Raw genomic sequence first — 111,347 nt, 5'->3', positions numbered from 1 at the left:
AATGTCTTGCTAACAATAACAATGAACGCTCCCTTTAACAATGAGTTTAATCTCAGACTTTTAAAGGTTGTGCTGCTAGTTGCCAACTAGGGTGAAAGATATGGATGGAAATTCTCAGCAAGGATAGCCATGACTCAAGAAACTGCAGCTCAGATTGATGCTTCCTCGTTTCCTCCAGAAACCCAACAAATTCAGGGAAAGAAAACGAGGATGCACAAATAACAAACGAGAAGCACCTTAGAAGTCCAAAGGTTGAGACTGGTAAAGTAGGGATGGGCAGTTGTAGTGAAGTCTGGTCCAGAGTTTAGCTCTATCCCCAATCAAACACACCTGGAAAATCTAACCAAGTGCTGTGTTCAAGATCGCCCCCTACACCGTCATTCACTATTCTCTACATTACTCCACCAGTATAGCCCATGTGAAGGAGTGAGTGAATTCGGACACTGAGGCCCCGTCCACACTACTGCGTTTTAGTTTAGAAACGGAGAATTAAAACAAATACGATCTCCGTCCACACCAGCGTTTTAGCTGCGTATTAGAATTGATCTCAGTCCACATTAAAACGACTGAAAACGCGGATCACGTGACCATTCACCAACACTGGGCATGGGCGTGCCGGTGTAAACACAACTGCATTGATAAAAATTATCCCACCATGCGCTGGTTCTTCCCGGGTTAACCCAAAACCGACGCTCCATGTACGGTCGGTACCGCCGCTGCACACGGGAATTGTCACAGATCGCTCGAATAATAGCTTGCCTCCGGCGCATGTAGGCAGTTATAGCATTGTAAAATGCAGAATTTACTTGCACAACACCTGATAGCAAAGATATGACTGATGACACCCAATCATAGAGCCGAGCGTGAGCCTCTACTACGTCATCGTTTCTAAAGTCCTCCGTTTTGACCCGTCCAGACTAAAACGCCCTCCGGAGATTCAAAACGAAAAAAGGGTCAGCAGCGTTTCTAAACTTCTCCGTTTTGGGTCTCCGTTTTTGCCGTTTTAGTGTGGACGGGAGGTGCAAACGTAGCAAAAGGTCTCCGTTTTTAAACGAAAACGCAGTAGTGTGGATGGGGCCTGAGTGCAGGAAAGGCTGCAACTCTATGCTTGCTGTTTAATAATAATCATTTGAAACTCTGCCATGGAAACTAGCATGTATAGACCTTAATTAAACAATTTAATAATCAATTAAAAAGGAATTTATACCTGTATGAAATTATGCTGGACCAGCATGGTTTGGAAAACAGATGGATGAACGATGCGGGAATTCATTTAGTGCGCGACTCTCACAGTACATTATTGGTATTCTCTAGCTGTTGAGCGTACATCGGTTGTACACTTATTATTGTGGTGCATTGTGGGATTGAATGAGAGCACTTGATGTTCACTATGGTTTCGGACACCACTACAAATGGCTTTCCCCACAAGTAGTGCCCTATTCAAGGCTATAGGGGGTGATTTCGGACACAGCCAAGGTCTCAGGATAACTTGGAAATTCTAGGCAGGTGTTTTTGATTAGTGATGGAGCCAAACTCTGCAGTACAGTGGCCCTCCAAACCATGAATTGATTTTCCCTTTTCTAAACCATCCCAGTGTCTGTTTACCTGAAGAGTTTCCATTCGACATGATTTTTCAGTTATTTGCTGGGTTTCCACTAGATGTGTACCATTAGCGCTGGCTTGAAACGGCTGACAGATCTTGCTCCCTGCCTCCAGTCATCTGGTGTCCAATAACTGATTGCAAACCTCAGTGCCTCATTACTTCTGAAACAGTGTGGCCCGTCTGTCTTCTGTGCCAAGTCATTTCCTTCCTGAAGTCACTGAACTGTTGCGCTCAGATTATTGCATTGGATGCTTCATAAAACTTAACAGTAACTGTGGCCCGGGACGGTTGAGAGTACAAAACAAATGAAGCAATGTGAAACAGATTTAAAAGTGAGTGACTTGACAGCAACTTGGAAATTATGTCATAACATTAAATCTTTCATTTGGGAATTGGTCAGATGATACAGTGATAAAACTCATTCCACTCTATCCGAGCGAGTGCTTCCGGGAATCCGGGCATCCATCCGTCTCTCAGCGCTGGAGAGAGAACCTGTGGTTGGCTTCCCACAGAGAGACGGAGAGCCACTGCTTGAGTCCTTTTCCCCCCATAAAAAAAGACATTTGCACAAAAACAAAGAGGCTAAGCTCTATTGATATAATTGAATTGCTTTTTAGGAGTCAGGGACACTACAGTCCTCAAAAGACCCATGATTCTTGACGGTTATTTTACACTTGTCCATGGCTTCTTCAAACTTGTAAAACGGCAACAAGCCAATAGAAACAAGTTCCCCAGAAACAATACAAGTATGGGTCTGCTAATGCTTCAATTCAAGCCAAATTATGTCATAGCCAACTTATCAGTAATACCAAGTGGGAAGTGTAGAGGCCAACCATAACCGTGTTCACGGCCCACATTTGTTCTACTTCTCTGTTTAATAAGTTCCTTGCCTAATGAACCAAAGTCTTCACTTCTTTCCCTCAGTTGACCATTCAGAGTCATGAGTTCACATTCAAAGAATCACTAGCATGAAGGACCCAAACAGTCTTAGAGGAATTATTCCTTCAGCGGTGATGAAAGGGAGCTTTCAGCAACATATTTCTACACCACAGTTGTCTGGAAAATTGTAGATGTTTCTTGCTCTATAACATCCGTTCACTCATCTCACTCTCATTGCTTTTCTATTACTCTATTCTCACTTCCCAGAATAGGGAGGCCCTTTCTCCAGTGGAACCACTTTTTTTAATAAGAGCAGAGTCCCACGGGTCTCTTCAGCTACACCTCAATGCTTCGCCAGAGAATGGCTGGAAAATCTTCTGAATCCATGACAGCGAATCTGGCTTCCAGCTGTGTTCAAAGAGAGAGTTCAGACAGGTTAGCCCAGACCCTGACCAGTACAAGAAGCCTCTGTTGTGGAGGTCCATTCAATCAACACAGTGTCCGAGAGGCTATCAGTGTCCAAAATGTCTTTTGCTCTTTCCAGGGTTTCTTTAATAAAATAAACACATACATAGAGGCCCAATGAAACATATCCCGAAAGCAACTGGAAGACTGGTGGAAGCACTTCTATGGTCGATGTTCAGTCAGACCCTAAATGAAATAAAAAATGTTGTTTGTTTTTTTATTCATTTAATAGGTCCTTGTATTCTTCAATACTTCCTAATCCTGCCAAGATTGGGTCTGGCGGTCAACCAGCAAAATCAAACTCCCTAGTTCCCCATGACATGAATCAGCATATTGTGAACAAATTTGGGAACTTGTAAGGGCCTTGATCCTCTGATGATGATGACTCAATTATCTGCAACATGATAACTAGTCTCGCAGGTCGTTGAATACACTGTGACTTTTGCTGTAGATGTTCGAAAGCACAGTGGCACGAAGACTGAAAAATATCACATTTCAGAAGTTGATGCTCGTCAGTTTTTATGGTGCAGTTTCAGGGAGCAAATGTTTCCGTATTGTTTCTATTTTCTAAAATGATATAGGCTATAAATGGGCCTTGTACTTCCTACTGAACGAGGGAGCAGATTGAGGCACGCCCAAAGACTGTGCACATTAATAGAAGCTTATCAACTATGTTCATCTCTTATATAAACTTAATTCCTTCGCTGTAGTTCCTGGAATGTGGGCACTATAGATATGCAATCATGGAAACAAACAGTTTACTGTCAAACAACAGTCCTTAACAAGATGGTCCAAAATGATGAGCTCAGCTGTGGTGGAAATGAAAGAGCTGTTAGTGCTCTCAGAGTATTTAAGGTGAAGCATCAAAAAGAGTTGCAAAAAAATAAAATAAAAAAGACTTAAGTAGATTAAGTTTCAAACATCTTCCATTGGTCAGGAAACCGAGTCCCAAACCAAGAGTTTTTATGACTGGCCAAGTCGGGCCTTTCAAACAAACAGACCGCAGTTCAAATGGACCTATCGGTAAGCCCCTCCCCTCGAACGCAGATGAGCCAATGGCAGTTGAGTATCAGTTGCATAAGGACCTGAACTCGGACATCTTTAGGTTTCAGCGCCATAGAGAAACATTGGAAGATCCGAAGCTCTCATCGGTTTGATGGTGTTTATGCGGTAAAACGATGTGCCTGGGGTGCTTGTAACACTGATTGGCGATGGAATTTATTTTATTCCATTTCCTAAACCCAAACGAGACAGAGCAAAATGTCTGCTTTGGATTAAGCTGTGTATTAATCCAATGATGTGGGTGCAGTAACCTAGTTCCCTAAGGATTCGACCCCAATCCCAATGTTCATTTTCTGGTTGTCATACTCTCATTAAGTTACAATTAAAGGTAATGAGTCCATGCTAAGTTACAAACCAAAATAGCTAACTGTTCTCACGTCATGTACAGACTGGTCTACAATTCAGTGCCCCTCCATATTAAACTGGTTATAAATGTAAATTAATGTAATCTTACCCTGCGGTATATGAACAGTGTTGATCATCTGTGATCGTTACAACCGTAACACGAGTCTTCTCCCGCCTGCATTGTGATCTGTAAACCCTCGCTTCCAAATTAATCTTGTTACCTACTATATTTATTTTAAAATCTTTTATATATCCCTCCATGGCATATTTAAGTCCCACTTGAATGTCCTTCTGTGTCCAAAATTGATCAAAAACATCTTGGGACAAGGTTTTCACACTGATGGCTGTCATTGTAAGACAGTTAGCAACTCTGTTTGTTTGTCCGAGATAGCAACAGTAACTAAGGGGGGCGGGGCTTACCGGCGGGGCTTACCGATAGGTCAGTTGATGCTGCTAGAAATCCTGATGGTCAAATCTTGGTCGCCTAATGTGACTTTTACTATTCCCACTGGGACGACCATTGGTCCGATCTTTGTGTCCCATTAGAGGACGGTTTCCGCAATTCCTGCCAAGACCCACAAACTCTCGAGGAACCATAAGAGTGATCCCTGTCCCCAGTTCAAACGCCAGCCAGCAGGAACAACAAACCGAGGGCTCTTGACCACCTCCAGTGCCTGGACACCCATCATAAACACTTCTCCTGCTCTTGCCATCCGTTCTGTCATCAATAGTTACAGACTGTGACTCCACGGCAGAAAGCGATGGAGGTATTTGTTCACCAACAATCTTACTTGGGTTGGACGTGCCATTCCCGAAGCGTTCGCATACAAGACGAGTCTCTGTTGCCCCAGTACATGCTCATCACCTTCTATGGTCATATTTACTAAAAACAGGCAATGAAGGACTTTCAAAGATATCAACACATAATAAAGAGTAACGATATAGTGAACTGTTTCTTCTGCTTTGCCGTGATGTCGGACTATCCGGCCAGTGGATTTGGATTCGCTCGGACTGCAATACTTCTGAATTCAGCTGACGAGAGCATGGTCGATTAAGAGAGGTTGATGATGTCTGGGATCTGTGTTGCAAAGTCCAAACAAAAGAACAGTGGAACATTTTCTTTTTATAATTTCTACAGTTACGACAGAATTCACAATCTTTTATCTACTAAACAGCAGGATTCAGCATTCTCTGAAACAAGGGAACTGGAAGGCCGGGATCCTCCAGACTCCCTAAAATGAGATGCTAGGACAATTACAAGGAAATATAAATGATATAAGACTATCTTTCCGGAACTGTGCCAATTTTCCTGAAGTCAAAGGCCAAAGAATCACCACCCACACTGCAAAGACATACGGGAAATTAAAGACAAAAAAACTTTCCTTTTAGGGGATATACTGGAGTATGGGAGAAGTGTGACTAAACGCTTCCTCCTGTCAGTTTAGTTTAGGTTGGTGGAACACCTCTGACCGCATACCATTAAACACAGTCACTTGGTAGTTTCTGTAGAAAGCACCTTAGGATATACAGTACATGAAGACTGTTGCTTGATTATTTTTCAAGGAAAATTTCACTATCGCTGTGTCCGAGTATGCCTACTTCCATACTATATAGTAGGTCAAAAACAGTATAGGAGACGAGTAGAATGACCAAATTCACAGTAAAAAAAGTACCTGGATGACCTACTACTACCCGTGAGATGAAGTGCACATTCAATGGACACTTTACTATCCCATGAGGCCACTGGAGAGGATTTGTGAATGGAGGTGGTGAGACACACCTGACACGGTAGGTCACATGACAATGACAAGATGGGGGATGTAGTGTGTACTCATTCCACACATCCATACAATATAGACCATACCTGTTTTTACCCGCGGCAAAGCAAGTTTCAAACCAAATAAAGCACCTACTATACAGTATGCAAATCCGGACGCAGCGTATGATTGATGCCATTTCTTATACTGTAATGTGTTTCAGTATAATACGTGTTGATATGTTCCTTACTCCAGACTGTTGGTGGTTCTTCAATTAAGAACCACCTTAAAATATATTAGCTGTATTGACAATGCAGTGGATGGTCAAAGTCTGAGGTAAACTCATAAAAAGTTGCAAAACATTGGGACCCTCATAATTTTATGTACATTAAAGCTTATTATAGACCACTGATATATTGGGTCTTTGGGTGTATATACTGTATATTCAATGTGTAAAACTCATTGATTTATGTTTAAAAAGCCAAGAATGAAGTGTTTTAAAGTTCATCCAGGAGTCATTTTAAACATACAAACATACACATGTAAAATCTCACCAATGCTTTTTACATTTTAACCCCCTTTTTTGTCTTCGTTTCATTTTAGATCCTGTAATTTGCAGGCATGAATTTAAGTTATGCTTTTTAAAACAGAGCAGCAAGTATTCAGCTGACAAACATCAAGCAAATGTCAAACATAAAAGGCATATACCGTATAGCACAGTACAGACTCGCAGCAATAAACACACAGAATCTCATGTTCAACATATATATTTTATTGTAATGACTGAATTCTGTCATGTAAAACATCCCCTCAAGAAGCCATGATAGGTCAAGTGGAGGAAACAACATAAAAAAAGGAAAAGAAGTGGGCATTTCGAGTGGGGTCCTGGACATGCTGAAGTCAAAACACCACCTGCAAGAAAGAGCGGAGATCAGGACATTACCAGACCGGAGTGACAAATCAACTCAACTGAATACATTTAGTCATTGTATAGTGCACACACACCCATACCAAAAATATAAACTAATGTAAGCAAATGGTACAGAATGTAAATTTAATTTATATGTACACCATTTCTAAGAGCAATTAAAGACAGAAATATGTCAAAATAGAATCTCTTTATAATCATTTCTCTATTCTAATTTCAATCATTAGTTTGAGAATCAATCAGCATAGACTGAATATATTAAAAAACATTGCGCCGAAGCCTTTTGGAGACGTGGAGTAGGTGTTTTTGAAGATCTGCACAGTGTGAAGCTTCTCGCTGCTTACATTCCTCAGGAAGTGAAGGCTTTGCAGAGAATAAAAGCCTGTAAATTTACAAACGGCACACCATCTAAGGCCAGAAACATCTGGGAATAATGGCCATGAGGGACAGTGGTATGCAAGTGTGCGGGAAGGACTGCGCTGATGACATGTGTAACACAGTTAGGTCAGAGGGAGCACACCTGTAGGGCGAGGCGGCTCTCACTCGTCGATGTACTCGAAGGGCTCCGGGGCCTCGGGCTCCTGCTCCTCCTCCTCGATCTTGGGGCCGTGAGCAGAAACGGGCTCCACCAGCTCCTCATCTTCCTCACTGGTGTCTTTCAAGATGATGATGCCACCTGTGTGTAACTGGGGGAGACAGTGGACGGAGAGGATTACTATACTGTGATGGTAGTCGTCTGGAAATGCAGAATGACTTCCTGTTAAAGCACATATTTGCATTTTTTAAGTCTCCTAAAATCCAAAAAGAAACAGTTGGCGGCTCTTAAAGATGTTTACGTGGAGGCGATTGTGTTCCCTCTGAAGAGTCGCTCTCATTTAGCAGCAAGAGTGGTTTTCTAACGTTCACAACAGGCATAAATTAAGAGTAAAGGTCCTTGCACACCGAGTCTGAAATTCTCGTCCGAAATTTTCGCACGTTAAAAAATAATTGTCGTCCGTCATATTTTTTTTATTTTAATTTTCTGTGTTTTCCGCATCCGTAGCAAGAATTTTGAGGTGTTATGACAATTCAGAGCCACCGTACAAGCAATCGCAAATCCAGAACTGTTTCAGGATCGATTGGTTCACGAAATTTGGTCGTCTTTTTAATATGTGGCTCTAGTATCGCTAGCAAAGCATCAAACTGAGCCTCTGACATCCTGAAGTAAACTCTCGGGATAATCCCGCAGTGAACTCTCCTTCCTGATGGACCCAATATTTCCTCTTTCGGTTTCTCTTTTTAAGAAGAGAGAGAACAACAAAACCATCCTCGCTGCTTGAAGACTCCATTTTGTATTGTTTTGCAAATTTTTTCGCAACTGATTAATACGCATCGGACTCGGACATCGGGTTCCTGTGCGTGTTTTTAGGATGACTGATACGAAAAAACGCATACGAAATTTTCGGACTCCGTGTAAAAGGACCTTTAGACCCATAATCACACACTGTTGGTCCGTTGGCCAGAGGAGAACTGAGCCTGGGTCTGAACATCACTGAACTTAAGCTGGACTATGACGCTATTTTCTTCTAGAAACAATCTTTGTTGCATTATTGTCCTGTTATCTGTGTGAAGCTGCTGTGAGACGGTCTGTCCTGTGAAAGCGCAGTGTCAGTGAAGGCGACCGGACTCACGGGTTTGAAGGGCTGGTATCTGCAGTCCGGCATGGTGAGGACCTTGAGCTGGGCCGGCATCGCACGTGCTGGGTTCTCCAGCATCTGGAAGCTCGGCTCTGGCTCTTTCTTCTTCTCTTTTTCCTTTTCTTTTTCTTTTTCTTTCTCCTTCTCTTTCTCCTTCTCCTTCTCCTCGTCTTTCTTCTCCTTTTCAGCCTCTGCCTGCGTTTCCTGCATCAGATAAAGTGTTTGGTGGTACATGTCATGCTAAAGGTTTTGGGAAGTGCTTTGCAAAAGCTCTAGATCTGTTGTTGGACATTCATACCACTTCCATCTTTTCCTCCTCCTTCTCTTTCTTCTCCTTTTCCTTCTCCTTCTTCTTGGCTTTAGCCGTGATGGACAGAACGGCGGTGGAAACCTGACAGAAGACACAAAATAAGCCATTAAATCTGGATCTTGTTGAGATTTGTCAAGTCAGGTGTGCGGGTTGACGGGTAAAACAGACCTTCTCCTTTTCCTTCTCCTTCGGGACTTCCAGGGGTGGAGGATAGGCGAAGGTGGAGGGCTTGCAGTTGGAGCGATACTGCACCTTCGGCATCTGTTAATAGGACAGAACTTATTCATTAGGACCTGAAAAGTATTGATTAAATTTTACTACTGACTACTATTACACTGTCAGCATAGAAACATGTTTGCGTCAAACTCTAAAATACATTGTGATGTAAGTGCTTTAGTTTGAGAAGTGCTGTTTGTATGACCCCAGAGGTTGGTGCCCCTGTACATCCTTCCACAAGGGTCACATGTGAGGTTCAATGACAGTTAGGACTCTGTCCATGTAGGCAAAAGCAAGAAAGTTCACTGGGGTTTGAACAAAGCTTTATTTGAGATAGTGATGGGTCATTCGTGAACACTGCGTCTGTCACGTGACAAATGAACGAAATACTCGGAAGGTTAAGTAATTATGTTCCCTGTAAATAATTTCTGACTGCATTTTAATGATTTCTTAAATCAGAATATGATCAAGATGGATGTAGGTGGATGTGTTTGGGGAATACGGCTGTTAAAAGAATATCATTTAAAGCCACTCAAATAAAGATTTGTTTATTTTGATGAACGAGATCGAACAAGAAAGCCAGTAAAATGATCCTTCCCATCACTAATTTGAGAGTTGGTGGCATTCTGCCAATGTGCAAACCCAGGGGTGTCTATCCTGCTTCTGGAGGGCCTGAACACACCCGCCTGGAAGTTTCTAGTACTCCTGAAGACCTTGATTAGCTGGTTTTAGTGTGTTTAACTGGTGTTGGAGCTGAACTCTGGAGGATTGGACACCGCAGAGCTAACCACAACACCAATGCTCCGACTTCTGCTAACTCTTCTAGCATGGATTAATGGTTTGGCTCCTCACTGGATAGATGGGGATTTGAACTTTTGTTATCTAAGGCCACGTGTCCACCAAAGTGTTTTGAGCCAGCTGAAAACACCTAGCTGTGGGCGCTTGAGAGCGTTTTGGCAGCGCAGCATCTTAGATTCATAGAACCTTACGTTTTTAGAAACTTAGATTTTAGAATTTTACATTTTTAGAACACTTCGTTTTTTTCAGTTGAGACGCCTTGCTTGTTATGATACGGAATATCTGCGAAAGTGTTACTAGTGTCTCATTTCACAGATAGTTTGTTTCTTTGTTGTTTCTATATTAAAACGTCAATACAAATGTAAAGTATTTGCTCTGGCTCTTGTTTTAAATGATTTTGTTCCGTTATTATGCTTGTTGTTGTCATCGGTTGACGTTGTACAAGCAGAATGTGGCGGATGGTCGGTGTGGTATTAGCCCCGCCCCTCCTCCACTGTGATTGGACGGCTGGGTAAAAAGTGCCAGTGATGAGCGCTGTGTTTTACCCAAAGTTGAGCATTCTTCAACTCTCAGCGTCCGGTAAAAAACGGCGAGTGCTCAGCGTGAAATAAGACGCTCGGATCCTCGTTACGCTCCTGGCGTTTTAAAAATGCGGCGCTCCCATTGAAAACAATTGGAAAAATACTCCAGACGCGTGAAAAATGCGCTTTGGTGGACACAGGGCCTAATGCGGAAGATACAAATATCCTACGACAAGCGTTTCTGTGGTCTCACGGTGACGTCACATTTTGCAGTATAGGTCAGGTTGGACATTTCTGCTTACCTTCAGGTCCTTGTTGAGGCCGATGATGGCTGTGGGTACGAAGGCCAGGGAGAGGAAGTGAGAGAGCGGGAACCAGAACCAGAACTGGGTGAAGACCAGCAGACCCACCACAGACGGCATGTGTGTGTGGCCTGTGCGAGACTGCAGAGAGATCGTCACGTTACGCCCACCTGAGAACAACCAGAAAGAGAAGAAGTGTTATGCTCCTCAACCAGCCTCTTCTCCTCTAAAGATTCGGTCACATCAATGAATTTTCGGCAAAAACGGTCCATTGTCAGTAGTGTAGCAATGCATGAAGCACCACTCGCTTTCAAACCAAGCAGCGGTCGATGCGGTGACTGACCAACCTGAGCACGAGTGACATCTAATCTTTTGCCCTCACACGAAACTCCCCATCATGCAGTTACCTACTGAAATGACTGGATTTCGCCCATGAAGCAATGTTAAATGTGACCACTCCTTAAGCCAACGGTTCTTATCCAGAATAAGTGATAGCGGCTACGTTTATTTGCACCCAAATAATCCGTGAGTAATCGGACTGACGGCTCAATCGGACTCAAAAGCCTTCAGGTAAACACTTTAATCGATTCGATTGAGCTCGATCCCAATGAAATTTCGATCGGATTGAAAGGGTTGGTTTATTCCTTTTCTAATCCAATCCAGAGAACATGTAAACACTTGATCGGATTGAAAACCGAATCTGAAAGGACTGCGCATGTGCAATGACGTTGAAATAGCCTAATGACGTACAGAACGAGCTGTTCTTCATGTTGAATAAAGTGTCATATAATGTCACGTCATCCTAAAATTTTCCTTTCACTGCGTCTGTGAAGTGGAGCAGGACAACATCCCACCAGTCCTGGTTTCAGACTCTCATCCACAGACGACTTTATTACTGCGTGATCAATATAAGCAGCACGACACAGTTCATATGCTCATCGTCTCCAAATTATGACCAGAAACGAATAAATAGTAAGCTGTTTAAAACAAATGAAGAACCAATGTATGAGAATGGTTATTATGTGCAAACAGCGGGAAACTCTGTATATTCGTGCAGTGGCACATGTCAAAAAATATATTCCAAATTAAAGCTTGAGACATAAACGCGCTCATCAACCCGATCACATGTTTAGCGTTCATATAAACGCTACGTTCAGATTCATCAATCGGAATGAATTCAGTGAAACAAAAGTTGTGCATGAAAACACAGCCACTGTGGACCAGACTTTATACAGGACAGGTCTGGCTAAACAGGGCTATACTCTTCTGGATTGGTATCATTACACTATATTTAAAGGGGTCATATAATGGTACATGCACTTTTACAAGTTGATTGTACTGAAATGTGTGTTGGCAGTGCCTGTACACAACCATCATAAAATGACCCGTCCTCGCGCCCTCGTGCCCTCGTGAGCGAGCTGTCAATCATAGCACGCGCCGACCGGCGCGTTCATTGTTGATAGCTGGAGTGCTGAGTAGAATGGCGTCTAGCGATTGTGGTGTTCTGTTCTTGGGTGTAATAACGAACACAGCAGTCATATTGATGATGTTTCTAAATCCGTACAGCTGAAGACGCAGTGGCTGAGTTTGTTTTCGAAGGGAATATTCCCCACGATCAACGTCAATGCTGTCATGTTTGCGCGAATCATTTCACCAGACTCGAGACTGCTTTACAAACGAGGGTCAGTATAAAGCTGTTTTGCTAAGAAGCTGCTCCAGAAAAAAGGATCAGTACCAACTATTCGTGTTCCTGCTGAACCTCTAGAAGAACAAGTGAGTGTAACGTTTTATTGACCTTTATATTAATCTTTATATTAATCTTTGCAAATAGCTTGCACGCTTCACGATGAATGTGGCTATTTTTACACTCAGGTACATTATGGCATGTTTTCTATGTACGACATTATCAATATAATTCATAATCCCACGTTTATAATGAACAACGCGTTATGGTTTTTGTATTATTATTTTAAACGGTGTACGCACAGAACAGAGGGGCGGGGTGAGCAAAGCTCATTATCATTTAAAGACACATGCACTGAAACGGCGTGCTGGAAACAGAGCTGTTTTTGACCAGGTAAAATTAGTGTTTTCTTACAATACTAATGAGAATTTTTAATTAAAGTATATTACAAACTTTTAATTTAGACCCTAAAGAATCATATTAGCTTGTACAAAAATGACATTATATGACCCCTTTAAACGTTGCAAATGCAAAAGGAAGTACAGATTTGGGCTGTTAATATGAGAATAAAGGTCAAGGCCAAAGACGACTCCACCCTTAAACTGCCTGAGCGGACAATAACGGGAGTGAGGGATGAGTGCCAGGACGGGAAGAGGTGTGCACACGTCCATAATGCATTTATAAAGAAGATAAATGGGGAGAGGGAATGGTATCATCAGTTTAAAGCATCGATTTGGCTCAGAATGAAAGGCATCGCAGACAATAGCTTACTTCTGTCACAGCCCGTTAAATTATTAGACTGCAAGTTTCCTGTTGGCATCTACTGTAATTGCCTAGAGAAATTATGGCCTGTATTGTTTATTTTGACTGCAGTGACTTAAATAATTTGTGACAACCAAAAACCCAAGTGTTCAAACTCTCGGCCAAAACAGGCCATGAATCAAGCCAGACTGAGAAAGACTTCAAAATGTCATCGGGGGGGGTCATAATTTCAACAGGCATTGCATTTTTCGGTCACACTTTAGTTTAGGCTCCAATTCTCACTATTAACTAAGACTTTTCCCTCAATAAACTCCTAATTACTGTTTATTAATAGTTAGTAAGGTAGTTATTAAGTTTAGGTATTGGGTGGATGTAGAATATGATCATGCAGAATAAGGCATTAATATGTGCTTTATGAGTCCTAATAGACAGACAATATCCTAGTAATATGCATGATAATAAGCTACTAGTTAATAGTGAGAATTGGACCCTAAAATAACATGGCTAAATTCAATAATGCAATATTTGTTTATGCAATCTATTTGATTGCTTATTGGAGTACTGTGGCATTAGCTTAGCAACACATTAACATCAAACTCTAATATTTGTACTTGCTATTTTTATGCTTTTTGGTGTATTACAAATGTTAGCTCAATGCCAAACACCAACATTTGTGCAATGTGTATTTTTAAGCCTATTAAATGAATGTGCTGTTAGCTTAGCACTTCAGAACTTCAATATTTGTGTGTTGTCCATTTTTATGCTCAATGAAATATTGTCGCATTAGCTTTGGAACAAACTAACATCAAAGTCTATTGAAGTCAAAATGAAATACTCTCCTGAATCTGCGCTACCCTGTATTGGGTTGTATACAAGCTGATATTTGGGAAGCATCTTGAAGGTCAAAGCATTCTTTCAATATTAATAGGCAAAGCCCCCTTGGGAATGAGTGAATAATTGCTTGTAAAGTCATGAAGACGTGGCGCTATCTGGTTTCTAATGCCACATTCTTGTCACGATCCTATCAGTGCTTTATCTCACACAGCCTTAAACGGACTTACCTGCCTCGACATGCATACAGAGGCTTGTTTTCACCCTCGCATTTTGCACTGAACACCCAACCATCGAGTTATTTGAGACAAGACTCTACAAAGCACATTAACCCAGAAAGTAAAAATGAAAAATAGACAATACTTCCAAATACATCTATATATTTACCAGTTGACTTAACAGATTTAAAGCTTTAAAAGGAGAATCTCAGAAGTCACATTTGACCGCAAAATCAAAAGAAATTAAAAGTAAAGCTCGTTTTTATCCACATTTTGGCACTGACCTGCATCCAGGATTCCTTGAGCCAGAATGGCCCCAAATTTGGCCATCACGTCATCATGCTTGTCGTTGATCACCTTTGAGTAGAGCTGCCGGAACTGGTTCACCTGTGGAAACAGAGGCGATGAACAGCTGATCTCTGATACGACTTCTGTAGACGGACACAGGAGCTTTTAAATTAAAAATAATTAGCGAGAACAGGAAACAATACACCAGCAAATCTCAAAGTGAAATCAAAGCTGACCACATTTACTTTCTAAATAAATGGCTCTGGTCTTATGCTGCATTAATGACTTGTTATGATTACTGTAATTAAAAGATGATATCTCAGGGATTTGACTTCATGACTTTGACTTTCACATCCTCTGACTCAGATATGATTAGCTCCTATGGCAACGCTCATGGATTCAAGTGCGAAATTACTTCATTCGCTTTGCAAATTGAAGACATATCTGAATTCAGAGGCATACACACGGTTAACTGAAGTCTGTTGAAATTCATAATCTGCTTTCTTTCCCTAAAGGCCAGGCACATAAAACGTGGCTAGCGTGAATCAAAGTGTGCCCGTAAAGGGATATTTAACAAACGATTGCCATTACTACAACTCCAGCTCTTTATTACTCCATAAAACAGGGATTTTCAAATCAATTTCACTTTCATGTGGCCATTAAATTTGCAGCCCAGTAATAATCATGTGGTAAAATTGAAGGAAAATCATCCCAAGAAACAAGCAAATGTACCGTGACAACACAACCACACTGTAGAAATGATTGGATGAAGTCTGAAATTACAAAAGGCCAATATTTATGACTTTAGGTGTGCACTAGTATCTATAATAAACAGTAAAATGACAGACTATAGTTCATTTTCAGTCTGTGTAGTCTCTAAAGCCCACACAATTCCACCAACTTCCTTTAGATAATATACATCCATCCATTATTTATTGGAACCTCATTGGACCAACATGCAGTTCACGTATTTATATATTAGCATTAGCTGTGATTTTGTAGCTTTGTCACATTTCACTGTTAGGCAAGGACTAAAACATTTGGTACGATATAGATTATAGTTTTATATAGATTAGGTTTACTAATCCCATGAGCCAAATAATTAACCCCAACAACCCAAAAATCACACACTCCCCTTACCTTTGGACAGGTGACCTCTGACTGTTGGATCATGATCAGAGCAGACGCGATCAGAGCACCCTGTCTGACGTAATTCACCGGGTCATTGGTCATGGGCTCCAGGAGATTGATTGCTTCCTGTTTAAGGAAATCACCATTAAATGATAAACAATGAATATAAGAATAAGCAAATCTTGACACAGCATGCTGAATGGTTAAACCTAAACCACAAAGTCATCAGATTCCCAAGTATCTAATCATCTTTGAGAATTTGTGGTATCATAATATGGTAATCTGAATATATAGAGGAGAAGTAGGGATATTCAGATCCTAATTGACCTAATGACACACAAACTAGCTTTCCATCCCTTCCTCTCAGAATGGTTAATTTGGGTTTGTTTAAGAGGGGTATTTAGTGTCACATTTGATCTTCAGGCCGAAAGCCAAACCATGTCACGTCAAGCACTTTTTCACTTACGACTGCACTGAAGAAAGCCCAAAATAGCAAATTTGGCTCAAAGACAACTAAAAGCTCAAGTATCATTACACAACATACAGTATCCCATCGATATACATATTTGTGCAATTGCGTCAGAAGTTGTTTGGAACGATTCAGCCAAAATAAAGCAGTCATTACCTGTAGCCCAAGACAGATGGAGCCAAAAAAGGATTGAAACAACTGCGCTAGGCATTTTGTGTCCGAACATGCAGAAGTTATATAGCAGTAAAAATAACCAGGTGTATAAATTACAGACCCAAAGCAGAATATGTGACCCATTTAAAAGGCCTGAGTGTGGGAGATTTTGGCTCGTACGCCAGTCTGATTTCCCAGCATCCCCACAAAACCGCCCATGACTGTATTTGGGCACCTGAGAGGGATTTGGATTAAAGTTATTATTATAAGTCAAGTGGTCAAGACCAATCTTCATAACCCCTTTTCCAGCTCACCCAACGAGTTAGTTGAGTGGCAAGAACATTGTCCGTTTGAATCTCATCTCCACTCAAGTAGTAAATGTGCCATCTGTGACTCCTCCACTGGTAATGCAATTAGTCGCAGAACCAACCTGAGCGTGTACAAGACTCAATAACATCACTCAGGGTTGTTGTAAGATAGCTCAAACATCTCTCCTGGGTCTCGGCAGACCTTGCTCAGCTGTCTCGCAGACTTATGAACTTTTTTTAGCCGTCTAACCTTTAACATTCACAATCAGAGCTCCAGACTGTGAATAAATTGGTCACAAATGCAACAATAACAAAAATAGTGAAAGTGGGTTAAAAAAAACTGCTAAGTTTGTATGCACTATGTGAGTGTGTTAAATACATAGGCCTATTACCAGGGCTTGACATCGACACCTGTGTATTTCAGCAATGGCGTGCAACAGTCACTTCCTACTAGCCACTTTGGTAGGTTGAATCTTAAATAATATACATTTTTCAATTGTAGTCTTATAAAAAGGCATCTGAAATAATAAACTAAGAGCAAATCTAGTGTTGTCAAAAATATTTATTTTTCGATACATATCAATACTGAACTATCTGAAACTCTTCCGCAGGATATACAAAACCAGCTGCGCGTTCACGCGCTCACACACAAACCCGCATCCCTTTACTCACTCGTTTTATTTGTTTGGGATGAATGTTGTTGTTACAGGGCTTGAATTTCGGCAAGGGATTACGCGCATTGAGCATAATTTTACTCATTCCCACTAGGGCTGTCACTTTTGAGAAAAATCTAATTTGAACGGGTATCAAATATCAAGCAATGTATTCGAATATATTTACTCTTATTCTCAAATTTATTAACAGTCTGACAGTCATAAACAGGACTCAAGCCATAGCCTGTCTGAAAAATAATTTTTGACTTTGTTTGAAACAGCAGGTTATCAACTTAATCTATATGAAGTGCCACTAGCACTATGCATAGCCAATCACAAAATTAGGCTAATGTTACATTGAAAAAAAGGCGCCGACCGGGTGTGCAGGAAAGCTGTGTCTCCGCTGCCTCATTTGGATGGTAACTTGACAGGTGAGCGCGAAGATTGGATGTCGAGGATGCGCAAGTTGCTAATTCGGCAAACTACCTTATCTTTAACGGTTACTTTACCATCTACGGTGTAGAACCCAAAATATTTCCAGACACTACTTTTTAGATGAGTTGGGGTCGTAATTGTCCGCTCAGGCTGGCCGTTCTGTGCGTTATCAGATCTTCCATTTTCAAAACAGGGTGGCTATTATTCGCTTGATTTGGTCATGGGTCTACGCTACAATACGTTTAGAGCGCCCGCTACTGGATGAGATGGCAAACAATAAAATAAAAAACAAATGGTCTAATCATAGACTGTAAAAAATGCGCTACTATGGCACTTTAAAAACCGAATAGTTTATTTATAGTTCGATTATGGATATTTCACGTCATGTTCGAATGCATATTCGAATATCGAATAAAAAGTGAGAGCCCTAATTCCCACAGATTTTGTGTATATTAGCTATATAAAACAGTATAGAGGGTCCGTGCGTCAGGTCTTAAAGTGACAGTAGCCTAATATACCGGTTGCCAAATTATGAGATAATATTAAAAATATCTATATGGCAGTTTTTCCCCATGGTATCGATGTCAAAATTGTGGCCAGTGAAAATGCTGAGTGGCTAGTGACTTTGGAAAACCACTAGACACTAGTGCTGTAGCGGTGCGTCGATGACGTCGACGTCAAAATTACGTCGACGTCATATTTTTTGCGTCGACGCTTCTTTTTTTTCTTTTTTTTGTACCATTCCCGGAGGTACAGCTCGCCACACACACACCGCCCGCCGTGTTATTCTGTCATGTTTTCTCCCTTTCTTTCCAAACCGCGACAAACGCCAGTCTGCTTTCTCTGCAGAATGTGATAAATCCGCTCAACCAATCACAGCGCACCATTCCACGCATTGTAAACAGTAACGGTGGCGCTTTGAATACACCCGGCATCCTAGTTTTCCTTATCAATTTTGCACTTTTTGATCAACAAACAAACAAACAAAAAAATGAATACATTTGACGGCATTGATGAACCTGTGGTGGATTCTGCCGTAGGGAAGAAACGTAAGCCATCGAAATCTAATCATTTACGTGAGGAGATTAACAAGATGAGGCACGCGGGAGGAAGAGAAATGCCGACTGTTGCTTGTTCTCACACGACAGCGTCAAACTTATGTCGAATGCTGACACGTGAACCCCAGGGGATCTTTTAAAAAACTTTCAATTCTTGTACTCAGTCAACGAAAACCGAGCAGGACCATTTTACAGCTGATCGCCGTCAAAAAATTTCAGAAGGTATTTCTTAGCGATGGCTGATTGAATGTAGCCTATGTTTAGTCCAGTACGTGCTAAATATAAGATCAGCATTGACCGAGTTCAGAGGCTGTCATGTGGATCAACTTACTTTGTTGTGTATTTTCAACAGTTTCAATATGAAAAATAACTTTTATATTGATTCAGTGGATTAATTGCATTTTTGGGAAAAAATAATCTGTTTTTATAATAAATCTTTGAAAATCAAAATCTGGATTTGAATTATTTATGTTATTATAACCTAAAGATGCTATGTGAAAGTTTGAAACAGAAAATAGTGGTTTTCATCTTGCCACTTTCTTGGTAAAGAAAACACATTTTTTACTCAAATTAATCAAAATGGATTTATCACGTTTATACTATATTATTCAGAAGTAAACATTGTAGCTGACAGTGTGTTTACGTCAGAATGTTTATTTTTTAAACCACAACCTTCTAAGTGCTTCTTTTACTGATATATTTAACAATATCTTTTGCATTTCTCATCCAAACAACGTCAAACTTGGCACTGCACTTACTCGTGCCCAGACAGCTGTCGAGTTTGAAATCCATCAGAGTAATGGTTCGAGAGATATGCGAATAACAGACAGGATAATTCATTCAAATTAGTCCTTAGATTAGTCGACTAATTGATAAAATAATCGCCCGACTAATCGTTTAATAAATAATCGTTTACCCCAGCCCTACTAGACACAGTGGCTGGTGAGCAAAAAAGTTAATGTCAAGCCCTGCCTATTCCATTATTCATATTGCACAGCCTCATTAACAGGCTAATTCAAGGAAGCCGACTGTAAGAGCACGATATCAGTACCTTGTTACCGGTGCCAGCACAACAGATGCCCAGAGCCATTGCAGCGCCGCAGCGGACGTGGGGGTTGTAGCTCTCGGACAGCAGGGAAACCACACTGGGACATTGTTCTGGAGTCCTGTAGACACACATATAAAAAAAAAAAACTTGAAGGAAAGACCATAAATTTTTCACAACGGTTTATTTTCCCTGACAGTAATACTTTGGATCGGGTGTAGGAATGCGGGGCTTCAGTTCTTTGTTCAAAGTTTATGCAAAGGAACTCTTAAACTGGCGCACAGGCTCTCAGTCAAATTGTCGTTCGTAACACAAACGATGCTGACTTGATAAAACAGTGCAGGACAGCTATTTCGGTTTCCAGTTCTCAAGTATATTTGAAGTATAGATGTGTGGTTACTATGAAAAAGGCCATAAAATTATGGCAATGGGATTGTTAGGCCAATTGTGACAAACGTTTTTAGCAAAAGCAGCAGTACATCCAGACAATTTCCCATTTTTGTGAAAACCTTAGTTACAAGCCAGGTAACACAGAGATTCAATTGGTTAAACTACAGTCAAGCTGGCCTTGTGAAAAACTAATTAGCTATACTAAAAGGGCAAACGGCAAATTGTGATTTCACCAACTATACTCGTCACCTGTCAAAGTTTGTTTACATTATTTATGATGTGAATGCATATTTAAATTCTGCCGTCAGATTACGTCACACACTGAACTTCAAAATCACACTGGTTTGCTTACACGTGTCATGTTGAGAAAATGCATCCCATATTTCCAAAGCCTCTGTTTAACACTGCAGTGATGTTATTCTGAAGGACTAAATGCCCATCTAGGAATAAAACGGTCAAATAAGCGCCTCATTAAATCCTCATTAAATCCTCAGAGACTCTGTTATGCCAACACTCGCATAACACAAAGTCAAGGAAAGATAAAACATTATATTAAAGAGAATTACTTGTGCTCATTTACTTCACACTGAAACTATTTGCAATTTACATTTTTTTTTTTTAAAACCCACAATAAATAAAATTATAATTTCAAGATGTCATATGAGGGAGGCACAGATTTAGAAATTCTGCTAATTAAAGCATATAAATGTGTCTTTGTTGTGGCCAATAACTGAAATGAAAGCCAGTATTGTGAATCTATACTGCCATATACTTCTGTATAACTTTATCGCTTAAGCTCCTATCTTGATTTTACGTGTTTTAAGCTAAATCAGTAGGGGTGTAACAACACCCTCATGTCACGATTCGATCCATATCACGATACTGCACTCACAATATGATATTGCGATGATACTCCAAGACATATGGTAAAAGGTTAACAAAAACTTTTGATTAAAATGCTGTGTGTAAATGAACAGGCTTGGACTTGGTGCTGAAACCCAAAGCACAGGACAATAGAGACACCAGAATAACAATATTCATGATTCTGAAGCTGAAAACACAGGATTATTTTAGACGAATCTAGTCACTGACTAGATATATTTAAAATAATGTAAGCCACTTTTTACTGGTAACAAGACATTTGGCATTATCAGGACCCACAGATATTCCCCCATTGCATTATTATGCATTACATTCAACATTTTATAAATAGTAGTTTAATGCAGTTCTGACACTAAAACTCTGCATTTAAATTTGGGGGAATTATGCACAACACATCTTGTCACCATCCACAATACATATTGAAGCATTTCTGTATTGCGATATTTAGTGATATATTGTTACACCCCTATAAATCAGTCATCATATAAAACTGCACAAAGAAAAGATGAGTAACTTTATTTTCTATGGGTATCATACTAATCTGATCAACGTAGATCATTTGATTGGCTGGCACCAATATACTAACAAAAGGATTGCGCAACACCGGGTTAACTTAAAGTGCGCTGACTGACAAGTATAGTTCAGTTTAGGTCCAGACCAGAGTAGCCAATAAACTGGTCTGTAATAACGCACAGCATGTCCAGGTGAGACAAGAGCTCGAACTCTTCCCACCGCAATACCCTTTCCGTGGGAAGCTAATCCACAGTTTAGCACTCGCATACGAATGCCACTAGCAATAAAAAAGGATTTGACCTTGATCTTTCATCATGCTGGGATTAACGTGTTGCGCTGGATATCAAGGTTTCTGCCAAACTCGGCAGGCTCTGGGAAACACAGTCTCAATGCTGAAGAAGTTGGGAACCTTCAGTACAAATACAAATCTTAGCGAGGATCTTACGCCTATTCACGAACATTTAGTTCATCTAATCCTGACTAGTCATTTGGGCATAGTCTCAAATTCAGACTGAAGCTTCATTTGTCTACCCAAAATTTCCACTCAGAAATCTAGATTTGCCTTCAATACGTTATGGTATTTATTCATAACCACTTGCCAATCTGTAAAAAAAATTGAGCCATTTACACACAAAAAAACATTTGCTCAAACTCCACACTTTATACGCAAATTTAGCAGAAACCCCTTTGAGTACTAATCTACTTTCTACAATATATTAGGGATGTCCCGAGCTCAAGGATCAGTATCAGAGCCGACTCTGCAGACCGTGGCGTTTTTTAACGGACCGATATCGACTGTCTTAAGCCTGATCCTTTATTTACGTCAGCTGTCATGCAGGTGTCATACAGTAGGTGGCGCTATGCACCTTCAAGTGGGTTTGCCAATCGCCATTAAGAGGAAAAGTAGTTCTTCCGTAACGTGCGAGAACCAATGTGGTTTGATTTAGCGCATCACACAAGCACGGTCGGGCTTATTTAGCATGTTTGATGCGCAGGTTTGTAACGAATCACTCGAAAGTCGTTTATTCACGATTTACTTTTATTTGCCGTCAGACTGTCTGAGACATTGTTGCCGTAACACATTGCTATAGGTTGCGTTTTGCTTCAGACTTGAGTTTTCATGCTTTCTAACTTTTTTTCTTTTTATTGCAATTATTCTGCTTAAATTTAACAGTATCCCCATAACTTTATTAGTTAGGCTAGTAGTTTTTGCTGTGGTATCAGTGTTGGGTGTAATGCAGTACTAAGTACTCAATTACTATAATTCAATTACTTCTCCCTTCATTTCTTAATTATTCTGTAATTACAGTTTCTACTGATGTAATTGCATTTAAAACACACACACATACATATATATATATACATACACACACACACACATCAGCCTTAACAGACTCTTAAATCTTCAGCTAAAAGCTCCCTCCTAAATTTGTTTTGTCTGATTTAAGTTTTTTCTTGTTAACTTTTATAAACAAAAGCCGGAGCGTGACACACTCCAGGAGTCGGCGGCGTACATGGTTCAAGAGTTTCTCTCAGCCAGACGCTATCCAACGCACCAGCAAACTGAACAAACAGAAGAGAGATCTGCACAACAGCCCTTGCTCCACTGAAAAGTATTTCTTTACTAGTTTATCATCAAAGTATAGGATTCAGGTTTATGAGCTGTTATTCTTTTCCCTTTAAACAAGCATTTAAAGACATTTTTGCATTAAGTTTCCATACACACACACACTACAAAGATTTTCAACTGAAATATCTCTCATGATCTTAAAACTTTTTGATCGAATGGCTTAGACAATACAGATGTCTTCAAAGCCAATAACGAGCATGAATGCGGATGTATGAAGTATATTATTTTTGAAGAGGGCAAACATGCGCTGATAATGAATGCAAAGCAGCCAACAAGTGTCAAATACACACTCTATAAAAATGATATCAATAAGTAATGGCAACATGTTTTCATATTAACTCACATTTAACCCAATTTCAGCTTAAATATTTTGTTACACTTTTTTTTTTAAGTCGGTTTAGTAAAATATAAAGAACTGAATTTTTTGAAAGTCTTTAAGTTGAAGTAGTTGCAATTTCTCTACAGTGTAGAAACTCCTTTAATAGTCCAAGATGCACCTCATGAAGCAGCGCCAGAATGAGCCTCGGGAAACTAGAGAAAGGAATTTTCTCATAATTCTCATATTTACATTTATGCCATTTCAAAATTATGACTTTACTTTTAATCAGAAGTAGTAGGTGTGTTTAAACCTTTGATTGGAAATGTGTTTAAACACAACACACACACAGAGTTAGGAGGTTTTGTTGTTGTTGTTTTCAATAACCAGCTTCAGCTTCACCGTGGTAAGGTGGGAAACAGATGTGCCATGACACGTGCAGCCTGAAAACACTGGGAATGGGAGCGGGAAGCTGAACAAAGACCCAACCAGAAGAAAAAAAGTAGTAATTTAATGCAAAGTACTCACTCGATCTTAAAATATGACAGATCAGCCCCTTAGTATTCATAGTGTGTTCAGTGACAATCCCTCCAATCTGGATGTATGGATGCCTGAAGAATATGAGCTTGGTGCTTTCAAGGTTCAAGTCTGGAGAGATACTCAATGAGCTTTAGATTTTTATCTTCTAAAAATCTTTTCAGAGATTGATGAAAAACTACATGTTTTTGGGGAGGGGTTTGACACAAATGAAGAAAAGTAGACGGCTGGGATGTGCACTTATTAAAATAGTCTAGTTGACTAAATGGAGGGAATATGGTAGTATAGTCGCGCTGCAGTTTAAGACAATGACTGACAAATATGAATAGGCTCTCGGCTGCATTGAGGAAACGACCCCCCAGGATCACTGGATCCACCCCGGTGTCGACTCATCCATCAGCTTCTCCAGGTCTAACACACGAGCGAGCGAGCGGGAGAGGGAGGGAGGGAGAGGCAGAGCGAGCCGTAAACACAGACAGAACGAGAGAGGAAGGGTTAGAGGACGTGTGGAAGTTTTAGACCGGTGATCATGATAGGTGATGCGGAGAAGATCTGGGGATTCGTCCAGCTCCTCAAGCACAGGGAAGTTCCTCAGCACGAAGCCGAGAGAGTGAGATGATATCTGGATCTTTGCCCACCAGGAATTTGGACAACCTAATGTTTTGGGGTGTAGATTATAAAAGGCAATAAGTCTCAATCTGAGGGACGTTTAGTGCACTTGCTTAAAAGACTATGAATAATACGGAATTAAGCTAATGAAGAGGAAACACACAGTTTGGAGCTCAAGGTAAGTAGTAGAAATCATTTGGAAAAAAATAAATATATTTAAAAATATTTTAAATTTAAAAAATGTATAGTTAAATATTGTAAATATATTTTAGCTTAGAAGAAGAAACCGTGAACAGAGTTTGTAGGGGAATCTACTTTCACAGAGCTTCTAAAAAAATAATAATTTTGGTTACACTTTACAATAATTAACACTTTCTAATTTGTTAACATTAGTTGCTGTATTAACTAACAATGAGCTATACATTTGTGATGCATCATCTTTGTTAACATTCGTTAATAAAAATACAGCTGTTCATTGTGTTTTCATGTTAGTTCACGGTGCATTAACTAATGTTAACAAGCACAACCTTTGATTTTAATACTGTATTAGTAAATGTTGAAATTAGCATTAACTACGAGTAATAAATGCTGTAGAAGTATTGTTCATTCTTATTTCATGTTAACTAAGGTAGTTAACTAATGTTTAAAAAAAAAAAAAAAAAACGGAAAGTGTTACCCAAATTATAAGGTAAATTAATTTAAATTTTCTATAACAAAATATATATTTTCAATATATAAGAGAAAATATAGATTTAAATATACAAGATAAATAAGATTACACAACATTTGTTTGTCTGCATTTCATAATAGTCATTACATAATGTTATGCCAGAAGGAACCATTTCCAAATTATAATGCAATTATGAAATCCTAATTATTCTGAAAACATAAACGTTGTTTATGAAGTCATCTCGACTGATTGGGCTAGATAGGGACGCAAATGACTCCATGTGGTCAGCATTCACAGATCATTAGTGATAGCCACTTCCTTGCTTAATTACAAACACGGTCTGGCACACGTACTTCTAATCGCATGACAAGAAAATCATATTCATCATATGCCGGTTTAAGATAATGTGTTTTGAATGACGAGATCACCGTTCAAATGTTTATATTTCCAGGAGTGTAAAAGCGCACAGACAGAACAAAGATGGGCAATACCTCGTCCACCATGTGACTGCTCTACTCTAAACTCTGGCTGCATCTGGAGATAATACTTTGGAAGGGAAACTCACTTTCTCAATAAATTGGCTTTTGCACGCAAACAGAAGTGCATCGCATGAATTGAACACACTCGGCCACGATCTGATCGGAGGGACAATGCTGGACGAGCCCACGGAAGAAACAAAAGCTCAGTTTTACCAAGCAGAATGGCTAGCTATAGTGTCCGCAACCAAACAGGGAGCGAGGACCGGGATTTTCTCGAGCCTGGAGAACAACTCCGCTGGGCCGCACTGATCATCCTCCTGGTCATCTTCCCCACCATTGGTGGAAACATCCTGGTCATTCTGGCGGTGTCACTGGAGAGAAAACTCCAGAACGCCACTAACTTCTTCCTGATGTCTCTGGCCGTGGCCGATCTACTGGTGGGATTGCTAGTGATGCCCATCGCTCTGGTGACTGTGCTTTTCCGTAAGTCATCTGAACTTTGATTGTACAAATAAAAAATAAAACAAGTTCGGTAACACTTCACTTAAAGTCTGTATGTATAATGCATTATAAACGTATTTTTAATGCTGTAATATAATGCATTGTATGGTCTCATGAATAATTGTAACCACAGTTATAATACTTATCTATTCATTTAACACGCATTTAGAAAGTATAATGCACTAAAACGCATCAACCAATCTCAGAATCTGCAAATATTATAATGCATTATAACTGGTTACAATTATTTATGAAAAGATATAACGTATTATAATGTACCATACCATAAGGGCTTTAAGTAAAGTGTCACCAACATTAGTTTGGTGGTTCCATAAGGTTTGTACGATAGTGAAAGTTAAAGCCCAGATGAAATCTGTAGACTTTTTTTGTGTGTGATTATTTCAGTGTACCACTAAAGCCATATTAAACAGAATAATAAAGACCATGTTTCGTTTCCCTGCACTGGCAGAGCGAATACACACAGCAGGCATTAAAACATGTCTCTCACAAAACTTCCAAACATCTGCCAAGCTACTACTACTGTCGTTCTTATGCCAGCGTGTCTTTCAGCTCCGATGCCAGAACACTCCAGTCGGTCCATTATTCCTCATTGATTGGATTTGATGACATTTATTACTTCATTTGCTGCACCTGGTCTTCACACGTTAAAGCTTAAAGTGAACCAGAACTTTGCTGGCTTCATCACAATATCGGGATAGTTCACCCAAAGATTCAGTCATCAATTACTCAACAAAACTTCCAGTCTTCTGTGGGACACAAAAGAAAATGGTTTCACTTTATTATAACACATTCTGTTGACTATAAAGTAACGTTGCACCTACATGTCTACTAACTCTCAAAGTGTTAGTAGGGTATTAGTAGACTGGTGGGTTTAGGTTTAGAATAAGTTGACATGTAGTTGCAAAGTCACTTATAGTCAGTAGAATGTTCAAAAGGGACCATCAAAATAAAGTGTTACCAAGAAAAAAATTTCTTCAAAATGTTAACTTTTTTTTATGTCCATAGAATGGAAGTCAATTTGGTCCATGTTTTGGAACGACACAAACGCCAAAGAATTATGACAGAATTGTCATTTTTAGCATGAAATATCCCTTTAACTCCAGTCATCTGTCCTGGAAAATACTTTCAACAGATGCTATCTATCCAAAGCAACTTGTCAAACACTTTGAGAAATTGGGGGGAAACAGAGCCAAAGTGTAAAGATGGAGAGGCTTGGCTTTAATTGATGGGAATTTTTTTTTTTCCTGAAAATGAAACTTGGTCCTTTGAGGTTTCAGTCATTGAGTTAAACCAAGCCTTGATGACGTGAAAGCACTGAGTCGTCCCCCAAGGACCATAAGGATAGGAAAAAGGAGCAAAAGTCCAGGTTTTCTAAAGGTGTCCCACACAAAGAGAACCATGTGTGAACATGAGATTTCACCAAACAGCTGAAGCTCACCAGAAGTCATGAGCACTGACAGGTAATTAAGTTGAGTTACCTTAGGAGGAAGGGGTACAATAACACATTTGGTTTGAGTGCAACAACTTATTGACCAAGAAAGAAGTAACTCTAGATACAACTTAGCAGTAACTCTAGACCTTAATCCTCAAGATAATAACTTGCGATTAAATGTAATCATCAAAATAAAAGTGACCTTTCCCAATTGGAGTAACTCAAAGGTTTCGGTGAAGTAAGATGTGCTTGCTCAAACAGTAAAACCAATGTTATACCAAAGGCCACGTCCACATCTGTGGACCAGGTGAAGACAGAAACTGAAGTTAAAGCAACGACTGAACACTGAAAATCTACACAGTGCTTGATAAAGACTCTCAACAGGGCTAAAAACAAGAGCCTACCCTCGAGAGCACACCACACATGTATTTCTCTGGGAAAGAGGGAAATATTTACATGAGGAAGTTGAGACTTGGCAGTGCAAACCTAAAGTGTGGTAGAGTGTCTTTATTTAGCTTTCAGGAAGAGAGGGCACACTTTTCTGACAGTCTATATGGAAACTAGGGAGGGACGATGTAGTGAATATTAATGATATGTTCGCTTAGATTCTGTAGGCATCATAAAATGTTGGAATATCGCAAATATTGCAATATTTTTTCCTATTCAACTGACCGAATTTCACCTGTGAAAAATCACCAAACAATGGTGAACATGGACACACGTTTACACTCTACAAAATAATTCTTAGATCTGAATCTATTGAGCAACAATAGCATTTTGGTTAAAAGAGGATTTCTGTGATTGGGGGGAAAGTGTAACTCTAAATGAAATTAAATTAACCTATTACTGCTCAACTGCTTCACAAAATTATATTCAAATTTCACCAGACATGGAATGGAAGAAACACTGCTCAATTTATGCACAAAAACTAATTTAATGCATGTTATGCATTTGACTCATGCTGATTAAATCAATTCAGATCAAAAATGATTCAGAAAGCTTCAAAAAGCCCAGCTGGCAATAATGTACCCTCTGAGGAGCTCCTATGAAGGTCTGTTTAGTAAAGAGGGGTGATCTGACTAATGCCAGTTTTCAACATCTGGACAAGGCCTCTCCAAACCATGGAGATCTGCTCATAAACCACAAGTTTGGAGATACACTGTAGTTTAGGTCCATGCAAGCTAAAAGAAATCATGTTTGAAAACACATACACCCCATAGAGCTTTTACAAAATGCAGCTTTGTTCAACTTATCCAATAACTTCAGGTTTATTAACAGTTTTGTAATCAACTTTTTGAAGAATGTTACAAAAAAATGTTTTCACTTGTCATCAGGGCAATAATATGGCATGTACCACCGAGTTTATCTAAAGACAAACTGAAAAACTGTCAACATGAAAACAATATCTTAAAGGCTTTAGACAATATTATCTGTAAGTGTACTGGGATGAAATCAACTCAATTCACCATTTCATGTCTGTCACTAAAATAAACCGCATCACTGATGAAGAGGTTGATGAATGAGCCAAAAGCTCTAGAGTGTCTGATCTTATGAACTGTTTTTTGTTAAACTCAAGCTTGTATCAATTTATTTATTTATTATTCATAATGTTTCAGATCCAATAGATGCAAGATGAGATGCAAAGGCTGTGATACATTTAAAAGTAATGCATTTCCTAACGTCCATGTCCAAACAAAACAAACAAATGAAAACCAGTTTGTTGACATCTACAGTGAGTCCTGCGTTGTGAGTAATGCAACGGCAACGAAAAGTTGCAAAGTCATTTGAAAGAATTGGCAAAAACATGTTGATCATGTATGATCATCTTTAAAAAAAACTACTTAAATGACTAGAAGCACTACGTGGAATCTGTGATGTAAAATGTTCATAATAATATTAGGCCTATTCTGCATGGGTGACTGAAGAGGAGTTAAACTAGTTTGAGGGAGCAGGTTAGGGCTGGAAGTCTCCAGAAACACAACATAGCCTCTGTCAGGGTTAGTAACCCATTCGAAGTTAAGTGTCTCGCATCACAAAATGGCAAAAAGTTTGTCGTATCTCCAATTCAGCCAACCCATTGATTGGTGCTTAATCATCTCTTTGTATTCCAGACTCCAGATGGCCCCTTCCAGACTTCCTGTGCCCTATCTGGCTGTTTCTGGACGTCTTGTTCTCAACGGCGTCCATCATGCACCTGTGCGCCATCTCCCTCGACCGCTACATAGCGATCAAGAAGCCAATCCAGCACAGCCAGTTCAAGTCCAGAGCGAAAGCGTTGGCGAAAATCGCACTTGTCTGGCTAATCTCTATAGGTATGTCAAAACGCAAGCCGAAAAGACACTATTACATGAAATCAAGTTTTTTTTACAATATGAATGAATGCATGAACAATTACAAATACTCATTTAAATATTTATATCTACTATGAAATGAAAAGGAAATATTGCCTTTACAATTGTAGGGAATGGCATTAACCCAATTGAAATCAATTTTAAAAACACAACTGCCACAATTTTCTCTCGAAAGATGGAGGCAATACGGTTTAAAAAATGGGATCAAGCTCAAATCTAGTTTCGTTACCTACATTTAATAAGATGTGTATAGCTATATACAAACTGTGGCAAAACCCAGTCCTTAATCTCCACACCGATCAATGATCTCAACACTCGTTGTCTCTGGAAAAGTCGCATACGCATAAATTTCCTTTATCTTGTGTCACTGACTGGCCAGCAAACTTCCATTTACACAAGCAATATTGGCTTGCGGGGGTGAAATGAAAGTAAACACCTTGAAATTTCTGCTCGTTAACAACAGTTGTGTTGTTTGAACGACCTCAAGGCATGGTTCTGGAAACTCTTCACCACCATAAAAAGGCAGGCCACGTGCTTTGTCACTTCAGCCCTGACCATAAACACCACATCTCTGTGTACTCCTGAGAACGGATTCACATATTCTCACATTTGACAAAGCAGTCTTACTGAGAAAAGACAGGAGCTCATGGTTATGGACAGGAGTGCACATAACTGTTTTGGTTTGGTCCTCAAGGGAGCACCTGGAGACGCTGCTTGGTACTCACACTTTACACGGCACACTTATCCTACAAGCTGTCGTCATCACGTCATCTTTTTTTCTCTCGAAAACGGTAGATGACGTTATTTTTAACATTAATGGCACAGACAACAGCAGGAATATTAGGCTGCCATCACTTTAAGACCGAATGCACAGAACAAACATACTAACTCGCATCCGGTTTCTTTCTCAACTGTTGTGACATAACTGAGAGAAGACTTGCCGAGACGGGCATTTTGACGTAATTGTGTGTGTATGTGTCCGTTCAAGCGCAAGTAAAGGCAAAAGAGGAATAAATTCGGTATTCAAGAGCTGTCTGAAACGTGCCTCTCTCGCGATTTTCATCTCTTCTTCCACGTTTAAAATCATTTGAATGTGTAAATTGGCAAGAAAAGACATGTCCGAATGATGCAATTTCTCTCTATGATGGTTAAACTTCGCAGTTAATCCGCGAATCACATGATTGCTGAACCGTGGAGGCTGGTCCGTGCAGATCACGGATCAACAGCGATCCGTTGCACCAATAAAAATTAATGAACACGCTTCTCATCATGATTGCTATCTAACCATCGTTTATTTTGATCACGCATGCACACCAGTTATGTGCACCCCTGGTTATGGATACGTCAAGTAAAAGTCCAAGATGTGTTATCGTTATGTGTTATGTTGTCATAAATGCTATTATTAGTAATAATTGGCAATTTTACACATTTTTACACAAGAGCTCCACAATATCAAGAGGGGAATTCTCATGCTGTTTTTGATTGTACGTTTCTACAAGTTTTGCATTTTAAAAAAGGCCTCGAGACCAGCGTTCTGTTCAATAACATAGGCACGCCTAGAGGAACACCACACAAGCTGAACTGTTCAAGGTTCTGAAGAGCCAATCAATCAACTAGTAGCATTTTATTCATAAAAATAAAATAAAATAAAATAAAATAAAAAGGTATCTGCCAAAGCACAAAACTATTTGTTGGGCAGGAGCTTAGATAGGGAATGAATAACTATGCAACAACCTAGTCCAGGGGTGTCCAATCCTGTTTGTGGGTCTCCATCTTGCTGGACAGTTTAACTCTAACCAGTGTTGTAGTCGGAACTAGCATAAACATTTTAATGTTTTATTTAAACCTTATTCTCTGCTCAATTTAACGATTAGTCTTTCTTTATCAGGTATTGCAATACCAATTCCAATCAAAGGGCTACAAGTCTCCAATCATCCAAACATCACCTTCAACAACAACCACACCTGTTTGTTGTCACCAGAGGGCTTTGGGGACTTCAAGGTGTATGGGTCTTTGACGGCTTTCTTTATACCCCTTACAATTATGATGATCATCTACTTGCTGACAATCCAAGTCCTACGCAAGAAGGCTGATCTTCTGAGATCGAGAGCTAGGAGGCCCACAGTTTCCACTGTCTTCCAGCAGGAATTGCCGGCTCTCTCTTCACCAGAGAAAGTGGGCAATGCAAACGGAATAAAAAGGGACCGAACACTGAGCTCCGTCACAGGGGATGAGGTTCCTCTCCGCAGGATGTCCACCATAGGGAAGAGGTCCATGCAAAACTTGACTAATGAACAAAGGGCATCAAAGGTTCTGGGAATTGTATTCATGTTGTTTGTTGTGATGTGGTGTCCTTTCTTCATTACTAATGTGACTTCTGTACTCTGTCAAGGGTGCAACGGTAATCTAGTGGAACACTTGTTGGATATCTTTCAATGGGTGGGATATGTTTCATCGGGCATCAACCCTCTGGTTTACACGCTGTTTAACAGGACGTTCAGGCAGGCCTTTAGGCGCTACATCACCTGTAACTACAGACGTGTGAGGACTCCAAAAATGCAACGGAGAAGCAGAATTGCTTTCCGGTCACCAGTGACTGAAAACTCAAAACGGTTTATGAAACACGGTATGAAAAACGGCATTAGCCCTGTAAGCTATCAGAGTCCTCTCCGGCGTCGGCCCACGAATCTGCAGACCTCCACCAATATCACGCTGGACACGTTGCTTCTGGCGGAGAACGAAGACTGCAAACCTGATGAACACGTAAGTCACGTGTAGTATATCTGACACGCTTCAGAAAAGACAAGATAGAGACTTGCCATAGTGTTTCAGTGGCATAAAAACGACAAGTCCTCATGGGAACCAATGAGATATGGTCAAAAAGAAGTCCAAGGCCAAGTCCAAGGTTTGTTCAGCATCGCAGCCAATACAACACTCCATCTTTAAACCTTGGATTGGGGGATATAAGATGAATGTCTGAAAACCACCAAAAGAGACAACACAGCTTTTGCGTGTGAAAATAATGGCCAGCTTAATAATTGGCGGTACTGTGAAAATAAACAGTACTTAGGGGCAAGAGAGGACTGTCTACGCACATCCCAAATTTGGTTGACAGGGTCTACAATGTGAAGCCAAAAAAAAAAAGAGACATCTTAATAAAGATAAGCACAAATAGCTCATTTAAATCACACCTCCACTTACCTTCTGTATACAAGGAAAAATAAATGCCTTACTGAATTATAGCAGGGCTTCTTTATTTCTGTAGACTGATCTTGAATCAAAAAACAAGTGCTTTTGTAAATGTAAGAAAGAATCATCTGTAGATACTGACATTTCTGAAGATTCTTGGAACTATTGCCAAATAAACTTTTTCTCTAGATAATCATTATGGTTTCATTGTGAATTAAGAAAACAATGTGTCTTGCAAACTGCAAGTGCTCCTTAATGTTTACAGTTTATAATTGCAACAAAAAAAAAACAATCATCTATCAACATGTTTAACTGTTACATTCTCATAGTGAGAATAATACATTTGCATTTGTAGCAAGAGATCCATCAACACCTACAAAACTGTTTTGCGTGATTTGCATGACAGACGACAGAAACCTGTTGAACTGTTGCAGATCTATGCACTCTCTAAACAAAGGAGGGGTTTACATCGAAATTATTTTGTTTAAATGACAATATCGCATGGCCTTTTTAGGGCTTAAAATAGTTCTCCGGTTCTACTTGGCCCAGAACCCTGAGAGGCATCTGAGGGGGAACTTACTGACACCAATAACAAAAGACTGTGCAAAAGAATTAAAAAAATATATATATATATGGGACAACACAACGTGTCCTACCAACTGCATGCAAGATGTCTTCAGGTGTAACATGGAACCTAGCTAATTAAACACTACTACTTTAAGGTATTATTGTCTTGAAAGCAACGGTCACCTAATATTGTTGTAGAGATCAATCAAAGATCAGTGCTGTCTAGCTGAGACCATTTCAAGAATTACTTGAGGTTCAGATGCTTTGAATGCAGGAGCGCATGTGAGTGTGTAGTGGACATGACCCTAAACTCATTAAACGGAGCTTTTACAATTGACAACCTGACTTTGAAAACATGCATTTCTAAACCTGTAAAAATGTGGGGTCTGGCAAAAAGCATAAAAACTTTTTTTTTTTGGTTGAACTACAGCTTAAAGGGATACTTCACCTCTGGAAAGATGAATGTGTATTTAAAATGGGTCATTTATGTAGTAGAAATGTGAAATTATTTTTCTAGACTGAGAAAAGCCAGAAAATGTATTTTTGGCTCATATGGATGAAAGACAACAACTCCCAGAATGCACTTGCTTCGCTGCCTTGCGAGGCCACTCCCAAGCCACGCCTACCGGTAAGAGCGCGCAGTTAAACAACTAGGCTAGGCTACTAGTTGACTCGAAACTTAAAAGACGTCGTTTTATCGTGAGTCTCCGTGACGAGTCTGCCCGGGATTTCGAGATCGCCCAAAATGTCCGGGATTCGGCTTTTGCGTCCTACACTCGCCATTCATCATGTTTACTGTGGTGAGCAGGACGAGGCTGAGGGGCGCGGGAGAACGGCGCGAGGCCGGTGGCGTGATTACTGATGAGCGATACTTGTGAGACACACCGGTCTCGTATCTCTCACGGAGGAGCGGGAATTTTCTTAGCAATGCTAAAACGCACATCAACCGATCACTTGTTTAGCGTTCATGTAAACACTACATTCAGATTCACCAATCGGAATGAATTCAGCTAGACTGACACGAAAGGTGTGCATGTAAACAATGAATGGCGACTGTAGAAAGCAAAAGCTGAATCCTGAAAAAGAGGATGGTAACCACTACTACTCAGCTTTCTCCACAGAACAAGAGCCTGTTAGCTTAGCTTCCAAATAAAATATGGCTGACACTATTTGTACATTTTGTGAGTGAGATCCCTCTATGGGCGGGTTGAAGACATGCGGAACGAGCTCTACTACTGGCTGTAGTCTCTCACCTCTGGCCAAAAAACCCTCCGATGACGCAAAATGGCGATTTTTGCGTCATTGGAGGATTTTTCCCAGACAAAAATACATAAATCTCTAGTCTCAGGGGGACATGAGGGAGGGAAGCACGGTAATTCGAAAATACTACAGGTTTTATACTGATACAAAGCTTAATGTTAAATGCTGAAGTATCCCTTTAAGAATATGGCAGAAATTCCGTTGAACTGATGACATACACTCAATGCAGAAACACTAAGTCAGAGCAAAAGAGGATGGAAAATGTGTGCACACACTCACTGACAATAAAGCAAGTGGCACAGGGCACGATAAGAGGAAGTGATCGATCTCTTAATGGGTTCACAATCAAATACCGGCAACAAGCACATCAGGAGACACTCCAAACACATTTGGAAAGCGCAACAGAGGAATGGGAGGAATCTCGTCTGTGTATACATTAAAGCCTGATTAATCCGTTCCTGGCAAGCATTCAGAAAGCGGCTCGTCTGTTTATGATGAAGCGCAGGACGAGACGACAGGGCGCGTTGATGAGAGAAGAGACCGGTGAGGACAGGCAACATACCTGAACATGATGAAGCCGATGGACTCGACGGCAGCCCTCCGAACATCGTCGTTCACGTCGCTCACCTGACAGGAAGAGGGGCGAGAAATCAGACAATATTAAACTCACTAATCGTAAATCTAGAATAACATAATTAACTAAACATTACTTTGGTTTGAGCGGATATTGTGTCATGTTGCCAGCACTGATGTAAAAACCTGATAAATTATTAAAAATTCATGGCATTTCATTTTCAAAATATTATTACAATTAACAGGTTTTCACATGTCCACAATTTCAAATTTCCAACCTATTAAAGTCTTTTAGTCCTCATGCAAGCGAACTCTTAATCACTCACAGAGCAATGGCTAAATTTAGCTCCGTATGGCACGCATGTTATTTTCTTGCCGTTGTATAAATAATCAAGTAATAATTAAAGTTGAAGTGCCTGAGCTTAACCAGAGCCTAAATCTAAAAGAAATGCATAAATTACAACACTAGCATATTCATGTTTTAAAGTTACACAGAAACACCAAAAGCTCGTTTGATGCAAGTACAACAGAGAATGGAAATGCCGCCACCTGAAGGAGATGCAAGATAGACTCAAAAAGAAAAGAAAAAAAACCCTACGCTATAATGATAACAAAAAGATGTGCTGCAATTATCATCTAAAATCGAAAATTAAGTCTTTATTCGTGATTAATTAGGACATGCGTCTTACTACATGAAATCTTTAAACCATGTTAAATGTCCTAAAATAAATATCAGATTATGGCCTTTTTATTATGAAATTCTCACTACGAACTTGTTTGGTAATATCTAATCTCATTTCAGAATAAGATGACTGATTTTCAAACGATTTTCTCTCATGTAATTGTGGAATGACCCTTATATATTTTTTTTGGTGTCTAATAATCCATGTCGTTTGTAATATTCGCTGGTGTAGACTCACAGCCACGTGTAGCAGTCGTCGGATGGCTTTGTTGTTCCCAGATCCGCAGTATGCCATGGCCACTGTGTACATTCCCGAGCGGCGCAGGATGGGGTCCTGTCAGGACAGAGAGATAAAACAGAAGCTCAGTGTGCAGACCAGAACCTCAGAACGCCGCACAGTTAATATATTCACAGAATAAACACAGCTCTCTGGAAACGGCCAAGACTACAAAGAACGCATTCTGCATGGAAAATTGTGTTATGAACCATTACATTTGTGTGAAAAATTAGGTACTGCCCTTAAGGTTTTGACTTTAACATTTTCAAAAAAGCTCCCAGCAAACATTCCAATATCTAAAAAGTCATACGAAATGTTAATTAAAAACAGTGCTCACCTTATCTCTGCATAGACTCTCGATTAGAGCGTCGGCCTCTTCCATCCTTCCGTACATTACCATGGCGATGCCGACAGCCAATCCGCGCAGGATCTTCTCGTGCTGGGTCTCCTGAGCGTAACCCACCATGTCCTCGATCGCCTGGGCCGACTTTGAGCCCAACATCACCAGACCCAGAGCAAGACCAGCCGCCTCTCCTGTGACAACACCCATTAACAACATGACAGTGAGCTTAACCTTGAAATATAGACTGGGTTGGTGAGCATTTAAAACTGAACGGCATTATGGTAAAGTATTCTGGGTGGTCGCTAGGGTTGCACACTTAATCGAGTTTCTAACTGTGATTACGAGTATGGATGCCACGATTACTAAAAAAAAGACCACCTACATTATTCTGCGTGCTTAAGAGGTGCGTTTAGATCATGTTACGTTGTGAGAGGCGAATCACGACTACTTCAGAGAACCAGCACAATAGGAACTACCAGTGTACGCCGAAATAAAGTCTCTCACCTCAGAAAAACAGACTTTTCTGTCCTGTTTATTTTCACTTTGTGTTATTTTGTATGTTTTTAAATGACTGTGGTGGCTCACTCCAACATTGTATTAACAAAAACTAGTTTGGGACTGCTATTTAATAACTTAACCTCATAGGCCTACTGTTTATTTATCAGTATTAGCCATATTCTTACAATTTATGAGTATGTTAAGTAAAGGGGGACCGTACTTGTGCGTGTGTGTCAACAAATTTTGTGTATAAAATGTATTATAATAGGCCTATATATATATATATATATATATATATATATATATATATATATATATATATATATATATATATATATATATATATATATATATATACATACACACATGTATATATTCCCTAAAAAAGTGGGTCACGGCTTGATGACCATGGGGAAATGTGGGTTCCATTGCCAAACGAGTTGAGAACCACTGGACTAAAGCTATTCAAAACCTCATTCAATGTAAATTGTGATAATCGTAATTAATAAATCGCAATTACAACTCGTAAAGCAAGTGGTTGCCTTATATTTTAATCATTAGTAATAGTGATGCTTGCCTTAGTGAAATCTACTGACAAAACTGAACCTTTTAATAATCGTGATATTGATTTTTTATATAAGATGTTTTACGTGCCTGTTACTGCATCATCTTGATAGAGGTTTGATTTGAGCAGATCGTAGACGTCTTGGCGGGCGGTGCCCAGGGCAGCTAAACCGAGACCCAGAGCGCCACCATGACGGACAATCTGCAAAGAATGAACATGGAGAATTATTCCTGCTTTTTTGGAGTCGCAGTGCAGCAAAAGTTTATTTGAATGCGATTATGCACTTACATCATTACTGGCACTCTTGAGCTGGCTGAGAAGGTAGTCGATGATTTCCCCGCCGTGATTAGCATGGATCAGGCCAAGCGCGTACAGCCCTCCCCCTTCCTGATAGGCTGATCCTGGTGAGGTGTCTTTGGGCAGGTAAGTCGCCATTAGCTGTAGTGCTTCCTTTTCATGGCCCTGGACACAAAAGCAAATGCATTTATCAATGAAATAAAAACGTAATAAAGATATTTTCCTTTACTAAGAAGAAATATATATATTTCAGGCATTTTCCACAAATAGTACTAAATACCACCTTACTGCTATGCAGGAATGACCCCATGTTTTATAGCATAGTAATTAAAATAGTTTTTACAACAATGAATTAAATCAATTCATCATGTCAAAATAGACATAATAAAATCATGATTTTACTAAAACACACAAATATTTTGGTGTTTAAATTTAGTTATAATTAAGAATGTTTAAATATATGTAATGGTTCTCACTACTAACAAATATCTAAATACACATCTAAATAAACGAACAAACAAAAGAAACATCCAAACAAACAAACCATCTAAAACAATAACAAAACATCTGAAACAAACAGAAATCGAAAACAAACAAAAACAGATCTAAAACAGACAAAACAGAGATTAAAAACAAACAGAAACCTAAAACAAACAGAAAACAGATCTAAAACAGACGAAACAGAGATTAAAAACAAACAGAAACCTAAAACAAACAGAAAACGAAAATAAACAAAAACAGATCTAAAACAGACGAAACAGATTAAAAACAAACAAACCTAAAACAAACAGAAATCGAAAACAAACAAAAACAGATAAAAAACAGATCTAAAACAGACGAAACAGATTAAAAACAAACAGAAACCAAAAACAAACAGAAATTGAAAACAAACAAAAACAGATCTAAAACAGACGAAACAGATTAAAAACGAACAGAAACCTAAAGCAAACAGAAATCGAAAACAAACAAAAACAGATCAAAAACAGATCTAAAACAGACGAAACAGATTAAAAACAAACAGAAACCTAAAGCAAACAGATATCGAAAACAAACAAAAACAGATCTAACAGACAAATGAGATTAAAAACAAACAGAAACCAAAAGCAAACAGAAAACGAAAAAACAAAAACAGATCTAACAGACAAAACAGAGATTAAAAACAAACAGAAATCTAAAACAAATAAACAAACCTGAAGTCTAACAAGAAAACAAACAAACAGAATCTAAGACAACAGACTTCTGAATCAGAAAGAAATCTAGACCAAAAACAGAAATTTAAACAAATAGAAATTCGAATCAGACAGAAATCTAAAGCAAAAAAACAAACAAATCTGAAACTGACAGAAATCTGAAACAGACAAAAAGTAATTTGAAAGAGACCAATCTAAAGCAAACAAACAAAAATAAATCTGAAACAAACAGAAATCTAAAGCAAACAAACAAAAATAAATCTGAAACAAACAGAAATCTAAAGCAAACAAACAAAAATAAATCTGAAACAAACAGAAATCTAAAGCAAACAAACAAAAATAAATCTGAAACAGACAGAAATCTAAAGCAAATAAACAGAAATCTGAAAGACAGAAATATAAAACAAACAGAATTCGGAAACAGACAGAAATCTCAAACAAACAAACAGAAATCTAAAGCAAACAAACAGGAATGTAAAACAGAGAGACAGACTGATAGATAACTAAACTGTTCCCTATTTGTGGAAAGTGCCTTGAGCGTATGATAATGTTAACCTTGTGAATGACGCCAAGACTCGCTGTTGCTGTGAATTTGGCCCAATTAGTTGCTCTCGCCAGCCACTCCAGATTCTCTCTGTAACATAAAAAGGAGACAGTTCTCATCTGGGTGTCCTCATCTACATCAGGAGGCCAAGTTTCGATGAGTGAGCATGTGAATGTAGAATCTGTACCGTAGAAACTGGTCACTGGTTGTTCCCGTGTGCATGAATGAGTTTGCTATGACCGTCGCTGTGTGACACACCGAATTTCGCACCGCATCCTGAAATGAATCAGGAGTAAAACCATACTTAGCTTATGAAGTATTCCAACATCTGTGGATTTGATTCATGATAAAAAAATGACACCAGCTGATGTCAAAGATCATCAGAGCTGGCTTCTCACCTTTGTGTTTTTGAGAATCATCAGGTCTGTGTTGTTGTTTCGAATGAGGAACTGAAGGTGCAGCTCAATGGCCATTTCGCCACTTAATATTTTGATCATTTTTGAGTTCTGGTCTTTCGGCTCATCCTTCTATTTTAAATACATTAAAAAATAATAATAATATAATAATAATAATATACACGCACTTTATACAAGCCTAATATCTGATGAGTTAAAAGACTGAAAGTGAAGACTCACCACTTCCACAGTCTTTCCAGCAGGAGAGCTTCCAGCCTTGTCTTCCGTCTCCATTGCGTCACTGAAATATGGACATAGAACATATAAGGAATATGTCATCTCATAAATATTTTTTTTTACTGTGGAAAATACAGCACATTTCACTCTCTCAAGGCTATGAGTTACAATGATTCCCCCATGATTAAGAGGCTGAATCGCACGAAAACACGAAATCAAAAAAAGAAATGATAAACATTGGCGATGAAACTAAGCTTATTTTTAGAGAGTGTAGGGCTGAGCAAATATGGGCAGAACTCTTTACTGCCCTTAGTGCCCTAGTACTTCAGAAAGCCTTTTAAAGGTATACATGTGAATTAAACGTGGCACAATGTGTTCTAATATGCAACTATGCCATGTTTGGTCTCATCTGACAGCTTATAAACTGAAATGAATGGTGGTGAACTTTATAGAGATATTAAAGTATCCTAATGTACAATCTAGGTACTAACATACATTGAGGAGAATATGTTAATGTTCTTCTCCCCCTCTGAATCTCCACCCATTTGCCTCATCTTTTGGTTTCCTGTCAGTTGGGTTTGGTGTTGGTATTCCACTCAGGTTTAAAGCAACACTAAGGAACTTTTCCTCTTCGGTCGCCCTACAGGTTGGAAGCGGAATTGTCCATTACCGCTGTCGTAAATAGGGGTGTGACGGTTAGTATATAACCGTGAGACCGACGGTTATAGTTGAACACCGTCATTAGATCTCTATAACTGCCAAAACCGTGTTATTAAAATATTTTTTACAAACATTTTTTATCATAGAGAATGTTTAAATACTAATGAAAAACAATAGTTAACAGTCTGTGTCATTAATGGTCTACGTTGTTTCCAACTGTATTTGATTCTTTGTCAAGTACCAAAGCAAGTTTTGTTTTGTAAATCGTCAGACATGATTTTTACCACTTTCTTTGTAGAAAACCTTTCTTTAAAGCGAATTTCGTTTTGTACAAATTGTATCTTAATTTTAATAAATGTTTCATCAACCAATTGCATGTATTTAATAAATAAAAAGCAAATATAGCAGACAATATAATAACCGTGACATGGAGGCGCCAGCGCGCCGCGTTCACTTGCATTGCATTGTGAACTAGAGCGCAAATGAATGAAACTTAGCGTAGGCCTATGCCTCATACATTAGCATCTTTGCTGCATCCTTTCTAGAACAGACAAGGGCGTTCTTGCGGCTCGCATCAGCAGAGCATTGCATCGTCCATAGACCGCAAAACAATCAGCGGATGGCGGGCGGGTGTGGCTTTGAAATTTGGTCAAAAAACGTTGGTGCGGATGATGAGTTTTGTGATGCGGATGAAATAATACCCCATCCACGTATCTCTATCGATAACAACATTGAACACTACACAAATATTAATTTTATTTTTTTTAATTTAGGCGATCAAATAGCTAATCAGTGTCTGCTCGTTTATTCAAACTAAGTTGTCCTATAACAGACGAACGTCGCAACAATGTCCACAGACAAGGTAGAGTATGTTGCATGATTTCATGAAAGTATGATGTATTGCGACATCAGAAACGAAGAAAAAGTAAATAATGACTATTGTAATGCTTGCCGTAAAGCAAGTCAAATTTGTAGTTTTCTTATGTCTCATTCGAACTACAGAAACGCGACCCGGTTTGGCAAACTTGTATAGTGTGGTAATAGCAGATATAGGGCTGCAAAGCAAATCCAGAAGTGCCGTTCACCCTGTTACGACTTGATGAACCACTGATACGATTTTGGAAACAATATTTTAAGGTAAAAAATGTTACTTAGTGTTGCTTTAACAATGCTTTGCTCAGGGTATAAAAAGGAAAGGTAACTGTTGATCTGGGAGAAAGGCTTTAACTCTGCCACTCCCGCACACCGGTGCGTAACCTCATACAAGGCTTTAACGGCCTCTTCTGCACGACAGAGCTTTATTTGTTACAACTACGTTTTCTATACAGTATGTTGTTCCATTCTACTGTCTGTATATTTAAACATGTGACTTAATAAATAACTTTGCCTGCTTTAAAGGCTTTGAGAATCTTTCCTTTTATCACTGATTATGTTGAAAGCTAAAGTGATTATAACTTTCGTTATCTAAACGTTCAGGTTAAATCCTACGTTTTCCTGTCAGTTCTAAGGAAGACTTTTACCTTTAAAGAATAAGAGGTTAAAGAATAACAACAACTTGGAGTCAGATTAATTATATTGGAGTCAGATAAATATTTGAATTATACACGTCATCCTTAAACTGCCTTTTGTTCCGATTATTGGTTAAAAATAGCAGCACAAGTTTCCAGCCTTACAAGAGCATTATGATATTTATCACTGTATTACAGTAAAAACATTGTACAATAATTTTAAAAGGTAGTACGATAAATACTACCATGATGATATATATAAATACTTAAAATATTTTTTTTAATATGATATTTTCACATGACATGAGTACAAAGTGAAGCTCACACTGATAGCATTTCAGTATTCTTGCTATACTTTTGCGTAGATTGCGTAAACATCTCACGCACGTACGCCAAAGAGGGCGTTTAGAGATTGAAAAAAAAAAAGACAATATTATAGGAGTGTCACAATATATCGCAATACAAAAATGTGTGTGTATTTGAAGTTTTAGCTCAAAATACCCCACAGATATTTTTATATAGCATGTTAAAGTTGTCAGTTTTTGAGAGTGAGCAAAAACGCCTTGTTTTGTGTCTGTCCCTTTAAATGCAAATGAGCTGCTGCTCCCGGCACAGGGGGCGGAGCCTCAACAGCTTTTGTATTTCTGAAAATTTCAAAAACTTTTATGTTCAAACCGGAGTTAGAAAGATGGAGAGACTCAAGAAGTGACAACATGTAGACATTGATTGGTGAAGACACTGGTGGTGGTTGAGGACATGATTGTAAAGTACTTCGGGTGTACATTAGTACATATGTAAAAAAGCGCTATATAAATGCCCCATTCATTCATGCAATTGAATTGAATACACCAACATGGAACAGGTAAAATGCCCACCTGTCTTTCTCCGGTGTGGGCACAGTGCCCGTGTTGGTGGATCCGGGCACAGCGGGGATGGGCGTGCCGACGGTCCGCAGGTTCTGGATGACCGAGGACAGGAACTGCTGGCTGGCGCTCTCATACAGGTCAAAGCAGATCTGATAGGCCATCAGGAGGTTATCCTCCTTCACCAGCTTCTCCAAAATATCACTCACCGCTTGAGGGTCGTCGAGGAAAATCAGACACTGTGATGAAAAAGAAAGATGTTAGAGAGGAGCATCTGGATGCAGGGTAAAGCTGAAGCGCGCTCAGGACAGGTCACCTGGCACACGTTGATGAAGTCCGGCTTCTCCAGGTTCATGTACAGCTTAACGAGGACTCGCAGAACTTCGTTACGAAACTTCTTGTTCTGCATGAGGGACATGCAGATCTTCAGGCTGTAGGCCAGCAAACCACCAATGTCAGTCTGTAGGACAACAAAACATGGTGAAATGGTGAAAGCTGTAAAGTCGTTGAAGTTATGACATCACATCCACAAGTTCACGACATATTTACATCTTAAAGTCCCCCTGTAGTCAAGCATTGTATCTCTTAAAAACTCATTTTTAATCACCAAAATGACATATTTAAACCTTTTTTCCTTGCAAATAATTTCTTCACGCCTTAAAATATCTTGAATGTAACTCGACACCCTTGCCTCATTTAGTATACGCGGTTCTATGAATATGCAAATGAGCCCCGCCTCCACTCACTCAGCTCAGAGATCCACTCGTTGACGATCACACGTTGATTTATTTTAATTTAACTCATTTTCAAAAGGTAACCCATTGAGCTTTTAACAAATCAGGCCATGCGCATGCCCTGTGTGACGACAAATCATTTGCGTATCTGACTGAGTATTTCATTTGTCATGTCGGTTGTGTTTTTAAATAAAGCTTGCAACATGTCAGCGGGAAACTTACAGCTCGTATATCATCCTCTCATGCAGTGACAGATGCAGCATTTTGACTGGTCCACTTCACGAGATGAGGACATGCGTGTAATTTTCTGGGTCATGAAAAAGTGATATATTTCCTTCCTTTCCTGCAAAATGCTCGCTCTGTCTGGATGTGTTTAAATCTGCATTACGGATGCTTTCCTGTCACGTTTCACACATGCGCACTTCAATAAGCCGACAGAGCAAGTTAATGCGTTTACATGCCGCGCAAAATCAGAGTAAGAGGCAAAAAATGACCTGTCGACCCGGTTTATGACGAAAACGTGTCGGCTTATTAAGCATAATCGGATGTTTTTAAATAAACACTGACAAAAAACTATACAAGTTTAAAGGCTGGACGATATGACGACATATATAACATTGATATGAGTGATCAGCCAGATTTAGACCTATATTGTATTTATATAAAGCGTTCACATGCACATTTGCTGTATGTATTTCCCCGGCGTGGAAATCAGGCTCATATAAATGTCAGGAAACATGTTCCTGCTGCGTGTCAATATCCACGGATCACTGGATCTTTGGTAAGTTGTAAGGAACACTATATCGAGTCCAACCTTTAGTTTAAACTGGTAATTGTTCGTTTTACTCGCGTTTTCACAGTTTCCCGTGTTAAATCGCATCATGCAGCAGCTCTTCTGCCACTCAGTCCGGCTGAGGGAGTGTGTTTCGGCGGGAAAGTGACGTCAATGCATTCCCTCAAACATACGCGATATCGATTATATTCCGCTTTATTGCACACTCATAAACTGCACACTTCACTCTTAACCGATGACCTCAGCGACACTACGATCCAGCAATATGAAGTAAGATTCTGCAGATGAGCAACTTACAGACTCCAGGACGGTCTTCTCAAAGATGTCCAGGCGTCTGGTCTCCAGCGCGATGCCGATGGCCTGTTTGTACTTGTGATCTCCCAGGCAGCGCTGGAACATCTTGTTGACGATTCCCTCCAGACGAGGATCGATGCTTTTCTTCTCCTCGTCCTCCGGCAGCTCGGCGTTCCCAACACGCAGTTTGGTGTAGTGATCGATACACTTGGCTGATGGGCGAAAGAATATATACACTCATTAGAGTCGCATTTATTTTGATCATTTATGAATGACAACTTGAAACCACGATACATGTTTTCAGGATTTCTCCAGGATAAGCTGATCACTTACCAATAATGGTCTCCACATATTCGGAGTCGTCGGTGACGTTGAAGAGGTCTCCAGCCCCCAGCGCGTAGTTTAAAGACTCGTCGAAAGCCCCGAGGTGGTAAAACACTTTAGACGCCACCAGTGCGGCAAACTCTCTGCTACGAAACGTCTCGTCCTCATACAGGACCTCGCTGACGGAGGAAAACACGTTTCGTTAGCATCTAAAACACTCGTATGAAAGGTTTCAGCATGAGCTTATGAATGTCTTCATTTACAGCCATTTCATTTCCAATAATAAGAGAAAATTAAATAGACTGGCTGCTCTTTTCTGTAAAAAAATATGCTTTCAATATTATAGAAAATAGCAACTCGAATATTGTTTATCATATATATATATATATATATAATAATTTCATATTGAATGTTTTTTTTTACTTTTTAATATTATTGTAAATTATTATTATTGTTGTTATTCAAGATATTGTAGTTATTTATTTTAATCAATAATTAAATACTTTTGCAATAATGTTATTGCACTGTAAAATAAAGTACTTAATTATTAATAGTGTTAATATTTTTTTTCTATTTTATTATTTAATTAAAAAAAATCAATACAGAAAATACTATTGCAATACTATTGTACGTACAATAATAAAAAAGCATTTAATAATTATTATTGGCATCATAATTATATTCATTTTAATATTTTAAATTACTTAAGTCAATAAAGAAATATCGCTATTGCAATGTATTTCACAGTAAAATAAAAATATATTTAATTATTAATATAATAATTATATATTTATATTATTACTATTATTAGGAATATTACTACTGCAATAGTACTATCGTATAAAAAAAAAATACAAAATGAGTTTTAATTATTAGTAGCATAATATTAATTACAATAAAAACAAGTATTATTTTACAGTAAAATTACAAAAAAAAAATTTCTTGGATTTATGCAATTCACACGGGTTATATTTTCATGTTAGAAAATACAGAAATCAATGTAAATTCTTTTCATATTTATGGCAATTTTTGGGTGAACGCCTTCAAAAATGAGCCACGATCATCAGTGCTACTTACATTTTGTCTACGGACTCAGAGATCTCTGCCCAAAAGTCATTGACGATGGAGTTCAGTTTGTGTAGAGCGAACTCCTTAAAAAGAAGAACAAAATATTGTTAATAACCAGATCCACATAATAAGCATGTATGTGTTTGTTTGAGCAGATCCCGTACCTTGAGCTGTGGCTCATCTTCATCCAGGAGGGAAATGATACCAGCTACAAAACAGCAAACCAGCCATCAGTACAGTATATATACAGTCTTATCCTGCTCTCTGTCTATATATATATATATATATATATATATATATATATATATATATATATATATATATGTGTGTGTGTGTGTGTGTGTGTGTGTAAATAAATATATTGTTCAAAATGCAAGTATAACTTTGATGAAAGAACTTTTGATCCACTTCAAATGTTGACTACTATAATACACAGTGAGGAAAATAAGTATTTGAACACCCTGCTATTTTGCAAGTTCTCCCACTTAGAAATCATGGAGGGGTCTGAAATTGTCATCGTAGGTGCATGTCCACTGTGAGAGACATAATCTAAAAAAAAAAAAAAAATCCAGAAATCACAATGTATGATTTTTAAACTATTTATTTGTATGATACCGCTGCAAATAAGTATTTGAACACCTGAGAAAATCAATGTTAATATTTGGTACAGTAGCCTTTGTTTGCGATTACAGAGGTCAAACGTTTCCTGTAGTTTTTCACCAGGTTTGCACACACTGCAGGAGGGATTTTGGCCCACTCCTCCACACAGATCTTCTCTAGATCAGTCAGGTTTCTGGGCTGTCGCTGAGAAACACGGAGTTTGAGCTCCCTCCAAAGATTCTCTATTGGGTTTAGGTCTGGAGACTGGCTAGGCCACGCCAGAACCTTGATATGCTTCTTACAGAGCCACTCCTTGGTTATCCTGGCTGTGTGCTTCGGGTCATTGTCATGTTGGAAGACCCAGCCTCGACCCATCTTCAATGCTCTAACTGAGGGAAGGAGGTTGTTCCCCAAAATCTCGCAATACATGGCCCCGGTCATCCTCTCCTTAATACAGTGCAGTCGCCCTGTCCCATGTGCAGAAAAACACCCCCAAAGCATGATGCTACCACCCCCATGCTTCACAGTAGGGATGGTGTTCTTGGGATGGTACTCATCATTCTTCTTCCTCCAAACACGTTTAGTGGAATTATGACCAAAAAGTTCTATTTTGGTCTCATCTGACCACATGACTTTCTCCCATGACTCCTCTGGATCATCCAAATGGTCATTGGCAAACTTAAGACGGGCCTTGACATGTGCTGGTTTAAGCAGGGGAACCTTCCGTGCCATGCATGATTTCAAACCATGACGTCTTAGTGTATTACCAACAGTAACCTTGGAAACGGTGGTCCCAGCTCTTTTCAGGTCATTGACCAGCTCCTCCCATGTAGTTCTGGGCTGATTTCTCACCTTTCTTAGGATCATTGAGACCCCACGAGGTGAGATCTTGCATGGAGCCCCAGTCCGAGGGAGATTGACAGTCATGTTTAGCTTCTTCCATTTTCTAATGATTGCTCCAACAGTGGACCTTTTATCACCAAGCTGCTTGGCAATTTCCCTGTAGCCCTTTCCAGCCTTGTGGAGGTGTACAATTTTGTCTCTAGTGTCTTTGGACAGCTCTTTGGTCTTGGCCATGTTAGTAGTTGGATTGTTACTGATTGTATGGGGTGGACAGGTGTCTTTATGCAGCTAACGACCTCAAACAGGTGCATCTAATTTAGGATAATAAATGGAGTGGAGGTGGACATTTTAAAGGCAGACTAACAGGTATTTGAGGGTCAGAATTCTAGCTGATAGACAGGTGTTCAACTACTTATTTGCAGCTGTATCATACAAATAAATAGTTCAAAAATCATATATTGTGATTTCTGGATTTTTTTTTTAGATTATGTCTCTCACAGTGGACATTCACCTACGATGACAATTTCAGACCCCTCCATGATTTCCAAGTGGGAGAACTTGCAAAATAGCAGGGTGTTCAAATACTTATTTTCCTCACTGTATATATATATATATATATATATATATGCCTGTATTGTCCATCTGTCTTCATATCAGTCCATCTATCTGTGTTACAAGGCTAACGTTTAGCAACAATGACATGACAGATCTGCTAAATAACAACCTCAGACATGCGTTTTAATTAAACCAAACATATAAATGGCCTTTTGATATTATTTATTTAGTCAAAACAATGTTGAGACACATATATCAGATCTACTTTTCAAAAATCACGCTATTTTGCCGATGTAAACAAACCACAGCAGTGAAAACACCACGAGAAATGACATTAACAAACCTTTACACTATCACCACCGCCTTTACGCGCTAAAGTAGCACATATAGCATACTTATAATTGAAAATATATTCGCATTAAACACAGATACAGTTGTGAAGCTCGTCGAGCGTTTGCGGCGTGTTAGCCGTTAGCTGTGTGACTCAGCTAAATCAAACGCACTCTCTCTCGTACACTCGCATTCACTCACCGGCTGAAGTGATCATGTCTGCTTGCGACGGTCACTGGATCTCCTCCAGCACAGTGATTTAAACACACAAACCGTATTAAGAAGAATAAAGTCTATTTGACTGTCAATGAAACTGTGAGCGCTCGAGCGATCGACTGCTATTACAGCAGCGGCACAAACTCATCTGACTGAATGAGCGCTTCTGCGCCGGAACGCCGGAAATAGCGCCTGAAAATACGAGTTGTCATTTGGTATAAAATCACATGCTGCAGAATACATGAAGGTGGTGATAAGCAGATATTATACAACTATTCTTTTATGGGTAATATCATTTATTTTTAAATGAATATATTGGATGTGTAAGGCATGTAGTAATTGTTTCCAGACAGGCTTTGAAGCGGCCAGCCCGTCAGTGGCTCTTCTTCTCTGCCGTTCAGTGAAGGCTGTGTGGTTCGTCATGCCACTCTGTGGTCCAAGATGGAACAAATTTCCTTCTGTAACATCTATCATGAACATCTATAATAACTGTAGCCCGTTTCTGAAATAATAATTTGGTTATTCATAATTCTCAAAAAAAAAAAAAATATATATATATATATATATCATAATTTGGTTAATCATAATTCTGAAAAAAAAATGAATATATAAAATTATATATATATATATATATATATATATGACATCATTAGTTTAAAAAAAACGAGATAAAAAGTTAAAATTCTTACAGAAAAGTGAAAATTATGACACAAAAGTCTTAATTATGACATCCTAAGTCATAATTATGAGATAAAAAGTGGAAATGAGATACTAAGTCACAATTATGAGATAAAAATCCGAAATTATGCGATACAGTAAGTCAAATTTATGACTTTTTTAATAATTAATAATTTAATAATTTTTACTTTTTATGTTATAATTTCAAATATCTCGTAATTATGACTTAGCATCTCATCATTTTCACTTTTTATCTCATAACTTGTCATAATTTAGATTTTTGTCAAAATTATGATATACAAAAGCATTTTTTTTATGTGGTGGAAATATACATTTTTATATGTAAAAATAAATGTAAAAAAAAAAAAAAAAAAAAAGCCAGTTTACAGTATTGTACATGTGACGTTTATTTTAGTGGTTTTAGTAGCTCATTATTGTATAACTTTCCCGTCATAAGTGTCTGAGGACCCCTAGTGGCCCCGGGTTGAGCACCACTGTGAGAAGCTCACCTAAACGAGTCAGTGCGTGAGTCATCCGTTTGAATCATTCTGAATCACAAACCGATTCAGACCATTGCTGACTGGTGTGTGATCAATCAACTGAAAAGAACCGACTCAAAAGAGTCACTCATTCACGAACATTGATTTAGTAGTTCAGATTGTAAACAGCCATCAGAAAATCCCAAATATTATTTAGCCTATTCTGTACGCAGTACATATAAATAAAATATGTTTTAACTAACAAGAATCTATGGAAGCCCATTTCTGCCACATTGAAAAACAAGTTATGCGTTGTTAAATCTTAATTATGACATAAAAAGTAATATAAAAAGTCAAACTTATGACATAAAAAGGCAAAATTCTGATGTACTAAATCAATTGTGAAAAAAAAAAAAAAATTAATTATGAGATTAAAAAAAAGTCAAAATTATTATAACTTTGAAATTTTCAGATACTAAGTATTAATTATGATGAGATAAAAGACGAAATTATGGAGCACACAGTCATAATTATGAGATAAAAGATTAAATTATGGTGTACTCATTCCTTTAGGTAAACATTTGAAATTGAGATACTAAGTCATAATTAAGAGATAAAATATGAAATTATGGTGTACTAATTTTTTATAAGGTAATATTTTGAAATTGAGATACTAAGTCATAATTATGATGTATTCAGTCATAATTATGAAATAAAAAGTTCAAATATGATGTACTGTCATTATGAGGTAAAAAAGTTGAAATTATGTGATAGAAGTAAAAATGTAAACAAATTTGAAATTATGAGATACTAAGTCATAATTTAGATAAAAAGTTGAAATATGATGTACTCAGTCATTATTTAGATAAAAAGTTGAAATATGATGTACTCAGTCATAATTATGATATAAAAAGACAACATTATGGTGTACTCAGTCATAATTTAGATAAAAAGTCGAAATATGATGTACTCAGTCATAATTATGATATAAAAAAACAAAATATGATGTACTCAGTCATAATTATGATATATAAAGACAACATTATGGTGTACTCAGTCATAATTTAGATAAAAAGTCGAAATATGATGTACTCAGTCATAATTATGATATAAAAAGACAAAATATGATGTACTTAGTCATAATTATGATATAAAAAGACAACATTATGGTGTACTCAGTCATAATTTAGATAAAAAGTCGAAATATGATGTACTCAGTCATAATTATGATATAAAAAGACAAAATATGATATACTCAGTCATAATTATGATATAAAAAGACAACATTATGGTGTACTCAGTCATAATTTAGATAAAAAGTTGAAATATGATGTACTCAGTCATAATTATGATATAAAAAGACAACATTATGGTGTACTCAGTCATAATTTAGATAAGTCGAAATATGGTGTACTCAGTCATAATTATGATATAAAAAGACAAAATATGATGTACTCAGTCATAATTATGATATAAAAAGTCAACATTATGGTGTACTCAGTCATAATTTAGATAAAAAGTTGAAATATGATGTACTCAGTCATAATTATGATATAAAAAGACAACATTATGGTGTACTCAGTCATAATTTAGATAAAAAGTCGAAATATGATGTACTCAGTCATAATTATGATATAAAAAGACAAAATATGATGTACTCAGTCATAATTATGATATAAAAAGACAACATTATGGTGTACTCAGTCATAATTTAGATAAAAAGTTTAAATATGATGTACTCAGTCATAATTATGATATAAAAAGACAACATTATGGTGTACTCAGTCATAATTATGATATAAAAAGACAACATTATGGTGTACTCAGTCATAATTTAGATAAAAAGTCGAAATATGATGTACTCAGTCATAATTATGATATAAAAAGACAAAATATGATGTACTCAGTCATAATTATGATATAAAAAGACAACATTATGGTGTACTCAGTCATAATTTAGATAAAAAGTCGAAATATGATGTATGTATGATACTTTGCACGTGACGTGACGTCAGTTGTACTGGCTGGCGGGCAAGAACGTCATTCTCTAGCAACGAAAACCAGTAAACTAATCAAGGATCTTGCCAGGACGTTGCCAGTTTTAATATACAAAAGTTGGTGTTTTGAGGTGTACACGACATTAGTTGTTGTGCGATTGGATGCACTAACCGCGTTTGTTGCCCGCCAGATATCACGTGACTGCAAAGTATCAATAAAAAGACAACATTATGGTAAAAAATATGACGTACTCAGACTTTCTGTCACAATTCACTTTTTGTCATAATTTTTACTTTTTATGTCATAGTTGTGATTAAAAAAATTATTTAATTTTTTTTATATATCATTAAAGGGAAGTTGCACTAGTCTTTTCTTCCCTGTTGTGCCGAATATCGAGTGAAATGCTTGTGGAACAAGAACAAATGTGGGCGGGGCTTGATTTAGGATTGATGGATGGTTGTGGTTTGCTATTGGTGGATCTGATGTGATTGACAGGTTGCCCCGCCCGAGAGAGAGTACGTTATTTTGATTAAAGAAAATGAGGGCATGTGAATAAAATAAAATGAAGTGCACAGATAAATCAGTTAGTATAAACTGCCATATTCAATAAAAGTAAACACACAAACAAGAACTGTCCATTTTGATTTCATGGTGACTTTAATTTTTCAAGTATTCAAGATTATGGTTTATGAACCACTGGAATAGTTTCTGAACAGCTACAATTCATTTCCTTGGTTAGTTCAGAATCGCATGAGGGAATAGTGCAAAACTTTCTGACTATGATGCAACAAAGTGTTTCTTTAATTTATAATAACAGCAAATTAATACATTACAGTCATTCACAGTGTTCACAATAGATGATTTAACCCTAATAATCTCCGACTCTATATGCTAGCAGTGAGATGTCCTTCTGATATCAAACATCATGAGTAATGCAGTAGCAGCCTTTTATCGCCTTCATTTCTCGACTGGTAAGTTATAGTGCAAGAGTAAACGACCTGAGTCGAACACAGACAAGTAGTTTGAGGCTTGGTTTTCCGCCATCTTGGTGTATTTGCGAAGCGTGTCTGGCGTCATTGAGCCGAGGGCTTCGTCTGCAAGGGAATTCCTTCTTCGCCTGGGTTTGGATTTGCTGCAAGAGCAAAAATATTGCACGATTAATCAATAGAGAAACAACTGTTTTTGAAACCAAACGCGAATGAGTGTCATACTGTTGGTGTTGAAGTCGGCCTGTCCTCTGTGGCGCTTCCTGAACATTCCTGGTAAACATTTCATGGGCCAAAACACACCGCTTTTACTGCCAGCGCCGCTGTCTGCAACATAAAGAGCCATTGAGACAGGACTCATTAGAAGCATTCTTGCTTTCTTTGCTTCTTCTTGGGGCCTCCATTCATTATAATTCCCCAAATCATGTGACTCATGAACAGAGGAGTTGTGGCAACAACCCCAACATGAGCAAAAACACTCTTTCCGTTGCTTGAACGGTTCTTTAAAGTGGAAAAGTTATTTAGATTATTTCAATGTTCTTCATATAAGAAAAAAAAGTGTTTTTTTTAAGAGCTGTACACTGAAGGGTTCTTTGGGGAACCACAATGGTTCTTCTATGGCATCATTACTTTTATTTTTTAGAGTGTAATGGCCAAATGCTGTCTAGGTAGGGAGCTTACTAGATCTTCTAGTCTCAAAAGACTACAATGGCTTAATTTTCGAATGGCTTTTGGATTGTTTCCGAAAATAAGCTCTATGACCAAATACAGTTGGTTCCTTACACATTTTGTTCATCAATCTTGTACACAAATGAGCAAAACTTTTATGAATTTTGAAGCCTAAATACATTTGGCTAGAGCTGCACGACTCTGGATTTTTTTTTTTAAATAGAGATCGCTATTCTCCCATGATTCTGAACAGACTAAATAGAATGTAATTTACTAGAGGTTCTGACAACATGTTAATTGCTGCTGTCTATTTTTTATTTATTTTTTGTCTGCATCAATGAATGAGTCAATGACTCACTCATAAAGGCTTCACTTGTTTCATTACTGAATGAATCAGCTTTTTGAAGAATCTCTTGAATGAATGATTCAATGACTCACTCATAAAGACTTCACTTGTTTCATTATTGGATGAATCAGCTTTTTGAAGAATCTCTTGAATGAATGAATTGATGACTCACTCATAAAAACTTCTCTTGTTTCATTACTGGATGAATCAGCTTTTTGAAGAATCTCTTGAATGAATGATTCAATGACTCACTCATAAAGACTTCACTTGTTTCATTATTGGATGAATCAGTGTTTATGAACAAATCTCTTGAATTAATGATTCAATGACTTGCTCATAAAGGCTTCACTTGTTTCATTCCTGGATGAATCAGCTTTTTGAAGAATCTCTTGAATGAATGATTCAATGACTCACTCATAAAGACTTCACTTGTTTCATTATTGGATGAATCAGTGTTTATGAACAAATCTCTTGAATTAATGATTCAATGACTTGCTCATAAAGGCTTCACTTGTTTCATTACTGAATGAATCAGCTTTTTGAAGAATCTCTTGAATGAATGATTTGATGACTCACTCATAAAAACTTCTCTTGTTTCATTACTGGATGAATCAGTAGCTAAGTTTCCATCCACTTGTCAATCGAATTATCTGAAGTTCAGTAAAAAAAACTCGAATAAATGCGAATAAAGCTGGTGAAAGTGTGTTTCCATCCAACGGCTTTAAAGCGAATAAAAACCTGTGCGTAATGACGTCACATGCTGTTTTGCGATCAAATTGGTATATCGAATTGATTTGAGACATTTTAAGGTGTTTCCATTCATTTTCGCACTGAATCGCACAACATTCAAGCAAACATTTGCGAACAAAGTTTTGCTAGACAAAATGGATTTATACAAATAACGTTTCCATCAGCGTTTATCGCATAAGCCATATATAGATTAAGATAAAATCCGATGAGACCGATCGTATTTCTTTCGAGTCGATATTCAATCGAATTTTACTGTTTCCATAAGGGATTTTTCATTCGATATCACTTAATTCTGATAAAAACGTGTGGATGGAAACATAGCTAGTGTTTATGAACAAATCACTTGAATGAATGATTCAATGACTTGCTCATAAAGGCTTGACTTGTTTCATTCCTGGATGAATCAGCTTTTTGAAGAATCTCTTGAATGAATGATTCGATAACTCACTCATTAAGACTTAACTTGTTTCATTACTGGATGATTCAGTATCTTTGAACAAATCTCTTTAATGAATGATTCAATGACTCACTCAAAGGTGTGCGCAGACCTATCGGTGTATGACATCAAAGCACCGCAAGAGTAATTAGAAAGCATAAGGAGCCGTCTGTTCTCTAATCACTCTCAGAGTAATTTGATGTCATACACCGATCCACCGCAGCGCTGCTTCAAGTCAAACACACCTTTCACTGTTTCATTACTAGATGAATCAGCGTTTTTGAACAAATCTCTAGAATGAATGATTCAATGACAAATACATTTTCTTAAGTCACTTGTCGCCACCTACTGATGTAACAGTGTACTGTAATTGTATGTGAATCTTTATTTGAAGCACCAAATTACTTTCAAAAGGTGATTTACTCTATTTTAATTGCTACCAAAGAGTGTTTTATATCCAAACTGTATACTTCTATGATCATTTGAATAATTGTACCAGAAATAACGAAACTGTGTGGTTGAAAAGACTGTTTTTTGAAGTGGTTTCATACATGACAACTCTTCTCTCTGGATCAATGGCAGCGCCAGCGCAAGATTTTAATGTTCGCTGTGATTGTACTTGTCAAAGTTTTAATAGACATAACTGAATCACTGTCATTTAAGAATAATATCACGTGCGTGTTTGAATCAAGATCGCGATCTTTTAACGATTAATCGTGCAACTCTACAAACAGCAATAGAAAAAAGCTCAAGTTAACGAACTACACCATAGTTGCACCACCATTAAATTTACGATAAATCTTTCAGTCTTTATTTAGGAAAGTTTGAGTTTTAATAGTTTGCAAGACCACGAGTAGACAACGAGTCAGTAAAAGCAAATTAGTGAGTAGATGAGTATTTGTGTTTGATGACGTTTAATGTCCCTGACAAGTCCCAATTATCTCCTTGTTAGACATGACACAAGCTTAAAAAAAATCTCATTAAAAAACCCCCATAATTTTATGAAATGCAGATTTTGCATGAATTTATGTGATGCGATTTGCAAATTTGCAATTCTAAAAAAAAAAATCTCAGAATTGCATGATATTAAGTCACAATTGTGCGATAAACTCACAGTTGTGAGTTGTAAAGTCAGAATTGCGAGTTATAAAGTCAAATAAAGTCAGTGTTTTTTCCTCAGAATTGGACTTTATAACTCTCAATTGCAAGTTTATATCTCACAATTCTGAGAAAAGTAGTCAGAATTGCGAGATGTGAACGCAATTGTAAGAAAAGGAGTCTGAACTGTGAGATAAAACGTCACAATTATCTTTAAAACTATTTTATTCCATGGTGGAAACAAGCTTCCATACAAAAGGTAGCCTACATTGTGGTGGAAATTACAAGTCAATGCTTTTGCGTTCTCTCGCTAACCTTGAGCGTTCCCCCGGGCAACTTTACGTTCACTCACAAAACCTTTTGAGCTCTTTGAGAGCGAACGCAAAGTTTCTCGGCGGAACGCAACCGTTTTTGAGAGGGAACGCAAAGATTTAGCGAGGGTACGCAAAGTTTTTGGCGGAAAGCAAAAGGTTTGGAGAGGGAATGCAAAGTTTTTGGCTTAAAGCAAAAGTTTTGGCAAGGGAACGCAAAGTTTCTCGAGAGAACGCAAAAGCACTGACAAATAATTTTTCCTCCACCTCATTTTTTTTATTTTTTTTTATACTTCACCATGTCCCTTTAAGGTCTCTGTAGGAAAGTGATGGCCAAAGAGTGCACTAGGTTGAGCGTCTAACCTGCAGACATTGAGGACTTCACAGCCCGGCAGGTGCTCCATCTGATCTCCTGCAACACATCCGGGCACTTTGAGACGTACCGGCCGGTCCATATGGCCTGTTGGGGGTGATTGATAAACACTGATCGCATTGATCGATCCAGTAAGTCCACTGACTCTTTGCTCTCAGATTGATCGCTGTCCGTGTGAACGAGTCCCAGCAGAGCCGGGCGGAGCGCGTTTCTCTTTAAGCGAGCTCGCACGTCCTTCAGGATCTCCCTCAAACACACCTCATTCTCCTTAGCACACACATAATCGTGTCTGAAGATGAATATGATCACGGAGCATTTGATGGCTCTCTGCTTGCCGCCGATGTTTCTGCTTGAACTCACGCTTTTATTCTCGAGTGGATCTGCTTTCTTGCTCTTGGTGCATCGATCATCAGGAACACATGAACTTTGTTCTGATTGGTCGGGAGTGCAGACGTTTGTTTGGATTTTGATTTCGCCGTTGCTGTTGCCAGGACAGTCGTGGATTTCTTCATGCTCCCCGTTATTAAACATATCAGCGATAAAGTCCTGTAAAACGCCGGTGTCTCCTTCAGGTCCGCTCACCGCGCTTATTAAATGAATGTTACTTTTTCCACCGATTTGAAGCAGAATTTGCTGGAATGGATCATCATGCTCGCTTTCAGAGGCCATTACCAATGTAACTCCTTTACCAGGCGGCTCGTTTATGTCTTTAGCACAAGACAGCGTTGTCAAAGCAATTTTAAAGGGCAAACTTACTTGAAAAAATTATTCGCGACCATTTTACATGAAGAACTGCAGAAATCTCTCTGTGAAAGTGGACGTGTCCGCCTCGTGTGTAGGAGGATTTATTTACACAAGATTGACAAGCTCGCCGTGAAGGTGGGAGTGGTGCTTCGTTTCTGATTGGATAAGCAAATATATAGGCGGGGCTTATTTCAACGTGATTGACAGGCTATGAGTTTCCTCTGATTGGCCAAGCACGTGTGTCTACAATCTACAAGAAATCTTTTTTTCCTAATTATTATTTTTTAAATACACTTTATGTTCCAAATTAGAATTATAACAGTAATTTAAACAGGCACTATAAATCCCAGAATTACAGGGATATCAAAATCATTGATGTCCTTTAATTTCCCCCCCTTTGATGATGGATCCTTTTCAAAGTATTAACGGGTATCCACATTTAAATCCAATAACACACTCTTCTTTGTTTGTTTTTGTTTTGTTTTTTTTAATTAAAATATATATAAAAAAACTTTGTAGGATTTACGATATTATAATACTTTGTATTGTATTACCTTATAAATAGCAAACAACTAGTTGTTAATGCTGCTGTGAGGGCGCCGTTAACAATCTCTCTCTATTTTTTCCCTATTTTTGAACGTTTGAAAAAGAAAATAAAAACACTATTGTGGAGTTTTTCTTTGTGACAGCTGCCGTTGACGAGTGGCAGCAATGTTTGTAGACCTACTAGACTGTTTTGAAAGATATATTAAACTGTCTGAATACAAAACAGGGTACATTTCCTATATAATAAAGAGTATAAACTATATAATCGCATCTTAGTAAGATATAAGTCAACATTTGAATGGCTTAAATTATTATTATTATTTTTTTTACATTTGTATCATTAGATGTTTAAAGGTCCCATATTGTCAAAATGTCCCTTTTTTTTCATGATGTAAAAGAAATTGATGTCAACTTACTGTATCAGTAAAGCAATAGTTACATAGCTGCATTCGGTGCTAACGTTACATTATAAAACAGTTAAGTGTTTCAAAATCAGTGTAGGCTATAACTAGCTATTAACGTACATATTTTGGAATTTGACGCAAAAAAAGTCTGAGTTTGTTTACAGACAGTTTTAATTAGCGTTAACGTTAAATCTGCGTGCAGCATTGATAATACTCTTACAATAACGCCGAAAGTAAGGAGGTCGTTGTTTGTCTCCTGTCGTCGCCGATTCGGGGTCTGAGTCCGCCTCGAACATAGGCTATAAGGCCGGATAACATTTACCTCAGCAATGTCCATCATTACAGGTGTTTTATTTACCTTACTTGTGTTGTGAGCATCACCAGACCACAGCAGGCTACAGCATACATGACCCTAGTTACCTGTGTTGGCCTGGCCGTCACTCAGAAAACAACAGGCCAATCAGAGGAGAGACTCATGAATATTAATTAGACAGGCCAAAACCAACCTGTTCTTGGCAGAGCTCCTGAGAAATATATATATATATATATATATATATATATATATATATATATATATATATAAACTTAAAATGTCAAAGTTAGCTATTAAAAAGCATTCAAACAGTTTCCCTCAGGATATTTTTCAATAAATAACTAGTTTTGTAATTAATGATAAGCTGAAGTCTTGGGTAAACAGTCCTCCCGACCTTTGACCAGCCATGACTATTTGCAGTCTTCTTCATTGCAAAGGATGATAAAGGTACGGTAATCAGTCTATGTGCATGATCATTGTAAATTTGTTGTCATTTAATCTGACACGTAACATCATGTTTACCTGGTCGTTGCTCACTAACAATATCAAATGCATTAAAACATACATAATCTGTTGGTGATTTTAATAAAAGCACTATTCACTATTCAACTGATCAATAAAGCTGCTGTAAAATACTGCTGTAAGGAGTTATAGGAGTAATAAATTATATTATATTAATTGAATCTGATCAGTCACATGGCATTCATAGCTCAGGAAACTGACTCAAAAAAAGAAATCTAAAACCTGTTTTGTTAGGGGCCAAGCCCCGAAAGGGCTGTGGCACCTATTGTATCTGTTAGTTAGGGGCCAAGCCCCGAAAGTTTTCTTATTATTATTATTCTTCCCAGTGGAAGACTATGGCAGCCCTATGAACCGTAACCGAAAATGATGAAATTTGGCACAGTTGTAGAGATGGCCATGAATAGTAATTGGACCAATTTTGGAGTCTCTAGGACGAACTCTATAGCGCCACCACCAGTTCAAAAATTCAACATTCAAAGGGTTATAAATTTTGAACCATTTGATCTAGAAAAATGAAACTTAGTACACTTGATTCCTCTCATCATGGTGATCAAGACCAATATAGTCCATTAAGACTCCGCCTATTACAGTAGTGGCCATTTTGAAAAGTACAGTATTAAGTTTTTTCGCTACTCCTCTTTCAAAATTTGACCAAATTTGACAAAATTTTTGTCAAATGATCTTTGGACTGAGACGCACAGAAATGACTGAACAGATTTTTTTTATTCAAGTTTGTTCAAAAGTTATGGTGTCACAAATTTAACGAGGTCGACCCAAAATTGGTTCAGAGGCTGTATCTCAGCCAAAAATGTATCAATCGAAGTGAAAATTGGCCACCTACGGGTCATGAGATATGGAAAATGGCTATTTTGGCCAATAACTTTTGAACAGTTTGTCAGAAAATCATAAATTATGATTGGTATCTATGGATTCCTTGGGCCATGCCGAATCCGTGGATACTGATTTTGCCAGGATTGGATGAACCACTTGTCCGCCATTTTGATTTTTGTCATAAATTGCATTATCTTATAAGGTATTTGACATATCGGCACAAAAATTGGTAAGGATCATCATTAGCATGGCCTGAAGGTACCTGAGAACATTGAACACAGCGCCACCTAGTGTTCCAGAGGTATAAGGTGTTTTGCAAATATGCTTATAACTTTTGAAAACATAGGTTAAAATTTGATTTCTTTATGATTTTTCTTTTCTTTACGCGAAGTTAAGAAGTAAGAATACTTTGGTTATTAAAGTTTCTTATAAAGTTTTGAAAGCAAAATATTTTTAGCTACTTTTTGAACCCAGGGAACCATTGGAGGGCTTGGCCCCTGTGAGGCTGCTTGCAGCTTTAATTTTGTTTTGTTTTTTTCAGCAGAAAGAGTGAAACATTTATTTTATTTGCTATAATGTCTGTATATGTCATTAAATATTAACCTTAAAATACAGAAAAATGTAATACATACATGTAAGTTGTTTCACTGACCATCTAGCCATGTCTGATGTGTGATGTTAGAGCTTTGGCCATGATCACATTCACCTGTATGTCTTTACCTTGTTTAGCTCTCCCCATGCGCCTGGTTTTCACGTTCATTCCCTGCGAAGTCTTGTTAGTTGTTTACACTGAATCTCTGAGCGTTTTCCTCTGTTTTCCATGTTCTTGGTTCTTGATATCTGCCTGTGTCCTGGTTTTCCCGTTCCTGTCTCACCCTCTGGATTAGTTTGTTTGATTGGACTGATTTCCTGTGCTCTGACCTCTTGGCTGTTTTCGACTACGATTGTGGATTACCCTTTCAATAAACTGCATTTGGATCCTCAACCTTTGTGTCTCAGAGCAGTTCGTGACAGTTTTCAATTAAACAATAAATGTATTAATTGTAAAAATATATATATATATATATTTTACTTGCTCTTCCAACAATTTCACTGGTCCCTCTTAAAATATTGCTAGAAGTGTTTGTTTTCATCAAAAAAATAAATAAATAAAAAAATGTTCGCAAACTATTTTTTTTATTTACTTTTCTGTACAAAAAGAAAATATGCAACAAGCTTTAAATGTATAAACACTTTTGCTGGAAAAGAATGTCATGACAGTTTGGTTTGTAGCTTTCAACACGTTTGTCCAGAAGACTATAGTTAACATTATCTTTGTGACAAATCAGACTGTAATCAATAAACTTTATAACATCAGATCATTTTATTAATAAAATCTTTCATATGAACATTAAAAATGTTCGGACATCAACACCAGTACTTTTAAATTAAGGACATGGGTGAAAAAGATTTTTATTTTCAATATTTATTTATAAATAAAATATTTTCAGTATAGCTGGAAGTGATTTTTTTTCTTTTTCTTTTCTTATCTGACTGAAACGTGGCAGTCATGTGTTTTGAAACTCTATCCACTAGTCAGACCAGGTCTGCATATGGCTAAAATATGTTGCAGGTCAGGATGACTATTCTCAGATTTTCAGTATGAGGAAACATCATGTAAATCCCATCAGGGTCATTCCATGTGAACTTAACCAGAGGTCAAACACAAGAAGTGCGTTTCCCCGTTTCTGAACTGCCACCGTTGAATTATAATGCAACAAAGATTTCTAAAGTCAACAGATTTAACTACCAATCTCTGTGTAAAAAATAAAATAATCAAATGACAGAAGTGAAAACTCTCATTTTGACCCCATCGACAAAATAGTAGATTACTCAGTAAATATATACATCTGTGACATTTAATATTTTGGCTTTCATATTTATATTTTGATTTATGTCAAATCAAAAAATCTGAGCCGGGGAAGTTTCTGAAATTTGCTTGTGACCCATCAATCATTCTTGGTAACCGACACGCTATCTGGAAAAGCAAGTTTTTAAACAAGTAAATGTGAGGGAAAAAAATTACTGATACTTCTTATCTTATCTTAACTGATCTTCTCTTAACAGTTCGCTTATTTAGGTTTCTTGAATTCACGTGAAGTGCCAAGTTTCACAACATTTAAAAAATGAGAAGCATTGACTTGATGGGTTCAGATTGTTATCAAGTGTGACTTCTCATATAACATATACTAACTTCCTCCTAGTAGATAAATGTAAATACACACGTCTGGGGTACGTTTTAGTGTTAAGGTTATAGAATTAAGATTAAAATTAGTACAATAAGTAACAACATTTATTGGCCAGAGTATACAATCGCCATGAATTTTGCCAAAGTTATTAAAATATATTTATAATTTATTTAAAATATATCGCATTACTTATAAATAAGCTTTGGATTTTCCTTAAGCACATTAAAAAATCAGATTAGGATCAAATTAATAATGCAAACTGATGTGGCTAGAAACAGTATAAGAGGAACTCATAGAAACTGAATGGGGGGGAAATGGCAGCTGGAGAAAAGGTTATAGAGAAAAGGTTATAGAAACACATACAATTTGAGTTACACACTGAAAATATATCTATAAAAATTTAATTAAAAATAAACATTTATTTGCAGGAAATTTATTTAAACAACTGACTTGACAAAACCTGTTTAATCTGTAAAGTGCTACCTAGAGGACTGCATGTGGACGGACAGAAGTTTTCCATGTCAGATCCTTAGGCCAACAATTTTCTTTGTTTCTTCACAGTAATCCTGAAGGTCCCATTAATGTTTGCTGGGATAAGCTTGGCAAACTGAAATGAAAATTGACAACTTTATATGCATGTTAGGAACAACACATTCCAGGTCCCAGTGTTATGGCAGGGCACATCTTTTACTGCCACAGTGGAGAAAGGTTTGCTACATTTCGATTGGATCTTGGTGGATTAGCACCAAAGCCAACCGCAATTTTTTGGATTAGTTAATCTCTATTTGTTTAAAACATTGCCAAAGGTATTCTGGTGGTGGTTTGGAAAGTGAGAAATGCATTGATAATACGTACTCGGTTACTAACGTAACCTTGGTTCAATGAGATGACGAGAACGAGTACTGCGTTGCTAGATGAAACGGGAAAAATCCTTTTTCTCCGATTACTGAAGATTATAGAATAATGCAGTGAAACGGCATGAGCCTATGGTGAGAAAGGCTGCCAAACCCCGCAGAAATTGGTGGGGGTATCCATCAATATAAGAGGGCGTTCTGCCATAGGGAATCAGGTTAATTCAACTGAAGCGAGTAAGTTCCCTTTCGATACGGTTCACTCGTACTGCGTCGCTAAATGCAATGGGAACCAAGTCCAATCACGCCGTGCTTAGAACTGCGAAATGACAATTGTTCTGGGGCCCTGGCCCAGGGCGCATGAATAAGGGCCCAAGGGTGCCAAGGCTAAGATAGGATGGTATAACAGCCCAAAAACAATGGACTCAGACTGCATGTCAGAGTCTCATGGAGTGTTCCCGTAACAGTTTGTTTATTTAGGTGTCTTGAAATTTCCTCATTACTGATTCTGGTTAATTCACTTGAAGTGCCAAGTTTCAAACATTTAAAAAATGAGAATCATTGACTTGATGGGGGTTCAGATTGTTATCAAGTGTGACTTCTCAACATGTACTAACTTCCTCCTAATAGATAAATGTAAATGCACACGTCTGGGGTACGTTTTAGTGTTAAGGTTAGAATTAAGTGCAATGGGAACCCAGTCCAATCGCGCCGTGCTTAGAACTGTAAAACGACAATTGTTCTGGGGCCCTGGCCCAGGGCGCATGAATAAGGGTCCAAGGGTGCCAAGGCTAAAATTGCATTTAACATAGTGAGAGCCTCCGTCTTCAATGAACGTGGCTTGTGGGGATGGGCACGGCAGAGATGCAGCATTTTGAAACAAACGCCGGCGGAAAATTGCTCTTTTAGAGAAATAAGCTCTGTTATACTCACCTGATAGTTGCAGGGGAGGAGCTTATTGAGATTATTCTATATTCTTCAGTAATTGGAGAAAAGGGAGCTTTCTCATTGCGTCTAGTGACGCAGTATGAGCGAACCGTATCAAACGGGAACTTTGAAGACACTGCTCTAACTGTGTGCTTTAGATCAGTGTTTCCCAACCCTGTTCCTGGAGGCACACCAGCACTACACATTTCCCAACTCTTCCTAATCAAACACACCTGATTCAACTCATCAGCACTTTAGTAGAGACTCCAAGACCAGAAATAGAAAGGAGACATCCAAAATGTGTAGTGCTGGTGTGTCTCCAGGAACAGGGTTGGGAAACACTGATCTAAAGCACACAGTTAGAGCAGTGTCTTCAAAGTATTAAACCGTCAAACATTTCAATTTCACTGAGTATTTAAAGTTTGTTAACTTTCTCTGCTGATTTCTAAAAATTAATATTTTAGGTCTGCTGACAGTGGATCTTGACATTTGTCTGACCGTGGTATAAGATTCACAGTTTGTTGATCTTTCATTTAACAAAAACCTGGCTTGGAAGAGTTTGATAAGTTTGGGTTTTGAGAGATCTCTTTCTATTCCAACCATAATGCAAAGTCTGCCCAACGTTGGAGTTTGATGTAAAGACAACATTAGGTTTTGACATCAGATCAAAATGAATTTTTAACCAAACTTTGACATCTGCCCAACGTTGGACCTTGACGTCATACAAAAATTAGGTTTAGACGTCAACGCAATTTTCACTTTCAACCAATATTCGACGTCTGTCCAATGTTGGCGCTTGACGTCAAACAAATGTTGGGTTTACACACCAACCGGGTTTTCATTCTTATTGTTATTGTTGTTTCCTTCATGCCATGAATACAATACATTTCAATTGTAATTGCTTTCTGGATATATTTTTGTTCTTAATTTATTTTTTTAACTCAACAGAATTTTTTTTTTTTTTTTTTTAATTAGACAGAATAGTTAAAAGACAAAATATTAGCTTACCTTGTCAATATATGTAATGATCTCATCATCGCTCAGGTCAACAAAGGATCTCATTTTAAAAGTTGCATAAGCAAATGCTGTCATATCTATAAAATTAGATCAGCATAGGTGAATACAATTTTAATAAGAAAATCTTAGTGGTGAATAATAAAAACTGCATAAACAGATAAAATTAATTTTGCTTACTTCGGGGAGGAACATCTGTAGATGAAGATGCTGACTGAGCTGTGGATGTTGGTGCAGTTGTTGTTGATTGAGTGGTAGATGTTGGTGCAGTTGATGTCGAAGTTAGTGCAGTTGTTGTTTGTGCAGTTGTTGTTTCTGTTGTAGATGTTGTAGATGGTGTAGTTGTTGTTTCTGTTGTAGATGGTGTAGTTGTTGTTACTGTTGTAGATGTTGTAGATGGTGCAGTTGTTGTTTCTGTTGTAGATGGTGTAGATGTTGTAGATGGTGTAGTTGTTGTTTCTGTTGTAGATGGTGTAGTTGTTGTTTCTGTTGTAGATGTTGTAGATGGTGTAGTTGGTGTAGTTGTTGTTTCTGTTGTAGATGTTGTAGATGGTGTAGTTGTTGTTTCTGTTGTAGATGGTGTAGTTGTTGTTTCTGTTGTAGATGGTGTAGTTGTTGTTTCTGTTGTAGATGTTGTAGATGGTGCAGTTGTTGTTTCTGTTGTAGATGGTGTAGATGTTGTAGATGGTGTAGTTGTTGTTTCTGTTGTAGATGGTGTAGTTGTTGTTTCTGTTGTTTCTGTTGTAGATGGTGTAGTTGTTGTTTCTGTTGTAGATGGTGTAGTTGTTGTTTCTGTTGTAGATGTTGTAGATGGTGCAGTTGTTGCTTCTGTTGTAGATGGTGCAGTTGTTGTTTCTGTTGTAGATGTTGTAGATGTTGTAGATGGTGTAGTTGTTGTTTCTGTTGTTTCTGTTGTAGATGGTGCAGTTGTTGTTTCTGTTGTAGATGGTGTAGATGTTGTAGATGTTGTAGATGGTGTAGTTGTTGTTTCTGTTGTTTCTGTTGTAGATGGTGTAGTTGTTGTTTCTGTTGTAGATGGTGTAGTTGTTTCTGTTGTAGATGTTGTAGATGGTGTAGTTGTTGTTTCTGTTGTAGATGGTGTAGTTGTTGTTTCTGTTGTTTCTGTTGTAGATGGTGTAGTTGTTGTTTCTGTTGTAGATGGTGTAGTTGTTGTTTCTGTTGTAGATGGTGTAGTTGTTTCTGTTGTAGATGTTGTAGATGGTGTAGTTGTCGTTTCTGTTGTAGATGGTGTAGTTGTTGTTTCTGTTGTAGATGGTGTAGTTGTTGTTTCTGTTGTAGATGGTGTAGTTGTTGTTTCTGTTGTAGATGGTGTAGATGTTGAAGATGGTGTAGTTGTTGTTTCTGTTGTAGATGTTGTAGATGGTGTAGTTGTTGTTTCTGTTGTAGATGGTGTAGTTGTTGTTTCTGTTGTAGATGTTGTAGATGGTGTAGTTGTTGTTTCTGTTGTAGATGGTGTAGTTGTTGTTTCTGTTGTAGATGGTGTAGTTGTTGTTTCTGTTGTAGATGTTGTAGATGGTGTAGTTGTTGTTTCTGTTGTAGATGCTGTAGTTGTTTCTGTTGTAGATGGTGTAGTTGTTGTTTCTGTTGTAGATGTAGATGGTGTAGTTGTTGTTTCTGTTGTAGATGGTGTAGATGATGTTGTAGATGGTGTAGTTGTTGTTTCTGTTGTAGATGGTGTAGTTGTTGTTTCTGTTGTAGATGTTGTAGATGGTGTAGTTGTTGTTTCTGTTGTAGATGTTGTAGATGGTGTAGTTGTTGTTTCTGTTGTAGATGGTGTAGTTGTTGTTTCTGTTGTAGATGTTGTAGATGGTGTAGTTGTTGTTTCTGTTGTAGATGCTGTAGTTGTTTCTGTTGTAGATGGTGTAGATGATGTTGTAGATGGTGTAGTTGTTGTTTCTGTTGTAGATGGTGTAGTTGTTTCTGTTGTAGATGTTGTAGATGGTGCAGTTGTTGTTTCTGTTGTAGATGGTGTAGTTGTTGTTACTGTTGTAGATGGTGTAGTTGTTGTTTCTGTTGTTGATGGTGTAGTTGTTGTTTCTGTTGTAGATGGTGTAGTTGTTGTTTCTGTTGTTTGTGTTGTAGATGGTGTAGTTGTTGTTTCTGTTGTAGATGGTGTAGTTGTTGTTTCTGTTGTAGATGTTGTAGATGGTGTAGTTGTTGTTTCTGTTGTAGATGGTGTAGTTGTTGTTTCTGTTGTTTCTGTTGTAGATGGTGTAGTTGTTGTTTCTGTTGTAGATGGTGTAGTTGTTGTTTCTGTTGTAGATGTTGTAGATGGTGCAGTTGTTGTTTCTGTTGTAGATGGTGTAGTTGTTGTTTCTGTTGTTTCTGTTGTAGATGGTGTAGTTGTTGTTTCTGTTGTAGATGTTGTAGATGGTGTAGTTGTTGTTTCTGTTGTAGATGGTGTAGTTGTTGTTACTGTTGTAGATGGTGTAGTTGTTGTTTCTGTTGTAGATTGTGTAGTTGTTGTTTCTGTTTCTGTTGTAGATGGTGTAGTTGTTGTTTCTGTTGTAGATGTTGTAGTTGTTGTTTCTGTTGTTTCTGTTGTAGATGGTGTAGTTGTTGTTTCTGTTGTAGATGGTGTAGATGTTGTAGATGGTGTAGTTGTTTCTGTTGTAGATGTTGTAGTTGTTGTTTCTGTTGTTTCTGTTGTAGATGGTGTAGTTGTTGTTTCTGTTGTATATGGTGTAGTTGTTGTTTCTGTTGTAGATGGTGTAGATGTTGTAGATGGTGTAGTTGTTTCTGTTGTAGATGGTGTAGTTGTTGTTTCTGTTGTAGATGTTGTAGATGGTGCAGTTGTTGTTTCTGTTGTAGATGGTGTAGTTGTTGTTTCTGTTGTAGATGTTGTAGTTGTTGTTTCTGTTGTTTCTGTTGTTGATGATGTAGTTGTTGTTTCTGTTGTAGATGGTGTAGTTGTTGTTTCTGTTGTAGATGGTGTAGTTGTTGTTTCTGTTGTAGATGGTGTAGTTGCTGTTTCTGTTGTAGATGGTGTAGTTGTTGTTTCTGTTGTAGATGGTGTAGTTGTTGTTTCTGTTGTTTCTGTTGTAGATGGTGTAGTTGTTGTTTCTGTTGTAGATGGTGTAGATGGTGTAGTTGTTTCTGTTGTTTGTGTTGTAGATGGTGCAGTTGTTGTTTGTGTTGTAGATGGTGTAGTTGTTGTTTCTGTTGTAGATGGTGTAGTTGTTGTTTCTGTTGTAGATGGTGTAGTTGTTGTTTCTGTTGTAGATGGTGTAGATGTTGTAGATGGTGTAGTTGTTGTTTCTGTTGTAGATGGTGTAGTTGTTTCTGTTGTAGATGGTGTAGTTGTTGTTTCTGTTGTAGATGGTGTAGATGTTGTAGATGGTGCAGTTGTTGTTTCTGTTGTAGATGGTGTAGTTGTTGTTTCTGTTGTAGATGGTGTAGTTGTTGTTTCTGTTGTTTCTGTTGTAGATGGTGTAGTTGTTGTTTCTGTTGTTTCTGTTGTAGTTGTTGTTTCTGTTGTTGATGTTGTAGATGGTGTAGTTGTTTCTGTTGTAGATGGTGTAGTTGTTGTTTCTGTTGTAGATGGTGTAGTTGTTGTTTCTGTTGTTTCTGTTGTAGATGGTGTAGTTGTTGTTTCTGTTGTAGATGGTGTAGTTGTTGTTTCTGTTGTAGATGGTGTAGTTGTTGTAGTTGTTGTTTCTGTTGTAGATGGTGTAGTTGTTGTTTCTGTTGTAGATGGTGTAGTTGTTGTTTCTGTTGTTTCTGTTGTAGATGGTGTAGTTGTTGTTTCTGTTGTAGATGGTGTAGTTGTTGTTTCTGTTGTTTCTGTTGTAGATGGTGTAGTTGTTGTTTCTGTTGTAGATGGTGTAGTTGTTGTTACTGTTGTTTCTGTTGTAGATGGTGTAGTTGTTGTTTCTGTTGTAGATGTTGTAGATGGTGCAGTTGTTGTTTGTGTTGTAGATGGTGTAGTTGTTGTTTCTGTTGTAGATGGTGTAGTTGTTGTTTCTGTTGTAGATGGTGTAGTTGTTGTTTCTGTTGTAGATGGTGTAGATGTTGTAGATGGTGTAGTTGTTGTTTCTGTTGTAGATGGTGTAGATGTTGTAGATGGTGCAGTTGTTGTTTCTGTTGTAGATGGTGTAGTTGTTTCTGTTGTAGATGGTGTAGTTGTTGTTTCTGTTGTTTCTGTTGTAGATGTTGTAGTTGTTGTTTCTGTTGTTGATGTTGTAGATGGTGTAGTTGTTTCTGTTGTAGATGGTGTAGTTGTTGTTTCTGTTGTAGATGGTGTAGTTGTTGTTTCTGTTGTTTCTGTTGTAGATGGTGTAGTTGTTGTTTCTGTTGTAGATGGTGTAGTTGTTGTAGTTGTTGTTTCTGTTGTAGATGGTGTAGTTGTTGTTTCTGTTGTAGATGGTGCAGTTGTTGTTTCTGTTGTAGATGGTGCAGTTGTTGTTTCTGTTGTAGATGGTGTAGTTGTTGTTTCTGTTGTAGATGGTGCAGTTGTTGTTTCTGTTGTAGATGGTGTAGTTGTTGTTTCTGTTGTAGATGGTGCAGTTGTTGTTTCTGTTGTAGATGGTGTAGTTGTTGTTTCTGTTGTAGATGTGGGTTCAGTTGTTGCTGGTTGAACTACCGTTGTTGATTCAGCTGTTGTCGTTTGTTCAGTTGTAGATGTTGTTTCTGTTGTAGATGGTGCAGTTGTTGTTTCTGTTGTAGATGTGGGTTCAGTTGTTGTTGATTGAACTACCATTGTTGATTCAGCTGTTGTCGTTTGTTCAGTTGTAGTTGTTGTTTCTGTTGTAGATGGTGCAGTTGTTGTTTCTGTTGTAGATGTGGGTTCAGTTGTTGTTGGTTGAACTACCGTTGTTGATTCAGCTGTTGTCGTTTGTTCAGTTGTAGTTGTTGTTTCTGTTGTAGATGGTGCAGTTGTTGTTTCTGTTGTAGATGTGGGTTCAGTTGTTGTTGATTGAACTACCATTGTTGATTCAGCTGTTGTCGTTTGTTCAGTTGTAGTTGTTGTTTCTGTTGTAGATGGTGCAGTTGTTGTTTCTGTTGTAGATGTGGGTTCAGTTGTTGTTGGTTGAACTACCATTGTTGATTCAGCTGTTGTCGTTTGTTCAGTTGTAGTTGTTGTTTCTGTTGTAGATGGTGCAGTTGTTGTTTCTGTTGTAGATGTGGGTTCAGTTGTTGTTGATTGAACTACCATTGTTGATTCAGCTGTTGTCGTTTGTTCAGTTGTAGTTGTTGTTTCTGTTGTAGATGGTGCAGTTGTTGTTTCTGTTGTAGATGTGGGTTCAGTTGTTGTTGGTTGAACTACCGTTGTTGATTCAGCTGTTGTCGTTTGTTCAGTTGTAGTTGTTGTTTCTGTTGTAGATGGTGCAGTTGTTGTTTCTGTTGTAGATGTGGGTTCAGTTGTTGTTGGTTGAACTACCATTGTTGATTCAGCTGTTGTCGTTTGTTCAGTTGTAGTTGTTGTTTCTGTTGTAGATGGTGCAGTTGTTGTTTCTGTTGTAGATGTGGGTTCAGTTGTTGTTGGTTGAACTACCGTTGTTGATTCAGCTGTTGTCGTTTGTTCAGTTGTAGTTGTTGTTTCTGTTGTAGATGGTGCAGTTGTTGTTTCTGTTGTAGATGTGGGTTCAGTTGTTGTTGGTTGAACTACCATTGTTGATTCAGCTGTTGTCGTTTGTTCAGTTGTAGTTGTTGTTTCTGTTGTAGATGGTGCAGTTGTTGTTTCTGTTGTAGATGTGGGTTCAGTTGTTGTTGGTTGAACTACCGTTGTTGATTCAGCTGTTGTCGTTTGTTCAGTTGTAGTTGTTGTTTCTGTTGTAGATGGTGCAGTTGTTGTTTCTGTTGTAGATGTGGGTTCAGTTGTTGTTGGTTGAACTACCATTGTTGATTCAGCTGTTGTCGTTTGTTCAGTTGTAGTTGTTGTTTCTGTTGTAGATGGTGCAGTTGTTGTTTCTGTTGTAGATGTGGGTTCAGTTGTTGTTGGTTGAACTACCGTTGTTGATTCAGCTGTTGTCGTTTGTTCAGTTGTAGTTGTTGTTTCTGTTGTAGATGGTGCAGTTGTTGTTTCTGTTGTAGATGGTGCAGTTGTTGTTTCTGTTGTAGATGTGGGTTCAGTTGTTGTTGGTTGAACTACCATTGTTGATTCAGCTGTTGTCGTTTGTTCAGTTGTAGTTGTTGTTTCTGTTGTAGATGTGGGTTCAGTTGTTGTTGGTTGAACTACCATTGTTGATTCAGCTGTTGTCGTTTGTTCAGTTGTAGTTGTTGTTTCTGTTGTAGATGGTGCAGTTGTTGTTTCTGTTGTAGATGTGGGTTCAGTTGTTGTTGGTTGAACTACCATTGTTGATTCAGCTGTTGTCGTTTGTTCAGTTGTAGTTGTTGTTTCTGTTGTAGATGGTGCAGTTGTTGTTTCTGTTGTAGATGTGGGTTCAGTTGTTGTTGGTTGAACTACCGTTGTTGATTCAGCTGTTGTCGTTTGTTCAGTTGTAGTTGTTGTTTCTGTTGTAGATGGTGCAGTTGTTGTTTCTGTTGTAGATGTGGGTTCAGTTGTTGTTGGTTGAACTACCGTTGTTGATTCAGCTGTTGTCGTTTGTTCAGTTGTAGATGTGGGTTCAGTTGTTGTTGGTTGAACTACCGTTGTTGATTCAGCTGTTGTCGTTTGTTCAGTTGTAGTTGTTGTTTCTGTTGTAGATGGTGCAGTTGTCGTTTCTGTTGTAGATGTGGGTTCAGTTGTTGTTGGTTGAACTACCATTGTTGATTCAGCTGTTGTTGTTTGTTCAGTTGTAGTTGTTGTTTCTGTTGTAGATGGTGCAGTTGTCGTTTCTGTTGTAGATGTGGGTTTAGTTGTTGTTGGTTGAACTACCATTGTGGATTCAGCTGTTGTCGTTTGTTCAGTTGTAGTTGTTGTTTCTGTTGTAGATGGTGCAGTTGTTGTTTCTGTTGTAGATGTGGGTTCAGTTGTTGTTGGTTGAACTACCATTGTTGATTCAGCTGTTGTCGTTTGTTCAGTTGTAGTTGTTGTTTCTGTTGTAGATGGTGCAGTTGTTGTTTCTGTTGTAGATGTGGGTTCAGTTGTTGTTGGTTGAACTACCATTGTTGATTCAGCTGTTGTCGTTTGTTCAGTTGTAGTTGTTGTTTCTGTTGTAGATGGTGCAGTTGTTGTTTCTGTTGTAGATATGGGTTCAGTTGTTGTTGGTTGAACTACCGTTGTTGATTCAGCTGTTGTCGTTTGTTCAGTTGTAGTTGTTGTTTCTGTTGTAGATGGTGCAGTTGTTGTTTCTGTTGTAGATGTGGGTTCAGTTGTTGTTGGTTGAACTACCGTTGTTGATTCAGCTGTTGTTGTTGGTTCAGGTGTAGATGTGGGTTCAGTTGTTGTAGATTCAGCCAGTGTTGTTGGAGCAGATTCAGTTTCTGCTGTAGTTGAATTCTCTGTTTGATTCTCCGTTGTTGTTTGTGCAGCTAGTAATGTAAAATAAATAAATAAACAACAAATTTTGAATAGATAAAATAGAAGAAAGGCATAAGATGGATATATAATATAATTGAATTGTTGAACTCTGTTTCAACATGGTTTAAAAATAATTAGATGCATTGTTGATCACTCTAACCAAGAACTAACAAGTATAATTCTCTGTGTATTTTTCATATGTGACCGAAGGATAGTGACACTTAAAAATCAGGCATGGACACCTTTTCAACTTCACTTGCCCTTAATAAAACAGCTCAATGGCATTGGAGGAAAGACAGAAATTCTCCTGCATTACATGCAGCACAAAAAAATGTATTAATTCGTTTTACACAGATTCGAAAACTGAAGGTTCAATCTTTTAGGACAAACAGTTTGCATTTTGGGAAAAAACAATAATTCAAAATGAGAGAAACAAAGAGCAATCTATGAGCATATCTGAACCCTTGAAGGGCCTTGCGGGAAGGGTCACTTCTTCAAGTTCAAATGAAAGTGAGCAACTGAATTACTTCACAAGGGATCCTCCCACAAATCCGTTAGCAAGGGCTAACATCGTCACCTTCCTAAAATAACTGCCTAATTAATTTTTTGACAAAAAATATTTTTTTGCATAAGTCTCCTCATGAGGCTGGCCACCTCTGGTAAAATCGCCCACATCCTCAGTTGAACAGATCATGCAATTCTAACCCTGTAGTATAATGGCCTATGTGTGAGACTTAGGCTGTTTTATTTTGCCTAAGTCAAAAGACAATGAGACTTAGGCAATTACAAGCTTTTCAAGATGGCAGTTGCATCAAGAAGAATGAAAATCTACTCAACCTCTGAAGTTATTTTTCAGGTTTTTATTTTCTGAGAAACCTGAAAAAATGACTTGGCAATTATTTTAGCAAGGACTACATCTGATAGTCATTTCAAGTAAGTAACTTTGAGGTTTCTTTTGACTTCCTGATAATCTTTTTTTAATCTGTATTATAATTATTGCTTTTATATATTTATATTTTCACTCCAATTCATGTGTATAATATTATTTTACTTACCTGTGTGATTATTTTTGTCATTTTACCTTTTTTGAGTTATATTTTATATAACTTATTGTGCCTAAATATGCACTGTTACACAAATCTACCTCTGTCTGGTGTCTTAATACATATGTAGCTATATTCAAACTTTAAATTAAAATAATTTAATTATAAGCTGGCTTTGATGGAACATAGAAGTAATTTAAAAAATAATAAATAAAATTCAGTGAAATGTCATGTAAGAGGCACATTCTTTGACAGATTTGTTGATTAAGGGAGTGGTTTTGGTTTGGTTTGTTTGGGTTTTTTGTTTTAGTTGTTGTTGTTCACATATCTTTTTTTAGTCATTTGTTTATTACATTTATGTGTTTTGTTTTTTTTATAGTTCAAAATAAAGATTTTCAATTCAATTCAATTCAATTCAGTTCAATTCAATTCAATTCAAATCTTATCGTCAAACACCGCACTCTTGGTTGATTAACCCAAACCTTGCTTACTCGAGGTATGCTGGTTCCTTATTATAATTTTTTTTTGTCTTTTGCCTAAACATTTGGAAATGAGAGCACATGGCGATGTGTACATCGTATTTGTTTTATAGAGATAACCAGGGCAATTCACCCAAAGCAGCTGCTTATTTGTCTTTTATATCAAGTATGTTTTCTGTTTTATACTATTTTCTTATTTAATGTGATTTATTTATTTTTTTTAACTCAATTTATGTTTCATGCTCCTTTTTTGGGTCCCTTTAACTGCATGGAAGAGAAAACAAGGGCGATTCACTCACAAAGAGTCTGCTCGTTTTGTGTTTTATGTCAGGGAATAAAAGCTCCTGATAAACTGCCTCCTGCTGTCCCGTGTCTAACTCCACAAAGCTACGCAGAATCAAGTGTTTTATAACTGTTGTTGCTGGCCGCACATCCCACTTTGTGGTTACACTTACCCTTAAACATATGTCACCCAGGTATGTCACATAACCTGCTTCATTACATACTCCTCAGCTACAACAGCGTAAAGTGCTGTGACAGGGAACTCATTTCGGTAACACAATACTGAAAACGACCATGAACCGTGCAACATATTTCATTATCAGTTGTGTTATTGAGTGCTTTTTTACCTTTGGCACGAACACAATCAAAATAACTTAAGTTACAATTTTGGTTTGTATTCGCAGGAAGAATGTTTGCTTTGCCTTTTGTTGGCAGGTGGTTTTGGAATGTAATGTGTAATTATTAAGGCATTTAAGGAGTTGTAGAGCAAGAACTTATAATACAGATCAATTTAAATAAACAACGAAACTTCACCCAGTTTTGCGAAGAGGAGTTTCAGTACTGAATCACCATGTGTGTATTCACTCAAATAAGAGAGAAGCACAGGATTCTGTTTGCCTGACTTGTGATTTATTTTTATGAAGATGGGGTAGGAAAAGTATTTTAACATCCAATTAATTATTAATAATAAATTATTTCTTGGGTATTTTGAATGTTGTATTAAATACTTGCAATGCATTCATGTAACAAACATTAATACCAAATTAATTATTGTTACTGTTTCATTTTTCATTCTAAAAACTGAACTGATTAACATTATAATTTTGGCTATTTTTGTTACCAAAGACTGTAAGAAATTTTGCTTTTTAAAATTATATTCCTTAACGTTATTGTGGTTTGAACAATCATTCATGCAGTTTCTAATATTAATTCAAATTCCACTCAAATATACTAAATAAGCTTGTCATGATATCTCACAATATATTCCAATTGTTTTAATCATTTGTGGCAGAGATGTAATTCTCTCATGTTTAGTGCTTTATTATATTCTCACGCCACAAACTCACATATTTAGATTTAAATAGACCTCTTACCTGTTAGTATTGATCTACCAATCAGTAAAGCCAATCCAGCATATAAAATAAATCGATACATCTTTCAAGAGTTTGCTAACAAACCTAAAGCGAGAAAATAACCTCTGAGAAGCAACCTAATGCGAATAATTCTTACTTAATGACTGATCATCTTCTGATTGATTTATATGGAAGCTGACAGAGGACTGATGTGTTTTGACATCAGACTAAAACTGTACTTAAACTCCTCCCATCGTTTATTCTATACTAATATAACAGGTTTTTAGACTGGGTCAGTGTGTGTTCAGTAAGATTTCTGTTTTAAACTGGTACAACTTTACAAGAAGGTTTCATTTGTTAACATTAGTTAGTTAACATGAACAATAAAAAATTCTCAAGCATTTATTAGTCTTAATTAATGTTAATTTCAACATTTACCAAAACATTTATTAAAATCAAAAGTTATATCTGTTCATTATTTAATATACTTGAGCTGACATGAACTATCAATGGACAGTTATATTGTTATCATCCTGGTTTCTCTCCAGTGGGACTCCTGGATCTCTGCCCATCTCGTTTGAGCTAGTGCTCAGCTTTACCCTATAGGCGGATCATCTACACCGCTCTGTAATGCATTAACTAATGGACCTTATTGTTAAGTGTCCCCATTAAAGGGGTGGTATAATGCCCTTTTCACAAGATGTAAAATAAGTCTCTGATGTCCCCAGAGTGTGTATGTGAAGTTTTAGCTTAAAATACCCCTCAGATATTTTTATATAGCATGTTAAAATTGTCACTTTTTGAGGGTGAGCAAAAATGCACCGTTTTTGTGTCTGTCCCTTTAAATGCAAATGAGCTGCTGCTCCCGGCACAGGGGGCGGAGCTTCAAGAGCTCCTGTCCTTTTACTTCACAAAGACATGCACTGAAAATTTAAAAAACTTTTAACCTTTTTATGTTCAAACCGGAGTCAGAAAGATGGAGAGACTCAAGAAGAAGTAACAACATATAGAAAACATTTCTGAATGGTTAGTTGGTGAATTTATGTAGTTTATGTGTAGTTATCTTCTAGTCATTAGCATATTCTGTCATGATAATCTATAAATCGTGTTCCCGGGGTCGGGTTTATGCAAATTTTAGTAGTCCCTACCAGCCATTTGTTGTAGTCCTTAAAAAGCAATTTCTTTAAAAGCAAATATCTCCCTTTGCTTTGAACTTTGAGCATTGTAACTTTGCAGATGTTGTTTATGCTCAAACAGCAACATTACACACTAACTAAAGTTAGTTTTGATAGTTTGCCGCTAAGACGACACAGTTTAACAGAAAACTCTTAAGTTATTTAAAAACCTGTGAGAACGCTGATGGTGTGCACATGCGTATTGAAGGATTACAAATTTAAGAATCTATTTCAGATATGCTTCCTTACATAACATCATGGTGAAGAATACTGATTTTAGCATTTGAATGTTTTAATTTAGATTCCAATATAGACTGAGAAAGTTTAGCAGCGGTTATGATGATTATATCAAGAGATTCCTGCCAGTCCTGTTCTCTAAATGAGTCAATTCCTGAGACTCTCACCCTCACCCTTTGTCCTTATGCATTTCCTGACCAGTAAGCTCAATGTACAGCTGTGCTTTTGTCTCTGTGATCATGTGAAGGTATGGGTGATACTGTCAGGCTGATTGGATCATTTGAATGATAGTGATGATAGTGTTATGTTACTGATTGGGTCTGTCTCTCTTGAACAAGCCAGATAACCTGCCAAACTGGTTTTCACTTGATAGAATCAAATCATCCCTATGCTTTGTCTTGATTTGTCTCCACCTCCAAAAGTCCCTCCCCCTTGGAAGGTATATAACTTACAATGTATAATCTTTGAGTTAGATAATGTTGGAAGAACCACAGCCGCACTCATTAAAGAAACTCTTCTGTTTGAACGTGATCCCAACGTCTCCTGGTCTCTGCTTCGATGAAAGAAAACTTTCCAACAGTATTAAGAGTTCAGTCTATAGGGATGTGCGTTTGAATATATGTGCGCAGGCGTGTAGTCCTTCCCTACAAACCAACCCTCAACAAACTACTTGTCTGGCCTTAAAATTTATAAAACAGAATTTTTATCTGAATTATCCCGACAACGCTTTATCTGTTGGGATAATTTATCTGTTGGGAACCGGAATTATCCCGACACCGCTGTAGAGAGGTAAAGGGGGGGAGGGGAGGGAGGCCTTCACAGGGAAGAGCCTAGTTGACACTTAAGGACTGCGTTGTCATCGCGTCCAGGCGCAGGTCCTTCATCAGATCTGGATACGCCCAGGATCCGGCGGACTGCGGTAAATCTCGGGATAAACAGAGAGACTAATATTAGCGTAGACGCCATTCTTCTTATGATGTAACAAGTACATCAGGATTTATGGGAAGTGTTCCCAGTTCCGGCTGACCTAATCTATGCAACCTAACTTTGAATTATAGAAGTCTATAATGTGTTATGTGTATGCTAGGTCAAAGAGATGTGTTTTTAGTCTAGCTTTGAACTGACAGAGTGTGTCTGCTTCCCGGACAATGTTAGGAAGATTGTTCCAAAGTTTTGGTGCTAAATAGGAGAAGGATCTACCGCCAGCAGTCGATTTTGATATTCTAGGTATTAGAACTAGGTATTATCAACTGGCCGAAATTTTGAGATCGCAATAGACGTGAAGGACTATAATGCGTTAAGAGCTCGCTTAAAGACTGCGGAGCTAAACCATTTAGTGCTTTGTAAGTAATCAGCAATATTTTAAAATTTATACGATGTTTAATAGGGAGCCAATGCAGTGTTGACAGAACCGGGCTAATATGGTCATACTTCCTGGTTCTGGTAAGAACTGGAGCTGCTGCGTTTTGGACCAGCTGTAGTTTGTTTATTAAGCGTGCAGGGCAACCACCCAGTAGAGCATTACAATAATCTAGCCTTGAGGTCATGAACGCATTGTTCCGCATTTGTCATTGAGAGCATATGATGTAATTTAGATATATTTTTAAGATGGAAAAATGCAGTTTTACAGATACTAGACACGTGACTTTCAAATGAAAGATTGGTATCAAAGAGCACACCCAGGTTCCTAACCGACGACGAAGACTTGACAGAGCAGCCATCAAGTGTTAGACAGTATTCTAGGTCATTACGTGAGGAAGTTTTTTGTCCAATAATTAGAATCTCTGTTTTTTCAGAATTAAGTAGTTGGAAATTATGAGTCTATGAGCTTTATACAGCTTTTTACAGTGGATGCCATTGGAAACACGACAAGTCTGTCCCTCACATCCTCGCTTTCATACCTGTTATGGCGCTGCTCTGAATAAGGTCTATACATTTGAACACTTTCACTTTTGACTGCATTGTTGTGTGAATATAGGCTACATGCCAGAAATACATACCATTCATTACAGTAACATTAACCACTCATTTACGGTAAGGAACAAAAAAAGTTTTTTTTATAAAAAGAATGTAAATACATTTTTCTTATATGATACACTTAAAAATAAAGGTTCTATATTGGCATCTTTGGTATAGTGGAAAATGGTTCGTCAGATTATGTTTTTTATGTCCTTTAAATAAATGAAAATGAAAAAAAAAGAGCAATAGCAAATTTAAAGTTAGCATGAATAAATGGGTGCATCCTTGCATTCCAGAAAAGAATGTTTAAATGTACAAAGTAAATTTGTCATTCTGTTCTACAGAGAGAGACAAAAGACTATTGGGTAACACTTTACAATAAGGGTACATGAATAATCATGTACTAATGCCTGAATGAATAGTTACCTCAACATGAACTCATGATTAGTGAAGATATGAACTAATCATGAACAAATGGAGAGCTAACCTTAACTACGACAGGAGTCATAATAATTCATACATGAATAACAGCAGCCTTCGTTGTTAGTACATGTGTTTGATAGTTAATACATTAATTAACACTTAGGGGTAAACAAAATCAATCAGGCTCCGTAAGATGGAATAAGAAATATTTTGACTTTGAAATATATTTAAACAATTTATTACTGTCATAATTTAAACTATTGACACCAGCAGCTTCATCATAAACATTACTGAGAGGCACGGGATTAGTTTGTCATTAATTTCACTGATCCTCCTTATCAAACATAAAATACTAAATGCACTAATAACTCATCTTAAAAGGCCTTAATCATTTTTGTGAAATTATTTTACCCATCTAACTAAACCTACTATGACTTACAACAGTTCCTGAGGAATCGGTTCCCAAAAAAATAACCAAACAGGAAACATGAACACGGTCAGGGGAACGTTTGCTGGGATCAGTAGTTCACTCTCCATCCAGACAGAAGCTGTGATGATACTGTACCTCCGGTCTCTGACTTTTTGAAAAGCCACACAACATCACTTATCTGGGCTGAATACTAGTTGTAGTACATGTGTATTGGATAGTAAGTTTATGATAAATTATGAGCTGAATTTGGTAAGTAGTTAACAATTAATTAATTATGATGTGCCCCCTCATGTAAAGTCATGACATTATGATGTATTAACAAGCCATTAGTTGATGTTAGTGTATGGTTAGTTAATAATTAGTTAATTATAATGTGCCCCTTCAAGTAAAGTCATGACACAGTCATGCATTAACAAGCCATGAGTTGATGTTAGTGTATGGTTAGTTAATCATGAGTTAGTAATGATGTGCCCCCTCAAGTAAAGTTATGACACAATGATGCACTTACAAATCAACTAAAATATGAATAAACATATACAATAAGAGTGCCATCCTTATTCCTTTACACCCATGGTACAAAAAAAAACAAAGATAAAAATTATTTGTGGTTATTTTATTTTTATTTATATAATTAAACATATATGGACTTAAAAGAAAGCCCAAACATACCTGTAAAGACACACACAAGGCACGTTTACATGTAAAATATGGCACGTCCATAAGCTAATGCTAATCGAAGCATATACATTGAACGACAAATAATACAGTTAATTACTGTACATAACTTCCTGAAAACTCCTAATACAACATACATGCAAACATGTCTTTAATTATTAATTCTGTTTACCAAAGCAGTCAACATTTATTAGATTAAAATGCCAGCATTACAGTAGCGAACACAACTAACGTGCCGCGAAAGCACTGAGTGGGCCGCTATTGAGTGTCCCACCAGAAACAAATCCCACATATGTAGTTCCGGGAAACGTATCTATTACTAAACATAGTCATAAATAAACTATATATAAAAAAAAAAAATAAAAAAAATCAAATCAAATGTATTAGTGGTAGTTATTTTAGTCTATTTTCAACGTTTGGTTTGATGGATCTGTGTAATTAATGGCTAAATAATCACATACCATACCAATTATTTGTCACAAAGCTGCAGGTGGCAGATTATGATATTAGTTTAAACTATGGCAGTATTAAATCATATGTTTAATTCAAATTCAGATTACTTATTTATTCTTATGAAGCCGAATTGATTTTGTTTACCCCTAAATGTTAATTAATGGATTAACTATCAAACATGTACTAACATTTAGTTAAGGCTTCTGTTATACATGCATGAATCCTAATGACTCCTGTCTTAGTTAAGGTTAGCTCTTCATTTGTTCATGATTAGTTCATATCGTCACTAATCATGAGTTCATGTTAAAGTAACTATTCATTTAGGCATTAGTACATGATTATAGTACCCTTATTGTAAAGTGTTACCGACTATGGTTTTCTGTTAGTGTATGATTTCATTGATTATAAACAAGTTCTTCACGGTTACAGATTCCTAGCATGTAGCATTGTTAGAAATTCAATCTTGCGTATATACAGTACTGTGCAAAAGTCTTAGGCATGTTAATGCCTACCCCCCTTAGTCTAAAATCTTGTGATTTTATTTTTGAAAGCATTCTCACTTTACAGCATTTTAACACAAGTGCCAGTACTTTTCACAGTACTGTAACTTTGCAGGAAGGTTTCTTCAAGCATCTTGGAGACGTTCCCGCAGTTCTTCTGGATTTAGTCTGTCTCAGTTTTTTCTGTTTCTTCATGTAATCACAGACGGACTCGATGATGGTGAGATCAGATCATACCGGCTGCTGTCAGACTCCTTGTGCATACACAAATCTCACTGGATTATTACAATTAATGGCAAAAAGAATGTTTGGAAATGTAAACTGATATTTCCTACTGACTAGAGCCCTGCACGGGCCTCAAATCTAGGCCCGAGCCCGGCCCTGGCCCGAGACGCTCAGGCCCTAGCCCGACCCGTGTCCGACAGGTCATCAGAATTATCAGCCCGAGTCCGACCCGAGCCCGTTTTTTTTGGTTTTTTTTCACAGCGGCAGACTGCCATTAAAATATGTCTGTTTTGTTAGTTATGTTTCTTTTCTTTTCTTTTCATTTCATTTCTTTATTAAGCTAATTTAGACAAATGTTTGAAGCATTTAAAAAAAAAAAAAGACGGCCAAGCAAGCCGAGCCAACAGCGAGTAAAACATGTTTGATCAATTTAGCCTCTCAAATCAACGCTAATACTTTACTTAGCTACAATAAAATCCATAAAACACTTCAAGCATATCACACAGACAGTTAGTTTAATGTTTATTTATTAAACCACAGTGAGTAATTTTTTTTTTGAAATACTGAGGCAGGCTCAGGCTGCTCGCAACAGCGCTCGCAAACGAAATGAGCAATAGTCAATCTAAACAAATTCAATTAAATAAATCAAAAACAAACTTGCAGGTTATCTTACCTCAAAAATCCACCACAGAACATGGCCATTCTTTTTTCCAGTAGTTTCCAACAGTTAAACGAAAATAAAGTCCAATCAAACGAAAAGTTCGAACAGTCTCTTACAGAGCATCGTGGAGAAAAAGAATAGCATCCACAGTGGAAGATTTTAACCCAGTCCTCTCTTCTATCACTTGCGATTTTTCTCTTAATATTCTCCATTATTTGCACATGAGGTGAATCGTTGGTTCCGCTGACGGGAAACCTTCTGTGTGTGCGTGTGCGTGCGTGCGACTGTCATGTCAATCATATGTCAGTGTAATTATAAGATTATGAAAGTTATGAGGTTATTAAATGTCTTTCTATGTTTGTTTTTCTATCGTCGACGTCAACTTCTCATATTTTTTTTTATTAATGTCTAAAAATATAAAAAGAAGGATAACTCAAAAAAGGCCCGAGGCCCGGCCCGCATGTGAACTATGACGTGAAAATTGGCCCGAAGCCCGGCCCTAGGGGCGTAAAAAAGTCGGGTCCCGTCGGGCTCGGGCTGAAATGCAGGGCTCTACTACTGACACACTACAGCAAAATATATAAATAACTGACACAGTACTGTACAAACTATCCTGCTGATCTCGGTGTGTAAATGCTCCTGACTAGTGCTGCTTTCATGTCAAGTCATGTCATCTTCATTTATATAGCGCTTTTAACAATGTAGATTGTTCCAAAGCGGCTTTACATTGATAATAGGAAATTAAAGTAAAAGAGATTGTTTTGGCTTTATAGCAGCTCTAGAATAAAGTTATTTTCCAGCTAAAGTTAGTTTTGATTGATTCCTTCCGTCGCAACGATCTTTAGTTATTAACTTAGGGGCCGCTAACAAGACACCGTTTAACAGAACACTCTTAAGTTCTTTCTGTGCAAACTTTCAAAAACGTGAACCCGTGAGAACGCTGATGGAATGGAAATTATTTTATTTGAAACAGGGACAATGCACAAATAAACATTAAACTTGTTAAACAAGAGAATATGTCTTGGGCCAGGTTATAGCAACAATTGCTAATTTCCACCTGTAGTCCCTGGGCAGGTATGACAATTTTAAAATAGGAATTTCAAAGAATTATGGATAAAATGATGTCCATTGAGATTACAAACAAACAAGTTTGCAAAAAACAGAACCAGGGAGGCCATCAGCCCATTTACTCTCTGTCTCCTCTCTCTCCAGCAAACACACTTAAACTACACTGATGGCGTGCACATGCGTATTAAGAGTTCAGTCTATAGGTATGTGCGTTTGAATAAATGTGCGCAGGCGTGTAGTCCTTCTCTATAAACCAACCCTCAACAAACTACTTGTCTGGTCTTAATTTATAATACAGAATTTTTATCGCTTCCGCGTAGCCACGCGAACCTGGAATTATCCCGACAATGCTTTATCTGTAGAGAGGTAAAGGGAGGGGAGGGAGGCCATTCTTCTTATGATGTAACAAGTACATCAGGATTTATGGGAAGTGTTCCCGGTTCCGGCTGACCTAATCTATGCAGCCTGCGTTTTGGACCAGTTGTAGTTTGTTTATTAAGCATGCAGGGCAACCACCCAGTAGAGCATTACAATAATCTAGCCTTGAGGTCATGAACGCATGAACTAATTGTTCCGCATTTGTCAATGAGTGTCACAAATCAGAACGACACAAACAGGTAAAGTATACAAGGGTTTATTTAAAGCACTCAGGAACAGACATGGCAGGTGAGTAGATGAACTGAAGAAAGATTTGGATAATGGATGAAGATGTTTGAAATGACTCTTGAGTCTCTTATCTGGTACAGGTTTAGTGATGTTGAGCTGGGAAGAAGACGGACGACAGGCAGAAGACTGAAGGATCGGAGCTGCTGACGGATGTCTCATGGACGCCGGATAAGTAAACATGATGCAGGAAAGTATGATAACAGGCTGGAGAAATCCCGAAAGAGAGTCAGGTTAGTCGAGGTAGTAGCGATGAGACCAGACAGTGAACTGAAGGAACTGTGGTGTCTTTATGGTGCTGGTGATGAGAGTGCAGATTGCAGACAGGTGGCGATGACAGGTGAAGGTGATCAATACTCAGGAGACATGGAATGAGTGGGCGGAGTGTGGAGGTCTGGTGCTGTCGATGGTGTTTCCGTGACAATGAGAGCATATGAATTTAGATATATTTTTAAGATGGAAAAATGCAGTTTTACAGATACTAGACACGTGACTTTCAAATGAAAGATCTGTATCAAAGACCCAGGTTCCTAACCGACGACGAGGACTTGACAGAGCAGCCATCAAGTGTTAGACAGTATTCTAGGTTATTACGTGAGGAAGTTTTTTGTCCAATTAGAATCTCTGTTTTTTCAGAATTTAGTAGTAGGAAATTACTAGTCATCCAATTTTTTATATCAGCTATGCATTCTGTTAATTTTGTGATTTGGTAAGTTTCGTTAGGGTGTGAAGAAATATAGAGCTGGGTATCATCAGCATAACAGTGAAAACTAATGCCATGCTTCCTAATGATATCTCCCAAGGGTAGCATGTACAGAGTGAACAGCAACAGTCCTAGTACTGAGCCTTGTGGTACGCCATACTGAACTTGTGATCGATGAGACATCTCTTCATTTACTGCTACAAACTGATAACAGTCGGATAAGTATGATTTAAACCATGCTAGTGCAATTCCACTAATGCCAACATAATTTTCGAGTCTATTTAAAAGAATGTTGTGGTCAATAGTGTCAATGCAGCACTAAGATCGAGTAACACTAATAGCGAGATACAACCACGATCGGATGATAAGAGCAAATCATTTGTAACTCTAATGAGAGCAGTCTCAGTACTATGGTACGGTCTAAATCCTGATTGGAAATCCTCACAGATATCATTTCTTTCTAAAAAGGAACATAGTTGTGAGGATACCGCCTTTTCTAATATCTTTGACAGAAAAGGTAGATTCGAGATCGGCCTGTAATTGACTAATTCTGTACGATCAAGTTGCATTTTTTTAACAAGCGGTTTAAACATAGCCAGCTTAAAAGTTTTTGGTACGTATCCTAATGACAAAAATGAATTAATGATATTAAGAAGAGGATCTATGACCTCTGGAAGCATCTCTTTCAGTAGCTTAGTTGGTATAGGGTCTAACATACATGTTGTCGATTTAGATGATTTAATGAGTTTAGTGAATTCTTCCTCTTCTATAGCAATGAATGAATCAAAGTTTTCCTCAGGGAGACTACAATGCACTCCCTGATGCGATACTGTAGTAGACGGTTACATGGTTATAATTTTCTCCCTGATATTATCAATCCTGTAAATAAAGAAGTTCATAAAGTCATTACTGCTGTGCTGCTTGGAAATGTCTGGGCTTGAAGCTTTATTTTTCGTTAGTTTAGCCACTGTTTCAAATAAATACCTAGGGTTTTGTTTATTTTCTTCTAATAGGGTTGAAAAATAAGCAGATCTAGCAGCTTTTAAGGCCTCTCTGTATGCAATCAAGCTCTCTTTCCATGAAATGAAATGTTTTCTTCCAGCGATGCTCCATTTTTCTGGCTGCTCTCTTAAGGGCCTAAGTGTGCTCGTTGTACCACGGTGTTGGACTATTCTCTTCTTATAATCTTCTTTAAGCGCAACTGTGTCTTCAGTGCTGGAAAAGAGAGAGTCAAAAGTTTCTGTCGTAATATCAAGTTCTTCTAAGCTATCTGGGATGCTGAGATGATGAAACTGATCAGGAAGATTATTAATAAAGCAATCTTTAGTGGCAGAAGTGATAGGTCTAACATATTTGTCGGCTTTGCAGCCTTGGCTAAATTAAGTTTACACAAGACCAGATAATGATCTGAGATGTCATTGCTCTGCTGCAGAATTTCAACGGCATCAACATTGATTCTGTGTGATAATATTAGATCTAGAGTATGATTTCGACAATGAGTAGGTCCTGACACATGTTGTCTAACTCCAATTGAGTTAAGAATGTCTTAATCACCAACAATTAGGACTTTATCTACAGCCAGTACTAACTCGGATAGAAAGTCAGCAAATTCTTTGATAAAGTCTGTATGGTACCCTGGTGGCCTGTATACAGTAGCCAGCACAAATCTCAAACGTGATTTATCATTTACACTATATATTGCTACATTAAGCACCAAAAGAATTATATTTGAAACTAGACTTCTTAATAATTCCGAAAATATTACTATAAATTACAGCAACACCCTTTGCCTTTCAGACGAGGTTCATGTTTATAACAGTAATCTTGTGGGATGGACTCATTTAAAGTAATGTAATCGTTTGGTTTTAGCCAGGTTTCTCTCAAACACAACACATCTAGATTATAGTCTGTAATCATATCATTAACAGTAAGGGCTTTTGAAGTAAGGGATCTAATATTCAGCAACCCAAGCTTTATCATTTGCTCATTTGTATTATATTTGTTTTTTATTTGTTGAACATCAATAACATTTTTACCCTTTACATTTTTGGGTTTGGAAGGTTTTTGTATTTCCTAATTTGGGGAACAAACACAGTCTCTATATGATGATATCTAGGTGAAAGAGGCTCTATGTGATGGGATTTATCTGACCTTGGTGACGTGAGACAGCTAGCAGACGGTCGGTTTGACCTGAGCCCCAATTCATGTTTGAGCTCTAAGACTATGAGCCATATTACTAGAGAGAAGAGCAGCACTATCCCAGGAGGGATGAATACCATCTCTTTTCAACAGGTCAGGTCTGCCCCAAAAACTTTTCCAATTGTCTATGAATTCTATATTATTTTGTGGACACCACTTAAACAACCAGCCATTGAGCGAAGACAGTCTACTAAGTATCTCATCACTCCTGCGAACAGGAAGGGGGCCAGAGCAAATTACAGTGTCTGACATCGTACTTGCGAGTTCACACACCTCTTTAACATTAATTTTAGTGATCTCCGACTGGCGGAGTTGAACATCATTAGTGCCGACGTGAATAATAATCTTAGAGAATTTACGATTAGCATTAGCCAGCACTTTTAAATTTGCTTTGATGTCAGGCGCTCTGGCTCCCGGCAAACATGTGACTATGGTGGCTGGTGTCTCTATTTTCACGTTCCGTGTGATCGAATCGCCAATAACTAGGCCACATTCAACAGGATTCACAGTGGGTGTTTCACTGAGTGGGGAGAATCTGTTTAATGTTGTTATCGGAACGGAAAAACAGTGTTTTGTCCCGTGACTACATGTCATGCGACTACATGTCATGTCGTAATTACCCTAATTTCGAGATGAGAACACATGACGTTCACATCCTCGGACCGGGAATTATGCATTTCTATGCCACACGTATAGACATGTTGATACAAAAAGAAGAAAAATGCTGGGAGTGCTTCTTGGGTGTGAAAGTGTGTAAATACCTCCGGTGCTCTTCAGTGAAGGGATCCACATATTGTTGTGTTCACATAATTAACTAAAATCATTTATTTACACACTGCTAGAAAAAAGCAAGGGGGGTACTATTATGAAGTAAACTAGCTGTGTTGGTTGTTATGGAATCAGCTGCGTGATGTTTATGTTGTGCGCATGCGTGGGTGAGGAGGAAAAAAAGAGTTGAGTAAAAAAAACATGTAATACAGATTCTGTGTGTCTCGCCTCTTCCGTAAACATAATATTGGCGACGAGGATGGCTGAATTTGGTTTACCCCCACCTGCACACTTTCTTGCCGTCCCCGGAGATCCTCCAGTTCCATGGGCAAACTGGCTGGAGAGTTTCACATAGTCTACCTGGACGCTTTAGGCTTTGATGACATTACCGACAAGACGAAAATGGCGCTCCACCGCCCAGGGGCGTAGCACCAAATTCTGGGCCCTGTATACTCTCAATGTCAGTGGGCCCCCTACACATGCCTTTGTACGATGCGGGTTAGCAAAATGAAAATTAAATTTTGAATGAAATTTTTTTTTTTTATTATTTGAATATAAACAAGTATAAATAGTGATAGTTTATTCAAATTTGAAATCTTTCCACAAAAATGATGGGAATTAAAGGAAATTAATAGAAATTAACTGGAATTTGGTGATAATTTCAACAAACTATCATATCCAAACATAAATATCAAAAATTAGTTTTTTAAATAGTAAAACAATGTAAACAACATGATCTTTTATCAGATTTATTTTAGAGTAGAACTTTAAAACTTTAACTCTTGTACTGAACCATTAATTCTTCCACGGAATAACAAAAACATGAATGTTGAGTAAAATATTACTCATCATTACACTTTATGTAGTTTGCAAGCTCAAGTGTGTCCTCAGTACTCCAGGGTTGAAGAAATCATCAGTGCATGTGATGGAGGAATGCACAGTGCATGTAGGGGGCGTGGCCTCAGTAGCCCTGCAGTGTGCATGTGATTTAATAGCAGAGATATTTAAGTGTGCTGCATTAAATCTGCTTGTTTTAGCCAAGATTATGCTACAATATATTTTCCTCAACTATATTTAAGTTCCCTGTTAAAGGAATAACCTTTCAGTTTTGTAAATTCCCATTAATTCCCTTATATTCCTGTTAACTCCCATGGAAATTTTCCAACTTTGAAAATTCCCAGAATTTTGCAACCCTATTCATTGGCTTTGATAACATCATGAATTTATTGACTATAGCTTTTAAGCACAGCACTGTGCTGCAATGCTAGGGCTTTTCACCAAACAAAAATGATAATTTGCTTTATTGCTCAAATCAATATTACCTGTGTGCACTTGAGAACACAGTGATATTGGTAGGCACATCTACATGTGCAGAAATATAGGCAGATAATTTATTAAGGAGTTTGAGAATATATCACACATTATAAGCAAAAGTAGGGCTAGTAACTTTACACTGTGCTGCCACTCTTTCCACCACTCCAATAGCACTAGGCAATAGCACACACATTGAATCAAAAGGCTTACTTATTTAAGGTAAACAACTCACAATTAGGAAGCAAGGGGGGAGCTCGCCCTTTGAGCAATGATCTCACCTTGTCTTTCCTCATTTCTGCTCTCAGTCTCAGCCTCATCTCCAGAACAGCAGCCAGGACTGGCCAGTGCTGCTACTGCTGGTGTGTCAGAACCACTGGTTGTTTCTGAAACTGGTTAATGTTGGCAACCTGACGTTAGCTGGCCTGGCCCATAATTTACTTACAGCAACAAGCAGCCTGGTTGACAAACTAAGCTAAAGATTTAACATTAGCATACATACATTAGCAGCAGCTGTCTGGCGTTGACTACGTTAACTTTAATTGGATGTAGGTGCATAACAAGCAAACTCAGTTCACCTTTTGGAAATAAAGCAGTCATCAGCTGCTTCCCCTCATTCTGCCTCCTTTCTTTTTCCTTCCTGTCTTTCTTTTTTTTCCAGAGTGTCTGGCACTGAGTTCATTCTCTCAGTTGGTGTTATCAATATATTTTGAAATGAATAATGACATCAATTGGAGGGCCCAATTAATTCGAATTAGGCTAAAAAAAAAAAAAAAAAAAAATTGATGGGATTTCAAAGGGCCCTCTCCCTAGACGGGGCCCTAGGTAGTCAGGTCCACTTTTCCCCCCACTACCACGCCCATGCCTCTGCCATTGTCTGGGAGTGGAGGGGCAACGCATTTTTCGCAATCTGGGGACGCCCAACGACTATGATGCTGCAGTTACCCTCTTGACGACCCATTTCACTGGCCACCAAAGGACTTTACTCCGTCTGTATAAACTTCGGAAGCGCCTGCAACGACCAGGTGAGTCAGTTCGAAACTACGTGACAGACTTAACAGACTTGGCGCGATTGTGTGACTATGGGGTTCTGCAAGATCAAATACTTCGGGACCAGTTCATTGAAGGGACATCGTGTGAGAAAACAAGAGAAAAGCTGTTACTAGAAGCAGACGATTTGACTTTAAGCAGAGCTGTGGAGATAGCGCTGCAAGTCGAGACAGCCATGGAATGCACGTCTCAGCTGGCGGGCGCGCGGCCCCTCGCGGACAGAGCGGCAGAGCAGTTGCAGCCTGCCTATCACACCAGCATGCACTCCGCCAACGACAGTCGGTGTTCAGAGCAAGGTTTCCCGGTACAATTCACGCAGAGACAGAACAATAGGCGAACTGCAGAGGTATGTGGTAACTGTGGTTCTAAATCACACAATTCTAAGGCACAGCATTGCCCTGCCAGAGGACAACAATGTAGAAACTGTCTGAAGCAAAACCATTTTGCCAAGATGTGCCGTTCAGCCCCGGCCACTCTCCCACAACACACTGGACCTCCACCAGCTCAGCACAACTATACAGAGATCAAAAATGTGACTGCTGGTCAGGTGGCTTTCAAAACATGTACCGTCCAGTTAGCTGAAGTAACCCTACCCTTATTAATGGACACTGGTGCGGCTGCATCACTCCTAAATTCAAGCACTTACTATAAGTTTTTCTCTCACCTGCCATTAGAACATCCTGCCACCGCTCTATGTGGCTATGACAGCTCCAGGATTGACATCCTAGGTGTGCTCCACGTGCCGGTTCACTGTGGCTCCAAGCACCTACCATCTTTCCCCTTTCACATTGCGAGGAGGGGAGCCAACCTTCTAGGCCTGGACCTGTTCACAGGCCTGGGGTTCACGCTCAGGGATGATGCTGGCTCCGACATTCACCACATCACCTCCACTTGGCAGCAAAAGTGGCCGGCTCTGTGGTCTCTCAGCCTTCACACAAAGGCCTCTGGTGAACCCGGACGTGTCACCTGTCATCCAGCCCCTGCGCAGGATCCCCTTTGCCTTGAGAGACGAGGTCACCCGCGAACTTGGGACACTCCTGGACATGGGAATTATTGAACCAGTCAACGCTGCTCCCTGGATTTCAAACCTAGTCATTGCAAAAAAAAAATCTGGGGGAATAAGAATATGTGTGGACCTACACTTGGTGAATAAGGCAGTTATTCCAGACAGATATCCTTTGCCTACCTCAGAGGAGCTCACTGCACACTTTCACGGCTCAACAGTCTTCACAAAGCTTTACTTACGTCAGGGCTACCTGCAGGTACCATTCCACCCAGCCAGCAGGGACCTCACTGCTTTCGTGACGCATGCTGGGGTGTTCCGGTACACTCGAATGGCCTTTGGGTTAAGCTCCGCCCCTAGCTGCTTTCAGAAGGTGATGAGCACAATACTGGCTGGCATCTCTGGGGTAGCGGTTTTTCTGGATGACATTGTTATTCATGCCCAAGACATCGAGACACACAACGAGCACCTCCAGAGGGTGGCTCAGGCCCTTCTTCAGAACAACCTGACTCTGAACCCAGAAAAATGCTGCTTTGCTGCCCCAGCCATCGACTTTGTGGGGTTCCGCTTGTCAGCCAAAGGGATTTCCCCTCTACAGTCCAATGTCGATGCCATACACAGGATTCCAGAGCCGACCTCAGCCTCTCAAGTGGCCTCATTTTTAGGCATGACGGCCTACTACCTCCGTTTCCTGCCCCATTACTCACAGACCACTGCACCTCTCCGCCAGCTGCTTAAAAAAGAAGAGCCATGGCACTGGACTACAGCATGTTCTGAGGCCGTACAAACAAGCCCAGCTCACAGCACCTCCGGTACTAGCCCACTTCAACCCTGAATGTCTGACTCTAGTCACTTGTGATGCTTCAGATCGGGCTATTGGTGCAGTCCTTTCACAGGTGCAGGACGGGGTGGAGAGACCTGTAGCCTTCGCCTCCAGGGCATTAACACCAACAGAACAGCGCTACTCTGTGGGTGAACGTGAGGCGCTTGCCTGTGTTTGGGCTTCAGAGTGTTTGGGCTTCACCTTTACCTCTACGGACGGCGTTTCACCCTCAGGACCGACCATCAGGCCCTGACCGCATTGCTGACAGCATCTGGTCATAACCGGTCATAAACCCCTGCGCCTACACAGATGGGGGGAAAGGCTGAGGCAATATGACTATGTACTGAAATTTACCCCTGGAAGGGACAATGTAGTCGCCGACTTACTCTCTCGTTCCATCGATGGCCCCACACCCATGGTCTCCCCTGATGAAGACACAGAGACTGAATTAATTCACATGCTTCACACGCCCTTGCAGTCGGCCGTGTCATTGGAGGAGTTGCAGCACGAGTCAGAGCGTGACCCCACACTGTCCTCGCTACGCACGTACATTCGCTCTGGATGGCCAGCAAAGGTTTGTGATGAGCTCATGCCATTCACAAGGGTGCGTGATGAACTTTCATGTTTGGGTGGTGTTTGTATCTCCAGGGGCCTGTGCACCGTGGTGCCCTGTAGCCTGCGGGCCCGCGTGCTATCCATGGCACACGAGGGGCACCTAGGCATTGTTAAACTCAAACAGCGATGCAAAGATCTCATCTGGTGGCCAGGCATTGATCGCGATATTGAAGCCCTTGTTAAGGATTGTGTGCCATGCCTCCTTAGTGGGAAAACTGGACCTCCAGTGCCAACCCCGCTGCAGCCGGTTCCATGGCCGTCCCGCCCATGGGAACATCTCCAGCTTGACATCTGTGGAGAGATCCATGGCCGTGGAATTCCCCATCATCAGAGTTTCCTTGTGGTGCTGTACGACCTCCATTCGAAATGGCTTGAAGTGGTTCCGGCTGGAACTGTCACAACACAGGTAATCACAGACATTCTAGAAGTCTTGTTTGCGCGTTGGGGCATGCCTCGCGCCATCACGACAGATAACGGACCCCAGTTCATCTCTGCAGACTTTTCTCAGTTCCTCAGTGATAGGGGAATCAAACACATCCGCACAGCATACTACAACCCACAAGCAAATGGCGGTGTGGAGCGGTTCAACCAGAGCCTAAAGAATGGCGTCCGGGCTCACCTGGCTCAGGGGTGTACATTCCAGACAGCACTCAACCAAACCTTAATGCACTACAGGGCCAGCCAACACGCTACAACTGGGGCCTCTCCAGCACTCCTCATGCTGGGCCGGGAGATGGAACTGCCACTGGACAGACTCAAGGCACAGGGCATGGCAGTGCCTACAGCCGGCAGCTCTCAGGCTCAGACCAAAGCCGCTGTAAACAGACACCAGCAACGGATGCGGCAGTATTTTGGCCGGAAACACAGGGACAAGGCCACTGCTATTACTGCAGGCGACTGGGTTCGAGCACGTAGGCCACATCGGGGCAACAAGATGGCTTCATACTGGAGCCAGCCCTTTCAGGTGCACCGCCAGCTGGGCCCAGCCACATTCATGCTTAGTGACGGATCACGATGGCATGCTAAAAGATGGCCAGGTGAGGAAATGGTGGCTCCACTGCCATCAGTCCCTCCTCCACTGGTGCCGACATGTACAGGGCCACAGCAGGCTTCCCATACTCCTCAGGCCGCACCGTCACCAGTGCCCCAGAAACCTGCCCCTGACCTGCAATCTCATCTGCTTTCCCCTGGCCTCCAGTCAGATCCAGAGCCGGCCCATGCCACAAGTCCAGCTATGGGGAACTCCCCAGCGGTTATGGAATGGCCGCAGCCTGAGGTCGAGGAGGGCCGAACCGTAAGGGCCAGGGTCCGCCCTGCCTACTTAAAGGACTTTGTCACAGAGTGACAGTGTAGGCCTTGCACTAGGTATTGTACTGTTCAATTGTTTTGGCAAGGACTTAGTTATGCATAAGTCTAGTTTCTTGGGAGGGAGGGGGAAATGTTGTGTTCACATAATTAACTAAAATCATTTATTTACACACTGCTAGGAAAAAGCAAGGGGGGTACTATTATGAAGTAAACTAGCTGTGTTGGTTGTTATGGAATCAGCTGCGTGATGTTTATGTTGTGCGCATGCGTGGGTGAGGAGGAAAAAAAGAGTTGAGTAAAAAAAACATGTAATACAGGTTCTGTGTGTCTCGCCTCTTCCGTAAACATAATACATATATCTTAAGATAAGGGTCTGAGGCACTCAGGAGGATGAAGATTAAAAAGCCTTTATTAATCCATGGCTAGTCTAATAAAATAAAAACATGCCTACGCGTTTCAGCCAACAAGGCTTTCGTCAGGGCTTTCGTTAGACTAGCCATGGATTAATAAAGGCTTTTTAATCTTCATCCTCCTGAGTGCCTCAGACCCTTATCTTAACGTATAGACATGTATCTGCATACAGTGAGGAAAATAAGTATTTGAACACCCTGCTATTTTGCAAGTTCTCCCACTTGGAAATCATGGAGGGGTCTGAAATTGTCATCGTAGGTGCATGTCCACTGTGAGAGACATAATCTAAAAAAAAAAATCCAGAAATCACAATGTATGATTTTTTAACTATTTATTTGTATGATACAGCTGCACACCTTGAACACCTGTCTATCAGCTAGAATTCTGACCCTCAAAGACCTGTTAGTCTGCCTTTAAAATGTCCACCTCCACTCCATTTATTATCCTAAATTAGATGCACCTGTTTGAGGTCGTTAGCTGCATAAAGACACCTGTCCACCCCATACAATCAGTAAGAATCCAACTACTAACATGGCCAAGACCAAAGAGCTGTCCAAAGACACTAGAGACAAAATTGCACACCTCCACAAGGCTGGAAAGGGCTACGGGGAAATTGCCAAGCAGCTTGGTGAAAAAAGGTCCACTGTTATGGTATTCAGACAGACAGCGGGAATGAGACATTTATGTGATGTGGTGCAAACACCACTAACAACACTAACCACTAAAACACCACTTTTTTTCAGTGAAAATTTGCGTTCACTTAAATAACTTTGAATGTTTTAATATGCATTGACACAAACAACTTTATCTGAATGTTTTATTGATATAACATGACACAGAGTTGTTAGAAAAGAAATGCGTTAGCAATATCACTGCATGATGAAATAACCGATGGACTGGTTTTTTGAACCGGTTCATTGAAACAAACTGCCTGAAAGAACCAGTTCACGGAAATGAATCAGACTTCACATCATACTTCAAATGGAAAAATAAAGTATAAATACAAAACAAACAAGTCAAAAGAGTTGAGTCAAATGTCTTTCAAATAAATCCATACATGAGCCACAAAAGAACAGGCAGTTCACAGGTCTACCTTAAAGAACTCAAGACAGAGCAAAGGTATAAACTAATGAAGAACTTATATTTAGTTTATACCTTCACACAAAATGGCAGCTGGAGAAAAGGTAATAAAACTGCTAATCATCTTCAAATTGATAACATTGTTGTCAGATTATTCAGAGATTTCACATATTTTATTGAAACACATGGTTAAGACCCTTATACAAGTTATGTAGATTTATGCATTTTATAAAGTGCATTTGATTATGCTTGCTGTAAGGGAAACAGGTCAGTTTAGCTCAATGGGAATTATTAATTAATTATTTATTTATTTATTTATTTATTAAACCATTTTGAATTTATAAAATACTATTTATTAGCACGGTAACCAGATCAGCAGTTTAAGACATTAAATTCGGAAGCACATAACGCAAGACACTTCTCTTTAAATACAAACAAGACGTTATTGATTATTCTAACACATAAAACTAATATATAACACATAAACACCCGCCAACACACACAAACACACATTCACACAAGTTGCAGAATGAGTTTTAAGAGAGTTTCTAATATATGCCAACTGCACTTTATAAGACATGAACTGAACCCTTCTATCGTTTCTTAGGCAGGGTTATTAAATGTTATATCAATGCAAAGATGGCCACCGCCCCGCCTGAGTCCTTAGCCAAGATGGCCGCCACCCCGCCTGAGTCCTTAGCCAAGATGGCTGCCGCCCCGCCTGAGTCTTCGGCCAAGATGGCCACTGCCCTGCCTGAGTCCTCGGCCAAGATGGCCGCCGCCCCACCTGAGTCTTCGGCCAAGATGGCCACCGCCCCGCCTGAGTCCTTAGCCAAGATGGCTGCCGCCCCGCCTGAGTCCTCGGCCAAGATGGCCACTGCCCTGCCTGAGTCGTCGGCCAAGATGGCCACCGCCCCGCCTGAGTCCTCAGCCAAGATGGCCACCGTCCCGCCTGAGTCCACGGCCAAGATGGCCACCGCCCCGCCTGAGTCCTCGGCCAAGATGGCTGCCACCCCGTCTGAGTCTTCGGCCAAGATGGCCACCGCCCTGCCTGAGTCCTCGGCCAAGATGGCCACCGCCCTGCCTGAGTCCTCGGCCAAGATGGCCACCGCCCCGCCTGAGTCCTCGGCCAAGATGGCTGCCACCCCGCCTGAGTCTTCGGCCAAGATGGCCACCGCCCCGCCTGAGTCCTCGGCCAAGATGGCTGCCGCCCCGCCTGAGTCTTCGGCCAAGATGCAGGCTGAATCATAAGACGCTGTCAAAGTTTGTACATTTACAGTTGCATTTCTGATGCTTTCGATTTTCTCAGTGAAGAAATTCATAAATACATTACTAAACTGTAATGGAATAATTTGTTCAGGTGATGTCTGTTTATTTGTTAATCTAGTCACTGTACTAAATAAAAGTATTGGATTGTTTTGGTTATTTTGTATTAGTTTGTGGAGATGTTCGGCCCTGGCTGCTTTAAGAGCCTTTTTCCTTGTGGGACTCAAGCTGTGCTATCTCCAAACCCATCTGTCTCATTAAACTTGACATCTTAAGTGTGTGTTTGTTTAGTGCAAGACTAAAACGCTAAAAATGCTGTTAACCTTTTTACTGTGACTACAAGAATTCCTTACACACTGAAAATATATCTATAAAAATGAATAAATCTGTAAAGCGGCTTCATTCAGGGATTTTATGTAGAGGATCCCTTACAAAAAGAAGTTTATTCAAGTGTGCTGTTAAACTAAAAATAAGAAAGTAGCATAACAGATAACAGATCACTCTAAATTGCAATGTAGACACATGCATTTGCTGTGAAGCTGCTTTGAAACGATGTGTATTGTGAAAAGCGATATACAAATAAATGTGAATTAAATAGAAATTATGTATTCTCATAAATATACTTTATGTACTTCTCAGAAATATACTTAAAATTACAATTAAGTATACTAGACTTATACTGACAGAAAAGTCTAAATCTATTTGGCATATAGGCCTACTTGTACTCTTTAAGTAAATCTTAAAAGTATCATTAAGTATTCGAAGTATTGGCTTGGCCTATTAAATAACTTTTTTCACATAGTTTTACATACTGTCTTATAATTTTACATGTATTTGGCTTCTAATAGAATAGATTTGTTTGAAAATGTTGATTTATAAAGAAAACAGATATGGTCCTAATTTTAGAGGATGTGAAATTCTGTGTAATCCACTAGTTTACATAGGAATTTAAATCAAATGTATTCAGATATTCATACAAAAAATATTCTGGGGGCCATGAAAATTTTGTGAAAATGATAAAAAAAATTCTGGCGCTGGTTGGCAATTAAAACAAAAAACTGCTGGCGGGGAAAGAGTTAAAGTAGAGTTAAAGGTATATTTCAAGTATAAACATTATTATAAATAGGAATATAGTACTATACTTAAAGTGAAAAATATATATAAATAGTAAACTAAGTGTGATGTTATGTTCACTTACAGAAAACGTACAATACTTGCAGTCTTTTATTAAAATGGCCTTTTATTCACATTCCGCAAAACGTCAACTATGTCAGCAAACATAAACAGAAGCTCAACTGAACATGCTTGATGCGTGAGACCAAACCTCAATGGTTCTTGCTGAAGCTCAAACGTGCTGCGTAACACGTGAATGAACCTCATTGGTTCTTGCTGAAGCTCAAACGTGCTGCGTAACACGAGAATGAACCTCATTGGTTCTTGCTGAAGCTCAAACGTGCTGCGTAACACGAGAATGATCCTCATTGGTTCTTGTTGAAGCTCAAACGTGCTGCGTAACACGAGAATGATCCTCATTGGTTCTTGTTGAAGCTCAAACGTGCTGCGTAACACGAGAATGATCCTCATTGGTTCTTGCTGAAGCTCAAACGTGCTGCGTAACACGAGAATGATCCTCATTGGTTCTTGTTGAAGCTCAAACGTGCTGCGTAACACGAGAATGATCCTCATTGGTTCTTGCTGAAGCTCAAACGTGCTGCGTAACACGTGAATGAACCTCATTGGTTCTTGCTGAAGCTCAAACGTGCTGCGTAACACGAGAATGAACCTCATTGGTTCTTGCTGAAGCTCAAACGTGCTGCGTAACACGTGAATGAACCTCATTGGTTCTTGCTGAAGCTCAAACGTGCTGCGTAACACGAGAATGAACCTAATTGGTTCTTGAGAAGGTCAAACGTGCTGCGTAACACGTGAATGAACCTCATTGGTTCTTGCTGAAGCTCAAACGTGCTGCGTAACACGAGAATGAACCTCATTGGTTCTTGCAGAAGCTCAAACGTGCTGCGTAACACGAGAATGAACCTAATTGGTTCTTGAGAAGGTCAAACGTGCTGCGTAACACGTGAATGAACCTCATTGGTTCTTGCAGAAGCTCAAACGTGCTTCGTAACACGAGAATTAACCTAATTGGTTCTTGAGAAGCTCAAACATGCTGCGTAACACGAGAATGAACCTCACTGGTTCTTGCTGAAGCTCAAACGTGCTGCGTAACACGAGAATGAACCTCATTGGTTCTTGCTGAAGCTCAAACGTGCTGCGTAACACGAGAATGAACCTCATTGGTTCTTGCAGAAGCTCAAACGTGCTGCGTAACACGAGAATGAACCTAATTGGTTCTTGAGAAGCTCAAACATGCTGCGTAACACGAGAATGAACCTCATTGGTTCTTGCTGAAGCTCAAACGTGCTGCGTAACACGAGAATGAACCTAATTGGTTCTTGAGAAGGTCAAACGTGCTGCGTAACACGTGAATGAACCTCATTGGTTCTTACTGAAGCTCAAACGTGCTGCGTAACAAGAATGAACCTCATTGGTTCTTGCAGAAGCTCAAACGTGCTGCGTAACACGAGAATGAACCTAATTGGTTCTTGAGAAGCTCAAACCTGCTGCGTAACACGAGAATGAACCTCATTGGTTCTTGCTGAAGCTCAAACGTGTTGCGTAACACGAGAATGAACCTAATTGGTTCTTGAGAAGCTCAAACATGCTGCGTAACACGTGAATGAACCTCATTGGTTCTTGCAGAAGCTCAAACGTGCTGCGTAACACGAGAATGAACCTCATTGGTTCTTGCAGAAGCTCAGACGTGCTGCGTAACAAGAATGAACCTCATTGGTTCTTGCAGAAGCTCAAACGTGCTGCGTAACACGAGAATGAACCTCATTGGTTCTTGCAGAAGCTCAAATGTGTTTGGAGACCGAAAGTCGAAAGTCTTACAGGTTTGGAATGACATGAGGGTGAGTAATTAATGACAGAATTTTAATTTTTGGTTGAACAATCCCTTTACCTATTAAACTATTATTATACCTATAAGTTCAATAATAATATAGTTGCAGTACAAATGAAAACTTTGTGGTGTTATAACACGCACGGCACAGGAGATTCGAGGGAACAATCTTTAATAACTTAGAAGAACATAAAAGAGAAAAACAAAGCTACTACACTTACACATTCATGAGGCTGCTTAAATACATAGGGAGAGTAATCAACATAAAATAGAACAGGTGCAGGGACTAATTAACACCCAGGGAAACCAACGATAAAGGAACAGTGAAAATGATATAAGGGATATAAGGGATTGCATGTGGTTGGACAGAACTTTTTTCATAGCAGATCCTTTGACCAACAATTTTCTTGATTTCTTCACAGTAATCCTGATGGTCCCACTAATGTTTGCTTGAAAGTGCTTGGCAAACTGCAATACAAATTTAAAACTTATAAATTTTACATATATATAAACACATTCATTACAGTAAAATCTAAACAGTAACAAACAACTGTTTTGAGTCCGTTTTGACCAGCTAATGATCACAATTAGACAAAAAAGTTTAGACATAAATTAGCTTACCTTTTCAAAATATGTAATGATTTGATCATTGTTCATCTCAACAAAGGATCTAATTTTGAAAGTTGCGTAAGCAAATGCTGTCATATCTATAAAATGAAAATGCAAATTAGATTCATTTCAGCATAAGTGAAAATAACTGTAATAGCAAAATATGGGAGGTGAGTAATAAGAAATTGCATAAATAAATCAAATAAATATGACTTACTTCGGGGGAGAGCACCTGTAGAGGAAGATGTTGCTGGGTGAACTAACGTTGTTGGTCCACCTGTTATCATTTGTACAGATGTAGAATCTTGTGTAATTGATGTTTCTCTTTGAGTTGTAGATGAGGTTTCAGTTGCTGCTGGCTCTACTACCATTGTTGGTCCAGCTGTTGTCATTGGTTCAGAAGAAGATGCTGGTATATTTGATGTTTCTGTTTGAGTTGCTGTTGTGGTTTCAGTTGTTGTTGATGATGATGATGATGATGATGTTGTTGGAGAAGAGATTGATGGTTGAGTTGTATCCATTGTTGTTGATTCAGGTGCAGATTTCGGTGTACTTGTGGTTTCTGTTTGAGGTGTAGATGTGGTTTCAGCTGTTGTTGATTGAATTGAATTAGTTGTAGTTGCATTTACAAATGTAGTTTCTGCTGTGGTTTCTGTTTGAGGTGTAGATGTGGTGTCAGTTTTTGTTGTTGTTGTTTGAACTGTATTTATTGGTCCATCTGTTGTCATTGGTTCAGGTGTAGATGCTGGTATAGTTGATGTTTCTGTATGAGGTGTAGGTGTGGTTTCAGCTGTAGTTGATTGAATTGAATTAGTTGTAGTTGCACTCACAGATGTAGTTTCTGCTGTGGTTTCTGTTTGAGGTATAGATGTGGTTTCAGCTGTTGTTGTTGATGATGATGTTGTTGTTGGAGAAGAGAATGATGGTTGAGTTGTATCCATTGTTGATGATTCAGATGCAGATTTCGGTGTACTTGTGGTTTCTGTTTGAGCTATAGATGTGGTTTCAGCTGTTGTTGATTGAATTGAAATTGTTGTAGTTGCACTCACAGATGTAGTTTCTGCTGTGGTTTCTGTTTGAGGTGTAGATGTGGTTTCAGCTGTTGTTGTTGATGATGATGTTGTTGTTGGAGAAAAGAATGATGGTTGAGTTGTATCCATTGTTGTTGATTCAGATGCAGATTTCGGTGTACTTGATGTTTCTGTTTGAGGTGTAGATGTGGTTTCAGCTGTTGTTGATTGAATTGAAATTGTAGTTGCACTCACAGATGTAGTTTCTGCTGTGGTTTCTGTTTGAGGTGTAGATGTGGTTTCAGCTGTTGTTGTTGATGATGATGTTGTTGTTGGAGAAGAGAATGATGGTTGAGTTGTATCCATTGTTGATGATTCAGATGCAGATTTCGGTGTACTTGAGGTTTCTGTTTGAGGTGTAGATGTGGTTTCAGCTGTTGTTGATTGAATTGAAATTGTTGTAGTTGCACTCACAGATGTAGTTTCTGCTGTGGTTTCTGTTTGAGGTGTAGATGTGGTTTCAGTTGTTGTTGTTGATGATGATGTTGTTGTTGGAGAAGAGAATGATGGTTGAGTTGTATCCATTGTTGTTGATTCAGATGCAGATTTCGGTGTACTTGATGTTTCTGTTTGAGGTGTAGGTGTGGTTTCAGCTGTTGTTGATTGAATTGAAATTGTAGTTGCACTCACAGATGTAGTTTCTGCTGTGGTTTCTGTTTGAGGTGTAGATGTGGTTTCAGCTGTTGTTGTTGATGATGATGTTGTTGTTGGAGAAGAGAATGATGGTTGAGTTGTATCCATTGTTGTTGATTCAGATGCAGATTTCGGTGTACTTGAGGTTTCTGTTTGAGGTGTAGATGTGGTTTCAGCTGTTGTTGATTGAATTGAAATTGTTGTAGTTGCACTCACAGATGTAGTTTCTGCTGTGGTTTCTGTTTGAGGTGTAGATGTGGTTTCAGTTGTTGTTGTTGACGATGATGTTGTTGTTGGAGAAGAGAATGATGGTTGAGTTGTATCCATTGTTGATGATTCAGATGCAGATTTCGGTGTACTTGAGGTTTCTGTTTGAGGTGTAGATGTGGTTTCAGCTGTTGTTGATTGAATTGAAATTGTTGTAGTTGCACTCACAGATGTAGTTTCTGCTGTGGTTTCTGTTTGAGGTGTAGATGTGGTTTCAGTTGTTGTTGTTGATGATGATGTTGTTGTTGGAGAAGAGAATGATGGTTGAGTTGTATCCATTGTTGATGATTCAGATGCAGATTTCGGTGTACTTGAGGTTTCTGTTTGAGGTGTAGATGTGGTTTCAGCTGTTGTTGATTGAATTGAAATTGTTGTAGTTGCACTCACAGATGTAGTTTCTGCTGTGGTTTCTGTTTGAGGTGTAGATGTGGTTTCAGTTGTTGTTGTTGATGATGATGTTGTTGTTGGAGAAGAGAATGATGGTTGAGTTGTATCCATTGTTGTTGATTCAGATGCAGATTTCGGTGTACTTGATGTTTCTGTTTGAGGTGTAGATGTGGTTTCAGCTGTTGTTGATTGAATTGAAATTGTTGTAGTTGCACTCACAGATGTAGTTTCTGCTGTGGTTTCTGTTTGAGGTATAGATGTGGTTTCAGCTGTTGTTGTTGATGATGATGTTGTTGTTGGAGAAGAGAATGATGGTTGAGTTGTATCCATTGTTGATGATTCAGATGCAGATTTCGGTGTACTTGTGGTTTCTGTTTGAGGTGTAGATGTGGTTTCAGCTGTTGTTGATTGAATTGAAATTGTTGTAGTTGCACTCACAGATGTAGTTTCTGCTGTGGTTTCTGTTTGAGGTGTAGATGTGGTTTCAGTTGTTGTTGATGATGATGATGTTGTTGTTGGAGAAGAGAATGATAGTTGAGTTGTATCCATTGTTGTTGATTCAGATGCAGATTTCGGTGTACTTGTGGTTTCTGTTTGAGGTGTAGATGTGGTTTCAGCTGTTGTTGATTGAATTGAATCTGTTTTAGTTGCACTCACAGATGTAGTTTCTGCTGTGGTTTCTGTTTGAGGTGTAGATGTGGTTTCAGCTGTTGTTGTTGATGATTATGATGATGTTGTTGTTGGAGAAGAGAATGATGGTTGAGTTGTATCCATTGTTGTTGATTCAGATGCAGATTTCGGTGTACTTGTGGTTTCTGTTTGAGGTGTAGATGTGGTTTCAGCTGTTGTTGATTGAATTGAAATTGTTGTAGTTGCACTCACAAATGTAGTTTCTGCTGTGGTTTCTGTTTGAGGTGTAGATGTGGTTTCAGTTGTTGGTGATGATGATGATGATGTTGTTGTTGGAGAAGAGAATGATGGTTGAGTTGTATCCATTGTTGTTGATTCAGATGCAGATTTCGGTGTACTTGAGGTTTCTGTTTGAGCTATAGATGTGGTTTCAGCTGTTGTTGATTGAATTGAATCTGTTTTAGTCGCACTCACAGATGCAGTTTCTGCTGTGGTTTCTGTTTGAGGTGTAGATGTGGTTTCAGCTGCTGTTGATTGAATTGAAATTGTTGTAGTTGCACTCACAGATGTAGTTTCTTCTGTAGTTTCTGTTTGATTTGTAGATGTGGTTGGTTCAACCATAGTTGTTAATGTTGTTTGACCAGTTGTTGTTTGTGCAGCTGGTGATGTAAAAAAAAAAACAATAGAAGAAAAGCATTTATAGATGGCAGACAACAGTGACATTTCATGAGCACTAACACATATCAGATTGGTCATATAAGAGAAACATAAAAATGTGGAAACCACTGATCTAGAATACCCCTTTGCCAGTAAGACCCCTTGCATTTGCTGCCTATTAATAATGTTTAAAGATTGGAAGGCAGAGGCATCCACATCCAGTAGGTTTTTCTAATGGGCTTTTGCAATGCAAGGCGGTTTCATACAAAGGCTAGAAGAACAATTGAATTAAGTTATAAATAAAAATAATAAACAACCCAAATAAATAAGGAGAATTTTATATATATAAATAATGATTTACACAATGTGGTTGTCTATACAGGCGGAGAGTCCAGACCTCCATAGGGTGTGTGAGCATCTTCACCATGGTAAACACCCTTGTTACCGTGACCGATGTTTAAGATGTGAATCACTGTTGGAACACCATTAATTTGGCAAAAGACAGATCTTAATTATCTTACAGCACTGTTAAAATCCACCAAATGCATTGCTGTCCCAAGGAAATTGTTGCATGGTTTGCTTATGTCATTACAATTCAGGCTACATCACCCCTCTGCACATCAGTTGACAGTGTTGGGAGTAACGCATTACAAAAGTAATGCATTACAGTAACATATTATTATATGCTGTAAAACAGTAGTGTAAGGCATTATTAATCAATTTTCAGTAATATTTTACTCTGTACATGTTCAGTAATGCTTGCGTCACAACACACTTTTAACAGTAAATTGAATTGCAAAAAAAAAAAAAAAAAAAAAACGGGGGGGAAAAACAGCACGACCGCGAGACATTAACGAATGAAAAATGCAAGTAAGTTATTACCTGTTCATGGTCAGTCAATAGCCGTGTGTGGTGTCCAAGTGTGTAAATAAAGAGTTAATGACAGCTTCTAATATATTTGTATGGTGATTTATTTCATTCATCTTCCTCTTGCTGGTGTACCTTTGTATTGTGTGACATAGTCCAGTAAAGGTGTGTTTAGGGCAGGTTTTACAGGAGTGCCGCGAGGCATGATTTCGGTCTCTGTGCTCGCGCTGGCTGGTGGAAAAGCAGCTAATGGGATAATATGGTAGAAGAAGACTGTACATTCGCGAGATGGACTTATGCGCATTACTCTAATGTTCTGTGTTTTCTTTCTAACCAGTTAGGCTATGTTTAGGTGGTGTTTTTCATCACGTTTTCATCATGCAATCATATTTTTGATGCGGTGGTGACGCGTTCATGTAAATGTAAGGGTGGCACTGCCAATAAAATCACCTAAAAGCTGTCACAAAGAACCGGCAAAAGTTGTGATTATGAATATGTCAAATATAGCAAGGAAACATTTTAATTGTTTATTAATAAACAAGTGTTTTCTGTGTCAGTGTCGGCTGCAAAGATGAAGTTTGGCGATGCTGACTCACGATCTTCGCAGTAGTGAACGCGCCAGAGAAAAATGCACATTTCATATGGATTACATAAGCAGAGAGCAGTCTGTTTTCTTTCGTTTTGAATTGTTCTGTTTAAAAGTAGACATGTCTGTGAGGCAAGTAGGTGCTGAGTTTCGAGCTCCAGTACACGCACCGGCGCCTCCGTGTCCTGATTATCTCTTGTCTACTATATTTACTTGATTTATTAAATACAGGCAATTGGTTGATGAAACATTGATTAAAATTAAGATGCAATTAATACAAAACGAAATTCACTTTAAAGAAAGGCTTTGTGCTTTTTGTTTGAGGTCTCTGTGAAAGTTTTAAAGCAGTCTTTTAGTGTTGCTTTCAGAGCGCTCACGTCCATAACCAGGAACTGACTCGTCCGTAACATTGTTTTTTCCTCATAAATGCGAACACGAAAAATAAAATAAAATGAATATATTATGTTCTGTGGAGAGCCAACCCTTCTTCATCTGGTAGGTAGTATTACTTTTGGTTTCAAAAGTAAACAGGTTTATTTGGTTTTGGTACTTTTGGAGCGCATTGTAATTCACGGATTTACCAAAAAATATTTTGCTACCTAAAAGTTAAAGATTTTTTGTGTCACGCATGCATGCATGTCTATTTCCCTCATAATTATTAAATATAAAACACATGTGTAGAATGATATTTTTTGAATGTCTGGACTCCTTTATTAAAGGTGGGGTATGTGATTTGCAAAACGGCTGGCAGATTTTGAAAATACACAACTCAAATGGTCCTACCTTCTTTCCTTTGACTCCACCCATTCGAAGAACATGGACATGGATAGGGGGAGGGGGGTATGGTACGACCATTTGATTGACGCACTTACTGTCCAATGATTCTAGGTGGTCTTGGAAATGATTGGCTGGAGTTTTTCGAGTCCTGCCCGTTCCACAGATGATTAAATTGCTTAATTTTCATTTCAGTGCTTCTAACTCAGTGGCTGTAAGTGGGTTAGGAAAAGGATTTCAAGTGATTTTGAAAAAATGGACAAAAAAGAGAATACCCCACCTTTAAGGGAGTAGCCTATGGATATATAAACAGACATTTCAATATATTGGTATGAAATGCATTTGAGAATTTATATTTCAAGTTTTTACTGCAAATGCCATGTCCATGGAATTGCCCAATTTTAAAGAATTTATCCTCAACTAGTTTTGTGGTGTAGGTCTACGAATTTTATAATGTGAACTTCAAATAATACTAATAGTAATTTAAAGATGTGGTAGCATTGGATCTGGACGAGAAGGATAACTCTGAGGGTTGGAAGGGACGTGTCGCGATTCTGCCTTCGCACACCGTGACACAGGTTATTCAACAGGTTATTGTTAAGTCAACCTGAGCTCAAGTCAACCTGCGCACATATATTCAAACACGCATTCCAATAGACTGAACTCGTAATACGCATGTGCACGCCATCAGCGTTTTCACAGGTTTCGCGTTTAAAGTCTGTGTAGAATTCCTGTTAAAACGGTGTCGTGTTAGCGGCCCCTAAGTTAATAACTAATGATTGTTACGACGGAAGTGAATCATTTAAATTAACTTTAGCTGGAAAATAACTTTATTCAAGAACTGCTATAAAGCCAAAACTGTTAACTGTCTCTGTTATTTTAAACTATCATTGTATCTCTGTAAAGCCGCTTTGGAACAGTCTACATTGTTAAAAGCGCTATATAAATGAAGATGACGTGACTTGACTTGACTTGACAGGTTCGTGGATCCGAGTGTAGCGATTTCAGTTTCATGTCGCATATTGTTACAGCCCTAGTCATTTTAGAATGTTAAAAATGTCAATTCTGAGACAGTAATATTGTAAGGTAAAGTATTACTTTTAAATAACAGTAACAAGTAATGTATAATGTATTACAGTTTGGAAGTAACTTGCACAGCACTGTCAGTTGAGATTTTGAGACTTCTATGCACTGTATTTGGATTTGTATACCAAGACTGGTTGCCACCAATGTGCCACTCTGACAAAAGCCCTGTTGTTCCTGATAGAGCAGTCACGTTATGAGTCGAGTCTACCTTTACAGTGAACATGCTAAAATGTGAATATCAGCTCATTCTAGTCATCCGTGAGTGTGTGACATTCTTCGCGGCTGCTCTTTTAATTGATGACAAGAGGAAGGAGACATTGCAGGATGGGCATTGTACACCTATCCATCTGCTCGCTGGGACATTTGCCGTGGGCAGGACATATGTAGTGCCAGGTTATTTAGCATTGACCAATGACGAGGTGTGTGCACAACAAGAGATTGCTTCGCTCTCAACTGACTCAGTGCTGACTTTTTGGAAGTCTGGCCATCTCCGTCAGTTTCCTGACAAGTTAAAGGACTATGAGCTACAGAAATCAAGCGGCTTTGACCTGTATCCTTTGTTATGACGTATAGGAAATTTTGAAAATATGTTGCATTTATGTTCGGGATTGTGTTGCATGACAATTTGCAATGCTGTTTTGACTTGATTCCAATGTTTTATCTTTTGTTGTTAAGTGTGATCTTGTTTACCCACAACCAAAATCGGTGGCACCAGTATATGTAATCCCAGCGTACTGCCTCTTGTATTGGCTGCGGTTTGCATTAAAGGACAAATCCAGTGAAAAATGAACCTAGGGGTAATTAACACATGGTTACCGAGTCGATCGTTCCCTGCAATGCGTTTTCATGAAAATCGAATGTATAGAGTTTTATCTTTAAAAACAGATTAGCTCATAACACTAGTATATGGGGCACAGAGTAAGTAAAAGTAAATCGCTAGTTAATACCACTAACAAGGCTCAAAATAGCCTCACACTAACACGGTAGCATAATGAGGGTCCCTACATGCAAACCGAAGCATTGAGAACTTTGTAAGTGTACAGGCAGTTTAATAAGAAGATACTTTATAAAGACAGGAAATCTTGGAAAACAGTCTCGACTAATCGAGTCACGAACGCCGTGCTAAGTGAGCTGGTCGATAGGAATTACGCATAGTGAAATCTAACGTAGCACGGCGTTCGTGACTCGACTAGTCGAGACTGTTTTCCAAGATGACGCCTGTCTGTAAACGCGTAATGTACTGTCTTTATAAAGTATCTTCTTATTAAACTGTCTGTACACTTACAAAGTTCTCAATGCTTCGGTTTGCATGTAGGGACCCTCATTATGCTACCGTGTTAGTGTGAGGCTATTTTGAGCCTTGTTAGTGGTATTAACTAGCGATTTACTTTTACTTACTCTGTGCCCCATATACTAGTGTTATGAGCTAATCTGTTTTTAAAGATAAAACTCTTTACATTCGATTTTCATGAAAACGCATCGCAGGGAACGATCGACTCGGTAACCATGTGTTAATTACCCCTAGGTTCATTTTTCACTGGATTTGTCCTTTAAAGTGAGTCTTATTTTAGCTCTCGTGTCTGTAATTCATTGTGCCTCATCTACACACTGGTGTAAAGAGATCCTCCACTAATTTAAATGGCATACCATTCAGAAAGCTTTTGCTTAAATTTTTTTGAAAGGGGTACAAATCCATTTTTACTCCAGTTTATTGAATAACCTGAATGTTTACTAAATGTGCCGATATAATCTAAAAGTTTAGAGACAGGGACCTCAATATCTGTGACTCATACACTCATCTGCATTTAACTAGATCTAATACTATTTAGTCAGCTGCAAATATGGCTTGACCCCAAAAAAATTCTAGCAAAAGGTTTCTCAGTGGTTTACAATAGTATCAAATGTACTTAAAACATACTAAAAGTTTACCAAAGTTTGACTCCAAGAAAGGCCGTCAAAATGGCGGCCGTCAGGTCCTTAAAAGGACATTACTCCTTTGTATTCCTCCTAGACATGGAATACTGGTGCCTGATACATGTTTGGGCCATGTAATATTCTTATAGCATATTTGCATGATGAATAAGTGATTACAAATACAATTATATATTAAAGCAATTGGTTACAAGCATATTTATGCAAAAAATAAGTAAAATTTTCCTTAAGTAGTTGCATATTTCTCCTTTCTCATATTGTTTTGCCAAGTTTTGGTGGTTTCTGTGGTTCATAACCATTCTTTTGATTCCAATAAAGAATAAATTCATTAGAACATGTGTGGTACTGTAAAATGAGTCAAAACAGGGCTGCCACGTGAAGGCATGTGCCGATTGTCTGAACCCATATATATTGGGGATATGGGGATATTTTGGGGATATTTAATTTTATTCTATCAATCAATAAATTCCACTAGAAACAAACCTTGTTGTATTATTTTATTTTAATTTAATACTGTGAAGCTGCTTTGATACAATCTGTATTGTGAAAAGCGCTATACAAATATACTTGATTTGATTTGATATAGAATCACGCCAATTAATTGGCTGATGGTGCGGGCGCCTCCTCAGCGGGGCTACGTCACTCACTCTTATACAGTGAACGCGCCATCTGCTCCTCAGATTTTCCACCGATGAAGAAGAAACTCCTTCAGCAGCAAGAGGAACTTGGCAGAGAACGCAGCGCCTCGTTCTCTATTCAGAGAACATGGGTTACGCGAGTAACCCGAGATGTTCTCTTTCATAGGTTCACTCGACGCTGAATAGCGATGACTCCCTTGAAAAGAGCCAGGGAGGACGCAATACTCCTAGTAGAGCGAGCTTTAACGCCCAGAGGTGAAGGAAGCACCTCATAAGCCAGGGAAATTGTGTCTCTCACCCAGTGAGAGATCCTGTGCTGAGAGGCGGCGAGCCCTCGGTGGCCAGCCCCAAAGCATACGAACAACTGAGACGACATGCAACATAATCTCTCAAGGTGGTAGCAGCTGCTCCAGCCACAAATTTATCCTGCAGGAATTCCAGCACTGAACCGGCCGGGAAGCTGACTGGGTCCACTGCATGAGCCGAACACCAAGACTCAAAAACCTTCCACTTAGAGTAATACAGCTGTCTAGTAGAAGGTACACAAGCGTTATCAATGGTCTCCCGAACAGGAAGACCAGGCGCCACTGTCGCTAGCGATTGCCTCTTATCGGCCACACCCACAGCCTCCATATCTCGGGTTGAAGATGCCAAATCCTGCCCTGCAGCTGAGACAGCAGATCTCTCCTGATAGGAATCTGCCAAAGGGACCCCTCCAACAGGGAGCTCAGTTCCGAGAACCACGTTTGGGATGGCCAGAATGGGACTACCAGAAGGAGGCGGATTCCACACTCCCTCACTCTGCA

At 38.7% G+C, this 111,347-nt stretch overlaps 6 protein-coding genes across 7 annotated transcripts; 2 read left to right on the top strand and 4 right to left on the bottom strand.

Moving 5' to 3' along the window:
• Positions 1-6,867: 6,867 nt before the first annotated feature.
• Positions 6,868-49,787, bottom strand: psmd1 (proteasome 26S subunit, non-ATPase 1). The gene is made up of 25 exons (XM_084116619.1): positions 49,619-49,787; positions 47,254-47,297; positions 47,099-47,172; positions 46,031-46,200; positions 45,701-45,909; positions 44,193-44,336; positions 43,889-44,115; positions 40,849-40,909; positions 40,612-40,740; positions 40,401-40,489; positions 40,225-40,303; positions 38,471-38,644; positions 38,272-38,383; positions 37,114-37,310; positions 36,738-36,833; positions 35,807-35,871; positions 19,904-20,018; positions 15,786-15,902; positions 14,642-14,744; positions 10,863-11,032; positions 9,194-9,286; positions 9,014-9,106; positions 8,710-8,919; positions 7,560-7,725; positions 6,868-7,023 (listed from the first exon to the last, which is right to left on the bottom strand). The coding sequence occupies exons 1-24, from the start codon at positions 49,632-49,634 to the stop codon at positions 7,579-7,581; spliced, it is 2,934 nt and encodes a 977-aa protein (XP_083972745.1). The 5' UTR covers positions 49,635-49,787; the 3' UTR covers positions 6,868-7,023; positions 7,560-7,578.
• On the top strand, positions 24,637-33,613 carry htr2b (5-hydroxytryptamine (serotonin) receptor 2B, G protein-coupled). Its single transcript, XM_084116643.1, has 4 exons — positions 24,637-24,952; positions 25,896-26,406; positions 29,989-30,189; positions 32,117-33,613. The coding sequence occupies exons 2-4, from the start codon at positions 26,145-26,147 to the stop codon at positions 33,004-33,006; spliced, it is 1,353 nt and encodes a 450-aa protein (XP_083972769.1). The 5' UTR covers positions 24,637-24,952; positions 25,896-26,144; the 3' UTR covers positions 33,007-33,613.
• Positions 49,788-53,426: 3,639 nt separating the features above from the next.
• Positions 53,427-58,647, bottom strand: LOC311084537 (uncharacterized protein). Of its 2 annotated transcripts, XM_084116650.1 has the most exons (3): positions 57,748-58,647; positions 54,000-54,101; positions 53,427-53,920 (listed from the first exon to the last, which is right to left on the bottom strand). In XM_084116650.1, exons 1-3 carry the CDS (start codon positions 58,424-58,426, stop codon positions 53,862-53,864), a joined length of 840 nt encoding a protein of 279 aa, XP_083972776.1. In that variant the 5' UTR covers positions 58,427-58,647; the 3' UTR covers positions 53,427-53,861. The 2 variants fall into 2 exon arrangements, with proteins under 2 accessions (XP_083972776.1, XP_083972777.1); XM_084116651.1 differs by lacking the exon at positions 54,000-54,101 and having other exon boundaries at positions 57,748-58,594.
• Positions 58,648-60,188: 1,541 nt separating this feature from the next.
• Positions 60,189-97,716, top strand: LOC311084539 (uncharacterized protein). Its single transcript, XM_084116653.1, has 2 exons — positions 60,189-60,211; positions 96,785-97,716. The coding sequence occupies exon 2, from the start codon at positions 96,817-96,819 to the stop codon at positions 97,426-97,428; it is 612 nt and encodes a 203-aa protein (XP_083972779.1). The 5' UTR covers positions 60,189-60,211; positions 96,785-96,816; the 3' UTR covers positions 97,429-97,716.
• LOC311085147 (uncharacterized protein) lies at positions 66,062-78,090 on the bottom strand (the record flags this gene model as incomplete). The annotated part of the gene is made up of 3 exons (XM_084117580.1): positions 66,062-66,217; positions 66,318-70,565; positions 78,023-78,090. 3 exons carry the CDS (start codon positions 78,088-78,090, stop codon positions 66,187-66,189), a joined length of 4,347 nt encoding a protein of 1,448 aa, XP_083973706.1. The 3' UTR covers positions 66,062-66,186.
• Positions 97,717-100,562: 2,846 nt separating the features above from the next.
• On the bottom strand, positions 100,563-102,619 carry LOC311085100 (uncharacterized protein). The gene is made up of 3 exons (XM_084117511.1): positions 101,232-102,619; positions 101,027-101,112; positions 100,563-100,873 (listed from the first exon to the last, which is right to left on the bottom strand). The coding sequence occupies exons 1-3, from the start codon at positions 102,607-102,609 to the stop codon at positions 100,664-100,666; spliced, it is 1,674 nt and encodes a 557-aa protein (XP_083973637.1). The 5' UTR covers positions 102,610-102,619; the 3' UTR covers positions 100,563-100,663.
• Positions 102,620-111,347: the final 8,728 nt, after the last annotated feature.

The sequence above is a fragment of the Abramis brama genome, assembly GCF_963993115.1.
Source record: "Abramis brama genome assembly, chromosome: 6".
Taxonomy (NCBI): domain Eukaryota; kingdom Metazoa; phylum Chordata; class Actinopteri; order Cypriniformes; family Leuciscidae; genus Abramis; species Abramis brama.
Note: the sequence above shows the minus strand (reverse complement) of the source record. Positions and strands in the feature narration are given on the sequence as shown.

What these genes read in the sequence shown, in the direction of transcription:
- htr2b (XM_084116643.1), top strand. Translation starts at nt 26,145, where the DNA reads ATGGCTAGCTATAGTGTCCGCAACCAAACAGGGAGCGAGGACCGGGAT. An exon ending in TCTGGTGACTGTGCTTTTCC is followed by an intron (nt 26,407 to 29,988) that starts GTAAGTCATCTG and finishes TTTGTATTCCAG; the next exon opens with ACTCCAGATGGCCCCTTCCA. An exon ending in TGTCTGGCTAATCTCTATAG is followed by an intron (nt 30,190 to 32,116) that starts GTATGTCAAAAC and finishes TTTCTTTATCAG; the next exon opens with GTATTGCAATACCAATTCCA.
- LOC311084537 (XM_084116650.1), bottom strand. Translation starts at nt 58,426, where the DNA reads ATGGCCTCTGAAAGCGAGCATGATGATCCATTCCAGCAAATTCTGCTT. An exon ending in GAAGTCCTCAATGTCTGCAG is followed by an intron (nt 54,102 to 57,747) that starts GTTAGACGCTCA and finishes TTTATGTTGCAG; the next exon opens with ACAGCGGCGCTGGCAGTAAA. An exon ending in GGCCGACTTCAACACCAACA is followed by an intron (nt 53,921 to 53,999) that starts GTATGACACTCA and finishes TTGCTCTTGCAG; the next exon opens with CAAATCCAAACCCAGGCGAA.
- LOC311085100 (XM_084117511.1), bottom strand. Translation starts at nt 102,609, where the DNA reads ATGGATACAACTCAACCATCATTCTCTTCTCCAACAACAACATCATCA. An exon ending in TACAGGTGCTCTCCCCCGAA is followed by an intron (nt 101,113 to 101,231) that starts GTAAGTCATATT and finishes TTCATTTTATAG; the next exon opens with ATATGACAGCATTTGCTTAC. An exon ending in TCATTACATATTTTGAAAAG is followed by an intron (nt 100,874 to 101,026) that starts GTAAGCTAATTT and finishes TTTGTATTGCAG; the next exon opens with TTTGCCAAGCACTTTCAAGC.
- LOC311084539 (XM_084116653.1), top strand. Translation starts at nt 96,817, where the DNA reads ATGGCCACCGCCCCGCCTGAGTCCTTAGCCAAGATGGCCGCCACCCCG.
- psmd1 (XM_084116619.1), bottom strand. An exon ending in AGAAGACCGTCCTGGAGTCT is followed by an intron (nt 44,337 to 45,700) that starts GTAAGTTGCTCA and finishes GTTGTCCTACAG; the next exon opens with ACTGACATTGGTGGTTTGCT. An exon ending in GCCTCAACAAGGACCTGAAG is followed by an intron (nt 9,287 to 10,862) that starts GTAAGCAGAAAT and finishes TCCTATTAACAG; the next exon opens with ATGCCGAAGGTGCAGTATCG.